This window comes from Carassius gibelio, chromosome A8 (assembly GCF_023724105.1).
Source record: "Carassius gibelio isolate Cgi1373 ecotype wild population from Czech Republic chromosome A8, carGib1.2-hapl.c, whole genome shotgun sequence".
Taxonomy (NCBI): domain Eukaryota; kingdom Metazoa; phylum Chordata; class Actinopteri; order Cypriniformes; family Cyprinidae; genus Carassius; species Carassius gibelio.
In genome coordinates, this window is record NC_068378.1 from 24,334,632 (window position 1) to 24,454,913 (window position 120,282).

A 120,282-nucleotide genomic window follows, 5' to 3' on the forward strand; every position below is an offset into this window, starting at 1 on the left:
TTTTTGCCTTTCTGTCAGCAGTGTGAACCTTCTGAGTGTGTTTTCCCATAAATGAACATGTTATGGGTGGAAAGGGCGCCATCAAACTCGGCAATGTTTATATAAGTTGAGTTCGTACAGGCTGAGTCAGTGGAGTCTGTCCAGCTGCAGGACTGGATCTCTTCACAAGTCTCTCTATGCAATACATTTTTTGCATGTTTATCATCACTGCTTAATCATTGGAGTTACAATGACATACAGGCCATTCTAAATCTATTCCTGCATGTGTCATATATAGTACAGAATTCAATCCACTTCTAACCTAAAAAAAAGTGCAAGAAGGACCTGCCCACCACTAACTACAGTGATGACAGTATTTGACTAGGAAGGTGGTTTGAGCCTTTTTTTAAATAATTTTTGGCATCAATTACACAGCTTGGCCATTAGATGTCAGTTTTGCTTAGAAAGTCAGATAAACAAGTACGGTAACCTGAAATACTTGCAGAAAAGATCAAGAAGTTAAACCCTAAGTTGTTACACTGGAATTTATTTAATGGATATATAAGTACAAATCTTCTGACGAAACAATATAAATATTATGTCATACATTTAGAAAGGATAAAAACGTCTGTGATATTCCATCTTTCAGAGGTTTTAGATCTTTTAGATCTTTATACAGTAAATAATCTGGCATCTCTGTTATTCACTGGATTAGATTTTCAACTGGAATATCAAACCTTTTCCTGATATTCTGCATCAGTTCTTCACTCCGCTAACTGCTGGACCACACAAAGATTTCTGACCTCTCAGGCTATACCTCGGCTGTTGGGGAAACAATGAAAATCTATTTCCACACAGACATTTGCAACCAAAATACAGCTGGAAAACACATGCCAGGTGGTTTTTACAATAAACATCTATAATTAAAGGAATAAATATTATGGAGAAAAGTGCTAGAAATACAGCTAAGAATAATGAAGTGTCAAAAAAAGACTGACAAATTAAATTTTTGTTAAATTGAAAATTTTAAGGTGTAATATTTCGCAGCCCTGCATCATGGAAAACAAATCTGCTGATTTGCTAAAAAGGCCTAATATTACCTAATTTACCTAAATTATCAAAAACTTTTGATCATGTACAGTTTTTTACAATTTTTTTCTTAGCAAATATGATGCAGTGTGGTAATTTGTGCGAGGAAAAAGTGAAAATTAAGTTATTTTTGAATAATCTTCCTGGAATCTAACCACATTAGCTCAGTTCATTCATTAGTATCAGTTAATTCTTTCAAGATGTATATTCAAAAGAAGAATCTAAAATGAAACAATGCGTTAATGTAAGATTGATTTTATTAAAGGGGTTAATATCAAGTTCACTGAAACACAATCACTCTTCAAAACTACATTTTTAAAAAAGCTTCTGAAGTCATTTATTAATAATCTTCCTGGAAAGGAACCGCATTATATAAAGGTTCTTGTAACATTAATACATATATTAGTGTATGCACATCACCTCATTGTCATCCATCAGCATACTGTACACCGTGACAGAAGATGTCAGTGAACGAGAGCCTGATGTGCACCGCTGACATCTCTTCAGGGCTTCTGAGGAGCTTTGTGTCTCATAATGTCTGGCTGATGACAATATAAATTTGCATTGGAAATAAGATGTTAGTACAACAAATCAGAGTGCTAACTTAAATGTTATTGTTAACTAAACCATATTAAATAATTAACTGCATATCTTTCATAAAACAAATTTACATTATCACCTGAGCTCAGGTCGCCTCCTGAAACATGCAGATTAATTCAAATGTCAACTCTTTCAGAAGCAGTGCTTACTGTCAGGAGACGCAGAGAATGTGGATAGGGCCACCTTCACAATGCTAGAGGGATGCAGAACAACTAAATTGTCATCTTTCTCTTCCCACTTGCTCTGCCAACGTTTTTGTCTGGACCTCTTCCATTAATCCACAGATGCCAAGACACATTCTAGAAGATATCAAATGAAAAGATCAAGACCAAATTCTGAAACCCTTTAAATGTCAAAGTACCTCCAGGAGATACCTGCTTTTTGCAAAGCCTGCTGAAGATCAGTCTCCTTGAGCTCCCTCAGAATTTCAAGACTGTCTCGGCTGATATTGTGGTAGAGCAGAGGGAAGTACAGCAGAACAAACCATCCAGTTAGAACCAAAAGGCGATTTTCTCCTATGCAAAAAAAAAAAAAAAAAAAAAAGGAAATCTGCAATAAACCATGACGGATTAATTTTTTATTGTGTTTTGCTTAAATTCCACACTTTAAATCTAGACAACATTGACACTCAAGTATTATGCATTAGTCTTACCATCTGTTGAAAACCATGGGCCTCATCTTCCAACACCATCTTACAGATCATCCTTTCGAGGTATATATTCAAAGCAATGAGTCCAAAAATGAAAAATCCCAAATTAAACATAATGCATTATTGTCCGCGTCTGAGTAATTTTATTAAAGAGATCAATATGACTTTAAAAAAAATGTATGTGTTATGAAACGCATTCAAGCTCTTTAAGAAATTAAAATGATTAAATTAAGTTAAAACATTAACTTCTAAATCTGAAAGTTTCTGACAAATAAATTTGAACACACACACACACACACACAAACTACCTACTATGAAACACTCAAACTTCAAAACTTGATGAAAATGAAAAATAGCTTCTAAATTGTCTTCTTCCAAATTAGTGTAGGTTTCTGATATAAGACAGTTGCATAAATTTGAACATATGCACACTAATGCCTTACTCTGAGGTGGAAAAATCAGTCAAGCCAGGGCTGTTCTTGACTGTGTGTAGCACCAACTCTGCATACGGCTAGAAATGCTTGCAACAAACAGCTGAGATCCCCGATCCTTTCAGTCTGATCTCAATAGCCTGAGTGGAATGTTCAGTGTAGATTACTTTCTGATGATTTTGCAAAATAATACAGGCTGTTATTGAAAGTTAGGATGTAAAGAGAAGAACTATTTTTACATCAACATCCATTCTAGAATCACTACATTGACTGATCAGGTATATATTCACCTTGCTCCAGCTGTGCGCCGGACAGAAGTGGCGCCAAAGCCCAGGGCGTTGTAGAAGAGGCAACTGAGTTTCAGACATAATGAAGCTTTGAAGGAAAGCTACACGGTTAAAGTTGTCTGCAAATGCCACCTGCTGCTCCTGCACAGAACGCCTCATCTCCGCAAACACATCTCTCAGGCCTGAACACTTTAGCTCAGTGTGGATCACAGCACACATGCACAGAATGAGGTAAGAGACATTTTGAGGTCAAGCACATACTTCAGTTTGATTGGCACAGCACTGATTGCCTCATTTCTATAACATGCAAAAACTAAGATATTTCTGTCAGGCTGAAATGATCTACAAAACAGTCTGAATGTAGCCTGCATGTTAAGAGGTGAATTTTCAGAATAAATTCAACTGCATATATTTGTATGATCTGACATATGAGTGTGTAAGAGTAAGCGATGACCTGACAATCTAAATGATAAGAGAGAGGATGACAGTGACATCTCAACATGACCTTTGACCTTTACAGCTCCTTTCCAACATTTAAATTACCTTTGTTATAATCTAACACTAATTTAAAGCTAATCTTTTAAAACATTAAGAAATTAACACAGTAAAATTTAATTTGGAATATCCATTTACTGTACATTATAATGTGATGACTAAATTTGCAGCCTTTAATTTCTTTAATTATATTTACGTTATTTTGTGTGTGTGTGTGTTTATTTTTAATTTTTTACTAAATAGTATAGAATTTTATTATCTAAGAAAATTTTATAAAAAAAATTATAATAATTTTAGTTATCAGTTATGAAACATAACATAAAATAATTATTGGCTAATTGTATCAGCCAGAATTTTAACATTCTAGTTCTTACCATGAGCTTTTTCTTATTTTAAATAAAATTATATTTTAACATTTTATTACTAAATCTTTCACTGTCAGTGATTACTCCCTTCTATTTTACTGATTGACCATCACCTTGAGTTGAGTCCTGTGCAGGTTGCTCTTGAGCTCCTCTCCATTGTGAAGAATGGGATTTCAGCGCAGCACTTTGAGCCACGATCAGATCCTCTTTCATCTGCTGGGTGGAGGCCAAATGCTCCACAACCCCTGGTGAACTCTCAGACAACCTAAAACACAGATCAAAATTGGCTCACATTAATATTTAATGCACATAAATACCTTTCATATTCGAAATGTGCATCTAAGGACCTTGTATTTGTGAATGGTGTTCTCAACTCTTTGTTGCCAGTACTCATTCTGTAAGTAAATACATATACTGTGTGCATGGGTAAAACACTGGAAAAAACAGGATCCATGTCTTGTCACAACCTTCGGGACACTCTGGGAATCTACATCCCCACCTGCAGAACACAGGGAATATTTAACACTGAATAAAGTCAAAACACTGTGCCTAAACTAGTGGTTTGCTCAGATGATGCAAAATGCAATTTTAATATTCTGAGTAAAATAAAACCATATTGACATATTAAGCCATATTTATTATTGATTTATTAATACAGACACTCGCTGTTGCTTTAAATAAGACAGATAGATAGGCTGGAAGTTCATTGTAAACCACTGAAGTAGACCAGCAAAGCATACGCTGATTCCTCCTGTTTTTCAGCTGATTCTAATAAAATGAGCTGTTGAACTTTGCAGGTGGCAGTGCATGAAGGACAAGGCGATCTTGCTCTGCACATAATCTATGAACTTTTAGCAGCTTGACTGTATTTTCTCCAGCACTCGAGACCAACACTTGCCATGATGCGACTGATCTGAAAATGTGTTTTGCTGTATGCTTTGCATTATGTAAAACGTTTTCCGAACTTCATACACTGATTCATTCCCAGGAATCCATTTGAATTTTCTTCCTTTTTTTTAGTTTTCAGAACCATTAAAATATATAAAGATCATTTGTTTCTTACAAATACACTACTGTTCAAAAGATAGGTTGGTAATGTTTTTATTATGTCACCAAGGCTGAATTTATTTGATATTTACTATTTCAGCATCATTAATCCCATGTTCAGTGTCACATGATGCTACAGAAAACAATTTAATATCATGACTTGCTGTAAATTTTAATATTTGAAAACAGGTGCTTAATTTTTTTTTGTAAATTAATTTGTGTAATTAATGCATCCTTACTAAATATAAATAGACATATTCATTAATTTTAAAAATCGTATTCATTTAAAAAAAGTTTTTACATAACCCCAATTTAACTACAAATATCATGATTAAACTATGTGTAGCAAAACTAGTTTTCAAAGTTGGGCTTCGCTTGTTATTTTCAGGGGTGTAGACTTTAGTTGGGACGCTATGAAATGTCTCTGATATATAACGCCAAGGTAGGTTTGAATTTGCCATCGCATTGGTGGGGATGTAATGGCAGACAACAGACATTTAATTGTACGATCAAATTTATTGCCAGGGACATTTTAGTAGTCACTGGATATTGGTAGGGACATGTCCTTAGCATCAATACTTAACTCCACACTCTTCTATCACTCTATCACTATTATTTGGGTCTTCCAGGCAGGGTCAGACTCAGAAATCAAGCAGTGTTTGATGTAAAAATGCTATCGAAAACAACAAAGATACCTGATTTAAAATAGGGCCGTTTATTTTCATCTGTTATCTAACATTGTACAGGTTTTATTTTATACTCTATTCTAAGCCTATCTAGTAGGGCTTTAGTATGGATTTAGTACCTCTCAAGAAATTGTAGCCGTCAGATTTAATCTGTTTTCACTGCTTCAGATGCAAGTGTTGTTGAATACCCAAGCAAATGTTTTTTGATTGCAGGAGGATGGGAGACTAAAATAAGCTCAACTGAATAGAAGGAAAACAAAAGAGCTCTCAAGAACTCCAATACAAATACATACAAATCTCACCAGGTAAATTCTAATATGGATTGGACAATTATTTAAAATTCAAATGGCAGAGTTTTTATTGAGTCATGGCATTTGCATTTGATGTTGATTCAGTTTAAAGGTAAAGGTTACATAAAGGTTCATTTCTTTAAATGTCTTTCTTTTCTGCTTTTTCTGCCAAGTCTGTGAATATACCTTCAACTGTGGGCATGTGAGTAAAGACATGGGACGTCCCCCATAGTGCTCTCATTTCCTCCTTTTCTTACCTCATTATCACTTTCATGTGTCAAAAGAGGATGTTGAAAAAAAAGACAAACGTCAACCTTACAAACATCACTTAACAGCACTTGTTGATTGCTCTGGACAGATGAAAATGTTAATGCCAAGCAAAATATGTAGTTAAAGAAAGTTCAAATTGAACAAAATATGAGTTTCACTGGAATAGTCTTATTCTTGCTTGTTCAGGTTTGTGATTTAGATACATAGAAAAATAACCAAACAAACAAGCAAATACGGAACAAAAATGAATTAAAAAATCTAAGTGCCAAAGGTTTTTTTCAATTATTGGTTTAAACTTTTTTAAAGACTTTTACAAATATATGTAAATTAAATTAAACTGTAAAGTCAATATTATAAAAATTTGTTTTTGTCAATTTACATGTACACACACATATATAATATTTATATATAAAGTGTGTGTGTGTGTCTGTATATATATATATATATATATATATATATATATAGAGAGAGAGAGAGAGAGAGAGAGAGAGAGAGAGAGAGAGAGGCCTATAATTATTTCTTTTTATTATTATTTAAAGACACTCTTAGTCTTCCAGAGACCTGTTTGAAAGGGGTGTTTATACATTTTATAAATCTACACTTTTGTCACAAGGCAAAAATATCTTAAAACACATTCACAAACTTGACATGGATTTAACTGAAAGAAACAGTACTTTGTCACAGAATGGAATAATACAGTTATACACTATTATTCTGGTGTGCAATGCAGCTGTCCTCGCCCTGGACGTCGTTTCCCCTCTCTGGTTATCCACTCCTTAGCTCTCGCGAGAACGTACGCGCTATACCCCCTTTTCCCTTCCACCACACCTCTCGCGAGATCTCGCGTCCGAAGGATGGTGTTGTGTTAGAGGCAGTGGGGAGAAGGGTGAGGGGTATCCACAAAGATGTTGCGTGATTTTTGGGAAATTTATTTATTTAAATAAAAATGGCCGCCGCAGAGAGCGGAGAGGAGAGACTGTAAGTGTGAACCGCATCCATTCCCGTTGTCACGGATTCCAATGTCAGGCGTCGCGAGCGGCGATGGCGTCGGTTTTGATCGTCGCTGTGATATTTTGTCAGGCTGAGGGGGGAAATGTTAGCCGCGCTAGTCCGCGAAAGGCGTTGGGAATACGTCACTCGCATTTCTCCCGCTCTTTTTCCACGATCAGCGGGCACTTTGTGCGCCACGAGAACCGCGCGCTTTAGTCCAGTGTGTGTTCGGTGTCGTTTTCTGACGTTACTTTAAAAAACTCTTCTGAAATCTCGAACGAACGGAAGCCTGGGGTTTGGACACACACATGTTTTGTTTTGCCGACATTGGCGGCTCTTTCGCGGAAATGTTACGTCGTTTAATTCCAAGCGCTCGCTAGCTGTCAAAAACAGCACACTCAAGTAAGTTAGCTTGCCTGTGGCGCTGCAGGACAAGGCAGGGGACCTAAATGAGATTTGCTCTAGATAGATCTGCCTGTCCTGGCGTGGAATGGCTTGACTAAGTGCTTAGAAATGAGGTTAAGATGCGTTTTAGCTCAATACAGTGGTGTTGTGCTGTGTGGGTAGCTGTGCATCATCAGGTACCAAGTTTGCATATGCATGCAAGTTGGCCAGTGTGCTATTCCTCTGCCTGATGTCAACATGCGTGTGTCGTTGTGTTGTTATTGCTGTTAGTTTTGCCCTTGCAGCATGCAAACCATCCAGGTGTTAAACACACTATTGTTTTTCTCGCATTACTAAAATAGATGGTGTGCTTGCTTTAGCAATTCACAAGGCACTCCCATGTGAGAGCAGGCTGGTGATATTGTTGAGCTGACTTCCGGTAGCCAGCTAACGGATCTAGCAGCATCATATTTGTGTATGTGTTTGTGTGTGTGGTCGACCGCAGGGGTATTTGCACAAACTGAGTGACACTGTCATGTCTTCTGCACACACTAGTGACATGTCTCAAAGACTGAACTTGCATCCTGTGCAACTTCTTCCTGTGTCGCATGCTCCATGAATTCATTGCAAGGGCAGGTACTGGCCAGATAAAATATTTAGTTTGCCAACTGCTTTGTTATTTTGAGTATTTATTATGAATTTAATTTGGTCACCAAAAAGTTGTTTGGAAATGCACTGAAAAAACAATAAACAATTTTCACCCAGAAATTGCTTTTACGCAAAGAATGGCAAGTAACACATCAAGTTACACATTACATTTTGAAATAGTATTTCCTGGTAAAACGCAGTCCAATAATCATTGTTTTATTTAAAGCTTAAAAAGCTTTTTTTTTTTGCATTGTGGGGCAAGTTGAATTTTCATCATTGTGAGTCAAAAGGAAGTTAAAGTAAATACCGTTAAAATCTTTCGCTCTCTGGTTTTCTGATGTCTTTTCAAAGTCGGTTGTTCATTATGGTTAAACATGATCCTTGATTGTCCAACATGGTATAATTGTTCATATTTTATAAGGTTACATATGAGGAGCTGCCTAATGCACATATTCGTTGATTTTCAGCTGAGATTCAAGGTCCTACTTAGTATTAAATTGAACAGTCAACGTTCACAATAAAAACTTGATTATGACCAAAACCAATTAGCTTTCTTTGTGGTTCTTTAATTGACTTACCCCAACAAAGTTGTGGCTTAAAGAAAACTTACTAGTGAACTGTATTTGCATTCATTTCATAAATGGGTAGTTAATGCATAAGGCCACATCTATATATTTTTCCATGGTTAACAATTAGAATATATCATCTACGCCAAATGAAACCGTTTCTGCCCTAGCAATCATTTCATGGAGCATGCAACACGTGTTAATGTTGTAAATTAATAAATGTGAATGCATAGCAAAAATTTGAATTAATATCTATATATGTACACTGTATTTTCCTCAATTAATTTAATTGTCTTTAACTCATTTTAGTTGGTCCTGCAGTGTGGATCATTTTCCAAATATTGATGAAAATGCAAATATTCCATGTAGTTTCTCACGTAGCATGAAGTTATAAAATTTGCGTGCATAACATATATGCAAAATGTATTAAAAAGGCATTTCAATTGTTTTGCAAGTCACACTGTAGGATGTGAACTTCTCAAAAATGTTTATGTCAGAATTAACATAATTATCCAGTGATGAATTGATGCAGGTTTTGCCTAAAATGATGAGGATTTTCTTGGATAGTTTATTAACAAAGTGATTGTAGAAATGTATATTCATGACACGTGTTCTTCAAAAGATATAAATCAAAAAGTCAAGTGAATATCACTGAGGATGTAGTGCAGTCTGTGGAAGTTAGTTTGGGTTTATTAGTTAAAACATTAGAAGTTCATTCTTTTTAGAGCTGCATAATTAATCAAATTTCTGATCGGGATTACAGTTATGAATGCCACAATAACATAATTGTTCAAAGCGGCATTTAATCATTCAAAGTCCACCAATGTTATTCTGCGTGCCTAAGATGCATTTTTTTCTTTTTACATGTTATCTTAAGGGTTTTGCCCATTATTTTAATTTTAATTTAAGTACAACATTATAATACCATTCATGTTTTTACTTTTTGATAATTTAAAGAAGAAACCAATCCGATGTATAGTTGACATTGAAGTTTAATACTATAGAAAAGCACTAAATGTTTTTCAGTTAGAGTGTTTTCAGCTTGTTTGTTTTCATATAAAAATACAGCATGCAGTTGCATCAAACAATGGTATAAACATCATTCAATGTAAATTGTGACAATCGTAATTAATAATCGCAATTACAATTTTAAGGGAATGATCAAGAACTGTGATTTTTGTCATAATCGCACAGCCCTAATTCTTTTAAACTTATTTTAGTTTTTTTTATTTAATAGTCAAGTAGAAACCAATTCATTTTTTTTTTGATTTGCTATCATTTTGATCCTAGCTTGCTGAAGGATTCTTTATATCATGCTATCTCTCCTCTTTTATATGTCACCAAGAATTGAAATCATAGAGAGTTGCAAGACTCTCAACATAACTACTCATCCCATGAAACATTGTGATGCAATTGTTTTAAAAAATGTGAAAACTAAAACTGGTGGATTTTAACCAAAAAAGCATTACATTCTAAATTATGTTCATTGCAGAATATTCATATATATGGAAATAAGTGTTTTAAACTTGGGAGGCAGACTCGATTATGTTATTTGCAGTGTATTTTGAGAGTGAGCGGTCACTTCAGAGCTATTTTTGCCAAGCTTTTCATTCCTATATAAATGCATCGCAGCATAGTTTTTCATTAGAAATTTGACTGTTAAGGGTTTTTTTTTTTAAGATACCATTTTAAGTTAAATCGTTTGTATTAAGCAACTTCTAAAAATGAAATTTCCATTGACTTCCACAGAAGCGTATGATAAGATAAGAGCTCTTAAAACTTTTATGTTAGTTTTATATTTTAAGTTCTGTTTTGAAAATGTGATTTCTGCTTCTGAAACCCAACTGTTGCACTCTACTAAATTGTTAAAACCAGTGAAAATGCATGATGGGAAATGGTAGCTCAGACTCTCGTTGATGTACTGAAACATGTCTGCAACTCTTGATTGCAAACTATTAGTCATTAGTCAAGCAACTATTTGTTAAACTTTCTACCTGGTAAATTTTGTGGATTTTTTCATCGCTTGACTTCACCTGCTGTCATTGAAAGTGACAACATTTGGGATCCGTTACAGTCTCCACCCTGATAAATTAACTACCTAAAATCGAAATTGAAAGTTTTGTAAAATGAAGCAAGGCAAGAAGCATCGTAAGTTGTTTAAAAAAAGGAGGCAGCATATTTTGGTAGTTATTTTTGCTTTAAATCTCAGTTTTTCTTTGATGTAGATATGGAAATGAAGTTCACAATATAAGTGTTTTATTGTGATCTGATGTTTTTATGGGCAAAATATTTAGTTTGATGTTAATTACTCAAACACCAAACTGCCATGTGGTCACGATGACACGTTTTAAGAGTAATCTGCCAGTTAGGTCTAAGGCAAATTAAGTTGATCATTAACCTCTTTAGTAATGAAAATGACATTCGTTGATCGACGAGCCACAGACAAGTGGGAAATCCCTCCGTCCTCAGTGATTCAAGCTCCACGTCAAGGTTTTGCTTGACACAGGCCTCTCGATACCTCCAGAGTGATATCCACAGATCTGTAAGCGGAGTAGAAATCAAATTGAACGTGTTTCTCCTGAATTTACGAAATAGACACATCCTAGACTCAGGTTTCACATGACGTCTAAAGACGTTAAGGTGCAAACTGCATCAGTTTATTTGGTTAACCGAGTCTTATGCTAACACTTCAAATTCAGACCACGTATTGCCTGCTCTTTGGTGGTATTTAATAGAGCTTGTGTGATCTGAAAATGAGCATGCTTTGAAGCCAAAATATTGAATTTATGATGGCAAACATGCAAACGTAGCACTTCTGTTCAGTTTCTATAATAAATACTTCATTTAGACATGCGGTTGAGTTGAATGCGGACCCGTAAGACTTGTCCTGTCTCAGTGAGCCACTTATTTCTTGTGTTATCAGCAGAGGTGAGGACAAGAATGAAGACCAGGAGGGCTCAAAAGACAAGACGCAGAAGCAGAAGAAAAACAAAAGGGAACGGCAAGATGTGGAAAAACTCGAGGCCACAGTGTCCGTTCCTCCACCCCCGCCCCTCCTTACGCAGGGGGATGTTGGACAACAGACAGAGGCAGGGAAGTCTGAACCCATTGACCCTGAAGTTGGAGCTGCTCTCAGCGCTCCAGAATCTTCCGCATCAGCCAAGCAGCGGCGTTCCATCATTCGGGACAGAGGCCCACTGTATGACGACCCTTCACTGCCTCAAGGTTGGACGCGCAAGCTAAAACAGCGCAAGTCGGGGCGATCCGCTGGAAAATTTGATGTCTACCTGATCAAGTTAGTACAAGTTACAGGAAGTTACTTCTTTTTTTGTTTTTTTTTGAGAGCAGCTGTGATGATATTCATTTCGTAATACTGCATCCAAATGACACACATGCAACCAATGAGTCATTATTAAAGTTAAGTCATTGTGTTTGGATGCTGCTAAACCTGTTAACACTGGAAGTATCAGTTAGGGCCTTATTTGATATGCTATATTCCCTGTTTACCTATGGCTACAAATATCATGAATTATTTATCGATATCTTATTTGTTACTTCTGTCCATTACGTCAAAGCAAGCTTGTGATGTTTTTGGTCTCTGATTTACAAATTTAAATCATCATATTTATATGTAAATTTGTTTTAGCCCATGCAAAGTCAGTTTTATACTGATGTTTTGAGTGAGAAACTTTCCCATTTTATTGTTGTTAAAGTCCTAAGGCCCGTTCACATCAAAAATGACAATGATGAAGATTTTACATTTTCAAATTAATCCACCCCACAACTACAATGATAATGCTAAAAGCACGGATAACAGAATATAATTAAAAATGATTAATGAATGATAAAAACAGAGCTTGAGCATTTAAAGTGGCAGACGACATAAATGCAGCATTTGCTCATAAACAGAGTGTTATCATGCACTGGTGTGGATGCTAATATAGTTATTGTTGTCAAAGTGAGCTGCATTTTAATCACAGATTTACAGCTGATTTGTCGGAGGTGGTGTGTCGCTGGTCGCTTCCAGTGTAAACATGAGCTTGTGTAACAGTTCCCAGCAGTATTTGAAGCATGATATAACAACGCAGTGGTTGTTCAGTAAATGTAAATTACACGTATAGAGAGAGAGTTGTACATTACACTGGTTGGGGTCACAGAGATTAGTGTTTAGATTAGATTTCTAAGATTTGTTGAATGGCTAAATAATTCAGTGTTGTCAAGTGTATTGTTCTGCCAAACAATTTGACATGATGAATAAGGGTTCATGCTGTTCAACACTGACTGATGTGTCACGGTGCCCACTGTTTTCTTTTTTCTTTGATTTCATTTCATTAAAAGGTGCTTAATAAAAACATAAATGTGAAATCAAAGAAAATATTTGTATTTGGACTACAGGTTTATATGATTGCACCAGGATTAGCTTTTTCTTCATTAAAGGGTACTTTAAATGTTTTTTTTTAATCTAAGAAAATATTCATATTTTGACCACAGCTCTGTATTATTTACTTCCAGTAACACAAACTTTTGTTTCTTTGATTTCATTTTTTATTAAAGAATAACAGTGAAATCCAGGAAATCTTTTTTATTTGGACTGTATGATTAAAACATCCAATTTAGCATAGATACCTTTTCTCAAATTCTCAAATTGTTTTCTCAGAATTACATTCATCAATTTGTATAATGTAAAATATATTGTTTTTATTTTTCAGCCCAGAAGGGAAAGCCTTCCGTTCCAAAGTGGAGCTCATGGCGTACTTCCAAAAGGTGGGTGATACCACCACGGATCCCAATGACTTTGACTTCACAGTCACGGGCCGCGGGAGCCCCTCTCGCAGAGAAAAGAGACCACCAAAGAAGCCTAAAGTGGTCAAACCTTCTGGTCGAGGGAGGGGTCGGCCCAAAGGCAGCGGCAAGGTACGGCAGGCCACAGAAGGGGTGGCTGTGAAGCGTGTCATTGAAAAGAGTCCAGGAAAACTCCTTGTAAAGATGCCCTTTGTGGTCCCCAAAACTGAACCAGGGGCTCCAGTGGTGCAAGCCGTAGTTGCCAAAGTTCGCCGAGGGCGCAAGCGGAAATCAGAACAGGAACCACCGAGCACCCCCAAAAAACGTGGCCGCAAGCCAGCAGCTGCTTCACAGTCAGCGGTGGGGACGGGTTCAGCTGCTGCATACACGACCGCGGCAATTCTCACCGCCGAGGCCAAGAAAAAAGCTCAGAAGGAGTCTTCCGTAAAGCCTGTTCAGGAGAGGGCACTTCCCATCAAGAAACGCAAAACTCGAGAGACTTTAGAGGAGTTGGAAGGATCCACCACCTCCACGACAGAGACGTTTGTTCCCGTGATCGCAAAACGACTGACTGCATCAACTGTGACCCCTACAGGGGAGGAGGTAGAAATGGGACAGAAGTCTCACAAGCATCCCGGCCGGAAGCACAAAGAGGCGTCTACAGATCCGGGGAACGGCAGCAGCAGCAGCAGCAGCGGGACGGTAACCAGCGGCAGTGGCAGCGGACCGAAGGGTCACAAGAAGAGAGATCATCGAGGGCAGCACTTTAAACACCACCACCACCATCACCACCACCAACACCACCATCTACAGGCCATGCCGCCCTCCACCTACACTCCACAGGCTCACCAGCTCTCCCTGGGTCACTCCACGCAAGGGGGGCCGCTTGTGACAACAGAAAACGAACCCCAGGACTTGAGCACCTCCAGGCCCAAAGTGGAACATGTGGCCTTCCGGGAGGAAGCAAAAACTGATAGCTCCTCGAGCAGGGACACTCAGAACGCAAGCAAGATGGCCTCCTCTGACCTGAGAGGGCAGCAGAAGACTGTGACGGGGGATGGCAAGGAGCTGAGAGACATTGTTCCTCCCTCCGCCGTTCCGAGGCCGAGCCGCGAGGAAACAGTCGAGTCCCGGACACCAGTGAGCGAGCCAGTGAGCTGACTGACTAAGTGATGGATCGGGTGCGGCTTTGCGTCCCGAAGAGTTGGAGGGCGGTCGCAGCGGGACGAGTGATTTTTTGTTCTTTTTTACTGATGAAAAAAGAAAAAGGAAACAAAAATATACAAAAATGTAAACGTACTTCTACAAAAGGCAGCTGTTGTGTCTCGTTCTCTCTGTGGGTTGGACGCGGGGCGATAATTGCTTCCGGATGAATTCTCTGCTAACCTTTTTCTTTATGGTTTCCTTTCATTTCCCACTATATCTTTGTATTAGTATATCTTAGCACTCACCTAAACCAGTTATTCCTTTGTCAGAGCTTGTAGGAAGTAGAAACACACTCAAGTGGTAATGAAGTCACATGCCATAGTTATCGTAAAGCGAAACTTTCCGGTCAAAGATGCTCTCGAAAGTACTAAAATGCAGCATAGTCATGTCATCTCAACCCTAGAAAAAAAGGTGTCCTATCAATGTGTTCTTCCTTTTGTGTCTAAAACGAAGGGGCAAATCCGGCAAGCTGAAGAAAAGAAGGGCCACATTTTCGATCTTCATCTTTTCCATTTGAGTCGGACGCAGCTGTTGCAGCATCATCACCTTTGAAATAAGACGCTAGCTTAACTCTGACAGAAAAGAACTTCCTAGTTGTGGGTTTGTGCCAAGCTGATATTTCCAGCCTGTTGATCTGTAAAGATAAATTGAATTTAGAAGCAGTATTTCCTTTTTAAGTTGTTGGTATTTTCAGTGCACATGTCTATTAATTATCTGTAGTTTGGTTAACCTAATAATCACCAGTTTCGGAGATGCCTGAGAAAATGCAACTAGAGCGGAAAGCACTATTTTTCATTTTCTCTGGTGGGGAAGATAAAGCACAAATGTATTTGTTAGGGAGCATTGAAAGCACAGTCCAGTGTAGCATCTTGAGTAGATGTCAACTTGCGTAAAAAAAAAAAAACGAGAAAAGGAATTTGTTATGTTTACCTGCTTTTTTTCCCCCATGAAGTACAGTATAAATAGTGGGCGTGTGTTCTTACGACACAAATCCCAACCAAAAAAAAAAAAAAAAAAGCATACAGTTTCAAATGTAGCTTTTGGTTTTATCATGTGTGGTTCTAGACTTATCCCATAGAGCTGCTGTTCTGGAAACGATTCTGACGGAAACGTTAATAGATGGCTATATTTATATAATGTCTTGTCAGGCTGTAGTTGTGTCAAATGCATGGGTTGCTGATGTTTGCGTGCTTTGCGTGCTATTTATTACAGTACTCTGACATTGTCTTTCTTGTACATAAAGGTTTATAAAGCCAGGTTCAGCACTGATGATGAGGGTTAATTGTTATAGATACATAAATATTTTGAATTATGAGTATTATGAAACATTACTTGGCAACAAATGAAAGAAAACCTTGCATACATTGTACAACACCATGCAATCATGAATAGTTCTGTTAGTTTTCTAAAGTCTGCTTTCTCAAAATGACGAAGAATATTTGCAATCAGAAAGAAGGACACCAAATCATGGCTCCGTGCATAAAGTTGTGAGAGATTGAACGTACTAAAGATGTCTTGGTAATTCATTTGATTGTACCTTTGAGATGATCAATTTCTGAATTTCCTTAAGATCATGTTCTTTGTTGGTTATGTAAAATTAGGATTTTACAGAAAATATACAGCACTTTTTCCATTTAATTTTAGTTTCTTCTTCTAGATGAAATGCACCTTACTTTTAAAACACTTTCACAGAATTGAACATTGGAATTGTGAGAAGCATACCAATTTATTTGCGTATATTTTTCTGGTTAGGTTGTAACTTTCTTCAGATGTGTGTCAGCATCATAGAATGCATGTTCAGTGTAGTTATTAAGATCCATTCTTTTGTTTAGATTTGCTTTCTCTGTGCAAATACCCCATATTTACCAAATTATCACACATAAAGGCTACATTTGACTTACAGTAGTGTTGGGTCAGAGGCCAGCTTGTTAGGTCGAGTCGAGTTTAAAGTCCTTAGTCAATTGAGTTTGAGTGGGAAACCATTATTAATGTATTGTCATCTTAATTTGTTGTTGTTACTCTTTTTAACGTTCATGTTATACATGATGTGCATTCAATTGTACTCAGTAAAAGAAAGTCCTAAATGTCCGAGTTCATTCATAATTGCAGTTTGAATCCTATATATCTATATCTGTATATATATGACCCTGGATCACAAAACCAAAATGTCTTAAGTCGCTTTGTTATATTTGTAGCAATAGCAAAAAAAAACATTGTATGGGTCAAAACTTTCGATTTTTCTTCTATGAAAGTAAAGATCATGTTCCATGAAGATATTTTGTAAATTTCCCACTGTAAATATATCAGAACTTAATTTCTGATTGGTAATATGCATTGCTAAGAACTTTATTTGGACAAGTTTAAAGGTGATTTTCTCAGTATTTTTTTTTGCGCCCTCAGATTCCAGACTTTCAAATAATTGTATCTCGGCCTAATATTGTCCGATCCTAATAAACCATACATCAATGGAAAGCTTATTTATTCAACTTTCAGATAATGCATAAATGTCAATTTCGAAAGAAAATTACACTTTAGACTGGTTTTGTGGTCCAGGGTCAGGGACATATATATATCTCCAAGCCAAATAAACCATACCATTTTTTTTTATCAATCTTTACAGATCTCTGGGTCTGATGTCATCACAGATTGTGAGGGTTTGAGGTGTTGTCCTTTTCCCCACAAAGTATTGTGTTCAGTTTTGTCTCTGTATACATTACTAGTTATTGTGGCTTGGGTGATGGATGTGATTTGCCACTGACATAAAGGCTAAAAAAAGATGTACTACTAAACCTTGATTAGAGTCATATCACTCAGCACTTAAACCTTTTCATCTGGTAGTTCAACTAGAGTAGTTGTTTTGGATGTTCGCTGTTGTTTAGGGATTGAAATGCATGCGAGAGAACTTACCAGTCCTATTTTTTCCAATTGTGTTTTAGAGTAGCCTTGTTGTCTGCTATGTCAAATACATTTAAAGAAAAAATAATAATTTTATGTTTTTTAGATTAAATTACAATCGACAATCACAAGGAACATATTTATTTCCCCCCTCAATCTTATTAAGATTGAAAGCATCTCCACTCTCTTCCTCCAGCCTCCCGCTCCCTCGACCGGTTAGAGGCAATGAAAATAAAAGAGCGTTTCTGCTCAGAACAAGGGCTATGTAATCATTTCAAGTAGTCAAAAGCAGATGAAGGAAATGTATTTTGACGTTGTGACGTTGTGACCTGTCTGCGGTGAACGTCTCCCTGGTTTGACTAAACTCGAGCTGGAGATTGGAGGTAGACGAATGGATTCCTTTACCTTGAACTCGGCAAGCACATTGTCAGTTACAGGAACGAAACCTCCAGACATGAATTGAAGTTACGACTCACAACTCTCGACTCACAAGCTGAATCAGTCTGGCGGACACAGAAGGGGTAGTGCCTTTATTTTGGGAGACTTACTAAGGTGGTAGAAGTGACCTTTGAATCTAAAGAAACGCCTTTATCCCAACGAAGCAACGTGGATGATGAATTTACTCAAATGCTTGGATTTTATTTGGTCATTTTTCATAGGTAGAACGTGCACTGGTGTGTGTGTGTGTGTGTGTGTGTGTGCGTGTGTGTGTGTGTGTGTGTGTGTGTGCGTGTGTGTGTGTGTGTGTGTGTGTGTGTGTGTGTTGTAACTAGGGTTTCATTATTGTCCATTTTTCTTTTTTCCATCAGCTGGGCATTTCTGTCCACCTAGAAATGATGTATTGTTAAAAACCCTCTGCTTTATGAACTTCTTGCCTTTTGTAGCGCTCGAAGCCCACTGACAAAAATGGAGCCCTACAAATTGGTAAATACAGAATAAGAAGATTACTTTTATTATTTATATATATATTGGTTTGTTTGTTTTTTTTTGTTTTTTTTCTCATTTGGGTTATTTGTGCCTCTGGCAGTGAAGTATGCTTTGGAATGTCCTTGTGTCCCTGTAGCCAAAAATACATGCTATGTACGTGAACATGTATCAATATGCATGATTGCCATTAGAAGATAGGACATTGCTTGCCCTTGACTATTATATATAAGATGTTTTCAAACAGCACTCCCAAGAGCTGAGCCCAACCACACCAACCGAATCTGAAGGGTTTCATGAGGTATAAAATCCTGAATGTGTTCTGTTTAATGAAGTTTGTGCACTTCGGTCTGTTTGATATGAACAGACTTATTTCATTGAAGCATTTAGCTGATGGTAGCTGAGTTTGGGCTGCTAACGCCACTACTTGTAGATTTCTGTGTTAGATTTTTTATTTTATTTTATTTTTTAATTATAAATCCAACATTGAAAATAGACCGTTTTATCTTCGTAGCAATAGTATGATAATATACCCAGCAGATCCGAAATGAGTTTTCTCCTTTAGTATGTCTCTGATTTGTGTAACAGTGGGATTGAAGTCAAAGAAATTTACCCTTATGACTAAAATGCAACACTTTGAATTGAGCAAGGAGGACAATTTAAAGTCAAATGAAATGGAAGTTAAACTACAAGAACTAGATTCCAGATCCACGGTGGTAGAAAGTTCATGGTCTGTTTAACATAGTCTTGTGCCTTGAAGTTTCAGTAATAGAATGTATCTTTCTACTGTAGTTGTATTTTTATTCTGAGTCATGTGTTTGCCTCTTGTTGGTATTCAGTGCTTTGGATGTATTAAGGATTTATAAAGATTAAGAATATGTTTGCCTTGCTTTATTTTCTTAATTGAGAGAAAAAAAAGGAAAACATTAGGGTGATGTACTTGGGCAATATTGATGATGTAAAAAGCTATAGGATTTTTATGTTTTTTTTTTTCATCCCTGTTATGTTGAATGTCTCACAGTTTATTGGGTACTGTGTGTTTGTTGGGAAATATTCACCATTTCGACATGACCATATAAAAAACTCGGCCTCAAACATAATCTTCCAATCACATTGCATTTTATGTGGAAAAGAAAAATCCTTCAATCTTGACCGGAAGGACAACAAGTCTAAGATCTGCACTTTATAAAGTATGTTTCCCGACAGGACACCCATTAACTTTTTTATGTATTTTTTACCTGTCCAAAGCAGTTTTGTTTTCATATTATTTTTTGATTTAGTTTTAAATAAAAGGGATGGGTAGTATGTATCTAAAAAAAAAAAAAGTTATTTTAACCAAACAATCCTACAGACTAGGTGTCAGTGGTTATTCACCATCTGCCCAGCTAAGTCCTTGCCTTCCTGAAAGTGAAAAGTATAGTTTGTGTCTACTTTTATAGTACTGTGTTACTGTATCATTTGTTTGCCGTATGTAACAGATACACAATAGTAAACAACATTTACCTGCTTTCTGTCTAAAACATTTATTTGACTCGCATCACAAACAAAACAATGGTAGTGTTGTCATCCTGTTGTAAGATTTATATCTATAATTAAATAATGTGAGGGGAACAAAACGTACAAAACAAGGAAAAGTATTAATAACTGTTATCTGGAAAGCAAAATCAACATTTCAGTTTCAAAGAGTTTTTCTTTAACATTTCACGGTCAGTTAAAAAATGGTTGTTGCTCATATTGTACATTAAGTTCAATTAGTAATCACTTATGTGTTGATATAAATGCAATTTTAATGTATTTTGCATTTTGCATATTGCATCACTTTAAATTTTTGAGCATATGCCTCAAAATGGAAAAGCATCACTTAATATTAGGACAGTGAAATTTACACTATTACTAAATGTGGAAAAAAGGAAGTGGAAGATTGAGTAAGCGAAGGAATTAGCCAGCTCTACTTAGTGAAGGTGACTTATATGAATATTAATAAACGTAATGTGACTGTAAGTCATAGCAGGTGAGAACGCGACCGCTGACGTAAGAATGTGGGCGACAGTCAGGTGCGGAATCTTCAAACGTGGCTCATGAATATTAATTAGGGTAAGCACACGTTTAAAGATGACGCAATAAATATTCATCATGGTTTGTGACGACTGTGGTGGTGACACAAAGACCACTATTATCACGAAGTATAACGGCCACAAGCAGGAAATTCCCGCATTCAAGGACAACGTAAAATAATATCAGAGCTGATTAAAGAGCAAAGAAGGAAGGAAAAAAAGCCAAGAAGAACAATACAATAAAGTTAGTTCCTGAAAATGTCTGGAGCGGAGTTTGATACTGAGTTTCTTTACATCCTACCCGCGTCTGTTATGAATGACTTCACACGGTTTATGGACTCACTCTCACGCTCAGATTGGATATTATTCGGTAAGAATTATGTATTTAAGTTTAGTTTCCCGTTAGGATGATGTTGTATTCGTTTATTTAAATCTGAACTCGAACCCAAGAGGATGTTGATTAGCAAACTCGCTAACTGGCTTAGCCATCGGATCGGTGACGTCAGAACTAAAGCTTTTGTTCATTACGTGAAATGTTTATTTCTTACAGCCATGATTTAGTTGTGAATAAAGTTTGTACATCTTTGTAATGATATTTGTGTGGTTATGAATGTATCTGAGGTCACTAACGTTACAATGTTGCGCTAAATGTGCCTCATCATGATCGATGGAGTAAACAAAGGGGTAAATAATTACTAATGTTTTTAAAAAGTTGACATCTCTTAAGCAATGGACGTGGATCGCTGTGTCTATTGAATTTGAGTCAGGTGAGATGCTGAAATGTAATCCATCTAAATCACAGCTTTTTTTTTTTCAATGGGGAATCAAGGGATTGGAGATTAGTTTGGATAAGATGGTATTTATATGTAGTAAATGTTTGCCAGTGTTGTCTTTTTTTCCCCAGATAGCTGGAGAATGTCAACAAGAACCTTCTACACAGTCATAATAATTCTTCATGAAGTTTTGGCATGAATCATCCTCTTACACAATTGGAACTAAGTCCCAATGTTCATTACAGCTTCACAGGTAATATCAGACCAGACCGAACTACGCCTTTTGGAGCAAAGCCCCAGACGGACAGACGACCTCATGCACAAATGGGGCTCTCGCAACGGGACGGTCGGAGAACTGCTGAAGATTCTTGAGGGCTTGCAATTCTATAGGGCCCGTGATATCATCCTTAAATGTATGTACATTTTCTGCTTCGTTGTGTCAGGTTATTTGCTCGTTTCTGTTGTCTCTACCACATCTGATGCCCAAACCATCAAGGTTATCAGGTGGGTTTTGTGGTTGTCGTGAAACTCACATGGTAGTCTTCATTTAGGCACTTTGACAAGCAACAAAGTTAAGTTATAAAGAAATACAATGCTGTCAGATGTTTGACAGTTTTCTGCTGTGATCACGTGTTTATTTATCTCAGTTTCTGTTCTCTGATCACTAGATAGGCCGTTGGCATTACAGATACAACCAATAACATCCTCCTCTGACATCTACTGATAAAAATAAAATTTATAAAACAGCAAATAATTAGTTATTTATTTAATCTTAAACAGTCCAAATTGACTGTATTTGATTTGTTAAAACACTTTTTCATTTTGCATGATTTCTCAAAAACACCTGTCCCTATAGACTTTTATCAAAATGCTTGCTTACATATATAATGCAGATACATTTGCCATATAGGCTTATTTAGTTGTAGCAATTGAGATTGAAATTACATTATTTAACACATTATTTGCTTGAGATTCACTATCTTGCTTTTGTTGTTTTTTCTTAAACAAATAAGACCTAGTGTATTATTCATTGACATGGCTAACAGTATTGGAACTGGCAAAAAAATAAAAATAATAATTAGTTCCAAGATAAGCAAGTTAAAACTGAAGTGCTAAAATTAAAAATGGGAAAAATGTACATATAGAAAAAAACTAAAATATTATATATATGTATGTGTGTATGTTTGTGTATATATATATACACACACACACATATAAATTATATATAGGTATGTATGTATCTATATATATCTATATCTCTATATATATCTATCTCTCTCTCTCTCTCTCTCTCTCTCTCTCTGAGAGAGAGAGAGCGATATAGATATATATAGATACATACATACCTATATATAATATATGTGTGTGTGTGTGTGTGTATATATATATATATATATATATATATATATATACATTTATATATATGTACAGAAACTAAAGTTATAAATATGTAAAATAAATAATATAAAGAAGCACATTTAAAATGAATGAATGCCATAATAATATATAAATAATACTAAAATACATCTGTATTAGAGAAGTGTCTGATATATTTCAGTTTTAATGTTTAAGTTTTGTGCTGACACTGCATGTCATAATACTTAGATAATAAATCCATTGATGTACTTTTGTATGCTTTTCCACAGACAGATGTATACTGCAGTTTTGCTCAGAGCAGCCTTCAACCGTGCCACCAGTCCCTGCATGTCAAAGCAGTACAGTCACCTTTGTCAAAGAGTCTCTCCCTGTGCCCGGTAATGCTTTTTCCTAAGTACAGTGCTTGCATCTGTCGTACATGATGATATTCTTTTTAAAAATAAAAGTTGACTGCTGCTAATCAGAACATCTGTGGTAAAAATGGTAATTTTGCTTTTCCAGAAGTCAGGCCTCTACCCAAGCCTAGCCCCCCACCGCCTGATCTGGACTCTGTGAATTCAAGAATCTCCAATATAGAGGTGCTTCATTTGTTAAAAAAATCGTTGTTGATTTGTTCATTGTTTTTATTGTGCTGGTGAAGTAATAGTTGAGAGGACTCTTCCTTTAGCCATCATGTTTTTCTTTCGTTCACTCTCTTAATCCACTGACACATTTGTGCCTATTCATAGAGCCTGTTTGAGAACAGCGTGGAACCCCCACCTTTTTCCTCCACTGCGATGAGCTGGCCGTTTGAAGAAGTACAGAGATGCACATGCAACTTTTCCCCGTGCAAGCATATTGGAGAAGGAGGTTTCGGACACGTGTATAAAGCTGTGATGAGAAACACAGAGTTTGCTGTGAAGAAGCTGAAAGAAGTATTAGAACAGAACTAACAAAACAAACCAATATGATTTTGCGTGTTCTGTTGAGTCATTCAGTTTGTTTCCTAAGCGTCCATCTTTTTTCTCTCTCTCTCTTTCATGTGGGTGTTCGGAGCAGGACTCCCATTTGGACTGGAATGTCGTGAAGGAAAGTTTCAGGACGGAAGTAGAAAAGTTATCACAGTAAGAAACTGTCTGACCATCCTCTGCTCCTTTGGCTTATGCTTCCTGTTCTCGGGCTCTAAATCTGTCTTTCCTGTTTTGTCTTAAAAGAATAGTTCACCCAAAAATTTAAGTTAGCTGAAAATTTACTCCCCCTTAGACCCTCCAAGATGCAGATGATTTTGTTGCTTCATCAGAACAAATTTGGAGAAAGGTAGCATTCCATCACTTGCTCATCAGTGGATCCACTGCAGTGAATGGGTGCCATCAGAATGAGAGTCCAAACAGCTGATAAAAACATCACAAGTAATCCACACCACTCCAGTTCATCAGTTAATGTCTTCAGAGGTGAAAAGCTGCATGTTTGTTAGAAACAAATCCATCATTAAATGTTTTTAACTTCACACCATTGCTAAAATACAAGCCCTCTATCCATAATATTGCTGACGCCTGTGAAAAAGTTGGGTTGTCTGAATCAGGAGAGAAATATGCACAGATCAAGCATCATTTCCAAGTGAAAACAGTCCAAAATATTTCTAAACAAATAAGTAGTGGATTTTGATGTGAGAGGACAAGAGGAGATCAACAACTTAATGATGGATATGTTTCTTACAAACACGCTGCTTGTCACTTCAACAATTATTAACTGATGAACTGGAGTGGTGTAGACTACTGTGATGTTTTTATCAGCTGTTTGGACTCTCATTCTGACGGCACCCATTCACTGCAGATGATCCATTGGCGAGCAAGCGATGTAATGCTAATTTTCTCCATATCTTTTCTGAAGAGAAAACATTTTGAGTGAACAATTCCTTTAATCAACTTTTTTTCAGGCTGGCTGTGTTTCATTTATGTTTGTTCCACAGAAGCGCAGAATGGGACTTACCCGCTTGAAATTTAGATTGCCCTTTATGCACCACACCTCTTCATGAGCCAAAAAAAGAAAATCTCCTGCACACCCTCCAAAACTTTTTTGTGGTTAGTTGTCATCGTTTTTGTTTCATAATTTTTTTTCTGACACATCAACCTGTCAAGCTTTGCTTCCTTCAGCTACTGTAATGCCTTGTTACATTTTATGTAGTATAATCTCAAGCAGCACGGTTTTTCATTAGGCTCTTTCTTACTACACAGATACAGACATCCCAACATAATGGACCTTGCTGGATACAGTATAGAAGGACAAACTTATTGTTTAATATATGCTTATATGCCAAATGGCTCTTTAGAGGACCAGCTTCGATGTGAGGTGAGTTATCACTCTTGCTAGAGCTAGACAATTTGGGCTCATTGTTCAATATGCTACTTCTAAGAATAGTTTACTCAGAATGAAAATTACATCATCATTTGCTCACGCTCATGTCGTTCCAAATGTGTTTGACTTTCTGCTAAGGGAGATGTTTTGAGGAAAGCCCGTTGTGCTATTTTTACATACATTGAAAGTGAATGGGACCGAGACACCGCAAAAAAAAAAAACCCAACAAAGTTAGTTTATGACTCATATTTTAAGTGTTCTGATGTCATACAATAGAATTAAATTTAAGTTGTTTTTCACTGAAAATAGTTTTGTTTACCCTGGCTCTCAAATCTCATTTGTGTACATTCAAATATAATGAATCACAACTTATTTCATGTCACTGACAATGATGACAACATCAATGAGGATGTCATTTAATATCAATGACAAGATATAGCACGAATCACTGGTTCTCACAAGACAAAATATGGGTAACTTCTGTGGTACTTTTTTATTCTTTTTGTATCTTTTCCTTATGACCTTGTATGTAAATGAGCTCTCAAAACACAATCACTTGGCTTTGTAACTGCATGAGTAAGTGATGACAGAATTATCATATTAGGTCATCTACCTCTTTTATGGCATAGGTCTGTGTCCTTCTTACGCTGGTTTCTTTCAGGACAGTAACGCCCTCTCTTGGTCACAACGTGTAAATGTGTTGCTGGGCACTGCCAAAGCTATTCAGTACCTGCATTCATGCTCACCTGCACTCATTCATGGAGATGTCAAGAGGTGAGTGCAGCGCCGCCGCTCCCACCACGCGCATCACGCACTGTGTGTAGGGCACCAAGTGCTGAGGGGGCACCAAAAATAGCCTAATTAATTTTTTTTTAAATGCCGGTATTATTTCATTAGCCTATATGAATATTAGCCACATTTTAGCCGTGTATATGTAACAAAAAAGGGGGAACAAGAAAGATATTTATTTAATAATTGCTCTAGTCTAGTCTAGAAAGTGCATTTGGGTCGGGTTAAAACCTGTTAACTGTCACCCCCGTCCCGAATACGGGACGCCTACGTTGACTATACTATATTACAATCAAATCTAATCTAATCTTGACAAACTATATATCGTTAGAAAGGTTTAAGACTCCCAAATATATATTTTACCAATATTTTTTGTTAAAAATTATGTAGGAAAAGTAATAGATGAATTTATGACGAGTGCACCCTCAGAAATCTACATTACAAAAGGAGTTTTGACCTTTGTTTAAAAAAAAAGACTTCCTCGTTGCCTTTTTCTCTATCACATTTTAGAAATCATCAGAAGTTAAATATCACTTGAAAACATAAAATCTCAAAATTCATCCTTTAAAACCCATTTTAAAATCAGACATTGCATTACCATGTAAATGGCACATCAAAATCATGTTACAAAATGTTTTCAGTCATGAATTATAAAAATTTAGGTTTGTATCATGCACATTCAAGACTATCTTCAAAAACGTGAGTGACAGTTAAGGGGTAACTTGTTTGCCACTGGTGCTACTAAAACACCATCACCCAAAATGCTTGGAAATTAAGGGACATTACATGTCACAGTTCCCAAAAGACAAAATCCAGCACTACAATTTTGCTAAATATATTGTTCCACTTGGACATGCATGTTAATAATTAGAGTACCAACCAGTCATGTTCCCTCTGTTACAGCTCTAACATCCTTTTAGGGAATCACTTGGAGCCCAAGCTAGGGGACTTTGGATTGGCACGTTTATGCCGGAACCCCAACAAAGCCCCAGGCAAGACGTCCACCGTGGCTAAAACCGCTACGGTCCGGGGAACTCTTGCATACCTCCCAGAAGAATACCTGAAGGATGGACAGCTTGGAGTGGAGATCGACGTCTACAGCTTTGGAGTGGTGAGATGAGCAAAGCAAGTTCTTTGAAGAACAAAGAAATGCATTACATAATAAGTGGGAGGGGTATTAATTTCCTTTTAGACCCCAAGACTTCATGCACAGATATATTCTGACATCATTTTTTTTCCCAGTCCATTGCAATGGTTTTAATTGTCAGTCACAGCATTTTAAAACATTGCTTGTCTGTGATTAGCTGCAGTGTGCAACTCTACGAAAAAACGTTATATACAGAAACCTCACTCAAATACGCACAGGAGCATTGAAAAGCAACCATGATTGACTTCAGTTGTCATGGCTGTGAGGGGATAAAAGGAGGGTGAAGTTGACTCATTGTCTATAAAGCGAAACTTTTAACATTATCACAGTATTTCCTGATTTTATAACTTCAGCAGAGATATTGCTATAATATTTGTCTTTCAGGTTTCCATATTTGATAATGTAACATGTTTCTTTCGTACCGCAGGTCATGCTAGAGGTGCTTACTGGGCGGAAGGCTCTGGAGGTCGATGCCCAATCCAGAACGGTTTACTTGGTAAGAGGAGCTGAAGTCATATTTTAGTCACATACACTATGATAGTGTAGAGCTAGCTGGTGGTTAAACCTGTTATTTCTTACAGAAAGATTTAGTAAAAGAGGAGGAAGATGATGGAAGAAGCTTCAGCAAAGGGAAGCACTCGCGGGAGCTGTCCTATGCTTGTGCAGCGGAGAACATCTGCAGGAAACATCTGGATCCTCGACTGAAGTCTAAAGACAACCCTACCCCGCATGGATCGATGGAAATCTCTCAGCTGGCGTGCCAGTGTTTAGACCGACGACGGAAGAAGAGACCTCGCATGACGGAAGTAGGAGAACCTATTCAAATACTGTTTGTTTATTATATTACGATTTTAGAAGCTACACTTGTTTAAGGGATCATGTCACACTTTAATTGTGTTCAGTAAAAATGGTAATTACGGTTAATAATTAATACTTCTGTTCAGCAAGGATGCATTAAACTGATCAAAAGTGTCATTGAAGACATTGATAAGGTTACAAAAGATTTCTATTTCAAAAATAAAGACTGTATATCGTCAGGAAATTCTGACATAAAAGTGCTAAAAGTAAAAGTATTATTCACAATTGTTTCTTCAGTATATTCTTAAAGGGGGGGTGAAATGCTCGTTTTTCACTCAATATCCTGTTAATCTTGAGTACCTATAGAGTAGTACTGCATCCTTCATAACTCCAAAAAGTCTTTGGTTTCATTATATTCATAAGAGAAAGATAGTCTGTACCGATTTTTCCCGGAAAAACACAACCGGCTGGAGGCGTGACGTGTGGGCGGAGCTAAAGAATCACGAGCGCCAGTAGGCTTTTGCGTTGAGCGCATTTGGAAGCTGTGACTTTACCGTGAGGAAAAAAACATCATCCAAAACAAACCATGGCTAACAGTCAGATTCAGCATATATTTATGATCCAGAATCAGATCCAGAGGCTGAAATTTAACAAGAGCAGCAGCAGCAACGTCTCTATGTGGTATGTACTGAAACTGTATATATTTGCTTAGCGGTTTTGGAAAATGACTAAGTTCCACTTTATGTCTGCTTTTTTTTTTTCTTTTTTTAAGCTGTACATGTGGAAAGTGCAGTTTGATAACAACATCGCATGTTGTTTACTTGATGTGCTTACACGCCGATAGCTAAGTTAACAACACAAAGATATTTGAAGCAGTTTTACTCACCGCCTGCGGTTCCAACACACGATCGTGACCCTTTTTCGTTGGGAATGCATTATTCTTAAGAAATAAACGATGTGCAAATCCAGCGTCAAACTGGGCCTTGTTTGTAAAACAAGCATCTTCGAAATGCAGGGAACAAACACAAACACTTGCACAACTCCATTGATGCTCTGTAAAAATAAACTCCATCCACTGGTCCCTTAATGCTGTTTTTTTTTTTTGGTAATCTGTGCAGGGTTGTCTTGGCCTGGCAACCAAAAACACACTTCTTTTGTGACATTTCGCGACGCTCTCGCTCTGATCAGTGAAGTCTGTTGTGCTCTCAGTGCTCTGCTATACGGGAGCGTGCGCTCTTCCGGCAGAAGTGCCTTAGGACCCATATAAGGAAATTCCGCTCCATCTAACGTCACACAGAGCCATACTCGAAAAAAACTTTCCGAAACTTGTGACAAACCGGAAGGAGTATTTTTGGAACAGAAATACTCCTTCAAACGTACAACTTAATTTTTGAAACTTTGTCCATGTTTAGCATGGGAATCCAACTCTTTAACAGTGTAAAAAAACTCAGTATGCATGAAATAGCATTTCACCCCCCCTTTAAGATTTCAGAAAGAATTATGACACACTGAAGACTGGAGTAAGGGCTGGTAAAATTACGCTTTGCATCACAGGAATAAATTACATTTTAAAATTTATACAGATACATTTGAATTGTAATAATATTTCATAAAATGACTGCTTTTACTGTGTGTTTGAAGTAGAAAAAAATAAATGTAGCCTTCGTGAGACATTAAAATTGGTAGTGTAAATATAGTAATACATTCAGAACTAAAAAGAGCATTTATTGAAGTTATTAAATATTAAAGGATGAGAATTTAAAAACCATTGCACATGACAACAAACCCGGCTTTTTCACAAGTGAAGGGCGTGTTTCTTAAAGGTACAGCAGCTAAAAACAGATGGGTCAAAGAGCGGTCACAACAGGGAAAACATACGATTATTAAAAACAATACCCTTTTATAAAATTATGTTTTAGTTAGAATTATCATGCTTATTCTGGCTCGGTTGGTGTTTTTACAGGTGTTCAAAGCACTTCAAGATGTGCATTCAGAGTTGAAGACCTTTGGCAGATCGACCACGGTCAGAATGTCTCCCGTATCATCTCATCCATCCACCCCTGAGCCTCTGTGCTCCGACAGCAGCTCCCTGGACTCTCTCGCCCATCAGTTCTCCAAACTCCACCCTCAAGAGAGCACATACCCCTGCCTTCACAAGACTGTCTATCCCACCGAGACTCTGTCTAGCTACTCAGAGTCAGAGTTGAATGCTGAATCATGGGCTTCACAGTCCTCTGGCATGCCGTGTGAATCGGATGAGAGTCAAGGCTTTTCTCAGTACTTGACGAGTCACTGTAGCAGAGCTCAGGAGACATCGTGTGGGGCCTGCGGCATTCAGAACACCAAAACAAGTGGTTCTTTAGTGGAAAGCCCTTCACAATCCAGTACGAGTAAAGGTAATGAGTTTCTTTGTTATTTAAAATGGGCAGATCATAAATGGTTAAGAGTGTTGTTGTTTTTTTGAATGTATGGTATTATATCTTTCTGGTTGGCCCCATCTCATTTCTCTCTGAATTTACAGATTTTTCTGACCAGAGAGTGTTTATCAATCCTACAAGGCAGCAACTGGTCCAAAAAATTGAGCTTTATGAAGAGGGAAGGATTTTAACTTCTGATCTGTTGTCATCAGGCACCTCATTATGTAAGTGTCCAAATCAGCTGTAACTGGATGACATTACTTTATAATAACAAATTTATTATTCAAGCGTAGCTGAAAATTACCCGTATAGCATAGTCATAGATCCTGGTTATCAAGATTGCATCTTCTCTATCTTTTGGCCTGTAGTTATTGTCTGTAGCTTTGTTTTAAAAGGCATTGCTCAAATCACAAATCGCATTCAAAGCACAACTGTAGTGACAGATTCAAGGATGAATACAAGACCCTCATAGTCGAATGGGACCCAATAAGCGATAAACATATATTTTGTATTTCTTATCTGGCATTTGTATGTATTGTCTATATTTCCATTTTTTATTTGTAAATGTTTTCATCATACTGATACCGATGTTATTATTGTTGACATAAAACAATATTTAGGACTTTAAATTAAATCAACTTTAACTGAAGTAAAATAAACTAAAATTATATATTTTTAATGTATTATTTCAGCTAGTTGCCAAGGCAAACTTTACTCATTTTCACTTAGTTTATCTTGACACACTAAAATATAAATAAAATAAAACTAACACTAATAATAAATAAAAATGAATGAAAAGATATTTAAATGATATGGAAATGATGATCTTAATGTGGCTCCATGAGTTAATTGTTAAATGTACACATTTTCTGTGGTCAAATCAAATGTGGGTCACTTTGCATAAAGAGGAATGTCTTAAGAACAAATGTTGAAACTAGAAATATATATTAACACAATTGCATAGAACATACCTGTCTGCGTGCCATACATTTTTTCCAAAGTTTGCATGCCTGTAACTCTAAAAATATTCAAGATATTATAATATCCTTCTAGATTCTTATTCATCTTAATAAACTTTAATTTTGAAATCTTAATTTTCAAATCCACATATAATTTATTTCGATTTCAAAGCAGCTCCATATTCAAATTGTAGAATTTTACCCATTTTCAGTGGTTAAAACCAAATGTGGTTTACTTTGCACACATCTGATACTTAATGGCATTTAAAGAGGAATGTCCGAAGAATAAACAATGTTTAAACTAGAAATGTTTCCTTCTATCAAAAGAATTGCCTAAAACATAACCCTGAGTACAAAAAATCATTTAAATTAATTTTAACAGCTTCTGAAGCTACCAAGAACTCAGATTCACAGTATTGTAACTAAATGTTACCACGTTACCTATTAGACTGAATCATATAGAGCCTTAAATAATGAAGACACCAAAAGAAAAGTTTCATAAGAATAAAATAATCTAAATTTACATTGATATCTTTAACACTTCTTGAATTAAAAACTTGTAAACCAATGAAAAATGTGTTTTGTATTTTGTTCTTCAGACATTCCTCTTTAAACACAATAACGATCAGCTGTTTAAAAAGTTATCTACATTTGGTTAATGACATTTGAAAATGTGTAAAATAAAAAATACAAATTGGACATGGAATCACTTTGGGATCCCAGTATATATGGGAATAAACCATTCCTTAAAACTAAATATTCCAAAAGAAATGTTTTTGAGAATAAGAATCTAGAAGAATCTAATACTTTTAGAGTTACAGATATGACATATTTGGAAAAATAATATTTATGGCACGTGTATTCTATGCAATTATGTTAGCAATGTTTTTGACCAGAGAAAATGTGGACAATTTACCAATTTAATTCTGGAGCCACATTAAGATCACCATATCTCTGGGATTGAACCATCAAAATGATTAAAGATTAAAGATTGATAGCCTGAATGCACTGTAAGTCGCTTTGGATAAAAGTGTCTGCTAAATGCATCAATTTAATTTAATTTTAATTTAAAGGCCTTTAAAATGAAGATAACAAAAGGAAGGTTTGCTAAGAACCAGAACCTAAAGTGATATTAAGATATCTTTAAAACTTCTTCAGGTACAGGCATGCAAACTTTGACATTTTTTAACTGTCACCGTTGACATATAATGAAACAAAAAATGCTAAAGTCAACAGATTTTACTAATAGACCAACCAATCTCTGTGTAAAAAGAAAATGATGCTGCCCGCTTTCTAAAGTCATTTTTTCAATCCCTCTTATGTGGCTCCAAATCTCAAGTGAAAACTCATTTTAAAAACAAAATGTGTCAACAACACAATATTTCTGTGCTTGTTTGTTTGAATCAAAATAATATATTTATGTGGCTTCATTATGTTGTAGATCGAGGGATGAATGCTGAAACGAGGGAGCCAGAAGAGAGTGATGAGTTTGCATGTGAGACATCTGGAATCAACATGCAGTTGCCTGCTGCAGTTTAGCACTGGATGTTTGGGACCAAGCAAATATGTTGTTCAAATATTACATGAAATTATGGTTATGGTAGAGAAAATGCCTCCATAAATACCTCTGCCAAAGCTGCAGATGTATAAAAAGTGGTATGGATGAAGAAAGCTCTGTAGTTATGTACCTGTGAATCTTGACTGACAAGCCAAAGAAATATAAAAGTGCATAATTTTTTGTTATACTCCTGATGTTTTGGCGACCAAATGTCTGCTTGTTGTTGTTTTTTATAACATAGTGAAGCTTTTGGATTATGGACAACACACCTACATGTATGAGAGTACTGTTTAACATGACTAATCTGTCTCTATGGTTCTAACTGGTGATTATGTCATATAAATTAAACATTTAGTCTGTGCAATTTTCATTATGTAGCAGCAATTTTACAGATTTCTACAATCAGCCCTTTACTTTTTAACTATATAGACTGACACTGTAATAGAATAACTTGAAAACTTGTTATCAGATTCAACTATTTAATCTGCTCTGGTTTTGGTCATTTGTTTGTGTGAATGAAATTCAACTCTTGTTTATTGGCAGTGGAGTGTTTTATAAGCATATAATATTTACGTGAATTATATGATTACCAGAGAGTTATTTCATGCAGAGACTATGAATGGAGATGGAAGAAACTGCAATATTAACCATGGATTATGTTACATAATAAAAATATATTTTACATTATTTCTGTATGTTCTGTGTGTCCCCCATTATGTTTAATTGTTAATGCTAAAATGAAGATAACATTTAAAAAAAAAAAAAAAAAGAACAGAAAAAACTTTCTTTACTACACCTTCATTTTTATATATATATATATATATATATATATATATATATATATATACATACACACACACACACACACATATATATACATACATGCATATACATACACATGCACACACACACATATATATATATATATATATATATACATGCACACACACACATTCAAATTCAGTATCTCAGAAAATTTGAATATTGTGAAAAGGTTCAATATTGAAGACACCTGGTGCCCCACTCTAATCAGCTCATTAACTCAAAACCTTTAAATGGTCTCTTAGTCTAGTTCTGTAGGCTACACAATCATGGGGAAGACTGCTGACTTGACAGTTGTCCAAAAGACACCTTGCACAAGGACAGTGGTGGACGAAGTACACAAATCAAGTACTTAATTTTATATTAGCACATTTTTTTTTTTTTTTTATAATCCTACTGCTCAAAATACCTGGGATTTTTTCCAAAATAACCACTATATGGAGTCAAGATATATTTTTGTTGTTGATATGGACTACGCTTACGAGAGTAATGTTCACTGTGAAGCTTACACTGTGATGTACCTGAGAGAAAACAGAGATGATAATCTAATCTTCACCAGTAAGAAAAAAGTTTTTTAAAGTTTGTGGTTTTACAAAACACCACAGTTATATATGACAAGATAATAAGGCCTGAAGTTAGGAAGAACATCTTAAGGAAAATATAATTATATTTTCTTAATGATTTTTTTCCTTCTCAAACCTTGTCTGTGGTGTAAAAACACCCCTGGCCAAACGGGGTGCATCTCTTCCCCTCTTTGATAATCACTGTACTATCACATCCTTTCTTTTCTCCCCAGATGTAATCTATATATCTATATATCTATAGATAACCACGTGCTAACTTGAGGTAATTTTTATAAATAATGTCCAAATATTTTTTATTCAACCACCTATATATATATATATATATATATATATATATATATATATATAGGTGGTTGAATATATATATATATATATATATATATATATATATATATATATATATATATATATATATATATATATATATATATATATATATAGGTGGTTGAATAAAAATATTTGGACATTATTTATAAAAATTACCTTAAGTTAGCACCAGCAAGCCTGCTAGACATTTAGCATCAGCTACAATATTTACTTATTTTCAGTACCGTTCTGAATAAACATTCATGTCTGTCTAACGTTACTCGTCTAAAAAAAAAAGCCTCAAGTTCAAATATTCATTTATCACCAATTAACTGTTTGACAAACACTCCCTGCTTCGAGATCTGAATTAAAAAAAATCTCAAACATGCTCCGAAGTCCCAATCTGAATCAACCGAGTCGCCAACAGGCTCCGAAGTGCCGATCTGAATCAACCGAGTCGCGAACAGGCTCCGAAGTGCCGATCTGAATCAACCGAGTCGCGAACATGCTCCGAAGTCCCGATCTGAATCAACCGAGTCGCGAACATGCTCCGAAGTCCCGATCTGAATCAACCGAGTCGCCAACAGGCTCCGAAGTGACGATCTGAATCAACCGAGTCGCCAGCAGGCTCCGAAGTGCCGATCAGAATCAACCGAGTCGCGAACATGCTCCGAAGTCCCAATCTTAATCAACCGAGTCGCCAACAGGCTCCGAAGTGCCGATCTGAATCAACCGAGTCGCGAACAGGCTCCGAAGTGCCGATCTGAATCAACCGAGTCGCGAACATGCTCCGAAGTCCCGATCTGAATCAACCGAGTCGCGAACAGGCTCCGAGGTGCCGATCTGAATCAACCGAGTCGCGAACATGCTCCGAAGTGCCGATCTGAATCAACGGAGTCGCGAACATGCTCCGAAGTCCAGAAGTCCCGATCTGAATCAACCGAGTCGCGAACAGGCTCTGAAGTCCCGACCTGAATCAACCGAGTCGCGAACAGGCTCCGAAGTCCCGATCTGAATCAACCGAGTCGCGAACATGCTCCGAAGTGCCGATCTGAATCAACGGAGTCGCGAACAGGCTCCGAAGTCCCGATCTGAATCAACAGAGTCGCGAACAGGCTCCGAATTGCCGATCTGAAAACTTCGACCAAAGAATGTAAAAAATAATTATATTTCTCTAATAACTCTAACTCTACAACTCTATGAAAGACTCAGATCACGTATCTAAAAATAAATCGCTATAATAAAAGCGAAATAATAAGAGGAGTTAAGTTTCCTACCGCTCTGCTGTGTTTGGTCCTCAAGCGCGTCTGACACTCCGCGGCGCGTCTCCGCCCCTCACACGCGCGTTTACAGCGCTAAATGAATCATCTTTGCTAATTATTATACATTTACTTCATTGTCAGCTTCAGGTACTTCATTTATTATTGTTCAATGAACTGTCTGAAACAAAAAAAAGGTTGTATTTCAGTAATAATTCTAAATTATCAAAATAAAATATATAAAATAAATAATAAAAAATATGATTTTCAGTTACAATAATTAATCCTAAATTCCAACATTAATAACTTACTTTTAGCAACATCAGACGCACGCGCTCACAAGATTTCATGGTTCTTACTTCTGTAGACTCACACTAAACGGTTCATTTGAATCAGTGAGTGGTCGACTCCAGAACAGCTGCAATCGGATCATTCTAATTCGTAAACGAATCGTTTGGTGCGATTCGCGATCCGATTTAAAGGTTTATTTTGAAAAGACTCAGTTCGTTCATGATGAATCAGACACCGCTTCTGCGTGTCGGAGCACGTGATATATTATAGGGAGTAACGATATGTTTTATGAAATGTAGTGAAGTTAAAAGTACGATCTTATGCTTTGGAATGTAGTGAAGTAAAAGTAAAAGTTACTCAAAATAAAACTACTTCAGTAAAGTACAGATACTTGAAAAATGTACTTAAGTACAGTAACGAAGTAAAGCTACTCCGTTACTGTCCACCACTGCACAAGGAGGGCAAAACACAAAAGGTCATTGCAAAAGTGGCTGGCCGTTCACAGAGCTATGTGTCCAAGCACATTAATAGAGGGGCGAAGGGAAGGAAAATATGTGGTAGAAAAAAAGTGTACAAGCAATAGGGATATCCGCACCCTGGAGAGGATTGTGAAACAAAACCCATTATAAAATTTGGGGGAGATTCACAAAGAGAAGAGTGGACTGCAGCTGGAGTCCACTACAAGAACCACTACGCACAAACGTATGCAAGACATGGGTTTCAGCTGTCGCATTCATGTGTCAAGCCACTCTTGAACAACAGACATTGTCAGAAGCGTCTCACTTCAAAAAGGACTGGACTACTGCTGAGTGTTGGACCACTCAGCAGCAGTCCAGTCATTTTTGAAGTGAGACGCCAGTTAAGTGCTCTGAAAGTAAATTTTGCATTTCCTTTGAATATCAGGGTCCCAGAGTCTGGACGAAGAGATGAGAGGCACACAATCCACGTTGCTTGAGGTCCAGTGTAAAGTTTCCACAGTCAGTGATGGTTTGAGGTGTCATGTCATCTGCTGGTGTTGGTCCTCTGTGTTTTCTGAGGTCCAAAGTCAAAACAGCCATATACCAGCAAGTTTTATAGCACTTCCTGCTTCCTGCTGCTGACCAACTTTGTGGAGATGCAGATTTAATTTTCCAACAGGACTTGGCACCTGCACAAAGTGTCAAAGCTACCAGAACCTGGTTTAAGGACCATGGTATCCCTGTTCTTAATCGCCCAGCAAACTCGCCTGACCTTAACCTCATAGAAAATCTATGGAGTATTGTGAAGAGGAAGATGTGAAATGCCAGACCCAAGAATGCAGAAGAGCTGAAGGCCACTATCAGAGCAACCTGGGCTCTCATAACACCTGAGCAGTGCCACAGACTGATCAACTCCATGCCACACCGCATTGCTGCAGTAATTCAGGCAAAAGGAGCCCCAACCAAGTATTGAGTGCTGTACATACTCATACTTTTCATTTTCATACTTTTTAGTTGGCCAAGATTTCTAAAAATCTTAACTTAAGTCTTAACTTATATTCAAATTTTCTGAGATACTGAATAAAATAAATAAACATTTGAAATATATCAGTATGTGTGTATTGAATGAATATAATATACAAGTTTCACTTTTTGAATGTAATTAGTGAAATAAATCAACTTTTTGATGATATTCTAATTATATGACCAGCACCTGTATAATATATACTGTACACACACATATACACATTCGCGCACACACACACACACACATATATATATATATATATATATATATATATATATATATATATATATATATATATATATCGCTGATCTATATATGATATCAGTATATGTGTTATATACTTTTAGAAATAATGCATTATAATATAAAAATGTAACTAATAGCGTTACTCTTTATGTAATGCTTTACGTTACTTTTGCGTTACTTTTTTGTCATCTTGGCTGGGCTTGCTTGTTTTTTTTTGTAATAAATAAATAATAAAGCACATCACACCAATATAATTGGCGGGAAATTAATAGATTTACTAAGCTTTCATTCATCCACCAAACGTCTCTTAACACTCCAGCAAATTCGCAGGCCACGTATATATTTCAGTTCTAGTTAAACCATTGTTTACGGATAAAGAATCAACATTACATAAATTAAAATATTACCACTTTTGTCATCCAACAGCATTCCAAACACAATATGGTTACATTATGCACAAAGTATAATATTTATGCTTTTTTATAATGTAAACAAAAGTGACTCAATGCATGTCTATCTCTCTTGAATTTATATAAAGGATATGTTACCCCTGGCTAAATTATTATTATTATTTTGTAAATGTATTATTTTTTATTTTGTTATACTTTTGTCTATTTTACTTGCTTTTTACTTTACTTGCTCTTTGTCTACTGTTTATAATTATATTACTTTTATTAATGTATTATTTGTAGGCGACTGGACCCTTGTTTCCAAACCAATAAGTCATACTTGCCCAGAAAATATCTGCGCGCGTCCCAGACTGTGAAGTTTCGAGCGGAAGCGCGCGGCCGCTGAATTACTGAGCGCTTGTCAAGAAGATGGCGGCTTCCTGGGCTGCGTGAAAAGATGTAACGTTAGAGTTAGCAAGATCTACAGTGAAAGGCGCACCCAGGGTCGAATTCGTTCTCTGAGTCCTCCCTCGTGATTTTTTATTTAAGTTAACGAATCGGAACGAGTAAGTATTTGGTGTCAGGCAATGACGGAATCCGATTTTTTTGCAGCTTTCTCTGTGACGGCTAACGGTACATCCGCCATTTTTCTTGAGGGAAGCTAAGCGAGTAGCCAGGGACGAAACAATAACAGAAGTCACTGAACTGTGCATCTCGAATAAAAGTCACTCCTGCAATTTTTAACAGTAAATAAACATGAGACGTGTAATATTTTCTCTGTTGTTGCAAAATGAGTATGTAGAGTTTACAGTGTTGTAATGAGCTGTTTAGAATTGAAGCTAACTGGCTGCTCAATGGATCTCATTAAACATTTCAGCTAACTAATGCGGCTAATAGCTAACAACAGCAAATGCAAGTACATTTCAGCGCTGTTTTATAAGAGAATCATTGTATTTTAAGAGTTTTTTTGTGTATTTGTTTATAAATCTACATTGTGCCCTCGGATCACTAAAAAAGCGCTAAGCTTCCAGAGGGTGGATTGTTTGGTTTGTTTATCAAGATGGCGGCACCCAGACAAGAAAGGCATGACAAATCCTCAAATCACATGAATCTAAGCTACACTAATAATCTCTATCCGCGTTTATTTGAATACTTTTGTGAGTCTTTATCATTTTTTATAGCAGGGATTTAATTGAAGGATTTAGTATTATAATACGATTTCGTTATACATTAATTTCAACAAAAGCGCAGATATTTTGTTTTTGTTTTATTTGTATGTATTTCCCCGTTCCACGTGTTTAATATTATTTTCTTTGTTTTTAATTTTCCACTTCCCTTTCGGTTTATTATTATGATTTATTATCATAATTTATTATTTCTTTTTTTCCGCCTCCGCCGCCCATTACTGTTCACTAGCTTGTGAGTGTTAGCTTAGCCGCTTAGCAGCTAACTAGGCGCTCGTGCTAGCCTCCGCAAGATGGCGGCGTACACATCTTCATCTTGCTTATTTTTTTCTCCAAGAGACATTTAACCCCAAAACGCGGTTTCGCTCACTACAAAGATATTTAATAAAAATGTGCAGGAGCCCACCTGCACGTTTCGCTGTGTATTTCGAGTTACCTTACTTCATTTCGCCGGGAATTCGCGTTTGCTCAGCCGCCGGCGTCCGTCTTATTTACTTTCTTCTCGTGATGAAAAGCGTCTTTTGCCGCTAAAATGGCGCCTCGCATTTGAGCGGCTAATGTGCTAACCGGCCAACGGTTTTCCACGCTCTATGCTTTTCGAAATTTGACAAGCGTAAACGCTAATATTTACTAAACTATAATCTTTTGGTGCAATTTGGGGAGCATTTGGCCAAAAACAAAAACGTGTTTTGGTGACCTAGTTACGTTAGCTTGCGCAAAGCTATCTGGTGCTAGTGGGCTAATCCAGTTAGCACATAGCTTTAGATACACGAATGCTGTTGGAATCTAAACTAAAATCAGCGCTGTGCCTGGGATTTGTGTCTCGCTAGAGAAGTGGATATGGCTTCTTCGGGGACCTCGGTTCTGCAGCCACGCTGGAAGCGGGTTTTGGGCTGGTCTGGCCCGGTTCCTCGCCCGAGACACGGACACCGAGCTGTGGCCATTAAAGAGCTGATGGTAGTGTTCGGCGGAGGGAACGAAGGCATTGTGGACGAGCTGCACGTCTATAACACAGGTGAGAATGCGATCATTTAGTATTACAGGTATTGTTTGATCATCTACTTGCGTTTTACTTATGTAGCATTTAGCTCGCTGTGTTGTTAGCCAGATTCGGTCGCTTCTGCCTAACGTTAGTCAGATTTGCTGTTTGCCTTAATTACAAACACCTAAACGGGTTAAATAATGAATGGCATATATAGTAGTTTACCCAACTTCTCTTACCCATTAAGCAATTTCTTGACTTGATTGTTTAGCTAGGTACATTAGCGCAGTTAGCGGCTAGACAAAATCTGCATAAGTGATCCGCTAACTAGCCATGAAGAATGTGCATAAAGATATAAAGCTTGACTGTGTAATTCAAAACTTACATAATCATGACATGTTTGCGCTAACATTAGTGCGTCTAATTTTAGTGCATCGTTTGCTGAATGTAGAGATGCATTTAGGTGCACTGCTAGCTGATCTGTGTATTGTTAGGTTAAGATGTTTTTGGGTTGAAGTGGCAGCTAACCAGCTAACGCTGTGGGCGCGGCTGGAAAATGCAAAGAGAAATGGCGGGTAATAAGAACGGCGCTTGCGTCATCACAACACACAGGCCCCGCCCACAATATTTCCCGCATTGCCATGTCAATACTTCTAGGATGAATGGACGAAAATGTAACTCACATTTTTTATATGGTGTGGATAATTTTACTTAAGGTTAAATTGTGGCAAAGTCGTGGAATGGCTTGATGAATGTTATGGAATAAGAAGTAGATAAAGTCCAAAAAGCATTTTTTTTTAACTTTATTATTGCACTCTATGCTAAAGAGTGTTGAATTTTTAATATAAGTGATATAAAGACGCCCTATATTTGCATATTGCTCGTCGATTCTTCTTTTGGAAAATATTAACAGCTACGCAGAACCAGGATTACTTTACAATCAGAGGTTCTTATAGTATTTGAATTAGTATTACAGTTTTTACTCAAATTTTGAAGTAGTTTCATTTTAAATGTTAACTTTTAGTTTTAATAAACTTCTTGTCATTTATTTTGTATATATATATATATATATATATATATATATATATAATAAATGACAAGAAGTTTATTAAAACTAACAAAGTTAACATTTAAAATATATATATATATATATATATATATAATGCACATTTATAACAATTTCTTTATTTGTGAAAAAAAACTGTAATAGGGTTACAGACTTAAGATGATATCTAATAATAATATATATATATATATATATATAATAATAATAATAAATGACAAGAAGTTTATTAAAACTAACAAAGTTAACATTTAAAAAATATATATATATATATATATATATATATATACACACATACACATTTAAGCTATTTATATTAATATAGTTAGTTATACCATCAGATTATTTTGTTAATATTGGGCTAATTACTAATGCAGCATTTCTCATTTATTAAAAAAAGTATATATTTCATTCCACAATCTATGGAATGATATTCCGGACATTATTCAAAAGGAATTGCAAATTGTATTTGCAATTGCGTTTTCAATTTGTGGACGCATAAAATGTGACATAATCCAAACGCAAATGCAAATCGCGCATTACCGTTTGTATTTTTGTTTAAGCGAACGCACTGTGTCTGCCAAATTTAAATTGGAAATGCAAAGTCCATTTGCAATTGTTTCCCATATCTTATGAGCTATGAGCCTGTCATATTTAAATAGCAATATTAATTACCACATTTGCCTTTTCACTCTCTCTGCACTGTGCATGTAAATTGCCAAAACTCAAGTTGAATCGCAGTTCCTTTTGCATTTGAGTTTCCAACGTCTACACGGAAACCTGTCAATCAAGTGACAGGGGTAGGGTCATTTTATTGGGCGTTTAAATTGGGAAGTGACGTCACTCACAGTCGACGCTAATAAAAGAGGCAATTTGCAATTCCTTTTGAATAAAGTCCGGAATATAATTCCATAACAATCCTTTAAAACTTTACCAAATCCAGCTATTAGATCCTCTTGAGTGAGCATTTGTAGCCTGCATAAAAATGCACATTTATAACAATTTCTTTTATTTGTGAAAAAAAACTGTAATAGGGTTACAGACTTAAGATGATATCTAGTTCAAATGCTTATTTTACAAATTAATTTTTTTTTTTCATATTCTTCATTTTTAAATCATTATTTAAAAAAACATTTATTATTCATTAGTAAATAATATAACATTTACTTGTTTATTTTATGTATTTATATTTCACTTAGTAAATCATGTTAAACTAAATGAAAATGATAAATGTTGCCTTGGCAATTACCGGAATTAAAATGAGTTTAAGTGTTTTATTCTAGATTAAATTTTTTCAAGCAAGACCGTGTTTTTTTTTATGCTTCTAGTTAACTATAATAACCTTGTTCTGCACAGAGTAACAGAACATGGTTCACTGCAACACAGCACAGAAAGAGCTTTATTCATCAAAACCACAACTATATGTTTCTCAACAGCCACCAATCAGTGGTTTATTCCTGCTGTCCGGGGTGACATTCCTCCCGGCTGTGCTGCATATGGGTTTGTGTGTGATGGCACCAGACTCCTTGTGTTCGGTGGCATGGTTGAGTACGGAAAGTACAGCAATGATCTTTATGAACTACAGGTAAGTCTGTCAGCATCATCTTAAAGTGTCCCTATAGTGCCATTATTGTGAAGTAGCTGAAAGGGAATGTAAATGATCTGCAAAGTTGTAAAGCTGAAAATGAGTTAACTTTGAACAACATGAACGAGTCATTAGTATTTCAAATCCTACTTCTGTGACGGCTATACATTTGCATGATTCCCGGCTATGTTCTACGTTGGCCGGCTGTGAACAACTTGACCCCACCCACAAACATGTCATTTTAATTGCTTCTCTAATCTCGGGAGTTACAAAACGCTTGCTGTTAAAAGCTCGCTCACTACCCGGTTTATTTGGACCAGCTGGCTCCACTGAATCACCACCTGTAATTCTGATAAATAATATTTATTTTCTGTCGAGCATTCAAAATATGGAACTATGCAAATGGGCATAATGTTTCAGACACTGGCTGTACGCGGTAGACCAATCACAACAGACTTGGCCATCTGACCAATCAGAGCAGAGCAAGCTCATGGAAAGGAAGGGTTTAGAGATACAGATTGTTCAAGAATCATTAGAAAATTTGAATTAAATGCATATTTTGAGAAAACAAAAGTGTCGTTTGTCCTTGCATGCATGTAATTCTATTTTAGGAGACTTCTCAATCAATATTAGGAACTTTAAAAATGGCATAATAGGGGCGCTTTAAGGTTGAGCTCAGTAGAAGTTGTTGTTTTTCAAAGTATAAGTCCCATCGTATATATTGGTCGATTAATTTCTGTCAAATACTTCAAACAGGCCAGTAGATGGGAATGGAAACGTTTGAAGCCCAAAGCCCCTAAGAATGGCCCACCTCCATGTCCTCGCCTGGGCCACAGCTTTTCCCTGGTTGGAAACAAATGCTATTTGTTTGGTGGATTAGCAAATGACAGTGAGGATCCCAAAAACAATATTCCCAGGTAAAAAGCCTTATACAGTTTCTGCTCTAACTAATTATTAAATGTTTGAGCAGCAGATCCGCAGTTAAACAGTTTCTTTATTTGTGCCTCAGATACCTGAATGACCTCTACACTCTCGAGCTTCGCCCGGGGTCTAACATTGCAGGCTGGGACGTCCCTATTACATACGGTGTGCTTCCCCCTCCTCGGGAGAGCCACACTGCTGTTGTCTACACGGAGAAAACGTCCAAAAAGTCTCGTCTCATCATCTATGGAGGCATGAGTGGTTGCCGTCTTGGAGACCTCTGGACTTTAGACATAGGTGAGAGAAAGTATTGGCTTAAAATATTTGTTCAAGAAATGTCCATGCTATGACATTGAATAACATGCGTTAACCGTGTGCTTTGTTTTGTAGATACATTAACCTGGAACAAACCTGCCATAAGTGGTGTGGCACCTTTGCCCCGCAGTCTCCACTCTGCCACCACTATAACAAACAAGTTAGTTATAACTTTTTCAAGCTTGTTTAAACAAATCTTCACTGTCTTCAAGATTGGAAACGACTGATAAGAAACCAGCACTGCCTTATTTTGTGAAGATTTAGTTGACATGAAATCATATTCGACTTTCAGAGTTACTTCAGCATGGGTTCTTAATTTCTTATTTTTGAATATCTACTAAATATTTAATTAAACAAATCTTGCTATGGTTTTGAGCTGTGAAGTTGTTTTCTGCATAAAAATGTGCTTTTAACAATTACTTTATTTGTAATTTTGTAAGTATTATGTAAATTTAAAATTATTGCAGCATATTACCTTTAAATAAATAGCACACTTAGCTAAATGGTAAGTACATAGTGTACCTAAATGTAGCTAAAAAGCATGTTAGATCTATTATCTGGTTTATATTGAATATCGGTGTCTGCATCAGCTAGAGCTGCAACTAACGATTAATTTTTCTGTCGACTAATCTAACCATTATTTTTTTCGAATGGTCGACTAATCTAACGATTATTTTTATTCAAATAAATTAATAATCTAATGTTCATTAGCTTTTTTTGATTAACTAATGAATCCTTTGGATAACTTCAATGTGAAATACTTCAATGTGGTTTAAGTTTTTACAGTATACAAAAATAAAGAGGCAAATAAAATTATTTTACTATGGTAAATTAGTTAACGATAGCGTTTATAATTAAACCACAGTAGCCACAAATGTACAGTTGTCTGATACGTCATTAAATTGGTTTACCACTTAAACATTTCTTTAGAAACCTTTTTTTTCGTTTATACTTTTGAAAACATTTTTAATCAAGTGAATACGAACAAGATTTCTAGAGGAAATAAATTTTAAAGATCTTTTCTAGCCTTCCTTTGATTTATTGCACTTTATTCTTGCTGTGAATATAGCCTTAGAAGCTGGTATGGCGTTTAAAAGAAAAGAAAGAAAGAAGAAAACATATTTCCTTTTTGGAAGTGGATAAAATTAACAAGCCTGAGAGTTTTTAATTTTATAGTAATCACAAAAATACAATGTGTTACACCATGTTTAGTGTTCTAGTTAGTGTGGATTTTACTAACTGTGGTCTCATGTTTTCCTAGGATGTTTGTGTTTGGTGGATGGGTTCCTCTGGTCATGGATGATGTCAAAGTAGCAACACACGAGAAGGAATGGAAGTGCACTAACACACTGGCTTGCTTAAATCTAGGTAGGTTAAACAAAGACGCCAATGGTCTTTTAAGGAGGTCAGCCTCTTATCCCTTAAAATGCTGCCTGTTTCAGAACAGAGCTTATATGTTTTATCACTGCTGATCTTAACCTTAATTTCCTTCAGACTCAATGTCTTGGGAGACTATCTTGATGGACACGCTCGAGGATAATATCCCAAGGGCCAGAGCCGGACACTGCGCTGTGGCTATAAACAATAGGCTGTACGTCTGGAGTGGAAGAGACGGCTACCGCAAAGCCTGGAACAACCAAGTTTGCTGCAAAGATCTGTGGTGTTTGGAAACTGGTGAGTTGAACTGATAACCTCAGTGTAGAAGAAGCTTTAATACACTTAACCCAATACAAATAGCCCAATAGGGTATAGTAGCTGGCATGGTGCTAAATTATCAACAACCAAATTATTCCACATAATCAAAGTATTAAGTGTTTAAAATCTCGCCTTTCACTAACAGATCGTCCTCAGCCTCCGTCACGTGTGCAGCTGGTCCGTGCCAACACCAACTCTCTGGAGGTGAGCTGGGGGGCGGTGCCTACTGCTGACACTTACCTGCTGCAGCTGCAGAAATACGACATCCCTGCTGCAACAGCTGCCACATCACCAACGATCAACCCCATCTCGTCTTTACCCGTCAACTCGCCTAAGAGTCCGGTACCAGCCACTGCTGCTCCTGCAGCTCAGAGCTTGCCCCTGTCTGGGGTCACAATGGTGCCACAGGTTCCTTCCCCCACCACCGCCATGCCAAGCAGCCCGCTTGCAGCCGCATCTCGTGGACCAGGTACAAATCACTTTGTGGTTTTTGCAATCAGAAGACTGCTGTGAAACTTTCTGTAAAGAATAATATTAATAATTGTGACGTACCTAACCCAACATATTCTTATAATTCCCAGCTATTCTTAAAGTGGCAGCGCCTCATTCTTCCCCCGGGACATCAGTCGTTACTGTGCGTCAGGCCACTCCAGGAGGGAAATCCCCAGTCACAGTTACATCACTTCCTGCAGGTGTCCGCATGGTTGTCCCTGCACAGAGTACCCAGGGGACGGTATGTAGATAATCAGTGTAAATCTTAAATTAGAGCTGGACAATTACTTTAAATCAAAGTGAAAATGCGATTTGGTTTATTGTGATAAACACAATAAAAGTCTGCTATTATTATTATTATTATTATTATTTATTTTTAAATTTTATATATATATATATATATATATATATATATATATATATATATATATATATATATATATATATATATATATATATATATATATATATATATATATATGCACTGCTGGTTTTAGAGTGAAGTGCAGTAATGTTCTTTTACACACATGCAATCTCATGATCCAGTGTTAAAATTAGGAAATTAATTTTTAATGTTGTCATTTTAGTAATATTCAATATATATTTTTTTATTTTTGTAATAATAATGTTTATTGTAGTAGTAAATTACATTTTAAGTAAATATATATTCATATTTTTTAAATATAAAAACAATTCTTAATAAAAATATTTATTGTTACTAATAATAATAGCATTTTTTTATTTTAAATGCATTTTTTATTTTATTTGACTATATACTACATTTTATTATTTATTAATAAACGATTACAATTATTATTGTTGTTGTTATAATGATACAAAGCCACACATTTATTTTGGCCAAATTGTGCAGGCCTACAAACAAGCTCCACAAACCTGGATTCAGCCCTGTCTCAAATGTTAGTTTCCCATGTTGAATTTCCATTTAAACCATTTGGAACACTGTTTTGGTGTCTAGCCAATTGGCAGCAGCCCTCAGATGAGTGGCATGGCTGCTTTGGCTGCAGCTGCAGCTGCCACACAGAAGATCCCACCCTCTCCCGCGACCACTGTGCTAAATGTTCCAGCTGGGGCCACCATCATGAAAACTGTCGCTCTGACTCCTGGATCCACAACTCTGCCAGCTACTGTCAAAGTAGCTTCTCCCGTAATGGTAAGTGTTACCTTGCAGAACAAGACCTTTGATTAAACAAAGATCTCCAGCTTATTCTGTCCGAGAACCTTATAGGCATTAGGCATCTTGATAACACTTTAAAATAAGGTTTAGTAACCCTCAAAGACAGAGACAGCCACCCGCCGCTAAGAATAACTGTTGTTTTTTAATGTTTAATAACTTTTGAACCGCTAATCCAATCTGAATGCTTTAAAAAGTGATATAAAGCAGAGATATCCTATTTCTCTCAGAGGCGCTGTAGTGTACGTGATTACGTCATCACATTTTGACCACATTGATTTATCAGAAGAAACCAATGCATTTCTTTCCTCTGAGCTAAACAGAAATGATTGTTGATGCGTATTCCCACCCCCGAGCCCAGATTGGTTCAAACTGTCCCATATTCAACCAATAAGTAGTCTTTTGAACTACTACTTAACATATTTCTTTGGAAATATGAACAAACACAAACACCCAGAAACAACTTTCTAAAGAAAAATACCCAAACGTTAGGAGTTTCTGTTTGAGTACACACAGCAAAAAACACCCAACTGTTGCTTGCATCTTTCTTAAAATTCTGTAATTTTTCTTTGAGAAAACGAAAGTAAAATTGAGACTTTAATTTCATTAGTTAAACTTAAACTGTAAATTCTCCTGTTTATAATGATATATGGCACTTGATGCTAACTGCTAGAATAGGTCTTAAGGGTTAATTAACGTTAGTTAACTACTATAATGTACATGATTTAAGCATGAAAAATACTTCTACAGCATTTTATTAATCTTAGTTAATGTTAATTTCAATATTTACTTGTGCATTATTAAAATCAAAAGTCGTGCTTGTTAAAATTAGTTCATGCACTGTGAATTAACATGAACTAACGGTGAATGGCTGTATTTTCATTAACTAACATTAACGAAAATTAATAAATACGGTTTATGTATTTTTCATTGTTTGCTTATAAAAGTTAATACATTAACTAATGGAACCTTATTGTAAGGAGTTACTGGCATCTTTTACATGCCGGAAGTGGATTATTATCAATAAATTGAGATGTACTGTAGGTAAACAAAAAGTATTTTGGATAAAATGTCTTCGATAAAATGTGTTCTAAAATAATACAACAGAATGTCTCATCAACTTCCCTTTCTCACATCCTTCTGGACTTAAATTAACCATGTTATCCACTTCCTGTCCTGTAGCTGTTTGTGATTTAATGTCTTTGTTCCTACTTCTATTCCAGGTTACTAATCCTGCGACCCGAATGCTGAAAACAGCTGCGGCTCAGGTCGGCACTTCCTCCATCTCTACTCCTAACACGCCGACTCGGCCCATCATCACTGTGCACAAATCAGGCACCGTAACCGTAGCCCAGCAGGCTCAGGTCGTCACCACCATGGTCGGAGGAGTCACCAAAACTATAACCCTTGTCAAGAGTCCAATTACAATGGGTGGCAGTGGTCCTCTGGTAAGGGAAAAAAAACAATAACAGATTGTTCGGACTTAAAATTAGTTAAGTGACATGAAATAATCTTTAAAGCTTCTTCTTTGTTCTACTGTGACCTATCTATATTAAGTGCACCAATGAGGTGACTAATCCAAAAGGAATACATTTAATGATTCATTATGACTTCTCTCATGTTGGTTTGCAATTTTTATTTTTATCAGTAGAGCCTGTCTTTCTGTAGCATTTGACTTAACCTGAACTGTTCTCAGCTCTCCAGCCTTGGGAAGATGATGTCTGTTGTCCAGACCAAACCAGTACAAACGTCGGCAGTCACCGGGCAGGCTGGAAGCAGTCCTGTTACTCTAATACAAGTCAGTATTGCTGCTCATTTTAAGCATGTCCTTTTCTTACCAAATCTTCTGTATTCTTAAAACTGGTTAGCATTCCTCTGTAACGCCCGCGGTACACTGCATGTTTTTGAGGGTTAACTTCGTCACATAGTCAAGTCACCTTTCGTTATATAGCACTTTATACGATACAGATTGTGTCAAAGCAGCTTTACAGTATTAAAATAGTGTGTCGATAATTCAAGAGGACGATAGAAAACACTCAGTTTTCTAGTTAAAGTCAGTTCATCGTTGATTTAGTGATGTCATCATCCAGCTCAGATTAGTTCAGTTCAAATAGTATCGTTGCTATCAAGTGGACAATATTGCCAGAAATAAGGTGTCCCCAACTAGGCAAGCTGAAGTCGACAGTAGCAAGGAACCAATATAACTCAAAAAAAAAAAAAAAAGAAGAAAAAAAAAACATGGCACATATCTTTGGACAGCTGACATTATTGTGATTCGAATGATGCATACCGTTTTAAAATACAATCAGCACAGCAGGTACAATAGGTGTCTTTGTCAGACCGCCAACAAGGCTTCATGCTGTGATCCCATTGTGTTTTCCAGCTAATAGCTCCCAGCTATAATCATCTGCAGGCATCTGATTACAGAAAAGTAGGCGGAATGTTTCCTTCCTTTTTCAGTGTGTTCAAAGTTCTATTACTCAATACCAGTAAGACTTGCAGTGATTCTGAGGTTTGTTCTGTTTAGGAACAAATGTCAGAGTGTCACCTTTCAAAACAGACCAAAACCATGCATATACTCCAAATGGTTTAAGAACAGCATGCGATTTACTTTGGGTATGCCTTTTTAGGTGTTTTAGGTAAATTTTACAGGATTGCTAAGGGGTCAATATGCATTCTATTGTGAATTGCCTATAATAAGTAAGTAGCTTATTGTCATTTGCGCTTGTACTTGTTTTAATTTATTTCTGAAATGGCCAAGCCGAATTTTCAGCAGCCATTGTTCCACCCTTCAGTGTCACATTTCACCATTCTGATTTGCTGTTCAGAAATAATAATTGTGAATTTCCCTTATCAGTAGCTTATGTTGATTTTGTTCTTTTTTTTTTCTTCTTAGACAAAGACTCCTCTGCCTGCTGGTACCATCCTGAAACTGGTCACATCTGCCGATGGCAAGACAACCACAATCATTACAACTACGCAGGCAGGAGGGACTGGCACCAAACCCACTATCCTGGGATACAGCACAGTCTCTCCAACTACCACCAACAAACCAGGAACCACCATTATTAAAACCATTCCCATGTCTGCTATCCAACAAGGAGCAACAGGTCCATCTAACAATTGACTGTTCATCTCATTTGTAATTGCAATTTTAGTTAAATTGTATCTCACTCTTGCACTCGAGTTAAGCCGCACAACCTTGTTTATATCTAAAAAACAGATCAGTTTTTTTTATATGCATTGCTGCAAGCTTACATGATTTCTGATGTTATTTCCTGTCTCCTTACTAGGTCTTACTAGCAGTCCTGGTGTCAAGTCCCCCATCACAATTATCACCACTAAGGTTGTTACCCCTGGCACAGGTGCTCCGGGGAAAATCATAACTGCTGTGCCAAAGCTGACAGGTGCAGGACAACAAGGGGTCACACAGGTGAGGCCTAGTTGAACTCTGAAACCACAGTCACAGCATAAACATGCATTGCGTTTTAAGCTCATCTAGTTTTGATTTAGTGTTTTAAGTGGTTCTTGAATATATTTCATTCGCTCTCAGGTGGTCCTGAAGGGGGCGCCCGGACAGCCAGGCACTATCCTGCGCACTGTGCCTATGGGTGGAGTGCGTCTGGTTTCACCAGGCACTGTCTCTGCTGGAAAACCAACTGTTACCACACTGGTTGTCAAGGGCACCACGGGTATGAATATTCAGATTGTATACTCTGTAGTGTAGTTTTATAATACTATTTTTTCTTGATATTGTTAATAATGCCCTCTCTGTATTTAGGAGTCACAACTCTGGGTACAGTAACTGGAACTGTATCGAGTAGCGTTGCAGGGGCCAATGTGGCAAGCGCTAATGCCAGCCTGGTGACTCCAGTCACCACACTTGGTTCCATTGCCACATTGTCCAGCCAGGTGGTCAATCCCACAGCTATCACTGTATCTGCTGCACAGACCAACCTTGCCACCGCTACAATACAAGTGAGTCACTTCTCTGTCTTTATTTTAAAAGAAATTAATACTATCATTCAGCCATTTATAATGTTGCAGAATATTTCTATTTTAAATGTTCTTTTGAACTTTCTATTCATCAAAGAATTCGTTTTTTCACAAAAATATTAAGCAGCACAACTATTTTCAACAATGATAATCATTTGCAATGTTTCTTAAACCGCAAATCAGCATATTAGAATGATTTATAAAGAATCGTGTCACTGAAGGCTGGAGTAATGATGCTGAAAATTATTGTAATATCTTTACATTTTAATAGAATTTCATAATTATAAGTAATTATAATTTATTATCTATGTTTATAATTTATGTATGTTTTAAATTTGTGTAAATGAACATAAGTAGTAATATTTTCAATATTACTTAAAATAAATCATTATATTGATTACAATTATTTGTTCATTCCTTTCGGTATGCACAATTAAAAATAAATTCCTAATGTTTTTTTTCCCTCTTAGTCGGCAACCCAACCTACTCAAGTAACCCTGATCACGACTCCAAGTGGTGCTGAGGCTCAGCCTGCACAGGATCTTCCTGTCTCCATCCTGGCCTCTCCCACCTCAGAGCAGCCCTCCACCACCGGTGCTGATGCTGGTGATGGTGCTGGCGATGGTGCTACCACTGTGACGCTGGTCTGTTCTAACCCTCCATGTGAGACCCATGAGACTGGAACGACTAACACAGCTACAACGGCTTCTGCCAAAATGGGTACCGAACAGACTTGTTCCAACCCTCCCTGTGAGACCCATGAGACTGGAACAACCAATACGGCTACAACCGCTTCTGCCAAAATGGGTACCGAACAGAATTGTTCAAACCCTCCCTGTGAGATGCACGTGACAGGCACCACCAACACTGCAACCACAGCCTCTGTGAACATGGGCACGTCACAGCAGGTCTGCACCAACCCACCCTCAGAGACCCATGATACGGGCACCACCAACACAGCCACCACTGCCAGCTGCAACATGGGATCTAAAGAGATGGAAACTGTGAACAGCAAGACATCATCTTCGGAAGCTACATCTTCTGGTTCTGAAGCAGAAACACCTGTCTCAGAAAGCAGTGCTGGATCAAGCAGCATGCGGCCGAAGAATCTCCGCACAGGTACCACCAACACCTCCACTACTGCCCGCTCCAACATGGGCTCAGACCAGACGGGAACAGTGCAGAGCTCCAACAAAAGCCAAGCGTCCATCTCCTCTACGCTGATACCGATTTCCTCCAGCCCTCCCAGTGAAACAAGTGAGACGAGCACCACAAACACTTTGGAGGTGTCCGGTGGTGACCAGAACGTCTGCTCAAATTCTCCCTGTGAATCACACGAGACTGGCACGACCAATACGGCTACGCAGTCAAGCTCCAGTATGGATAGTGGGCAAACCAACGTTGTTCAGAGCGTGTGTTCCAATCCACCATGTGAAACCCATGAGACCGGCACCACAAACACGTCAACCCAGGCCTCTTCTTCTATTGGTGCTGGACCAAATGACACAGTTCAGAGCGTGTGTTCCAATCCGCCCTGTGAAACCCATGAGACCGGCACCACAAACACATCAACCCAGGCCTCATCTTCTATTGGTTCTGCACAGAACAACACTGTTCAGAACGTGTGTTCCAATCCACCATGTGAAACCCATGAAACGGGCACAACCAACACGTCAACTCAGGCCTCGTCTTCTATTAGTTCTGGACAGAATGGCACTGTGCAGAGGGTGTGTTCCAATCCACCATGTGAAACCCATGAAACGGGCACCACAAACACATCAACCCAGGCCTCATCTTCTATTGGTGCTGAACAGAATGGCACTGTGCAGAGGGTGTGTTCCAATCCGCCCTGTGAAACCCATGAGACTGGCACCACCAACACAGCCACCACAGCTACCAGTAGCTTAGAAACTGGAGAAGAAACAGGTATTTATCTCTACAACACCTGAACATTATTTGCGTGTAAAGTAGGGATGCTCATTTTGGTTAATTTTCCTGACCGACAGCCATTATTTATCCGAACATTAATTTGCTCTGAATAAACATACAGACAAACCATGGGTCACAGGAGGGGATGCTCCTGATCAAATTATTTAGGCTTAGTATCAACATTCACAATATTAGAGTATATATGGAGTATATATTACTCTGAAGATGCCGGAATGTTATGATCAAGGGCTCTGGACTCGGAGCACAACTTTTTTTTTTCTATAACAAACTATTAAATATTTCCTATAAAAACATTAATGTCCTGGCAGTGGCATATAGCTTGTTTTATATTTAATTTAATTACATTAATGTTATAATTTGATATTTACAATACATATTTTAACTGCTACTATGTAAAAGGAACACTGCTGTAAAAAAGCACCTTATTTGTTTAAAGTGTTTTCAAACCAAGGTCCCGTTCTTCGTATATCGTTTATTACATCAGAGATGAAATTTCACATCCAAGATAATATCATCGCGCTATAAATTAAATGTGCACTGTTTTTATTTTTTCAGTATTTTTTTTACACTATTCCTAATTATTTATATTCACAATTTCTAATATTTGTACAGGCTTTAAATTTTTATTTCAATGTAGTAATTAGCAATTCATTTAATTTTATATTTGAACAGATTAGTTGTGACCGCATTGATTAAAGTTTCTTAAGGGTCAAGATCATGTTATCTGCATCTTCTACGCTCCATCAAGCCACTCCCATAATAGCCGTTATCACTCAAATTAATGCACGACTCTACATTTATCTGTATAGCATGTAAGACTCAAATACAATAATGAAGTAATAATTTTGACGAATAAATCTTTCAGTGAGTAAAACTGGCTGGGTCTATAGTATTAAAGACTTTAAGTATCAATTCTGCTTAAAAATATGCAGTCTCCCGAGCAGGTTTATATTTATGGACCTGTTGCTAAGACAGCAAGTCCAGAATAGCTTCGAAGAACCAAATAATCCAAGATCATTACAAATCGTCAACAATCAAATCCAGCTAACTGAGTCAGCGACGTGCGAAGAATGGGCCCCAAATGTTATTGCACTTTTGTTCATATACCAGTACTTTTAAATGAAAAAAGTGCACAATACACTACTTTTGAATGCATTATTAGTTTTGTGTGTAACAGTGCGATTAATCACAGACAATCATGCGATTTAATCGTGATTAAAATTAATGTTTTATACTATTTAGTCACGTATGTGTATAAAGTATATGTAACCAAAGATGTATAATAATAATAATTATTATTATTTTATTGTGTTTTTTATTTGTTTGAACCCCCCAAACAGGTTTGATCTGATTAGCCTGACATTTCAAGCTGTTCATACCAGGGCTAAATTACACCCCTATTTGCACCCTCTCTGAAAAATTAAATAGGTTATCCATCTGTTCTACTGTAAATTAAAATGTCTTGATGCCTATTTTACTTAGAATCACACTCCAGCGTGGACATTTACAAAAAAAAGAAAATATGCAGAACTGCACAGATTTGTAATGTTGGTCATCATGTCAACTGCTTAACAATTATTATTAGCTGTCAGTTATCAACTGAACTTTTCTGTTCAGTGTCAGTACATCCCTAGTAATCAAGCTCATCTGTGTTTGTCCCATTAGCCCAGCAGGCCGGTGATGGACAGAGTGACAGTGGCACCAGCTCAGAACCCACATCATCTACAGAACCAGCCAATCCCACAACACAAAACAGAGCCATCACCACAGTAACACAGGCCACGCCCACTCCTGGACCATCAGTACCGGTACGAACACACCTCTAAAGTGATGATTGAACATACCGGTTTATTCTACTTTGCTCTTAAAGTTACTAGTAAAGTCATTTTTCATGCACCCAGTCATTTCCTGTCTAATTGGATACATCTGAACCAGAATAAGCTGTAGTGCAAGCCACTTTCTTAGTCTTGCAAATTGCCTGAATTCTGTTCTTAGACATGCAAATAAATAATCCACATTTACATGTTTTGTCATCTTCCTCACGATCTGTTTGTGTTTTCTCCACAATGTAGGAGATTTCGTCTATGGCTGGATCTGCGGTAGTGGCTGAGGCTCCGGGCGAGGCGGAGGCCATGGAGCAGACCAGCACTGAGGCTGTAGCAGCGGGAGAAGAGCCTATGCAGACTGAGTGTCAGGGAGAGCTGGGTGAAGAGAGAGCGGTCAGGGTCGTGGCCATAGATGAAAGTGCAGGGGGAGAGGAGGGCACCGTGCTTCAGGTTCATGTCACCATGGAAGCTCAGCCAAGTCAAGAGGATCAGGCTGAGGTGAGGAAGAAACTTTGAACTCAGCTTTATTTAGTGCAATGTTTTGAAGCTGCTTCACAGTAATAAACGGGTAAATAACAGAATCAAAGATGAGACAAATTCAACAGAAGATAAAAATGTCATCATTAAGCTCAAGTGACTTCAGTTCAATGAAGTTCATCTGTTATTAAAAGAGTTCAGCCAGATTTAGAGGGTCAAATGATGATGGCAGAGATGCATTGTTAATTGTTTCTTGAAGATGGATAAGGACTGAGTTGGGCAGGTCATTCCACCAGGAGGGTGATTTGCTGATTTTAATATGCTGATTTGCTGCTCAATAAACATATATTATTAGTGTAGTTAATGGAGTTACATAATATATATATATAATATTTTTGTGGAAACAGTAGTGCATTATCTTTCACGGTTTTTTGATAAATAGAAAGTTCAAAAGAACAGCATTATTTTTTAACACTACGAAAGTCACTTTTTGATCACATTTTTTAATGCCTCCTTGCTGAATAAAAGCATTATTTCTTAATGAATAAATAAATCTTACCTTTAAACTAGGCCTAGCCAATACTGCCAAAAACAAAATCAAAACTTTTTTTCATATCGGTCCATATTGATAATTATTTCTTGATTGATATCTTAATAGAAAAATTATTTTCATATAGAAAAATAGTTTCTGCATGTTCTAATGAGTGATATTGTAATCAAATTTGATATGAATATCCCACTTCCCACAATAATGGTTAATGTTTAATCACCAAGCCCTACCTCAAACTTTTTTTGTGTGAACCTATAGTATTCGTTTAATTGTGCAAATAAACAATCAGGGATGGAAATTATCTTTTTTTTGTCCACCGGCCAGGTGAAACATTATGCTATATTTATTTACCCGCCACGGTGGCCAGTAGGTGAAACGAGTTTACCAGCCACAACACAAAATCATCGGCATTTGGCTGGTGGCGGGTGCTAAATTCAATCCCTGAAACAATTCCTTGTTAACTCCATACAGCAGATGGAGGCCGGTGTGGAGGGCGCAGAAGCAATGAGTCTCGCAGCTCAGGACTCAGAAGCCCTCGCTTTGCCCCAGGAGCTGATGTCTGCAGAAGGACAGCAAACCACTCTCATGGTGACTGGACTGACTCCAGAGGAGCTGGCTGTGACGGCAGCGGCCGAGGCTGCAGCACAGGCTGCGGCTACAGAAGAAGCGCAGGCCCTCGCCATACAGGCTGTCCTACAGGCGGCTCAGCAGGCTGTGCTCAGTAAGTGTACTAGAGACTGTCACATGCATTATGATGTATACAGTAGAGTTTGACTTCTCAGCTTGACTTAACTTCCTGTCTCAGGTGAGGGGGACGCAGGTCAGGACGGGCAGCAATCCACCACCATTCCTATAGTTTTGACCCAGCAGGAGCTTGCTGCTTTGGTTCAGCAGCAGCAGCAGCTCCAGGAGGCGCAGGCACAGGCGCAGGCGGCCGCAGCCCAACAGTTAAGTGCTGCAGCAGCCGCAGCTGCTCTGCCCACTGAAGCCTTGGCACCAGCAGACAGCCTCAACGACCCAGCATCTGAGAGCAATGGCCACGAGGTGGGAGCCGTGGCCCGTCTTCTTCCACGTACTTCTGCAGAGAGTAAGAGATGTTTGTTTTTAATGGTGCAAACAAAAATGAGTGGTGACACAATATAGTCCCATTTCACAAAAATGAAAATTTGCTGAAAGTTAACGCACCTGCAGGCCATCCAAGTTGTAAATGAGTTTGTTTCAAAATCAGAACAGTTTTGGAGAAATGTAGGATTACATGACTTGCTTGTAAATTGATCCACTGCAGTGAATGGGTGCCGTGACAAAAACAACTGATAAAAACATCACAGTAATCCACACCACCCCAGTCCATTAATTAAAATTAACATCTTGTGAAGTGAAAAGCTACATCTTTGTACGATACAAATCCATCAAAATGTCAAAAACTGAACTTATCAGGCTAGAGTACACTAAAACACGAGTCATATTGTTTTTTTCCAGTGAAAAAGTCGTCTCGACTGCATTAGGTGAGGAACATGTACAAATCAAGCACCTTTTACAAGTGAACGGTCTCAAAACAGTTCAAGAGAACAACAGGGTATGGATTTTAAAGGAGGAAGTGTTGTTATTATGGGGGATGGTGTTGGCGCAGTGGATAAGACACATGCTTTTGGTGTGAGAGACCCGGGTTCGAATCCACTGTGAGACACCAATGTGTACCTGAGCAAGACACTTAACCCCTAGTTGCTCCAGAGGTGTGCGACCTCTGACATATATAGCAATTGTAAGTCGCTTTGGATAAAAGCATCAGCTACTGTATTTTTTGGACTATAAGTCGCACCTGAGTATAAGTCGCATAAGTCCAAAAATACGTCATGATGAGGAAAAAAACATATATAAGTCGCACTGGACTATAAGTCGCATTTATTTAGAACCAAGAACCAATAGAAAACATTACCGTCTCCAGCCACAAGAGGTCGCTCTATGATATCAAGTGTAGACTACAGAAGCACTGAGCAGCATAGAGCGCCCTCTCATGGCTGGAGATGTTAATGTTTTCTATTGGTTCATTTCTCTTGGTTCATGTCAATTTTTTTTTCATAAATAAGTCGCACCTGACTATAAGTCGCAGGACCAGTCAAACTATGAAGAAAAAAGTGCGACTTAGTGCGTCTGGAAAATAAATGTACATGTAATTATGGACTCATATTCTGGAAAGAATGACAGTTTAGGGTTAAAAAAATCTTTTTTAGACGATTTTAATTTAAAAAAGTTTTTCTTTTCACTAATCATTAACTGATGGTCTGGAGTGGTGTGGATTACTTGTGGATTATTGTGATGTTTTTATCTGTTTGGGCACTCATTCTGACGGCACCCATTCACTGCAGAGGATCCATTGGTGCTAAATTTCCCAAAAAACACTTTTTGTAAATTCTAGTTCATGATAAAAATGCCTCTATTTTGCTGCAGCTCTTGCCCCATCAAGTACTTTTGCACCATCTCAGCCAATCGTGGTCGCCAGTCCTGCCAAGATGCAAGCGGCCACTGCTTTAGCTGAGGTAGCCAATGGGATTGAATCAGCAGCTGGGGTACGTTTATTGGTGGTGAATGATTTGAACTACTGCAATGATATCCATTTCAAATGTTGTTAACTTTGAAATTATTGTTCAACCATCTTTCTGTGCCATAGAAGCAAGAAGCTCCTCCAGCCGTTGTAAAGCCACCAGTGAAGAAAGAGAATCAGTGGTTTGACGTTGGAATTGTTAAGGTCACAAACATGGTTGTCACACACTATTATGTGCCAGCAGACGATTCAGCGGCTACTGATGTAAGTAATGATAATGTTGTTGTTTGTGTATTTTGCTGCAATTCAAGTAAAATGTCTTTTGGAATAGGAAGTGATATTTAGGACTAATAAAAATCGACAGATATATTTTGTCATGTTTTTGAATATTTTAAACACCTAATAAACTGTTACTCATGTCATAATCACTGTGTACTGTATGTAAAATTAATGCAACATGGTCTTTTTTTGAGAAAAATATTCCCAGTGTGCTCAAACACAACAGATTTTACTGGTTACAACTTATTTATGAACAATAATATAATAGGAGTAATTACACAATTATAAACTTTCCATCTAAATGCAAAACTTTTCCTTTTAAATTTTCTGATTACTTCAGTTTTTTTATATTACTTCATATTATATTTAAATGGGGTCTATTGGTCACCATGCACTCTTAAGGTATTGGCATGAGATAAAAAAAAAATCCTAGTCAGCATCTGCATTTAAAAATAAATACATGTATATAGAGAGAGAAAATTTGTATCAGTAGACCAATAATCATCATTTTTATTGTGACAATGCAGGATGATTCTGGCGCAATCCCAGACTACAGCCGAATGAAGAAGATTGAGCTTTCTCCAGGCACTGCATATAAGTTTCGCGTGGCCGGTATTAACGCATGTGGCCGAGGGACGTTCTCTGAGGTCTCTGCGTTTAAGACCTGCTTACCTGGCTTCCCTGGAGCACCTTGTGCCATCAAAATCAGCAAGGTTGGGCAATGCAAATGGCTTGTGTTAGGTCTACGTGTTGGGTTAATTTTGGTTACTAAAATAGTTTTTCTTCTCCCGTTAGAGCACCGATGGTGCTCACCTGACCTGGGAGCCTCCTTCAGTGACGTCAGGGAAGATCATTGAGTATTCAGTTTATCTGGCCATCCAGAGCTCACAAACAGTCGAGGCTAAAGCGTCCGCGCCGGCTCAGCTTGCCTTCATGCGGGTGTACTGTGGGCCCAGCCCATCCTGTCTAGTGCAGTCATCTAGTCTCTCTAATGCCCATATTGACTACACCACCAAACCTGCCATCATCTTCCGCATCGCCGCACGCAATGAGAAGGGCTACGGTCCCGCAACACAAGTCAGGTGGTTACAAGGTGAGGCCATTTTGTTTATATATATATATATATTTGTGTGTGTGTATATATATTAGGGCTGTCACTTTCGAGAAAAATCTAATTCAAACGGAACTTGTGGTCCTTCACATGCGGCAGCAGCACTTTCCACCGCACCAATAACACGGGGCTGCTCGCCGACGTGCCTGACTTTAAATTGGCGCTACTAATCAGCCGATGCCAATATATATAAAAAATGACTAATATCGGCCCGATATATTGGCCGACCGATATATCAGTCGACCTCTAATTTGAACACCTTTATGCTGTGGAATGAAATTGTATTATTAATTATTATTATTATTATTATTTTATGTTTGTAGAAACCAGTAAAGATGGCTCTGCGGCCAAACCTGCAGCAAAAAGGCCGGTCGCGTCCCCTGATTTGTGAGTATATGTTGCCTTTATACCTTTCAAAATGAATAATGCAGACCTGTAGACCAAACCTAAAGTGTTTTACTGAAACTGGACATTACTTTGCCCTTTTAGGAAAGGCACTGGTCAAAAGAAGGCCAGATCTGACCAGTGAGCTCACATGACCCCTGACCCCACCCTGTTTATGAGCTGAACCATGACTGAACTCCAAATCCTGCTGAAAGACCTTCCTGCTTCCACTTATTACCCCTTTCCATCATATGAAACAAAATGGAAGGAAACTGCAGTCAAAAATAGAAAAACGTACAAAAAAAAAATCCGCTCCCATCACTGGACATTTTGGTGCCATGGACGCCTTATTACCAACTGTATTTTTTTAAAAACCCCTAAATGTTCCTCCTCAGAAGCACATGCATTTGCTTTTCCTTTCAATTCTGTGTAAAGATATTCCAGCAGCGTTCAGTCTAGTCATAACTGTTATCAGATACTTGTTCTTGTTTTCCTCCCTTAAGCTTATTTCAATACAAGCAATAGATAACAGAAAAATAACTTTGCTCTCTTGTCAGTTTGATGTTTTTATTATTTGGCCAAGTCTATATTTCAACCACGCGCTGAAAGGAGATACAGAGGAGGGAATGTGGACAGCGAAACGAAGCAGGGAAATGCATTGAAATCAAATGAAAACGAACAGCACTTGATGCTTCTGAGGGAAAAGACTCTGTTCATTCAGAGAACCTGTAATTATTCATTCACTTCCAGTTCGGTAGCCTGTTTTGCATCACTGTGTGTTCATACATTTGCTGTAAGGGACAATTTGTGGACCGCAACGCTGAAGACAAAAAGGACTTCAATCCATGTATATGAATAAAAAAAGCATATTACTTTTGCATTGCGTCAACTAGATCTTGTATAGAGAGAGAGAGAGGGGAAAAAAAATCCAAAAAATAGTAAATGGTGATACAGGAGTTATTTGTGTGTGGTTTATTTTTGTAATGATTATTATTATTATTAATTTTTTTTTAATAAGAAAAGGTCTTTCCTTGTCATGTATTTGTGCTTCATGGCGCAGTTTTAAACATCACACCTCTCCTCATCCCTGTAGACTCATGCCACAGTGTTTCCCGTGTACATGAATGATTTGACCTTTATTTTGGGAACTGTAGTGTAAATTGTATGTATTTGTTCTGATCAATGACCGACCCTCTTTTGAGGTTTCTCCACTTTTTCTTTTTTATTTCCTCATCCAGCTTTTTATTTTTTTGGCATTTATAGAAGCATACTACAGAAAAAAAAAGATGCTTTTATTTTTATTTCCCCCATGTCATTAGTCTATAGTTCTTTTTACTTTTATACGCTTGGTTTTGTGAGTTGGTAGATACGAATTGGGATTCTTCTCAAGCTGTGCAGCAAAAGTTTGAACCATTTTCATTCTCTGCTTCAGACCGCTTGGACTTATTTTGGGATGCAGGCCTGTGTAAATGCTAAATTGGTGGAAATTAAGTAGAGGTTTTGATGAGTATATCTTTCTTTGAATGGAAGTGAGAAGCAGTTTGTTCCTGTTTCTAGCTGTTGGAAGACGTTGCAGATGGATTGTTGGCTTAGCCAGAGTTTGAACTCTGTTGTAAATTAGTTATTTCACGTAGCAAGACGTTAAACGAAAAACTCTTTGCCTTTTTTATATAATTATCTGTAACAAAATGTTTTTACATGTTGTCATCTATTGATTGCTTTTGTGTCTTGACATATAAAAGTAATGGAATTCTGTCTCTGTTCATTTGTCTTGTTTTGTTTTTGTCATTTGTGTTGCTGATGCTCTTGTCTTTTTGATTATTTGTATCAGGAAAAAGAAAAGACATGGCTTTGGGATCCTAACATGAATATTTTCTTTAAATCCTACAAGTGAGTCGAAAATGTATCTTATTTGCCCTCAAATGTAGGTAAAACTTTACATGTTTAACATGTAGGGTTAAGTCTGTTTGTCTCGTAAGTGTACAGCATGGATTTAGAAAACGGTTAACACATGTATGTGTGTGTCTATGACGAATGTACTTATGTATATGGGGAAAAAGCTTTCCATTAAGTTATAGGATATCCAGGATAACATGCTTCTACTCGTGGGTTGATAACATTACCCATAAACCTAGGGACAAATTTACCCTGGTATCTAACATAAATGTAGCTCACCAATCGCTGTAGCCTAAATGAGAGAGAGAGTGTGTGTGTGTGTGTGTATAGTGTTCCTGTAGTAGTCCATTGCGTTAGCAAGCGTAAGGTTGAGGGTTCGAATCCCAGGGACCAGGCTAGGAGAAAATTGTTAGCCTGAATGCAATGTAAGTCGCTTTGGATAAAAGCGTCAAAGCGCAGTCAATTATGATTGGTCCGTTCAATACAGCGCTGAGAAAAGGAACAGTTTCCACCTGACAGATCTTTGTTTATACTAGAGCCATTGGGCGAAATAAACTAAAATTATATTGATAATTAAACTATTAGGTAAAATTATCTTTCCATATTTGTTAGAAAATATTTATATGGTTGACTAGAATAAATCAGTACGTGGTTGTTTTAAAAAGACTTTTGTCTTCATTCGCTTGCCGTACAGAAACGGTCTCCATGGCAATTGCTATTCGCTCGCTGCAGCGGAGATGATCTCTTCGAGACTATCGTCCTGCTAGCGATTGTTTTCCTTCATTTTTATTTTAATGTTTTGTTTTGTTTTGCACTGTTACTTTTCTGAACACTTGCCAGAGCGTGAGTGGGAAACAAAGACATTTCTGCTCCGCTAGCTGTGTAGTATTAGTGTAATGGATCAGTACAGTATTCTGGGAAGGATTGGAGAAGGAGCTCACGGAATTGTGTTCAAAGCCAAACACATCGAGGTAACATTGGACTGTTATCGGGATATCTTCTATTGACCCTGTCTATATGACAATAGTTTACAAAAGCTGAAGACCTGTTTCTGTTCAGACAGGAGAGACGGTGGCTTTGAAAAAAGTAGCTCTGAGAAGACTTGAAGATGGTATCCCGAACCAGGCCCTTCGAGAAATCAAAGCCCTGCAAGAGATCGAGGACAACCAACATGTGAGAGAAACTGTTCCCTAAAGACTTGTGTAGTAAAGATGCATCTCTTCTGCTTTTAACTTACAACTAACTCATGAATATTAATGTGGAAGCCCATCTACGCCACATAAAATAAAATAAAAAGTTAGGAAATACTAAATCAAAAATATGATGTAAAGGCAAGATTATTTGATAAAGAAAGGAAACCAATAATTATGAGAAAAAGTTAAAAATGGGAAATGGAAATTACGACATAAAAAGGCAAAATTAAGAGATGAAAAGTAGAAATGATGACATAAAAAGTCATAATTCTGAGATGAAAAATTTAAGTTATGACATTAGTAATGTTAAGTCAAGGCAGAAATATGTGATGACAAGTCATATTTATGAGATGAGAAGTCTTAATAATGACTTTCAAACCCATGGCAAAAATTAAATTTATGCATTTGGCAGACGCTTTAAAGCGACTTACAGTACTTACATTCAGGCTATCAATTTTTACCAATTATCATGTGTTCCCGAGGAATCGAACCCCCAACCTTACACTTGATAGCACACTGCTCTACCAATTTAGCTACAGCAACACTGATGATGATAAAAAGGCAAAATTGACATACTAAATAATTTATATGAAATAAAACATTTAACATATTAAAAATTATTTATGAGAAGAAAGTCAAAATTATGAGATGAAAGGATGATATTATGACATATTAAATCATTTATGAGACGAAGAAAATCATGAGAAGTCTAAATCATGACTGTCATTTATGAGTTTGAATTCAAAGTTATGACATATGTCAAAATTATGACAAAAAGTCAGAACATTAGTCATAATTATGATTTATGAAATCATTATGATTTACCAAAGCAAGTTTTTTTTTTTTTTTCATGTGGCAGAAATTATGAGAAACGTGGCTTTGATGCGATATATTGATTTGGATAACCTGGAATCCTTATTATTTCTATTATTTCTATTTTCCTCATTTGATCTAGATGTATTTTTAGTTGTGTTTCGATCATCTTTATAGGTGGTGAAGCTGAAGGACGTCTTCCCCCATGGCACAGGCTTTGTGCTGGTGTTCGAGTACATGTTGTCCGATCTGTCAGAAGTCATTAGGAACTCCCAGCGTCCTCTCACCGCATCCCAGGTCAAAGGTTACATGATGATGCTGATGAAAGGAGTGGCTTTCTGCCACGAGAACTCCATCATGCACCGGGTGAGACTGTGTTCCTCATGTCACTACATTTGTCATTCACTGTGATCTATCCTATTAATGTGCTTACATGTTTTTGTGTGAAGGACCTAAAGCCTGCAAACCTTCTGATCAGCTCGACGGGTCACCTAAAGATCGCTGACTTCGGGCTGGCCCGGCTCTTTTCCAATGAAGGAGATCGTCTGTACAGTCACCAGGTGGCCACCAGGTGATAGTTTACTTAAAGCTTCGGTCAAGCCAGCATTGAGCTACACTGGTCCTAGTGGTGCGCTTCAGCTAAAGCATAGATTAAATGGCTAAAAAGATTGAATGTGCTGTGTTTCAGATGGTACAGAGCACCTGAACTTTTGTATGGTGCCCGGAAATATGATGAAGGAGTTGATCTCTGGTAAGAAATTGTGGAATATAGGAAGCATCCTATATTTAAGCAAAATATTCTTGAGTGAAATGCAACTGATAAGGAAGCTAAAATGCATCAGCATTTTTATTCTTTTTTACATTTATATCTGTTTCTATCCATTGATAAATAATTATAATTACTTTTAAAATATCCAACGAATTATGCAATTCTTAAATCTGTAGATGTAAAATGTATAGTTTACATTTGTGTCTTTGTTATTAAATTTAATGAGGTGAGAGTTACACCAAAATAATGAACTCAAACTAAAACGTGACTAAATGTCAGATTTCATTTTCAGATTTTTTAAATTTAAAGCCAATATTTGAATCCGTACTTAACTGTCTCTTTCCTCGAGTGTCCACTAGATGGCTGTAGTGCTCATTCATCGCTCAGCTGGTGTGTCTTGTGTCCCTTCTGGCTTGTTTCAGGGCAGTGGGCTGCATTTTCGGGGAGCTGTTGAATAACTCTCCACTTTTCCCTGGAGAGAATGACATTGAGCAGTTGTGCTGTGTCTTACGAGTGCTGGGAACTCCCAACCAGAAAGTTTGGCCAGTGAGCTCTCATTTGCATTCACTATTCCTGTTCATCATTACAGTTTAGAACAACTTGACACACAATGGGTGAACTGTGGGCTCATTGTTTTGCCTATGTCTTGTCGATCTAATCTAGGAAATAACAGAACTACCAGACTACAATAAAATCACTTTTAAAGAAAACCCCCCCATTCCGTTGGAGGAGATCGTGCCTGACACGTCACCACAAGCTGTGGACCTTCTGAAGAAGTTCCTTGTCTATCCCTCCAAACAGAGGATCAGTGCTAGACAGGTGCACATTTGAAGTTCTGTAAAGATTCATTTAGTGGTGCAACTCCATTGACACTCGTTGTGCCCCGTCTCTCCCATCAGGCTTTGCTCCATCCGTATTTCTTCACGGACCCCCTCCCGGCTCATCACTCAGAGCTGCCCATCCCTCAGCGTGGAAAGCACTCCAGACAGCGCATGCAACCCCCTTATGAATTCCCAGTGGATCGACCTTTACACGAGAGCTTGGTGGACCCCAGTCTGATCCAGAGACATGCGCAGAGTTGTTTGTGACAGCGGTATAAGCAGAAATGTAGGGCTTTGTACTACGTTTTACACCAGGAAGTGCAAAAAGTAAAAAAAAATGTAAAGAAAAAAAAATTTAGATTGTAAGAAATAGGTTATATAATTTTTCAGTTTTCCTGAGCATACTTTTAGTAAACTCTCAAATGGCATGTCTAGATTTATGTGTTTAAATATCATCAAATATTTTCAAGAGACAATCAATTATGGAATAAAAATGCAAAATTATTAGTATTATAATTATGACAAAGAGTCAAAACATGTCGTTTACAAAAGTTTGGTTTGTGATTCCTTGAGAATGAAAAACGAAATAAATGTTCAGTTTATTTATTGTAATTCTGTATTAAAAAGGAATATGCTATATCATGATCAGATTGTCTGAATAGACTATTAGTGAACTTTCAAACGGCATGTCTCGTTGTATTTGTATATAAATATTTCCGTTTCATTTTACATGCTACAGTACACATGCTCGAGCAGTAGCCTATTTGACTTGATATCATCTAAAGCTGTTACTTACTCCACTTCAGTGGGATTGTAAAATGCCAATGGAAAAAAAGCGAGTCCCCACGAGTCTTCCTTTCTACCCAACAAACATTAACCTTATCATTTTTCACCAGTCAGTGGAAATTAACTGATTTTAGTTTTATTCAGTTAGCCGTAACTTTATACAGTGATGCACCAGAACAGGTTTGGTCACGACGCATGCAGTTAAGTGCCAACACTCTTCCCTGCAAGTTTTATGCACTCGTTTTTTTTTTTTCTTCAGTAAGGGTGCATTAAATGTATCAAAAGTGACCGGGAAGACATTTATAATGTTATAAAAGATTATTATTATATGTTTTTAGATAAATGCTGTTGTTGTTACCTGAAATAAGTGTAATATAAAGCAGCACAACTGTTTTCAACATTGCTAATTATAAGAAATGAAATTGATCAAAAGTGACAGTAAATACATTTATAATACTGCAAAAGATATTTGCAATAAATGCCTTTATTTCTAAATCACTTCCACAAAAACATTAAGTAGCAAATCAGCATATCAGAATGATGTCTGAAGGATCGTTTGACACTTAAGACTGGAGTAATGATGCTGAAAATTCAGCTTTGCATCACAGGAATAAATTACATTTTAAAATTGTTCACATAGAAAACGGTTATTTAAAATAGTAATAACATTTTAAAATTTTACTGCAGCTTTGGTGAGCATAAAAGACATATTTATAAACATTAAAACTTTTGAACAGTAGTGTACATCCCCTGTTATATAATTAATAACCATAGGGAAAGATTCTACCTTTCAAATGATCATTACATTGTTGAAAAGCTGTGAAGGAAGCTAGTCTTATCACTCAACATGCAAACAACTAGTTTCTATTAATAGTGTGCAAAGCAGTTCTGTCCTTGTTTTATATCAGTTTTTACATTACATTATTACTTTATAACTTTATTACTTTAATCACTAACGCAGTCATAGTTGTGAATCTCTTGTGAAAACACATCACACAACCTCTCAGCCTCTATCAAAGGTGGAAGCATATAGTGTAACTTCAGTGAATCTGTTAAATGAACATGGACACTATATTTCAGGCAAACAACCTCCAAACCAGGACTTTTTATTCTGTTGAAGTCTGTTATACTTTACATTTTTGGAGCTAAATGACAGACACTCTAACACATCATTCACTGCTCTAATTTCCCTTCAGACTGAACAAACATAAGGAAAGAAAACGGTACGCTTTGATTAACAAATGACTTCCACAGCCTTGCTCTGTGTGCATGTGCTGAAGCTGGACATCTTTAGAACGATTGCAGCATTTGTCTCTATTTGCATTAGTGTAATCAGCTCAACTGTCCTCTTGTGTTACATATTAAGCTGCGCTTTGCATCTTATATTGGCTCCACTTTCCCTTTTGTTCCACTGGTGGTTTGGCTTCTATCAAGATTTTTATTTATTTTTTACGATGGTTAGAATTCATAGAATTTATAGCAAGTTTAGTTAAAGGGATAGCTCACACAAAAATAAATACAGTCATTATTTGCTCATTCTTACATTGTTCCAAACCTGTTTGTTTTTCTTTCTTCGGTGGAACACAAAATATATTTAGAAATTTCTTGTCCATACGGTGAAAGTCAATGGGGTCCAAATTTCTTATTTTGTGCTCCACAAAAGAAAGTCATACAGGTTTGGAAAGGCATTGGGGTGAGTGATGTGATTCGATTATTTTCATATTTTAAGTTTGGTTATTTTTTTAAATTGAGTTTTATATGCCTTATACTTTAAGTATAATTGTAAAATAGTTTAAAGCTAATATTTGAGAATTTACTCAAATGTTCTTGATGAATTAGGTTCAACTTCCACATAGAAACCTTTCTGTGTCAGATCTGAGAATTAGATTTTGGTCTTTATACTGTATGTTGGCATTGCATATTTGTAATTCTCATTTGCATGTGGCATATTTCCAGACTTTTTTGTGCATTTGAACTTTTGAGACACACCATTTGCTGAAGCTGACCTGTTTGTGGCTCCGCCCACTGTCCCCACATGTCTAACCTCAATCACCCACTATGCCAGAGCACAGAAATCTTCACATCTTCATAAAGTTCTGACCATCAGCGGTGCTCATTTTCGTCACAGACACCTGTCCTGAAGACCAAACTGATAAGCTCAGGTATGCCACTTTACAATCAGATCTACATTACCATATCTACAGCTGCATAAGCAAATCAAACAATGCAAGCGATGCTTATCTTGCTTTTAGAGGAATTTGATTCCAAGTGTAATTTCTGTTAAATAGACAGGTGACACTGTCACTGCTGTTGTGATTTGTCTTGTTCTCTTCAAATCAGTAGCATTTATTGTAAGATCTGTGCTTATGGGGTTGTTTGCTATGGAAAATTATGGGTTTTGTGTTAAATGTAATTTGAAATGTAAATATTCTTAAAAGTTGTTGCGATTGCAGATTGATTCCCAAACAAACTTAGAATGTATTTGTGAAATTTATTTGTATGTGGTTCAGCTTTAAACTGAAGATATTCTATTGCAGTTATTGAAATAATTAAATAATAGCTTTGATTGTAACCGATACACTCAATGCAAAAAAATCTTCTTGTTCTCACTAACAGAAATATGCAAAATTAGGAGGTTTTCTGTCATTGCACTACACTTTAACATGCTACTTCAGGGTGAAAAAAATAAATAAATAAATAAATATATATATATGTATATACATATACTATGTGACATTTTCCATGTGCATTAAATGTCCTTATTCACACAGTACAAAAGGAGTTCCTGACAGACATGGAGACCTCCACTGAACAGGCTCGCTGGGTTTCCTCCTCCATGGTATCATCAGAGGTGATGCCCAATTATCCACCTGACTCCAGCTATATGGTCCACACTGAGGAGGGTTCAGTGTACCCCTACACCGATGCCGATCACAGCAGCCTGCCCTCTTTATTCAGCAGCCCTGTCAATGGTCGTCCATCTGGAGCTTTCCAAACCAGCTCAGGTAACGCATGTACAGGACACAGCACACTGTCAAAGATATATTATGGCAGTGTCACATGGTACTTTGAAATACATTACCTAGCATGCACAAGTTTGAGGTGAAAGAAGCCTCTTCTGCTCACAGAGACTGTGTTTATTTAATCAAATAGTAGTGTGTACTGTACCAAACAATTACCATATTTATATGCTATTATATATTTTTTTGTACTTTATGAACAGTGCCATAGTATTAACATGTCCAAAATGTACTGTATTGTCCTATAAAGAAAAAAGCCTATGAATAATATAAAAAGAACCAACTAGTACAGAGAAACCATATGTAAGTGAAAGTATGGGACTATCTAGCTATTTTGACGTCTTCAGCAATGGTTATATTTCAAATGAATTGTTAAAGAAGCCTGTTTCTGCAATTATTTTCATATTTGGGTGATACAAACTCTCAATAGCGAGTTAAAAAGTCATAATTGTGAGATATAAACTCGCATTCCTGAGAAATAAAGTCAGAACTGTGAAATATAAATGAACAATTGCAATTCTGAGAACATACAGGTGCATCTCAATAAATTAGAATGTTGTGGAAAGTTTATATCAGTAATTCAACTCAAATTGTGAAACTTGTGTATTAAATAAAGTCAATGCACATAGACTAAAGTAGTTTAAGTCTTTGATCCTTTTATTTGTGATGATTTTGGCTCACAGTTAACAAAAACCCACCAAGTCACTATCTCGACAAATTAGAATATGGTGACATGCCAGTCAGCTAAACAAATCAAAACACCTGCACAGGTCTCCTGAGCCGTCAAAAAAGTGTCGTGGAAATTCTAATTCAATTACAATTTGTAGAGACTGAGAATGAAAAAATCAAACAGAGTTTTGTCTTTGTATTGCTTTAATTCTCTGCAGAGAATGATCTGGTTTACACACAGCTTGAGTCTGTGTGCAAAGAGATAACACAGAGACACACAGCCCACTTTTTATAGTATGTAAAAAGATACATTGAAGGACAGACTAGGACCTTTGAGCCAATCATGTTGCTCAGTGCACATCACTCCATAACACATGCACATCTCATGCACATTACATGGAAGATGTCTGGTCACTCTCAAAACTGCCCGTCCCTGGTACACAGTTTCCCCATAAATGTTGTTTTTCAACCTAAAGCAGTTACGTAAGTTACATAAAATAACTCAATGTCCCTATGGACTAAATATACTGTACTACCTTATTCATTGTATGTTTAAAAGATGCTTAAATTAGATGAATGCAATCAATGCCAAATTAACAAAGGTAAAAATGTCCATAACACTTCTCCTCCCTTTTGATCATTATTGATCACTTATATTGATTAAATGTAGACAAATTTGTGAATACACTACCCTTATAGTTTACATCAATCATGTAAATTCAAGATTTAAAACACCATTACTCTCATAAGGGTGCAAAAAAGCATTTGCATTGTTTTTTATGGAACATAGTCATTCCTAACATATAAGGAAGCTATAAAGAAAACAATAACTCTTATATTTGATTATATGTTAAAATCTTAGTGTGATATTCAAAAATGAAAAACGTTCTTAACTTTCCTTCCAGTTGCATCATCTCGTAACACGGACAATGACCTGCTTTAGACCCTCTTTATTCTACAGCATGTAATGCTTACTAACTACTCTTCTTCTGTAGAGCTGCTGCAGGGGTCAGATTTTAGCATCTCATTGTTTTCATCATTTTCATCAGAAGCACTCACATTATTCTTACTTTCAACAAGACATTGTACATTACTCTGATGCATTACTAAAGATTTCATGATTGAATTTACAGATCTTCTAATCACTCCCACTACACAAGGCCACATACACAGCAAAAATAAAATCATGGCCAGTGCTGAGATGGCAGTTAACCCAATATATTCTCCAGAACAAGTGAGTCTTGCAGTGCAGTCAGCCTCAGTCCTCTTAGTTTCGTCACCTTAGTAGTGTTCAGGAAACTTATCAGTTCATACCTTGTGATTCGGACTTAAATTTGAAGAAGGCTGACCCCAAGCTCCTGAATTACAGCATGGAAGAACTTCTCAGCTCCGTTCCACAGCCTGTGTTCCCTCTTGTCGAGTTGGTCGTGTAGTTTCGCTGCAGTGGTCTGATGGTATGTTTCCTAACAGCTCAAGTCCTTCGCTGTCATCCGTTGGCCCAAACTGACCTCAGATCACCCCCACACAGTGATGTTGCTGCGTGTTCAGCTCCCATACACCACTGTATGTTTGTTCACCTAAGTCAGCCAGACGTCCCCCTTGGCACGGGGCAGCTGGTCAATCACTTTACTGAGCTGTAGCCCTCTGGTGGCGCTCAAACCTTCCTGTAGTGACTTCGTACGACCTCGTAGCTCTCTCTGCCACTTTTACCATGTTTTATCAGCAAGACCTGATATCATGCAAGAGACAACTTTCGACAATACTTTAGCATGTTATCTTCACACAAGGCTGTAGAGCACAGTGGTTGTGGTTCTGCTCCTACTCCATTGGAAGTTAGCCTGCCAAACTAAATTTCAAATGGACTCAAGTTAAATACATTTTAAATGGACTGTTCTTTTTCCTCTTATACATTATAACCAAGACAGTCCTGTTTGCTCACAACACTTCATTAATTAGTTCTTTAATGTCACATCTGACTGATGGTTTCATTTGCATTATCAATTTTGCTTTCAATTGTACATTATCAAATCGCTGATTTGGAAGTGGGTGTGCCGCTTGAGGCATCATTTGCCCTCTGTCCACTTTGCTTGTGGCACAAATCATACATGATTGACAATATCACAAAGAAAGTGAATCCCTTTGTGAACCAATATTGATTTAGCAAATCAATCATTCCCTCGTGTGATCTAAGCCATGTACAAGTTTTGCATAGTGTGGGAAACAGTGTTTTGGCAGACATGGTCTGTCTTCAGTACTTGGCCTGTTTTCAGTTTGCACTCGGCCTTCACCCATTGTTTCTTCTCCTCCACTGTGGCAAAAGCTTGCATTGCTGTAAGATAATCAGAAGGGATTGTAAATGAATCATTGTTAAATGTTATACAGGTAAAAGAAGGTTCTGTTTTCACCGCTGCGTCCTTTGCCGTGGTATCAGCTTACTTGTTACCTAAAAACAAAAAATCATAACTTTTGGAATGTGTGACACATTTGCAGATAGCAACTGACTTTGGTAGCAAAATTGCTTCTAACAATGCTGCTATTTTCTCATGGTTTAAATCAGGCTTACCATCAGACGTTATAAATTTCCTGTGCTTCCACAATGGCCCAACATCATGACAAACCCAAAAGAATAACAAGAATTTGTAAAAATGGTAACTGTTTGTCCATTAGCAATTTTGCAAGCCTCTGTCAATGCAACCAATTCAGCCGCTTGCGCAGAGCAATCCGCGGGGAGCGCTCCAGATCTTATTGTTGCATATGCAGTGGTTACGGCTTAACTTGTTCTGTTTTTGCCAATTATTTGGCTCTCTAGATGCTCAACCATCAATGAATAGAATTAAGTTTTCCTAAGGGGGTTTCTTTTGGAATCTGGTTTTGGTGGACAGACCTGTTCAAATGTGGCAACACAATCATGTGCTTTCCCATCCTGCTTCGTAGAGAGCAGTGTAGCTGGATTTTACACTGTGCATCTTTTTCTAATAGAATTACATTGTACCTGAGACACCTGACCGTTGACAATGGTGGTGATGGGATGTTTTCTGTTCCAACAGGATCACAAAGACCATGCGTGGCACGAGTAATGTCACATCAGACTACCCCACAATTTCCCTTGAAGCTAAAATAGCTTTTTTTCTGCAGATGCAACAGCTCTCAGGCATGTTTGCATGCCTGCCGCTACCAAATCAAGCTTACTCGAAAAATAGGCCACAGGTCTCCACCATGATCCTGTAACAGAACAGAAATCAGAAACCAATTCTCTCATCAACAGTTTGTACAAAATTTCTCTCTGGGTCTGGGAGTCCCAGTGTTGGTGATGTTTGTAGCAATAATATATTCTTAAATGCTTTCTCTGCTTCTGGAATCCAGATCAGTTTGTTATTGGGTTGCAAACCCTTCCCATGAGCCAAAGCCCTCAAGGGCGATTCCTTGATAACATAATTTGGAATGAACATTCAACAATATGAACACATGGCCAAAAATGACATTAGTTTATGACAAATGACATGATAGGCTTTAGAATCTTTTGAATTTGTTTCTTTTTGTTTTACAGATAAAGATTTGGCATTTTTAGTGATGATGTCCTAAAAATGTCACCTCCCTTTTTACGAACTGGCTTATGACCCTCAGCAGCCAAACGTTTTAAAAATTTGACAGTGTTTTGTTCATGAAAAAGAATTTGGAAAAAATCCAAGTCCAGGCACTCAGTAGGATGCAAAAGTTAAAAAGACTTTTTTATTTAAAATGGATAAAGCATAAAACACCAACGCCTATCGGCCCACTGGCCTTCATCAGGGTGTTGGTAACAAACAAACAGAGTCAAGCCATACTTATAGTTGCATTGATTTCAGGTGTGCCTGCACTCTGGCACTTGCAACACAATTTCTTTGCCACTAGAGGCAATAGTTCAGATCAGGACCAAATGAGACATCTCCAAGTGGAAGAACAGGAATGACACAACTGAAAATATCCAGTGTACTTCACACAATATACTCCAAAAAAGGTCAATAAACCAATTACACATCATCATAGAAATATTTATAAGTGATCAAAAGACTATGCATGCTAGCCATTAACGTTACCATAGTAAACATGGTAAATGCGACTACTTTAAGAAATCAGCCAGCAGCTTCTTATTCTCTATCACAATTGTGTATTTATTTAGCAACATATTTTATCTGTCGCAAGTCTCATCCTGTGAGTTTAGCTCCTTGTAGCCTATGTCATAAAAATATAATAATGTTTTTTTTCGGGAGCTTTTATAAAAATATAAAAATGATCATTCTTTCTAAATGTGATGTAGCCTATATACTGTGACTACAAATAAACAGAAACAGACTCGACTGAATAGCAGGCTGTTCGTAACGCTTTATTTCTATGTGACTAATTTTAAATCCTGATAAATTAATTCATTATGATCAAAGTATCACTTATTATAAAAAACTTTGTCCCTTTAGATTTAAATATTTAACAAAGCATGCAAACAAACAGCTGCTTGTATCATGTTTGTTTTGTGATCGTGCTAGTTCCATTGACTTATTTCTTCTCTTTGTTGGTGAAACAATGGGGTTGCGTGATGTTGTTCTAGAGGGTCGTGTAAAGGTGGGTTTTAGTGTAGCACAGCAGATCTTCTGGCCTGACTGGAAACGCAGCACTATTTTGGCCTTGGTGCTACAGGTCCGAGGCTATTAGCCCTGCCCGGCCTGTTTAAAGCACTGGCTTGCAGTGGTCCAACAGTGGAAAAGCAGCTATTGACACCTTTTACAAGCAGGGTAAGCCACAAACATTAATTGCCAAAGAAGCTGGCTGTTCACAGAGTGCTGTATCCAAGCATGTTAACAGAAAGTTGATTTGAAGGAAAAAGTGTGGAAGAAAAAGATGCACAACCAACCAAGAAAACCACAGTCTTATGAGGATTGTCAAGTAAAATTGATTCAAGAATTTGAACTTCACAAGGAATGGACTGAGGCTGGGGTCAAGGCATCAAGAGCCACCACACACAGACAATGTCAAGGAATTTGCTGAACCACAGACAACATCAGAGTCTTACTTGGGCTAAGGAGAAGAAGAACTGGACTGTTGCTCAGTGGTCCAAAGTCTTCTTTTCAGATGAGATCAAGTTTTGTGTTTCATTTGCAAACCAAGGTCCTAGAGTCTGGAGGAAGGGTGGAGAAGCTCATAGCCCAAATTGCTTGAAGTCCAGTGTTAAGTTTCCACAGTCTGGGATGATTTAGGGTACAATGTCATCTGCCAGTGTTGGTCAATTGTGTTTTTTGAAAACCAAAATCAATGCACCTGTTTACCAAGAAATTTAGCTGAAGGCCACTGTCAAAGAACCTGGGCTTCCATACCACCTCAGCAGTGCCACAAACTGATCACCTCCATGTCATGCCGAATTGAGGCAGTGATTAAAGCAAAAGGAGCCCGTACCAAGTATTGAGTACATGTACAGTAAATGATCATACTTTCCAGAAGGCCAAAGCAATTGTGCCAACTAGCAATTGTGAGTTCATATCTCACAATTCTGTGAAAAAAAAAAAAATCCTGAATTGTGAGGTGAAAACTTGCGATAACTTAAAAAAAAAATGTATTCAGTGGTGGGAATGGCTTCCATAGTGTTGTGTCTCTTCACAAGGCAAATCTCATTGTCATTGTCTCAAATGTCATTGGCTGTTATGAATAAAAGTTGACTAAAATTTGAATAAAAGTCTTGATTACTCAATAAGAGTAAAGAGGAAAGATTCAGGATTTGTGCTTTGAAGATCTAAATTAAATTATACGAAGTAACATTTATACGATTTTTATTATTATTATTTTTTAGCATTTTTACGCAAGTAAAAAATACTTTTTATGTCCAAATACTTTCTCATATCTATGGAAGCCTGTTTCTGTCACTGAATAGAAAATAAAACAAGGTAAGTGCAACTTTTTATCTCACAATTCTGACTTTTTTTCTCAGAATTGCGAGTTTATATCTGAAAAAAAGTCAGAATTTAAAGATAAAAAGTCACAATTACCCTGTTTTATTTTCTATCTAGTGGCAGAAACAGGCTTCCTTACATATCACAGTGTCTCTTTGGTGCTATTAACATGATTTTTTTACTTAAGCCACTCATTGGAGCTGCATTAACAGATTTCCCCAATTTAAGCTTCCTTCCTCCTTCTCTCTCTCTCAGTATATCCCGTTTACTCTTCTCCATTCCTGGGAAACCTGTCCTGGCTGGAAAGTTCGAACGGCCCATCTCTAACCAACCTCTTCCCATCCTCCCCATCATCCTGGCACAGCAGTGTGTTTTCCTCATCCTTCCACGGCTCCACGCCTCACTCCTCTGCCAGACCGCCTCGTTCTGCCCTTCCCTCCCTTATCCAGGACCAGAAGGATACCCTTATTGTGCAGGAGAGCATGAAAGGACAGAGGCTGAGTCCTCCAGGAGGAGGGGAGGCGTTTGGTGGTGTGTTTTCCCCCTCATTGAGCAGTGTGTATGCGCAGACACACTCCTCAAAAACACACTCGCAGTCACTGAGCCACTACAGTCCCTATGGGAGCTTCACGGAGAACTACAACAGTTCACTTCTCTACACACCCTCGTCCTTCTCACCCAAATTATGCAGCAAGATGAAATTCTCTCCTTTAGGTGAGGAAGTATAATTTTTCAAATTTATTTATTTATGGAAAATGACTAAATATTTTGTGTAATTTTGGTTCTCAATTAAATGTATCTTGATTTAAGAATGTTCTAGAGTCTAACCCTTCAAGGGGCGATCCATTAACTCGAGCCGTTCTGGTCTTTTTATTGTTATTCTATTTTTAATACATTTTATTATGGTATCCAAACAAACAACACAAAGTGTAGAACAATTACAATATTTAAATCCCAACATTTTTCATAGTTAAATAAAATAATAAAGAATTTTAGTAAAAATATGAAGTCATTTTTATTTAAAATGACTTAAATCAGTTTTTTACCTTAATAATAAACTCATCGCAAGTATCTTTTCCACAAGCTGAGGTAAATACTAATACATATGACACTAAAAAATGCAATAAATATGAATTAACATAAGATGTAGCATTAAACCCTAATGAACTAAGATGTATGAATTGTCACACAGAGAATTCTGGGAATGTAAGCTTACAGTTTTTAACTATAAATTATAAGATGAAAACTGCAAATTAAACCGTATTCTACTGTTAAATTACAAGAAAAGTCCCTTAAGATACAGTTTCACAGTATACTGTAAAATAAGGGAACATATTGTTAACCAACTAACAGGTTTTTACCCCAGTATTTATTTTTATATTTTACTGTCAAAATGTAAAAAAAAAATTTAATTAGAGTGTTCTTTGTGGTTCTTTGTGATTCAATTACTACATGGTTCTTTGAAGTTACCCAATCAGCACGTTGGTTTCTGAATTGTTTAAAAATCATAAATGAACATAAATGGTTTTCTAACAAACAAAATAAAAGTAGGACATCGGTCTGTAAATGCTCTAATTGAAATCTTTATTTTTTCTTTGTGTATTTCTGATAAATGATGTGCAATGTAAACATTATTTCTGATCTTCAGTGGCGACAGAGCCGCGTGAGTGTGTGAACTGTGGGGCCACTGCATCCCCTCTGTGGCGGCGTGATGGAACGGGACACTACCTCTGCAATGCCTGCGGTCTGTACCACAAGATGAATAGACAGAACAGACCCCTCATCCGACCCAAAAAGAGACTGGTACACCTCACTTATACTCAATTTACTGATTTACAGAATGAACTTTAAAAAGAAAAATTGATCAAAAGTACTGTAAAAACAGTGAAATATTATTACAATTAAAAATAACTGTTTTCTATTTGGATGTATTTTAAAATTTAATTTATTCCTATGATAGTTGAGCTGAATTTTCAGCATCATTACGCCAGTCTTCAGTGTCACATGATCTTTCAGAAATCATTCTTATATGCTGATTTGCTGTTGTCTTTTGCAGTATTATAAATGTCTTTACTGTCACTTTTGAACAATTTAATGTGTCTCTGCTGAATAAAAGTATTCATTTCTTTAGAAAAAAACAAGTCTTACTGACTTTATTTGATTTCTAGAACTTTCTGCCATATGATATTTCTCTCTTTAGGTCATCAGTAAGCGAACAGGAACTCAATGTGTGAACTGTCAGACCAGCACCACCACGCTGTGGAGACGAAACGCCAGCGGAGAGCCCGTGTGTAACGCTTGCGGACTCTATTTCAAGCTTCACAATGTGAGCACCTTCACTCGTTTCACTGGACTTTTATTCAAATGTAAAAATGGTATTGGGTTAATTGAGTATAAGCTGATGCATGTAAAAATCTGTGGTCCCATTCACTGTAAAGTTGGGTCACTCACAAGTGGGAATCGCAGCATGCAAATTGCATCCAGCACCCAATTTTTGCCTGCATTTGTGCCGTTACCTGATTTGCATGAACTCTTTCTGTGTATTGCGAAGTAAGAAGTAGTTTTATCAAATTTCTTCCAGATGATCATTATTTATGCAACTCCTTTTGGTTGGAAATTACACACAGTAGCTCTAACTCTAGTTCTGCATCTAATACTTCAATCCCTCTCATCAGGTGAACAGACCGCTCGCTATGAAGAAGGAAGGCATCCAGACGCGCAACCGTAAGATGTCCAGCAAGAACAGGAAAGGGAAGAAGTTTAGCGCCACAGAGGAGAATCTATATTTTTCAAAGAATCCTGCATCTGATCAGCATTTCGACTTGTATTCTCAGAGTCCAGGAGCTCTGGGCGTCTACAGCCACTCATCCCATTCAGTGCCGCCCACCGCTGCCTTCCACGCCCAGCCTGCTCTACCCATGCCACCCACCAGCTGCCATCTTACCCAGCATGGTGTGACGGGAATCATGTTGTACAAAACACTCCCAGCTGCCCAGCCATGTGTTAACATACTCAGTAAAAACATGCTTGAAAACTTAACAGATGTGGATGCATGAAAAAAACATGTTGCCCTAAAAATATTTGGATGCTTTAGTCACACATGATGTCGGAATCTCAATCCACTGTGTAGAAAACATCAAATCATGTGCGTTTATTTTAAAGAAAGACAGAACAAACCCACTTTACAAGTTTGCTAGATTTGAAAAGCTTGAAAGATTAAAACTATTATGAAGCATATGGTAAAGCGTTAGTGGAACATGTCCTCAGTTATAAAGCTACATGAACATTTTGGCAAAGGTTTGGGGTTTCCGAAAGGTTTTTTAAAGAAATTAATACTTCTATTCAGCAAGGATGCATTAGTTTGATCAAAAGTGACTGTAAAGACATTTACAATGTTACAAAAATACTGTTCTTTTGACCTTTTTATCCAGCCAAAAAAAGTATTGCAATGTAAAGCAGCAAAACTATTTCAACATGGATAATAATCAGAAATATTTCTTGACAAAGCAATGATTTCTGAAGATCATGTGATGCTGAAGACTAGAGTATTGATGCTCAAAATTCAGCTTTGCATCATAGCAGTAAATTGCAATTTAAAATATATTCAAATAGAAAACAGTTATTTTAAGTAGTAATAATATTTCACATAATTACAGTTTTTACTCTATTTTCTGATCAAATATATGCAGCCTCGGTGAGCAGAAGAGATTTCTTTCAAAAACCAACACCAAACTTTTATGTGATTGTGTATATATAGACTGTCTTCAGTGTTTTTGTGTTTGTAATCACTTTTCTATATCTTTCTTTAACACTTTTCTTTGTGAACGTGTAGACTGTTTTTAAAATGTTGTATGGAAAAGAATGCAGTTTACAAATAAACATTTTTGTAAAGCACTGTTTTCTTTTTGCATGTGCTGTAAATCTTGACAAGATGCAAGAGGAGTGTGAAGACTTGCTTGAATTCTTTATATCAAACCGGCGAGGCTCCTTGACGTGACTGCATCATAACAGACGTTTGACGTTGTGGTTGTGGTTTTTCTATCACTCCATTGTGAACTGTGCAGCTTGCATGAATTAGTTTGTAGTGGGAGTTCGACAGTTACGATGTGCCATGACAGCACATATGCAAATCCAGCACTTTCCATAGAGTGGGGGAGCAGGTCAAGCGCTGCTGATAGGGGATGAGAGATGCCAAAATACATAAATCATACGAGCTGTATCAGTGACAATTAGTTCAGATTGTACTGTGGAAAAAACATTTCTTCAACAGTATTTTTTTTTATCATGTATGATTTATAGTCTGAAACACATTATAGCTTAGTTTTGCAAATCACAGGCAAATTCATAGATGTTCCACTTTCTTGTTTATATCATATGTTGCTCTCTCTCTATATGTGTGTGTGTGTGTGTGTGTGTGTGTATGAGTATATATATACAGTACAGACCAAAAGTTTGGACACAGCTTCTCATTCAAAGAGTTTTCTTTATTTTCATGACTATGAAAATTGTAGATTCACACTGAAGGCATCAAGGGCTATTAGAGCAAGAAGGAGAGTGATGGGGTGCTGCGCCAGATGACCTGTCCTCCACAGTCACCGGACCTGAACCCAATCCAGATGGTTTAGGGGTGAGCTGGACCGCAGACAGAAGGCAAAAGGGCCAACAAGTGCTAAGCATCTCTCGGGGAACTCCTTCAAGACTGTTGAAGACCATTTCAGGTGACTACCTCTTGAAGCTCATCAAGAGAAAGCCAAGAGTGTGCAAAGCAGTAATCAAAGCAAAAGGTGACTACTTTGAAGAACCTACAATATGACACACTTTCAGTTGTTTCACACTTTTTTGTTATGTATATAACTCCATATATAATTCCACATGTGTTAATTCATAGTTTTGATGCCTTCAGTGTGACTCTACACTTTCCATAGTCATGAAAATAAAGAAAACTCTTTGAATGAGAAGGTGTGTCCAAACTTTTGGTCTGTACTGTATATATATATAGCAAAAATATATTTTCAAATACATATAATATATATTTCAAAATGGAAAAAGGCCTGTACTGTACGTAAATATTTTTCTATATTTGGCCTTTTTTTTTTTTTTTTTTGAAAGTACATTTTGAAATCTATTTTGGTATTTAAAGGTAGAAACTAAAAATATTTAATTGAGCATAACAGCATTATATATTTAAATAAGAATTATTTAAAATACATGTAGAATATATTTTGGCCAGGTTTTTTTGTTAGTTTTTTTTTTGCCATGTGAGAATGTTTGGCTGTTGTGTGAGTTTGCCATGGTTTTGCTATTCAGTTTCTAAGGTGTTCTGAGTGTTATTAAGCTTTTGTTACAGTGAGTTTACAAAAGAGTTCTCAGCGGTTGCTTTCTAGTCAAAATCATAACTCTAATCAACCTGTTATGGCAGACATGACATTCAGTGTCACCCAAACACATGCAAACTACAATCCCTGCATCACTGAGCCACCAGATTGGCGTTATTGCGTGCATTGTTCCATGCCGGTCTGGAAAAAGGCCTCAGCGCTATGGAATATGGGTGTCTGTGTGAGCTGAGCTCTGGTTGGCGATGATATCTCAGATAGCCCCCCTCCCCTCTCCTCCATCTGTTTCCATCTCTCATGGTTGACCACATAGCTCTGCTCCCCTGGCTTCTAGTGGAGCCTCATTGTGCAACGCAGGCGGCTTCTGGTTTTCCGGACTCTATAAAAAAAGAGTAAAAGGGAAAGGGAGATGCACAGAATGAGGCTGCAAGCAATGGCATGGGTGTTTTTTCAAGCCTGGTGCACGAGGCACATCGTTCGCTTTTTTCTGTCATGGGCTTCCTCCATTCAGGGTGAAGCCGTGTTATCTGGTGGAGTCGGCACCATAGTGTGGGGGAAATGCTACTGAATGACTGGGAGAGATTAGCAACCACAGGACAGGTCCAGCAGACACGTACAGGCCCGAACGTTAGCGCTCGCCAGCTCCACCGCGCTCATGCTCGCAACCTCTTTTCCATTCACGTAAACAGACTGACAGAGACAAGAATGGCTTAAATGGGGTTGTTGTTTTTGTTTAAAACCCATAGAGGTCATGTCTCAGTATGCTAAATAAAATGCTTTTGTATGCCAAAAATGTTGATCACAATACAAACTGCCATGAAATATGTGAGAAACATTAGAGAAGTCAAGATTTTGGTCGTTGACCTCATTGACCCCATAAAAGCATCTTTCTCCATTGACAGCCATTCAAATGTAGCTGTGTATTCTGATTAAATATTTACCTGTATTATTGTAGTTGTTTTAATAGTGCCTCATCGTTTTTTTATTTTTTTTTGAGCTAACTTAGGATGACTTGAAAGTATTTCAGTTAATAAGGTATTATTAATACATTTAAATAATATAATTTTGATGCAAATTGAAATGCAAAACAAATAACTACCCAATAGCTACTTGTTTTAATGAAGAACATGCAGCTCTTTAATTTCTGAATTACTAAATAAATCATGGTTGATTAATTTATTATACCAATTTTCCCAGTTTGTGTTAATAAAACAAGTTGAAAATAAGAAGCTTTGTCATAATTACAACGGAAAAAATCCCTAAATATGATCATCCTTGTGCAAGGGACTCCCAGCCTGAATTGTAAAATAAAACTATATATGTTAATTTATAATTTGCTATTATAAAAAATGTGTAAAATATTATTTGGGAAATGTTTTGGTTGCATTACATTACATTATTATGTTTTTTGTTGTCAACATAGTACTGTAATGTTAGATGTAATTTTTATTTATTTTATTTATTAATAATTTATAAATTTTGTTTGATCACATTTTTAAGCATTTTTTTTTTCATTCATTTTCCCCCACTACCTTACAGATTACAGTTTGAAAACAAAAGTGCCATGTTTTAGCCTATATGGCTTACTTCAAATATTGTATTATTGTACAAGTTGGCCCTTGCCCACTCACATAAATTAAGAGGGAAAAAACCCTGAAAAAATATAGATAACACAAATAAGCAGGTGCATTCGTAAATAGAGTGCATAATTATATATCTGAATCTTTCTTTGAGAATTTTATTACATGCAAAGTCTCGTCAGGCGGATTGACAATTTTGTCATATCATAATCACAACTTTCGTTAAATACGCAGCACTGACCTCCAGTGTTTCTTTTACTGTCTCAGCACAGACTTCAAACGAGCACGCGCTCTGCGTTAATGACGTCAGTTCAGTGCGCCTGCTCTCGCGCCTAGGAGAAACAGAAAGGGGAAGAATGGTGTGGTAAAGGTAAAAAGCTTCAATAGGGGCGGGGTTTAGCGACGAGGAAGTGCTTTTTAATACTCAAGCATCTTACTGGGACAAATTTGGGCACGAAGGTCTCAGGTGTGATCCCAATTGTTTTTTTGTTTTTTTATAAATTTCAATATCTTCGATAAAATAGTAAAATAATATATATATATAATATATTTTTTTGTGATTTTTAAAACTTATTTACCTCTAGAAATAACATATTTTAATGTAAAATATGCTTATATTATCATTCCAGTAAGTTCAGACAGTCGAAACCTAAATATTTGGTGACTTTGGTGACATATGATGGTATAATAACAAATAAATATGAAAAGTATCAGTAACAGTATTTGTCTGTAGTACTCAGTGGGTGCATAAAGGCTGATATCTGTATAAATCAATGTTATAATGAGCTTAACCTCTTAAGTTTAAGATTTTCTTACAGGTTAAAATTGTAGAATTAAAAAATAAATAAATAAATAAAAAACTCAGTGTTGAGTGAAATTACAGGAAAAGACAAAGTAGGAGACAGTAATCATTTATTTCTGGCAAAAAATAAATAAATAAACAAATTAATAATTCAAAATAGTAAAATGGTACCAAACAGGTAAGAATTAACAATAAACCTATCAAGTAGCATCTTTCAGACATGTTTTGTTTGTAACCAAACATTAGTACTTTGATTTGGCACTGAAGTGTATGTGTGTGTGTGTGAGTGTGTGTGTGTGTGTGAGAAAGAGAGAGAGAGAGAGGGTGTGAGTGTTTGCACATTGAGGATGTTGTAGTCTCAGCCCTTCATTTATGTGTATGATCTGCATTGTGTTCGATTTATTGACTTTTATTGCACAAATAAAGAAATGCTTTGAATTATATATTTCCCTTTAATTTCATATGGGTGCCCAATTTTGTGTGTGAGTTCAGATGGCAAACCTCAGATGCCAAGTCTTGTAACCCTCATTTAAGATTAAGAGCAAGACTATAAATAATAATACATATTTTGCCCACATTTGTCCCAAAGGATGCTTGAGGTTTAATTGGTTTAGTAGCTGTGTGTTTGACTTGTGTTTAATGACATGTTACGGTAATGGACGAGGTTTTACAGTTTAGTGTTTCAAGTGAAAATAATTTTTATAGAGATTACTCTATCTTAGAAATTAAGTTTAGTCAGAAAGCACTTCATTTGAAATAACACTGACTTTTTAATAAGCGTTAATTGAGCGTCGGAGCCTCCGTGCGCCCCCTAGAGGACGAAGCGCTTCATGTCTCAGAGGAAAAGGAAATGGTTCACAAACACAGATTCGTGTCATTTTTCTGCACAGTTGGGCGTGTTAGCCGTTAGCATTTCTAAACAAAACATTATTGTGCTTTTTTCGTACCCTTTCTAGTTAATATTGATCTTACAGTTGTATTTGCTATGCGGTCCCCATTTTGCTACGTTCATGTTGTTATATCCAGTCTAGAAAATAATAACAGGCACGGAAACTTAGGAAAGCAGACAGCTTTAGAATCAAATGACTGACACATTGTTTTTTTTATATATATATTATCAGAATTTCAAAGAGTATTTTACGAACGGCATAAGAATCTGACAGCAAATCTGGTCATATCTTATACACCCCACATTTCTGAAAGCAGTAAGTAAACATGTTCTGTACATTCTTCAGACATCTGTCATTTTTTTACTTTCCCCAGACGTTTCTTTATTAAGAAAGAAAATTAAATGGTCTGTTTTGTACATCTCGTTAAATATTAAGATATTTTGCTCTTGATATTGAATTAGTGGAATGATTGAATGGATGGATATGGTGTTATATATTATGTTATATATATATTTTCATTTATTATTTAGTAACTTTTTATAATATGACATAAACACCTATCATGTTATGAACTGCTATACAGTCATATTCAGTCATAGTCACAATTTAAAATAGCTAATTTAACAGTTATTTATTCTGTATATAGAATAAAACTAAATCTAGCATTTGCCATAATCTCTCATTTATCGTCAAACTATTTGTTCTTTCAAATAAATGATATTTCTTATTAATGCAATTTGGGACTTTTGACAGATGTTTTGAGCACCTGTCAAAACATCCTCTTCTTCTCAAGGTTTCTGGTGTGGATCTGTAAAATCCTAAACTGATGGATCCTGCTCCAGGTTCCAAAGGTTCTGTTCGATCACCGAGAGGAACATCTGAAACCAAAGTCAGAATACATTCATGTTAACCATTTAAAGGAATAGTTCACCTAAATATTTTACTCCCCCTCTGGGCATTCAAGATGTTGATGAGTTTATTTCTTCATCAGAACTGATTTGGAGACACTTGCAGAACAATGAATCCTCTGCAGTGAATGGGTGCCGTCAGAATGAGAGGCCAAATAGCTGAGCCTTTGTTGCATGTTTTTTAAGAAACAATTCCATCATTTAGATGTTTTTAACTTTTGCTTCTGGCTAAATTATGAGTCCTCTGTCCATAATATGGCTTTCTCCAGTAAAAAAGTTGTCGGATCTGAATCAGGAGAGAAATATGCACAGATCAAGCTCCTTTTAAACTAGTGAAAAGTAGTGCAAGTATTGTTTATTGTTGCTGGATTCGTATTTTGGCCTAAACAAAGGTTTAAAGTTAAAATGCCTTACTGAGGGATTTGTTTCTTACAAACACACAGCTTTTCACTTCTGATTACATTAACTGTTGGACTTTGAGTGGTGTGGATTACTGTGTTTTTTGTCATCTGGATTCTCATTCTGATGGCACCCATTCACGGCAGAGGATCCATTGGTGAGCAAGTGATGCAGTGCTATATTTCTTTAAATCTGTTCTGATGAAGAAACAAACTCATCCTCATCTCGAGGGTGTGTTGATATTACATTTTTGGATGAAGTATTCCTTTAAGACTGTGTTCAGCACCTGTGAGTTCATCGTGTGTCGATCATTTGCTGTGTTTTTTTCAGTTATCAGTTTTCAGGTTAATAATCCACAGATATTCTTGAAGTTCACCCTCTTGATCCACGCAGTGTTTTGTTCTGTTTTACTCATTTTTCAATGTGGTGTTTTATTTGGGTTCCTGTTTTCGGCTGCATGCAGATCTCTCTGAAAGACCTTTGTGTTCTCCAGAGAGAAAACATCAATCCGAACCAGAAGAAGAATCTTCAGGAGGCGCGGAGGAAGGGCAGAATGGATCGGAGTAAAGAAGAGGAAGAGATGAGCAATGAACTCAGAAATATGGTAGACACTTAATCACGCTTAGTCACTGTGTTTTCTCATGAAACTTGTCAATAATCATCTGTATTATAGTTCAAAAAGCAAAATTATGCATGAATAAAATGTTTTTTTTAAACCTTAAAGATGTTAGTCAATTGCAACTTTATTTTCCATGCAATTCTTCCCCCTTCTTCTGCCCAATTGTCTCCATTCTTGCTTTCTCTATTAGCTCACATAGTAGCTTACAGTAGCTTTTCATATTTCAAAAAGATTGCATTACTGTGTTTAACTCCTTTTCATTACAAGTAGGTGTGGCAAGTCCATTTTAATATAGCTCCCCAACGTTGGCATTAATGCACATTTTCAGTTACACACATGCAGTAGTTTCTTTATCAGTGTTAGATTGCATGTTTAAAAATGGAGTGCTTTTGGAAAGGCTTTTTTAATTTTTTTGTGGATGTTTTTCAGGATGTTCGTGGTAAAACTAAAGCAACAGGAACAGGTCTCGTCTACGTAGATGCCTTTACTCGCTTTCACTGCCTCTGGGATGCCAGGTGATGCTCCAGGAAGGTTACATTTATTGACAATGGACACACTTTATATTAAGTGGCATTAACTACTATGTACTTACATAATTAATAATTTAGTACAATGTACTTATTGTGTACATACATGTTTTTACATGGTACTTATATATATATATAAAAAACAACATTTACAGTAATTACATCTGTATTTAATTTCTGTAATTACTTTTATAATTACACTGTTGACCCATACTTTACACCTTAACCCACCCTTAAACTTACCCATACCTCCAACCCTCTCCCTAACCTTACCCCTATCCCACCTCAATAGCAGCAAAAGTGTTTTACAATACAATATGAACACAATAAGTACATTGTACTTATTTTTTTATGTAAGTACATAGTAGTTAAGGCCACCTAATATAAAGTGGGACCGACAATAATTTGCCTAAAACTGAAAATGCTGTCTCATTTTTTCCTTTAATTAATTGGTAACCCTTTATGTCTTTCCATAAGATGCTATAAAGCATTCAAAGTCAAAACCTTCAAAAATTCATTTGAGCATTAATTTGATGATGCAATAAAATATAAATATTATGTTTTTTTGTGATTTCAGTGACTTATTCTTGTATTTAACCTCATTTGAACTAGTTCACTTAGTATTGGTTTCTAAAAGATATTCTGTAACAGTGGGTTGGATGTCTTCGTTTTCAGTCACCCGGAGTGTCCAGCCAGAGTGAGCACTGTGATGGAGATGCTGGAGACGGAAGGTCTGCGGGGACGCTGCGTACAAGTAGAGGTATAGATACTCCTGTAGTGATGATGTTAACATTAACAGGCTTTACCCTGGATTCCTCCTGTTTTTGAGTTTTAATTGGTTTATTTTTGCATTTAAGGCCAGAGCTGTGTCAGAAGCTGAGCTGTTACTCATACATACGTAAGTTTATATGCAAGCTTGACACTGTTAATCGCGTTGGTTTTATGATTGTCACATGGGGGAATGTGTTGTGTTCAATAGGAAGGAGTATGTAGAGCTGATGAAGTCCACAAAGAATATGACAGAGGAGGAGCTGAAGACTCTGGCTCATAAATATGACTCTGTCTACCTGCATCCTGTAAGTCACCTGATCACAAATCTTCTCCAGTTCAGGAATTTATTGTTTGCTTATTACTCCAGTTCCAGTGTTTCAGTGTTAATCTTACATTCCCTGATGTTTCGCAAAGTCAGCATGAAAACAATATTGATGACTATTAAGTGCTTAAAGAAAAAAAGAAAATTTGATGTTTATCTGCTTACCCCTGCTTAGGTGATTTTGTTTCTTCAGTAGAAGTCAAGTCAAGTCAAGTCACCTTTATTTATATAGCGCTTTAAACAAAATACATTGCGTCAAAGCAACTAAACAACATTCATTAGGAAACAGTGTGTCAATAATGAAAAATGACAGTTAAAGGCAGTTCATCATTGAATTCAGTGATGTCGTCTCTGTTCAGTTTAAATAGTGTCTGTGGATTTATGTGCAATAAAGTCACAAATCACTAGAACACAAACAAAGATTTTAACTCAAACCGATGCAGTCTGTCAGTCATATAATGCAAGTGAATGGGAATCACGGCTTTGAGTCAAAAAAACATACACAAACTAAACCAAATTAAACCCTGTGGCTCGTGAAGATACATTGATGTGTAAAGACAAAAAACGATCAGTCTGTGCAAGAAACTGAACAGTATTTATATAGTTTTCACCTCTGATTTCCCTGCAATGTCCGAACTGTCCTTATGAGCATGTTCTTCTCAACACCCGGTGCCTGACGCGTCTTCTTCTTCTTGTTTATTATTATTATTTTTTTTTATTATTATTTTTTTTTTTACTTTTTTTTTTTTTAAGACTTATAAGTGCATTTCTGCCACCTATCTCTCAAGTGGACCATTGACACTCATAATTGAGATTGTAGATAGAATGTCAATGATCTGTTTGAGAGAGAGGTGGCATTAATGCACTTATAAGTCTGCTGTCTGCGGTAAAGCAAGAAAAAGAAGAAGATGCGTCAGGGGCTGGCTGTTGAGAAGAACGCGCTCAGGACCCGCTCAGGACAGTTCGGATATTGCAGTGATTCAGAGGTAAGCAACAATATAAATACTGTTCAGTTTCTTGCACAGACTGATCGTTTTGTGTCTTTATACATAAATGTATCGAGCCGCAGGGTTTAATTTGGATTTGGACTTTCAAAGCTGTGATTCCCATTCACTTGCATTATATGACTGACAGACTGCATCGGTTTGAGTTACAAAATCTCTGTCTGTGTTCTAATGAAGAAACAAAGCCACCTACATCTTGGACGCCCTGGGGGTAAGCAGATAAACATAAAATGTAAATTTTCCTTTAAGCATGAATTAGGGTACCTTAGTGAAGCAGGGTAATAAAATAACTGTAACTCTAAGTCTCTTTTGGCTTATTTCGTAAAAAAAAATATATAAAACATAATCAGAATAATTTATTGTTCTTCCAAAGTGGTGTAGTTTATTTGTTTATGGTTGCCAAACAACATGGCTTTAATTTTGTGGAATTGTTTTTAATTCTACCAGGAGTTTTTCGCCTCTGCCTGTCTGGCGGTGGGATCAGTTCTCCAGCTGGTGGATAAAGTGATGACAGCACAGCTGCGTAATGGCTTCTCCATCAACAGGTCTCGTTGCATCTGTTATTATTGCAATTCTAATATTTCTGCATTTTCAGTTAATATTGATCTATTTTTTTCCTTGTACACACAGGCCTCCTGGTCACCACGCTCAAGCAGATAAGATGAATGGCTACTGCATGTTTAATAATCTGGCCATAGCAGCGTGCTACGCACAGAAGCAGCATGGAGTTAAACGGTGAGAGAGCATTTTGCTTTACAATCACACTTTTATTTGCAACTATACAGTACATTATGAAACAGACCTGATACATTTCTCTGGTGTTATTGTGAGCGATTCTTCAGAACACTTTTAATCCAGAGACAAAAGTGTTTGTTTTCATCATTTTCCTGATAATTATCACCTCTAAAACATATTTTTTTACCCATGTGCCTATGGCTTTGAAGATTTGAATAAATGACATGAATCAGATTAACCAAACGAATCAAATTCAAAGTTTGGTCATAAATATGTAAAATTAGAAAAGCTGTGTTTATGTTGCAAACACCGTTTCTTTAATGAAGTCTGTGATTTGAGATCTTTTGCATGAGGTGCGACTCTTTCTTCTATCAGAGTTCTGATTGTGGATTGGGATGTGCATCACGGACAGGGAATCCAGTATATTTTCGAAGAGGATCCCAGGTAAATTCATCCGTATCTGAAGCACCAGAACATCACATTACATTTATTCTTGCTGAATGTCCCTCATTTGTAAAGACTCTCTCTGTGTTTCTGTATGGCAGTGTGCTGTATTTCTCAGTGCACAGATATGAAGACGGCTCCTTCTGGCCACATCTCAAGGAGTCTGACAGCAGTTCGGTGGGTTCAGGACCAGGACAGGGCTACAATATCAACCTGCCCTGGAACAAGGTACACCACACTCATTTCCTAAGTGTTTGTGAGGCTCATGTCCATTACATTTACATGTAGAAATCCTACAAACGCCTGTTTAGAGTGAGTTAGAATTGAGGTTGTAAATGGTTAGGCTAACATTGTACTGTGAGAACTGAAGATGCTTCAGAAGTGTGTTGGGTTGGTGCTGCTGAATGTGGCCTGATCTCTTTATTTAACTCCAGATAGGGATGGAGGATGGAGATTACATCACAGCTTTCCAGCAGCTCCTGCTTCCGGTGGCGTATGAGGTACAGCTTTTAGATCAGCCACCTGCACATGTGATTTAAAGCTTGCTGTTTCATGACGACTCCTCTCTTGTGTATGTTGTTCCCAGTTTCAACCTCAGCTGGTGTTAGTGGCGGCCGGCTTTGACTCTGTGATCGGTGACCAAAAGGTGAGATGCTCCGCTTCATTCCCTTTCCAAAACTGATTCCACGTGAATTGTTTAATACGTTCTATGTGTCTAGGGTGAGATGCGAGTGAGTCCACAGTGTTTCTCCATCCTGACCCACATGCTGAAAGGTGTAGCACAGGGTCGACTCGTGCTGGCTCTTGAGGTACGATCATATTACGAACAAAATTCTTCTTTGTAGTTAACATCTCACTCAGACTCACTGTGTTTTCATCTGTTAGGGTGGATACAACCTCCAGTCCACAGCAGAGGGTGTTTGTGCTAGTGTGAGGTCACTGCTGGGTGACCCTTGCCCTCACCTGACCTCTCCCGGCGCTCCGAGTGAAAGGTATGCTTACGCTCTCTAACATTTCTTTCTGTTATTCCCTGTTCGTTGTGTGTTTATTTTGATGTTTTGTTGCAGTGCCCTAAAGTCCATCTCAGAGACCATCTCAGCCTTGTATCCATTTTGGAAGAGTCTTCAAACTTTTGGTAATCAAATATAAAGAAAGCATTCATCACCATTTTTGTTCAAAAATGATTCAGTACAGCATAGAAGGATTGAGAGGTTTGTATGTTCTCTTCGGCTCTTGAATGTGTGTGTGTGTGGTCTTCAGAGGGTGGTCCTCTCTCTGATGTCACTCCCCGGCCCGCTCCAGTGTGTGCAGAAGTGAAGGTTTCCTCTCCGGTCACTGGACTGGTTTACGACAAGAGAATGATGCTTCATCACAACATGTGGGACCGGTGAGAGTGTTAATAACATAGACACCACTGTACCCCTGCGACACTGCTGAAAAGGGCACATTTTCTCATTTTGCGTGTGTTTTGATTATTTGGTTGTGCGTAATATATAAGATGAGGATCTATTGATTCCCTTAGTTGTCATCCGGAGCTCCCTAAGAGAATTTCTCGCATCTTTTGCCGGCATGAGGAGTTGGGCCTGGTGTCCCGTTGCCTTCAGATACCAGCTCGTCTAGCAACAGAAGAAGAGCTGGCACTCTGTCACAGGTGACAATCAAATGAATAAATCAGTGTTGACCACATTCATGTAGAAAAACATAAACACAATCTTTATCTAATTTACATAATGTTTCCTCAGTCCTGTTTAGTGGTCATTTCTTACTAATACTGATGTCGTACATTGCATTTGATTCAATTAAAGTCTGTTTTTCTCTCTTGTGTCTAGTTCTAAGCATATAAGCACTATAAAGAGTACAGAGCACATGAAACCCAGAGATCTGGACCGACTGGGAAACGATTACAACTCTATCTACATCTGTAATGATAGCTACACCTGCGCCCTGATGGCCGCTGGGTCGTGCTTTAACTCTGTACAGGCCATAATCACAGGCCAGGTGATCTTTATAAGTTATACACTTCTTAATATGTTTCCGTAAAATGTGTCCCAGAATGTTACTGCTTGAATTTGTTCGCATGTGTCCTTAATTTTTCGTTTGGTCCTGTAGGTGAGAAATGGCGTGGCTATAGTCCGTCCTCCGGGTCATCACGCAGAGAAAGACACGGCTTGTGGTTTCTGTTTCTTTAATACGGCTGCTTTGACCGCACGCTATGCCCAGAGCATCACTCACGAATCCCTGCGTGTCCTCATCCTCGATTGGGACGTTCACCATGGAAACGGCACGCAGCACATCTTTGAGGAGGATGACAGGTTTGACCAGTCCCACAGACGACCATAATCAACCATAGTATAGTGGTCTGGATCGGTGCTGTTATTGTTAAATCAAACTAAAAATATTACAAATTATTTTTGTAACTTGACGTAAAGCTGAAATAAAATATAAACATTAAAGGGAAAAAAATTATAGATTTTTTTTATTAATGTTAACGTAATGTTTCATATTAATGAAAGCTTAATAGAAATAATAATAATACTTATATGAAAAATAATATAATATAATAATAATAATATTAATAAACAAAAAATTATAAAACTATATAAATAATAATAAACTAATAAAAATACAAAAGCACACAACAAAATTACTAAAACTCAAACAAAAGTTAAAGTGAAAAATAATATATAAAAAATATTTAAAATATTAATAAATGATATAATAGTATATTTAAACATTTATGCATTTAGCAGATGCTTTTATCTAAAACTACTTACAGTGCATTCAGGCTAACATTTTTTACCCAACATGTGTTCCATGGGAATCGAACCCAAAACCTTTTCCACTGCTTATGCAAGAGCTACCATTGAGCCACAGGAACACTATATAAATCATATAAAAAAAACACTAAATCTGGATTCCAAAGTCAGGTGCCGATAAGAGGTCCGTAATTTATCATTTAAAATTTCCCTTTCACCAAAAAGTCATATTTTAGTTTGCTTAAGCATTTCTGACTCTTTCTTTGACCCTGAGAATTAAACCGTCTGTTTTGAGACTTCTGATACAAGGTATCTTTTTTGTTTGATCAGCTAACCTCTTTGCATTTTAAATGACTAACCATGGATTTGTGGTCACAATCAATATAGTGTTTACCTGCAACACATCATTCAATAATAGCCTGTTTACAAACGTGCATTCATAAAACAGTCAGAGCTAAAGTGTGATGGTGGTGCATCATAATCATTAATGTTCCTGTTGTTTTGTCTGGGTGGGTTTGCATTATTAATGTGAACTCTTTATGTTGTCATATGTATTAATATCTTTGTTAGAGATCAGTCACAAATGTCTTTGTTCTCCCAGTGTTCTGTACATCTCCCTGCATCGCTATGAGGACGGGTCATTCTTCCCCAGTTCAGAGGATGCTAACTATGATAAGGTGGGGCTGGGGAAGGGCACAGGATACAATGTTAACATCCCCTGGAATGGGGGAAAGATGGGAGACCCAGAATACATGGCGGCTTTCCATCACATAGTGATGCCGATAGCCAGAGAGGTAAAAGCACATCATATGCTTGTTTTTACCTGATGTTGTTTGGTGTTAAATACTAACTGAATAATGTTGTCTGTGTTCTAGTTTGCCCCAGAGCTGGTGCTGGTGTCTGCTGGGTTCGATGCAGCACGAGGCGATCCGTTAGGAGGGTATCAGGTGACCCCAGAAGGCTACGCTCACCTCACCCATCAGTTAATGAGTCTGGCTGCAGGAAGAGTGCTAATCATACTAGAGGTGGGCTAGATTCACTCACACATGTTTCCTTTTGAGTCTTTCAGTGGCTTATACTGAGTGTTTATAGACACTGAAGAAATGATGCTTGAAATTTGCATCACATGAAATAGCTACATTGTAAAATACATTCAAATAGAAAAATGTCATTCCAAATTGTAATAATGTTTTGATCAAATAAATGCAGCTTTGGTGAGTTTTTTGAAAAACATTTAGGACACGGTCTTATCCTTTTCACTATAGGGGGGATATAACCTCACCTCCATCTCTGAGTCAATGTCCATGTGCACCAGTATGTTGCTGGGAGACTCTCCTCCGTCTCTAGACCATCTGCCCCCTCTGAAGACCAGCGCCACTGTTACCATTAACAATGTCTTGCGCGTACACGCCCCCTTTTGGAGATCCTTGAGAATACAGAGTGAGTCTGCATATCGAAAAGTACTTCCTAAGTCTGAAGAATTGAATTGTACGAACAGAATGACTATTTTAATGCGACATGCTTTTGTTTGTGTGTTTATGTCAGTTCCAGAGTCACTTCGTTTGGCTGTGCTGTTTCCTAAATCAAAAGACAAGCGGGAATCGGTGGGCACGAGCAAGAAATCTCCTCGCCAGTCCACCCCTGCCCAGAGTCCTGGACAGACACCGCAGCACCTCGAGCAGTCTGGCCTTGATGAGCTCAGTAAGGACCTGCTCTCTCTGAATCTCAACACAAGTACCTCATCTAACCCCAGCCCAGCGTCTGTCCCCATTGGAGGAGCCAGACGGAAGGTGAAACCCAACCCACAGAGGGATTCAGCAGACCGGGAGTCAGATTCACCCCTAAAACTCACATCAGAGAAAGCCAGAGCTGGAGATGGCACGCATGCAGAGATTACAGCTGTAAAAGTTGAGACACCTGTAAGCATACTCTAATGTCATTAGCAGTGTATTTTGGCCACTAGTAATGTATTCAGTCATCAAACATGCATTGAACAGGACCGGACAATCCCAGAATCCGTGGATGACCAGGAGAGTTCAGTGCTGGAAGCCGCTGGTGGCCACGCCACTATGATGTCAGTCTTAGGAAGTGCCTGCAGAGCACAAGCCACGGATTTGGTAACATATTCACATGCAGTAAAATGTGGCCCATTAAAAACCAATTAAAATACATTATTAATTGTAGTAAAAATAATAAATATGAAATGTTTGTGTGCTTGTGTGGTTGTGTGTGTGTGTGTGTGTATATATATATATATGTGTGTGTGTGTGTGTGTGTGTGTGTGTGTGTGTATATATAATAAGATATTTAATAGTAGTAATAATAATAAATGCATGATTATATGAAGAAATAATCATAATAATAATACATTATATGTTATATGTTTATATATCAATGTAAAAGTAATAATGAACAATAAATAAAATTATATATATATATATATATATATATATATATATATATATATATTTATATATATATATATATATATATATAATGTTTTATTATTTATATTAATAATAAATAGATAAATGTTAAATAATATAAATATTAAAATATATTTAGTAGTAATAATAACATTAAAATAAAAGATACATAATAATATATATGTACTAGTAATACAAATTATATATATATATATATATATATATATATATATATATATATATATATATATGTGAATTGCATATTATTCATTATTTCTTTTTTTTTTACAGTAGTTTATTTGCATATGGGTAAATTTTAGAATGTTGCAGTTATGTTGCTGAATTGGCGAGTAGCAGAGAGCTAGATTTATAGTTTTCATTCTGTTGCATCGTTCAGTACTCTGGGCGATACTAATGGGAGTTTGTGTGGTGATCTAATCATGTGGCTCTCGTTGCTAGGACACCATGTATGTGGTGGACCCGCTGACATGGTGCCCACACTTGGAGTCAGTGCGACCGGTGCCTGCAGGTGGCATCGATGTCTTCCTGCCGTGTGAAGAGTGTGGAGGCGATACAGAAAACTGGATCTGTCTCTTCTGCTACAAGGTAACAGTTAATGACGCTCACAGCAAAAACAACACATGGATGTGCCAAAATCATTCATGTAACAGCCTTACTGAGTGCTCAATGAAGTTTAGAGTTGAGATTTATCACTGCCAACAGTGGTGCACTATGGGTCTCATTCACTAAGTGTGCATGTCGTTCAGGAGGATCATGTTTTTGTATTCCACACGGCAGAGCTGTTTCAGACGGGCTTCATTTCCTTTTCATTTTACAAAACTGCTTTGCTTACAGCAATAACCAAAAAACACAATATTTCGACTGTTCCATAAGCGCCACCTGCTGTCTGAGAGGGAATTTGCATTTTTAGCATAATTTCACAAAGCTAAAGTTTGGCTTTTATCTTGAAATTATGCAATTTTGAATGACGATGTGTATACATCAGTGGAGTCCAACTGGACAGATGCTGATTGTATAGTATTGTAACATGAACTACTTTTGAGGAAAAGAAAATCGTCTCCAGGTTAAAATCACTGGAACACAACATGACGGTTAAGAAGAATATGCATATGTTGTGAATAAACATTTATAAATATGAATAATCCAAACAATTATTAGTGAATGAGACCCATTGTATGAATTTAAAATGAACCACTTATTGTGGTTGAAGCACTTTTATATGTTTTGTGTCAGGTGCTCTGTGGGCGTTATGTGAAGCAGCACATGGTGACCCACGGGCAGGTGTCGGGTCACCCAATGGTGCTGAGCTTCTCTGACCTTTCTGTCTGGTGCTACGCTTGTGAGTCATACGTCCACAACAAGGTGGGTGCCGCCCAGATCAAGGGCCTGTAATCTCTGAATGATGCATGACAACATGTTCATTTTTGTTCTTTATGAGATCAATTCAATTGTCACTGTTAGATTTAACATGCACCTTTTCAATACACAGCCGTGTCACTGTCTGTCTCTGGTTATACAGGTGCTCCATGAAGCCAAAAGTGCCGCTCACCTTGTGAAGTTTGGAGAGGAGATTCCTCCTTTCAGCTAAACCAGCAGAGAGAAAGAAGTGATTGTTTGCATGCATGTAAAGAGACCAAACTGAGCTGCGGTAGAAGCAAGTTTCTTCAGTTTATCTGTCTTCCTTCCTCACTTTTGTCGTAAACATACTTCATAGATTCTCATTGTGCCAATTGTGGGGTTGTTTGCCAAAATATAGATTTTATTTGAATGGAATTTGTTTGATCTTAAAGAAAATCTCTAAAAGGTGTCCTATCTACAAATTGTAATGGTTGCTTTTTTTTCCCAAAACAGTACTTTGATTTTATTAAGAATTCTTGTAGAAAAACGGTAGCATGGTGCTAAAATCACAATTTTACAACCAGCCAAATCAGTGTTTCAGATGTATTGCATTCTCAGTGCACAACTAACAGTGTTTGCATAGCACTGTTGAGAAGCTTTTTAGTTTTCATTCTGAATTTCATTCAGACTCCAGACCAAGGTGATCAAACTGTGGAAATTACAAAACCACCGTAACCTGAAAGCAATAAATAGTGCAATTTTTACTTAACCAGCATCCGAGGACAGGATGTAATGAGTTATTTTGTGTTCCTTTTCTTTTTTATCTATTCCTTTTTGCACAAACATGATGACTCAAACATTTGGAAACCCTCACTTTGTATCCCTCACTTTGTTGCATTATAAATAAATAAAAAATGCATTTTATACATGATTTAGCATTTTATGGCCACATTTGTGAAAAGATCAAAGGGAGAATCTCACTCCAATGTAAAATTAAATAAATAGTATTATATATATGTGTATATATATATATATAAATGTTACAATAGTGTTTTATATAAAGATACGTAAACACACACACACACACACACATTCACACACACACACACACATACATATATATATTATAATTCAGGGGTCTTCATGTAAAATAGTTTGAAGTCCAGTAATGAACCCTCGTCACCAGCCAAGGTCCAGACAATTTATATACCTAAAAATATGAATTGATGGTTTTTGGCAGACCAGGCTAAGATATTTAGGATCATATATAAGACTTTAAAACAAAAGGTTTTATAAAATGATAAACTTCACAATTAAGCCATTATTTTAGCCACAATTTAAACCAACTATTTGTTGTTTGAAAATATAATATATAATAATATAAATTATTATATTAATTTAGGCAATTATTATCAATCAATTATTATATTAATCTTAATATTGGTTTTATAATACATTATCTTCTTGTGGATCCACCAGTTCACATTTACGACTTTCTTGTACGAAGTAAGACTTTTTATAGCTCTCTGCTCTCTTCACTGCAGACCGTCTGACCGTAGCAACACTTAACTGTAGCAGCAGCCCATGATAGCACTGTAGGACCTAAACAAGACCTTGATGTGCTTGGTATGAATTAGATTTTGTTAGAAAATAGTGCCTGGTATTCATTTATGTCATTATGTCAAAAAGCTTTGCGGTCCGGATTCGGACCAGAGTTGGCCAGTTGGTGACCTCACACTGTCAGAAAGAAGCGCATACCCTTTTAAAAAAACACACAAACAAACAAACAAACAAAAAAAAACAACAACAAAAAAACAGCTTTGTACCTTATTTAACAATAAATGTTGCAAAATCATTAATATTAATGTTATCAATAATACCTAATTACAATATTAGTACCCATATATAGATAAATACTGTAGATAGATAAAATAGCTTGATATATATAGGCCTTTTTTCTTTCTTGATATATTTTAATTAGATTTACCCAGAGTGAGATATTCTTGTTTTAAATCTTATGGTTACTGTTTTTTGCAAGCATTAATTTTCATGACAGCTGAGCGATCATAATGATGCTCAGACGAGCTTCTTCCCTCCAGCATTCATGCTCATTCCTCTAGTATTTATTGTTGTATTTTTCTTGTGCTCATCTGAAATGCGTCACTTCTGCTCTGTGTACTATTCTCTCTCTTCCTCTTCCCTCTGTATGAAATGTAATGCTTTTAGGATCGATGAGCTGTAACTCTTTCTTTCCCCCCACAGGGGTTGACAGATATTTAAATTTTCTCGTTGTGCATCATTGGATTGCATTGCTGTGTGTGTGTGTGTGTGTGTGTGTGCGCACAGAGACCCTCCTCCCAATCAGAATGGCCCTGCGCTCCCCCTCCCCTCCCTTCTCTCTCTCTCCTCTCCCTCCATATGTGTGAAGAAGATGGTTGCAAGCAGCGTGGGCCTGTTTTTACTGTCGCACATCCTGTCGTGATCCGACCGGGAGGAAGCGGAGGAGAAGAATCCCTCCATTCAGGTCAGTTTCTCTCTTTCACTCACTCACTCCTTCATGTTATGTGATGCTGCTGTCAAGTAATTCAATTTGAATGAGGTTTTTGTCACACAGATCCTGTGGTGGGAGGAACAGGCCTGGAGTCAGCCAGAGCAGAGAGGTGAATCTCCCTTCATCCATCTCTTTACATCCTCTACCAGGTCTTTTCTTAGCGGTTCATGTCCCTTTAATTTTTTTTGGGTTAAATATGACCTCGGTATTAGCATTTTTACCATGGTAAAACCATGTTTTTTGTTTTTTTAAGAACATGCTTCATTCTTTAAAGTATAATGTAAATAAATGAGAAACACAAAAAAGTACATTTGATATTACCACATGAGTACTGTAAAAAACAGTAACACCTCATAATAAGGTTTCAATTAACATGATTTAATTAGTTAACATGAACTAACAATTATAACAATATAAGAATAATAGTTAACATTAAATAACAGTGCAAATTGTATTACTGTTCATTTCATTTTCAATTTAAACAAACTATCAGGCTAACAAAAAATTATAAATAGTGTTATTTTAGTATCACAGAGATATTAATAGTTTTTATTCATATTTCAAATGATTAGTTATACATTTTTATATTTTCTGTTTTTATATTAGATTGAGTAATTTTGTGATTTTTAATGTTTGTTTTTTTAAATGTGTAGTTTTTATTCATTTTTTTATTTAATTTTTAATTTTTATTTTAAATTATTATAGTATCTAGTTAAGAGTAACTCAAAATAAGAAATGTTGCCTTGGCGTCCATCTGAAATAAATTAAGTTTTATGATTTTTTTATATATATTTTATTTCAAGTTAAAGTTTTTTATGATTTTAGTTTTAGATTACTATAATAACCCCGGTAACAGATAAATTCCCCTATGTTAGTTTAGTTTACATTAACTTACCTTATTGTTAAGTGTGATCATAAAAGCTATGGAACGTGAATTATAGTTTAGTGCAGTGGTATATTCAAAATAAAATGAAAGTCAGTGGGGTCTAGTGTTGTTTGAAACAGTTGTTTATGAATATCATTCATAAAATTTGAACAGAAATAAATGTAAATATAAAAATATCTTATTATTTTAAAAAAAAAGTTCAGGTATTTAATTTTTTTTATTTTCATTTAGTTTAACTTTATCTACTAAAATAACTAAAACTAAACAGAAAAAAAATACAAACAATAGATATTTAAAAAAAACAAAAAAATGACAAAGCGTACAAAAATATTTCTAAAACTAAAATTAAAACAGAAAAATAAAAATTAATTCAAAATATGTATAAAACTGTAAAAGTATCTCAGTCATACTAAATTGACACTGGTGGGGTGAGTATATGATGACAGAATTTCTTTTTTTTAATGAAAAAATGACACGGAGATTCAAAGTGGTGTTTTAAACCTTGTAGATGATCTATAGAATGGCATTGCATCATATAATTTTTCTTCTGCTTGCGTCTCCAGCTGTCTCCAGCATGCAGCGTCACTCGTCTGATGTGGCCCGTCTCTATCAGACTGAGTTCATCCGGAGCGCGCGGGCGGTGGGCATGCTCTGGGCCGTCTGCACGCTCTGCTTTGCCATTATCGAGGTGGTCATTCTCATCCAGCCTTCATGGGTGGGCACACGAGAGCTGCACTACCGAGGAGGGGGTCCGGCTCCTCCGACCGGGACGCTGGGCCTCTTTGAGGTCTGCATGGAGATGGATTGGCCTGTCCCAGAATGCCGAGGGTCTCTTCGCACCCTGACTCCACTCCCTGCCTTCCAGTCTCCCGCTGTGCTGGTGTGCATGTCTCTCACTATGGTGTGGGCCAGCGTGGGCTGTCTGTGTCTGTTCAGATTCTGCAACGCAGCAACCGTCTATAAGATCTGTGCTTGGCTGCAGCTCACAGCAGGTGAGACTCTTCAGCTGATTCATCAAGTCTCTTCTGCTCACCACGGCTGCATTTATTTGATCAAAAATACTGGGTTACTATTTTCTATTGTAATATGTTTTTTAATATAATTTCTTCCTGTGATGCAGCGCTGAATTTTCAGCATCAATCCTCCGGTCTTCAGTGTCACATGATCCTTCAGGAATCAATCTGATATACTGATTTGATGCTTAAGAAATATTTTGTTCCTTATCAACACTGAAAACTTTAGTGCTGCTTCATTTTTTTTTTGTGGAAACTGAAAATGTTTTTAAGATTCTTTGATGAATAGAAAGTTCAAAAGAAAATTTTTATTTGTAATAGAAATGATTTGTTACAATATTAATATTTATATGTCACTTTTGAAATGTCTTTAATTCCTTGAAACAACCTCACTGAGACCAATATGTACCTCATTAAAGTAAAATCTAATTTAATTTATTTCATTTACTTTTACTTATTAACATGTCTCAAATTACAAATCTGTGCCTAATTCTAATTAAAATAGTCACAATTCAGAAAATCTGAATAGTTTCACAAGGCAGCAATTTCTAACAGAATATATATATATATATATATGATGATCCAGAGATCTGTGTAGTATGTGATGATGAAGAAGTGATTATTGAAAGCTCGTGATTTCTTCTGAATAAGTCATTCCATTTTTTACACTAAAAATTTAGTCCCATGACCCTCTTGTTGACTCTTAGATTTAAAGAGGCTGACTTTTGCTATCACCGGTACATCTTTAAGACATTGTGGAGGATGTAAATGATCTCAGTTTTGATTGCATGCATCCTTCAGTCATAACCTCTTTGTAGAGCTGTAGTACACTGAGATTGTTTTTGAATCTCTTCTGAAATGTGCTCTTTTTGACGTGAAATGTGAACAATGTGTGTTAAACAATACAGTACTACTAATTGCCTCTCTGTTTCTGGATGCAGGCTTCTGTCTGGCCCTGGCGTGTGTGTTGTTCCCAGACTCCTGGGCGTGTGCTGAGATGCGGGCGCTTTGCGGGGACCGTGTGAGTAGCTTCTCTCCGGGGAACTGCTCTGTGCACTGGGCGTATATACTGGCCATGTTGGGGGTGCTGGACGCCGGCATACTGTCCACGCTGGCTTTTGTTTTGGGGAATCGCCAAGATGCCCTGCTGCCAGAAGATGCCAAGGATGGTGATGGTAAATGGTGCACCCATTCTTGCTAAAATCTCTAAAATCATTTAATGTTTTAATGCCTGTTTTAAGAGAGTAGAAGTATTGTTCATGCTTAGTTTATGTTAACTAAAGTAGATAACTAATGATAAACCTTATTGTGAAGTGTGAGATATTTTAATCATGTTGTTTTCTCCTCTGTTCTCAGTGACTGGCTTGTTACTGGCAGCATAAAGCAGCGGTCAGAAGGTGCTGGTAAGACTGTAATCTAGTTTTTCTGGGGATTGTGTTTTTCTTCTGGCACTAGCATTGGACCCAGCATCCTCTTCTCTCTTCTGTAACTCATGTCACTGTTCTTTCTCACCCCCTCAGGTGGCTGTTTCATCACGTCGTTTGTGAACTTCTCTCCTGACAAATAATGATGAGATAAAACGTGTGAAGAGATGCTTGTCTTTTCCCCCTCAGCATGATGTCACCGTCCTGTGAATTCTGCTTACATAACCTGTCTGCATAGAAACAGTCACCTGGCAACAGAGTCCTTTCTCCCCTGACGGAGGAACATTACTCTGATCTTGTAATGGCGGCTCTTAATAGAGAAGAGCAAAGGCCATTTTCTTTAGTGCATTTCCAAGTGGAGGTATAGTCGAGGTCTCTGTGATCACAGATCACATGTGGTTTTCAGTTAAGTGATATTTAGAGGATTGACAGTGATGTTTGATTCCATGTTCTAGATGTTTTTGTGCATGAATTTAAGTCTGAATTTAAACTCAGCATAATATTACTATAAATCTGTTTAGTTTTTTTTTGGTCAGTTTTAATAATCTGATCATCTTTAAACTAAAGGTAGCTCATAACTCATATTTAAGTGAGCACAAAATAAAAATCTGCCAATTTATTTTCTTATCCAAATTTTAAATTAGTTTGTTTCTTTATCAGGACAGAGTTGGAGAAATATAGCATTACATCACTTGCTCACCAATGGATGCTCTGCAGTGAATGGGTGCCGTCAGAATGAGAGTCCAAACAGATGATAAAAACATTATATTTCACAAGTAATCCACACCACTCCAGTCCAGCATTTAACAATTTGTAAAGTGAAAAGCTGTGTGTTTGTAAGAAACAAATCCATCATTAAGACATTTTTAACTTCAAACCATTGCAAAAATAAGAGTCCTCTGTCTGTAATAATACTTTCTCCGGTGATAAAGTAATCTCATCTGAATCAGGAGAGAAATATGCACAGATTACGCACTGTTTACAAGGAAAAACAGTCCAGTCCTAAGTTATTCTAAACAAATGTGACCCTGGAGCACAAAAGCAAGCTTAAGTTGTTGGGGTATATTTGTAGGAAAAGCCAAAAAAAACATTGTATGGGTCAAAATTAAAGATTTTTCTTTTATGCCAAAAATCATCAGCATATTAAGTAAAGATCATGTTCCATCAAAATATTCTCTAAATTTCCTACCATAAATATATCAAAACCAAATTTTTGATTGGTAATATGCACTGCTAAGAACTTCATTTTGACAACTTTAAAGGTAATTTTCTCAATATTTAGATTTTTTGCACACTCAGATTCCAGATTTTCAAGTAGTTGTATCTCGGCCAAATATTGTCCGATCCTAATAAACCATACATCAATGGAAAGCTTGTTTATTCAGCTTTCAGATGTATAAATCTCAATTTTGGATTATGGACTTGTATTTTAGCCGTAAGTGAAGTTTAAAAAAATATTACTGATGGATTTGTTTTTACAAGTAGCTACACAACTTTTCACTTTACAGGACATTTAATGCTGGACTGGAGTGTTGTGGATTATTGTGATGTTTTTATCAGCCGTTTGGACTCTCATTCAGACTCACCCATTCACTGCAGAGGATCCAATGGTGAACAAGTGATGTACCCTAATGCTAAATTTCTCCAAATCTGTTCTGAAAAAGAAATAAACTCATCTTAAATTGCCTGATGGTGAGTAAACTTTCACCAAAAAAACAAAACAAAACAATTAATAGCAGTTTCACATGGAAACATGTGACGTCACAATGGTAGTAAAGTCGATTCCAACTTCTGTTTCATGCTGACTTTAAACTTGCATGCCACTGTTGTAATCGTAATTGTCTTCAGCCACCGTTAATATATAAAAAGTCATTGTCAGTTGTGCTTGTTTCAGATATAATGCTGATAGGTTAAGACTTTATCAAGCCGTTGCATTAAATGTTGAATGTGATGTGTTTTCTAATCCACTTCCAATGTAAAAGCAATGCAAAATTTTAAACAAAATGTTGTAGTTCACACACTTTATTAGCACTTACAGTGATTTCTGTTGTTTGACAAAACTTGCAGTATTGTATTTTTGCAGTAATGTATTTTTTTACAAGATTTTATGACTGCACAAATATCTAAAAGCATTAATATATGATTATATAGCTACGATTTCCTTCACAAATTCATAATAGTCAGATTACAAACCCAGAGGGCAGAAAGTTGGGACAGTGATTAATATCAGACAGAGTGTTTCAAAGCCAAGTCAAGGGACAAAAACACTTGATCAAGCTAAGATAGGATGCGTATGACACTAAGAAAACGACACACTACTTTAGACAGCCAGTCGGAGAAAGAGAGGACAGGAAACTCATTCAGAGCATGTTTGACATTTAGAAGGGCTCTTTTCTCCTGTAGTGCTGATACGTGCTGTAGAAAGCAGCTGATCTGATGTGTTGTTGTGCTGTTTAAACCTGTACTGGATATCTTATGCAATAAATAGATTTCAGACATTTTCGTTTCTCAATCATTTGTTTAAAAAAAATAAATCTAAATTAAGTTTACTTTCTAAAACAGTACTGTAGGTGTAGATACTGATTGAGCTTGTTATTATTACTGAGTGAGCTGTGAGTTACTGTTAATTTCCTCCCAATATGAAACAAACTCACTGTAGCTGTAGATAAGCTCTGATATATTTGGATCTCTGAGGAAACAGTCATGCTCCTTTCATCTGCTGAGAAACTCAGGGTTGCCAAGTGGCAAATGGCTTATAGTAGGAACTCACTCCTCAATGCACACGACAAAACGTCACCTAAATGCTATCTTACATGACCCTGGTCAAACAATCATTTAAAATCTGAATCCGTAATTAAGGTAAATGTAACTTTGATCCTGTTGTTTTTGACAGAAACAGCGAAAAAGCTACTTGTGCAAGCCAATAACTGATTATTTCCATGTCAGTATGGTCAATTAATGCCTGTACTATGGAAGCCTTTTTGCACCATGGAATAAAAAAATTAAAAGGTAATTGTGACTTTTGATCTCACAATTCTGATTTTATGTATTTTTTCTCAGAATCGTAAGTTAAGAACTCATTGTGAGGAATAACCTTGCAATTCTGAGGAAAAAAGTCAGAATTGCAAGATGTAAACCCAGAATTGGAAGAAAAAAAGTCACAGTTAGCTTTTTTAATTGTTTTGTTCCATGATGGAAAAGGGTTTACATTCTGTAGAATGTAGCCAGAAAGAAGAAAAAGCATTTTCCATAAGCTGTTATGTGTATGGGATTTATTATATTATAACACTGAAACAGAGTATTATCATATCAGAGTACCTCGGCAAGCAGGTCTTGATTAGATTTAGGCAAACGACAATGAACACTGGCGTATCTGTAAGCAAGTGAAATGTGGCAGTCCCGTCTGAAACTCTTGCTTGCTCTGTCTGTCTAGATTTCTCTCTATTTCACCAAACATTTCCCTTTAATTCCTCTCACTTTTACATACTCTTTAAGCTGGCAGGTACTGCAGGATATGCTGGGCGATCAGAGCGGGGTCATAGGTCAGGGCTCTGCGCTTGCGGCTGTGTTTTTTGGGGGGCGGCAGGTCAGTGTCTATGCGCTTCATTCTCTGTAGGCCGACGTGTGGTGTTCTGTTGCTCTGCCCTGCAACCTCTTCGTCATCCACATCACCATCGAGCCGTTTCACCCTCAGCAGTGATGCCTCGGCGTGGGGGGAGGGGCCAGGGGCGGAGTCCAGGGACCGGCGGGAGCGTTTTAGGGCGGATCCTCCAGATTGCTCCATGTTGGCCACAGCGCTCAGATCCCGTTTAGCACGCTGATTTGAAGGACCTCCCTGACTGCCACCCGATGCCAAGCTGGAGAGGATCTTCTCAACAAGGTACCTTCAAAATATAAAAATAGTTTTACGTTTGCTTGGCATTTTATTGATTCATTTGTGGAATTTTTTATATTACTATTTCTAGTTGTAGATTGAAGTTTTTTTTTTAAGTTTTAACATTTTAAAGTTCTTTTTATAATTTAGTTTTGTGCTTTTGTAATTTGTAGTAGTTTATTTAAATATTACTATTTATTTAAAATTTTAGTTTTGTTCATATTTTGTCTTATGTTATTAATATTTTGAATTCGATTTTTTTTACTATTTTGTTTAAATTTAAATTTTAGTTAAATATTTTTTACTAATTTGGATATGTTCTTTTCTCATTTTAGTTTTTTTTGATATTACTATTTAGTTTTTTTTTTTTTTTTTTTTTTTACATCTAATCATTTTTTCTATTTTAATTAATATTCTGAATTACCATTTGAACTATACTTTCAGTTTTCAGTTAAATTTCTAGTAATTTTGTTATGTGCTTTTTAAATTTCTTTTAAATTTTTTTCATCTAATATTTAATATTATTATTATTTTAAATGAGTGTTTATTTCTCTATTTTCATTTGAATTTTAGTTAGATATAACTATACATAATTATGTATTATGTGCTTTTGTCAGTTTTATTATCATTTTTTTTATATCACTATTTATTTCTAATCTTATAGTTTGTTTTTAATCTAGTATTTATATTTTGGGTTTAGTTAAGATGTATTATTATTGTATTACTTATTTACAGTTATTAATTTTAGTGTTTCAGCTTATTTCAATAAACAAAAATGTTTTTATAGTTTTAGTTGATGATAATAACCTTGACATTGAGGCATTGGTATGGTTATGAACGGCATGTTTCCATTACCTGAGCATCTCTTGGTCTTTGTCCTGCTCTCTCTCTGATATCCTGTTGGTGTTTTGAGCGAGTCCAGCCTGCGTCAGTCTCTCCTGCTTGTAGCGGTTGAGCAGAGCCTGAGTAAGCTGAGGATCCAGAAGGCCCTGCCATGAGGCCTGGGGCTTGGCCATGCTCACAGCCTGCTCGGTCTCATCGTAGTCCGGAGGGTATGGGCCCTGGAAATCACCCTCCTCCTCCTCCTCTTCCTCTGGTTTGCCTTGTCCGTTATTCTGTGCCTCGTTTAGGAGACGCAGCATTGACGCCAGATAAACTGCTTCCTGTTCCCGCCTCTGGTCGTTCTCCACCAGCCGCTGGAGGGCTTGTCCAAGACCTTGAGCTCTTAAGACCTCTGGTTGGTAGTACAGATCATTGCTCCGACTCCTGAAGTCAGCAGTGGGGTAAGACATCATCTGTGCCTCGTAGGGCACTGAATCTCGCAGGTCTCTTCGCAGACGGATTTCAGCTGCCTGGATGTCAAAGCTGCGACCTCCTCCACGGATGGTAGAGAGAGGCTGACAAATACAGAGAAGAGGAGAAAGAAATCAAACTGGTTGGTGAAAAATGTCTCCTGTTTCGATGTTAAACAAATTTGTGCACAGTTTGACACAGAAAATCTTATTTATACTCATTGTTATTTATACATATTTGTATAAAATAAGTATTAATGGTCCCATCTAAAATGGTTTTATATGAGGTGTGCATATAGTATGAAATTTCCCTCACATAAAATGACCATTGTTTTTTTCTACTTATTAGAAATTAGTTCCGTTGACTTATTATATTGACAGGTGACTTTGGGCATTTTTTTTGGGGGGGGGGGGGGGGGGGTTTGTCTGCAGTAGCTTTGTGAAATTACGTTAAATAAAATTAGCACAGATTCTTTAGTGGTTTTTAGTCTTTTTGGCCATTTCAGCTTCACTTTTGTTGTTGTTACAAAAAAAAGTGATGATGCAGTATTAGTTCCGTTGATTCATTATATTGACTGGTGATGTGTCTTTGTTGGGCGGACTGTAATTGATTACAATCATTTTGTTATGTTCAACTACACTTTTGTTTTTGCTATGTATTATTCAATAATTGAAAGCAATTAAATAATGTCATCTTGTTTAGAAAGTAATGTATTTCCTACAGAGGACCATCTCTGATGAATAGCAGCAAGGGCTGGAGATTTTATGATTAGTAGATTGTGACGTACAATTTTTGAGCACAGAAACACTCACCTCCCACTTCAGTGACACTTTACATACTAATCATTCATGCATTGGAGAGGAAGCATTAGTAAGCATGGTTCCTCTCCTCTCATCTGTACTCCCATCCTTAAACCTCCTCTCCATCCCCACTGAGTCAGACATTCAATTACTACCACACTATTGAGAAGAAATGAAAGATGCTTTCTAGGGCCTGAAATCACTGTAGGGTGCATAGCAAGCACATTCTGACAGTATGACTAACCAGCTCCTCTTCAGCTTATATTAGTTCTGTCACTGGCACTGAAGATCTGTGTCCACCATTACCAGGGACGGACTCAAAGAGGGTTCGCGAATCATTTGAGTCAGTTTGGGAGTTCGGAGCGGGTTCGCGAATCATTTGAGTCAGTTCGGAGTATGGAGCGTGAACCATTTGAACCAGTTTGGGAGTTCGTTGCGGTTTCGCGAATCATTTGAGTCAGTTTACGAGTTCGATACTGGATCACAAATCATTTGAGTCAGTTTGTAAGTTTGGAGCAGGTTCACGAATCATTTGAGTCAGTTTGGGGTTCGCGAATCATTTGAGTCAGTTTTAATATTTAATACTAGTTCTAATTACGTTTTCCCAGCGTGTTTGGGTGTAATATATGACATATTGTTTTAATGATGTGCCTTTTAACAGTATAAAGTATATTCAAAAACTAAAATCGTGCATAAAAAGTGCACGCATCTAGGCTAATGTAAAGTTACACGATGAAGTCATAGTGTGCGTGTGCATTTTGAGTGCGTTCTTTCACTGGATTATTCGATGTATTCAAATGCATTTATGAATGCATGTGAATGATCACAATATTCAAGATATGGGGGTTAGAAAATGTACATATTTATATCATTTTATGTAGTTAATCAATATCACACGAAGAGTGCCATTTCAGTTTTTCTCCAAAAATCAGCATGATTAAAATGTGATATTAAGTGATGAGTGGATAAAGACTAGAGCAATCAAATAGTGAGAGAGTGATCTGCTCACCTGGTTATGGTCCATTACTGATAGGAGACCTGTGTTTCAGCAGTGATTTATGATCTAGAACCTTGAATCTGTTTCTCTACTCATGCTAACCACTGAAAAGAGCTAAAGCCTGAGGTTATAAACAAAGTGCTGAGTCATGACATTGTCTTCACCCTCTGTGTGCAAAGTAATTATTCTAAATTGCAAAGCGAGCACTGAGAAACAACTAGCAGCTCAAAAACTACAATATGTGCAAGTTCTGTGTTTGTCAGAATGATAAGTGAAGTTCATTTATGTGGTATTTTAGGGCTGTTATGATTAATAATAAATGAGGCAGATATAGTGACGTCTGAAACTAAAGGAGCAGGATTCCTCTGGACGCTGTGTGAGTTTGATCAGTGACTCATTCTGGTGCATTTAGATGTCTGTAGCACTCCAGACGTACACATTGCATGTGTGGTGATATGAATCTTGCTGTTAATATCATGAATTTAAGTGGTTTAGACGTCCTCCGGTTCCTTACCATCTGCTTCACTCTGCACCAATGGAAATTTTTCTAACGTAAACAACCATCTGCAAAGTTACTTTACAGCTCCTGTAGACTCCAGCCAAAGTGCTTTGTCACATCAATTTGCATATAGTTGTGCGTGTCATTATAAAATGTATTAAGAGATTATCAATCCACTTCATGGGATTGGACTTAATAAAGATGCTTCACGTACCCACTTTTTTGCATAAAAAAAAAATCAATAGCAAGTGTAAAAATAATTTTACAGTAAAAAGGTTTTTACAGTTTGGTGTGTGTACAGATTAAGTGAATTTCCAATCAGTGTTGTTTTAGCTAAAACAATAAAAAAAATTACAAAGATGAAATTAAAAAAGATATTAAATGAAAAACAAATGTCTAAAAAAACTTAATACAATCAGTGTTGTTATAACTAAAAATAACAAATTGTTTTCTGTAATTTAAAAAGTGGAGATAAATGAACAAACAAACAAAAAAACAAACAAACAAACAAAAAAAACATTTCACAAAAAAATTCAGAACAACTCAATCCAATCAGTGTTGTTTGTTTTTTTAAAATCCTTATCTAAAAAAAAATCTAAATCTAAAAAGCAAAACTCTAAAATCTATTTTTAAAATGAAATAAAAATACTTAAACTTACTTACTTAAAAAAAAAACTTAAAATTAGAAATGTTGCCTTGGAAACTAACTGTAATAAATACTAATATTTATACTAATAATTATTACCAAAAACTAAAGCTGAAAAAAAAACTAAAGGTAAATAGATTAAAAACTAATAAAATGACTAACTTAAATTAATATGCAAGCTGAAAAATATATAAAATAGCTCCAAATATTAAATACTATAATAGTATTGAAATAATACTAAATTAACACTGAGCCCAGTATATTCACATTTATTCAGTCATTGAATTTTTTTTTTCATGATAGCACATGAAGCTCATTTTACTAGGTTAACTGACAAACATTTTTACAGTATAGATGGATGGATGGAAGAAAACTGAGAGTGCTCTCCGAAAGCTGTTGCCATGGCAGCGTTCCTCCTCCGCTTGGAGTGAAAGAGTGTTTGTTCTGCTAATGAGATTGTGCTTCCTCTGCCATTGATTTTATCCCGTGTTGCCCTTCAGATATGGCCCCTTATCCTTTACACGTTCCCAAAATGACTGTAGCATTTACATTCAGCTCAACATGACTGTGTTTCAGTGACCGCTGCTGTCCATGGTGCTGAAAACATGAGCTCACACTAATGACTGCTACACTTGTGCTCTCATGTCTTAGTCTCATGTCACTTTAAATAGTAAATTCAACAAGTACACATGACACATCATCTGTTATATAAGTATCATTCTGTCTACCTTGCTAAAATAACATGGAGCTCTGCGATTGAAAATTCAATGTAATATTTAATGTGATCTTGGGTCATTTGCAAGATCCTTTTGCTGTGCATCCATTTCTGCGCACTGCCTTTCTGAGAAATTTCCAGAATTTAATCAGGATTGTATTCAATAGTAAATAGCCCTGTTGATATGTGTTCTCTTGTTGCCAGGCAATAATGATTTGTACGCCCTATTTCACGCCATCTGGCTCGACTGATCTCATTGTTCTCTGTGACATCAGTTAAGCAGAAATTTACACACAGCCAAGCATAACATATGAAAAGGACACAAATAGTACATTGTGTACTTTCACATATTCAACATGTGCAATGATTCACAAGTAATTGAAATGAAATAGAAAAGTGTCTCTAAACACAATGAAATTGTAATTTAGCACCAAATGCAAACCTCTGTACAAATTGTATAGAGGTAAAAAATAAGAAAACATGCAGGTTAAGATGTAACTATTGAGGAATCAAAGTGAATCACGCACTCAGTCTCAACAAACACACACGATGAGGGTTTGGTATGGTGTTTGCTTTACCTTTGCCTCTGGTGTGGGGATCTGGAACAGCGTCAGGGAGAGGAAGAGCAGAAGAGAGCTGGTCAGAAGGCCCGACATCCTGGAGGAGAGAATGAAGCTGCCCCTGCAGTGAAGAGAAACGCTGCCACCAAACACCAGCACAGAGACTGACAGATCCAAACAGAGAGAAACACAGAGAGAGAGAGAGAGAGAGAGTGGAGAGTGGAGAGCAGAGGGGGAGGAGCTTCATTGTTACTCCGAACAGAGATGCAGGGAAGAGAGAAAAAAAGAGACTGTGTTTGTGATTTTTGCATGGTAAAGCTGATGAAAATGTTTTACTGCATGCATACAGTAGGGCTGGTCAAAAAAAAAAAAAAAAACGTTTAAGCTTCGAAACTTCTCTAGAATAAAAGGCTGGAATCTCTGTGTGTTTGTCTGTGTTTGCATTTTATTTATGCCAAGAACAGTTCATCCAATCGCCTTAATGCGTGGTCCGTGTATTGCTGCGGATCAAAGGAAGTGCAGTGTCACATTTTGGTGCAATTTGGACACGCGACACGTTCAGAATGAATAAACTTTTAATCTACAGAACAGCGCGAGCCGGAAGCGGTGCTTCACGCGGGCAGGGCTTATGCTCTTAAAACGTACACACTGTTCTAGTGACACGACAAATTATTATAAGGGCTGGACTGTACGTTTTTGTGATCACTTTTGTATTCGCAAGTATTTTCCAAGCAAATAAGTGCACGTTTTTATCATGTGTAAAATTACTTATTAACATGGGGGATAATAGCAGCTTTTTTTTTACACCAACAATATACGTAGAAGATAGAAGATTTTTCAAACTTGATGTGCTGTTGTGGTAGGCCAGTTTCAAATCGCAAATTTGCCACACAGCCTTTGTCTTGTCCTCACACAATTTAAAGTGCTCCCACACAGCTGAGGTCTTCAGGTCTTCCCTTCCAGATGAACTGATTCATGACGTTCACTCATGGACGTTTCATATTCAAGCGCGAATGAGAACTGTTTTGCGGGGATGTCAGATGTTCAAAAAAAAAAAAAAAAAAAGAATATTAGATTATTTACACATAAACAAATTAGAATACAGCACCTTTAGTATAGAACCCCAATGATCCCTTTCTTCTAACAGTTTGTTGTCATAAGTTATGACAACAAACTGTAGAAGAAAGGGATCATTGGGGTTCTATACAGAACCATAGGGTTCTTTACTCAACTATAAAGAACCTTTTATGCTAAAAAGGTTCTATAATGACAAGAAAAAACCCTTTTGGCACAAAGGGTTCATATCTTGAATTTTGTGATCATTCACATGCATTCATAAATGCATTTGATTGCATTAAATTGCATTTTGAATACACCGAATAATGCAGTGAAAGAACGCACTCAAAATGCACAAGCGCACTAGTATGACTTCATCATGTAACTTTACATTAGCCTAGATGCATGCACTTTTTAGGCACGATTTGTTTAGTTTTTGAATATAGCTACTTGATACTATTAAAAGGCACATCATTAAAACAGAAAAATACAAGTTCACATTTCACACCTAAACAAGCGTGGAAAACGTAATTATAACTAGCTACTAAATTAGTTAAAAATGCCTATCCATATACAGCTATGATTTGGGAACCCCAAACTGACTCAAATGATTCGCGATCCCCCTACGAACTCCCGAACTGACTCAAATGATTCGCGAACCCGCTACGAACTCCCGAACTGATTCAAATGATTTGTGATCCGCAAACTGACTCAAATGATTCGCGATCCCGCAACGAACTCCCGAACTTATTCAAATGATTCGCGATCCCCAAATTGACTCAAATGATTCGCGATCCCGCTACGAACTCCCGAACTGATTCAAATGATTCGCGATCCCCAAATTGACTCAAATGATTCGCGATCCCGCAACGAACTCCCGAACTTATTCAAATGATTCGCGATCCCCAAATTGACTCAAATGATTCGCGATCCCGCAACGAACTCCCGAACTTATTCAAATGATTCGCGATCCCCAAATTGACTCAAATGATTCGCGATCCCACTACGAACTCCCGAACTGACTCAAATGATTCGCGATCCCGCTACGAACTCCCGAACTGATTTAAATGATTCGCGATCCCCAAATTGACTCAAATGATTCGCGATCCCGCTCCGAACTCCCGAACTGACTCAAATGATTTGCGATCCCAATACACATAATGCTATAAAAGTGTGCACATCCAGAGAAATAAACAGCAGATGTTCATGTTAACAACTTCTTTAACTATTTAACTTTGTTAATAAAGTAAATAAAACGAAAACATGAATGTTTTAATGCTACTGAATAAAAATAAACGATCCACTAGAAAGTCTCTGCTCATCATCGACAGTCACTTCCGGGGCTTGATCGTGCCTCGCCGGGGCTTCCTCGGTGCCAACGGCCAGGGTTTTTTGGCCCGACGAAAACCTTGGGCCAAAGCGGGCCAGCTGGGGCTAGAGGAGGGGTTATGAACAAAGGCGGAGTTTCTCCGTGTCTGGAGAGCGTCAGCGCGGATCATTTTAGAAAGATAACAGCTTTAACAGCAGCATTAAAGACGTTTTAAAATAAGTTGAGCTCAAAACTCACTCTTAGTTAGCAGCAAGTGTTTGAAATAACTTCCGATGTGGATTATAATCACTAAACAAGGCAGAAATATTTATAAGCGATGTAAAAGACTATGTACGCTAAACATTAACGTTGCATAGTAAACATGGTAAAAATGACCACTTGGATAAATCAGACGTCAGCTTCTTATTCTTTATTACAATTGTGTATTTATTAAGTAACATTTTATCTGTCGTCTTGTTTCAAGAGTTTAGCTCCACGTTGCATATCATCAAAATATAATAATGATTTTTGTTCTGGAGCTTTTATAGAAATAGCGAGTCTGCGCTGAGGATCATTTCAGAAAGATAACAGCTATAACACCAACATTAAACACTTTTTTAAATAAGTCGAGCTGAAAACTCACTTTCAGTCAGCAGAGAGTGTTTGAAATAACTTGATCCAATGTGGATTATAATCACCACACAAGGCAGAAATATTTATATGCGATGAAAAAGATATGCACGATAAACATGTTAAACATGGTAAAATATGACCTGCTTGAAGAAATCAGACGACAGCTCCTTATTATCTATCACAGTCGTGTATTTATTAAGTAACTTATATTATCTGTCACAAGCCTCGTCTTGAGAGCTTATCTCACGTTGCCTATCATAAAAGAATATAGCCTAATAATGTTTTTTTGTTCGGGACCTTTTATAAAAATAGAGATATTATCATTAATTCTAAATGTGACAGCTACTGTGGCTAATAAACAGAAACAGACTCGACTGAATAAGCAGGCTATTTTCATAAGCGTTAAAAATAAATAAATAAAATAGAAATAAGTGTATTTATGTGTGATTAATTTTGAGTCCTGATAAATTAAATCAATTCTATAGTTAAAACATCGATACTTTTGAATTTGAATATATATAACAAAGCATGCAAACAAATGGCCTCTTTTATCATGTTTGTTTTGTGATCGTGCATGTTCCAGTGACTTATTTCTTAGTTTTCTGATAACTTCTCTTTGATGGTGAAATGATGAGGTTGCATGACGTTGTTCTGAGAGGCGTGTAAAGGGCGTGTTTTAGTGACGTGCAGCGGTGCTTCAAGCTCCACTGTGGAAATCCTGCGCTATTCTGGCCTCGGTGCTACTGGCCCGGGGCTATGAGCCCCGCCCGGCCCACTTTAAGCCCTGGCTCGCACTGGCCCGACAGTGGAAATGCGGCTCGGGCCGATGACGTCACTTTCATGGAGGCATGTTGTACACGCCCCCGTCCATTGACTTCGCCCCCACGTCAAAACAGTAGGCTTGTTTGAGATGAGCAAAATCTGCGCAGAACCGATCACTGGTGATCAGCGCGAGATGAATGCCGGTTAGAAATGTGTCCGAGTTACGTCTGCCTTGCTCTGATGTCATGCTGACGTATGCCCAAAATCTCTCGCGAGCGCAAGGCGCACATATGTCAGTATTAAAGAACTAAATATTGATAAACACGTCTTTGGTATGTAATTAAATGGGTTCTTGTTCATTTTATTTATTTTCATATAAAAGCAACAGAACTTGAATTACATCCAGTTTATTAGCAACTGTGCACGAGCGTGAATCCCGCGATAGCCATCTTTGATCTCACGGGTGTCAGATCCACTACGAGAAGAGAGATCTGTCCGGCTTGCCTGCACTTTGTTCACTCCTCCTCTCGCTGCAGCTGCCTACTCTCGCTTACATTTCAGGCGAGGCAAGGCGCATCTCAAACAAGCCTAGTGCCACAAAGAGTGACGTGCAGAAAAGTGAAGCGCAAAGGAAAAATGGTATCATGGTATCGCAAGCTCAAACTAGACTGACACGCAAAATAAAAGCAGCGTTGCAAATAAATGAATAGATATGACCATGGAAAATATGTATTGCAAAATAATTGCTTTCGCGCTGTTTCATTTGTTTTGCAATTCTTAATTTTTGTTTGCAAAAAGCAAATGTATTTTCCTCAATACTTTAAATAAAATGTTTAAAATTTGTTTTTATTGTTTTTGTATATTTTAAACTAGGTAAATCTTTCTGATTTATTAAAATAAAAAGTCACATACATGGATTTTTCTGGGCTAAGCCCCGGATCTCCACTCACCACCCCTGGTTTGGACCCATCCATTGCTCATGTGACCAAAAGTAATAGGTGTGTTCGACATCGGCTGCGGCTGGATGCAACCGATCGGCGAGAGTAGCCGCGTGCAGGTGGGGAGGAGCTGCAAACGGAGATATGAAGCCGGACACGTTGTGGCTCCCGTAGTTTGCTGCAATTACGTCAGTCATGGCAGATCACGTGGCGATTGCTTACTTGATCGCGTTTAATGTGTGTATAAGTGGTGTTTTGGAAGGGTCTTGAATGTTGTTAAGTTGAAGTTACAGCAAGTTGTTAGCAGTTTGCTAACCACATGCAGGTGAAGTATAAACACAGCAAAATAAACTAAAGAATATGAAGAAACCAAACAAATGGAGGAACATAATGTATTATGTATCATTTGTATAGGAGCATTTATGACCACATTAGATTGTGTGTTTTTAAGATTAACATTTTAGTTCTTAAAAATGCTCATTTGAATAGGTTATGCTGCTGAATACTGTAAAAGGTCTGTATAAAAAAGAAAGTCATGCAAAATAAACATACACAAACTTTATATTAACAATAAAGTAAATACAGTAAAACAATATTTAATAAATATGATTTATAAGATGAAGACGACATAAAAACGTATTGAACTGTTTTAAAAGTCCATATGAGAATTTCTGAAACTGAAGCCGACTCGCAATAAACTTGAAACGCACGTCATCGGTGTCATCAGTGAATCCAGCCAACCGTGGATCAGTTGTGTCGTCATCAGAACCTGTGCAGCCGCTCTTCAGAAGCTGCGCTGGCTGAGTTCTCCGGCTACTCTCGAATCGCTCTCGTGGTACTTTGACGGCACACGTCACAGTCACGTGGCGTCAGCGCTGTATCAAGTCGGACAAAATTTCTAACCGGCATGCACTGCTTCAAGTCAGCCGACGATCGGTTTGCGCAAAACTGCATGAAGTCGAACAAGCCTATTGAGATAGGTATAAACGGAGGTCGGAGCCAGCTCCAAATGGGCGGATCAGCTCCAAATGGGTGGGACTTCAGCTCCAAGTGGGCTGTACAAACCTCCAGAGCCTTTTGATTGGTTTATTTAATGTCACGGGGTTAATGCACGCTGCGAATCCCCCCCCCCCCACCAAAAAAAAAAAAAAAAAAAAAAAAAAAAAAGACGACGTCAACTTCCCAAGGCTTTTCAGCGTCAAGAAAGAGGAGTTTGAAGGGGTAAGTTTAGTTTGTACAACGTTACAAGTTGCGAAAAAGTGCAGTATCTTGGCGGTTGATGTTTTAGTCTTGACGTAGTTAAATCATGATTACAAGCTCATTGCATTCAAGTTTGAAAATGGGAGGACATTCATGTGCAGTTTTTACCTTCAAAACTCATATTTACGATTATTGCGAGAGCACGTTAAGACAGAATTAGCAGCACAGATAAATTACATCTTTATCGTGTCTGTTACCCTTTTGTGCTAAATATTTCTGCAATACATATAGGATTTACGCTGCAGATTACGGACACTGAAGACCATAAGCAGGTATTGTTACTAACGTTACGCAAAATATGCAGGCATAGGTATTATAACTGCACTTATATTTAAGCGATCAATAACTATTAATAGATTTAGTACAGTGTTCCACAAGAATCAGTCTTTGTTACAAGTCTTTAAATGAGTCTTCTCCTAACTGATAATGCTTGACTTTAACAAAGCTGGTCATTGTTTCAAAACCTGCTGTTATATTTTTAAAATGTTATCTATTTTACTTGTAACGTTAATCCAAATAATGTAAGGCAATTGAAACATTTGGTTTAATTACCAAATTCATTTTTTTCAATTTAATAATCATAACAGTGGATATATGAGGATAACTGCAGTGTCCACTACCATGCATTACATATCAACAGGTGTAGAATTAATTTTGTCATTGTAGGAAACACAAACAAACAAAAACATTATGTGTAAACTTTGTGTTACAAAAAGTTCAAGTCTGGGTGGCCAGAAGTTACATTTCAGTGACCTGGTTACCGCCTCTCTCTGCAAACCCAAAGGATCACTTTCCTGTAAACTTTTTTTTTTTGTTCTTTCTATGCATCAAGATGTGTAATTTATTGTGTCTGAAGAATTTTGACTAATGTGTGTGTGTGTGTGTATGTGTGTGTGTGTGTGTATGTATGTGGGTCTTTGTGTGGATAAATTATGTTCATACTTTAAAGGTGGACATTTGCAACAGCGCTTGTCCCTAAAATTGCTCCAGGGGTATGGTCAGAGCCTGTCCTAAATGACAAATGATGGAATGTAAATGACATTACATTCTGTAGACGTCTCACATAAATGTGCATTGTACTTTAGTTAATGTTAACTTGTCAACAGTGAACTATTTTAGGATGTCATTGGACTGAATGTTTAGTGATTAATGACACTTCATTCCAGTAAAAATATAATCCATAGTCTTGGAGTGAAAGCAGCAGCAAAGTGTTCCAATGCTGATAAAAATCAAGCAGGTTAAAACCTCAGGTTCCTTAAATATCTGTTCTACAGGACTGTTTGGGTTTGGACAGATTTTGTAATGGTTTTGAAGTCTGATGCTCACCAGGCCTTCATTTATTTGTTCAGAAATGCAGTAGAAACAGTCATATTGTAAATTGTAATAATATTTTACAATAACTCTTCTATTTGAGGCAGCAGCGGATCTACCCCAATCATCATTAATGGGACCCCAGTGGAGAGAGTGAGCAGCTTCAATACCTTCAAATGCCCTGCAAAGAGTAGCTGAGCACATGTCCAGAACATCTCTCCCCTCTCTGCAAGACATCCACACCAGAAGATGTAAATCTACGACTGTTAAGATCCTTAAAGAC

At 37.1% G+C, this 120,282-nt stretch overlaps 8 protein-coding genes across 13 annotated transcripts; 7 read left to right on the top strand and 1 right to left on the bottom strand.

Moving 5' to 3' along the window:
• Window positions 1–7,020: 7,020 nt before the first annotated feature.
• LOC128018966 (methyl-CpG-binding protein 2) lies at window positions 7,021–20,090 on the top strand. 2 transcript variants are annotated; one of them, XM_052604893.1, is made up of 3 exons: window positions 7,021–7,166; window positions 11,703–12,071; window positions 13,486–20,090. In XM_052604893.1, exons 1-3 carry the CDS (start codon window positions 7,135–7,137, stop codon window positions 14,717–14,719), a joined length of 1,635 nt encoding a protein of 544 aa, XP_052460853.1. In that variant the 5' UTR covers window positions 7,021–7,134; the 3' UTR covers window positions 14,720–20,090. The 2 variants fall into 2 exon arrangements, with proteins under 2 accessions (XP_052460853.1, XP_052460852.1); XM_052604892.1 differs by having other exon boundaries at window positions 7,023–7,166; window positions 11,700–12,071.
• A 485-nt stretch (window positions 20,091–20,575) lies between these two features.
• Window positions 20,576–33,476, top strand: LOC128018965 (interleukin-1 receptor-associated kinase 1). 2 transcript variants are annotated; one of them, XM_052604889.1, is made up of 14 exons: window positions 20,576–21,007; window positions 21,656–21,823; window positions 23,057–23,164; window positions 23,289–23,365; window positions 23,516–23,701; window positions 23,778–23,890; window positions 25,001–25,115; window positions 25,783–25,895; window positions 26,814–27,021; window positions 27,485–27,553; window positions 27,639–27,863; window positions 29,819–30,251; window positions 30,377–30,496; window positions 32,673–33,476. In XM_052604889.1, exons 1-14 carry the CDS (start codon window positions 20,896–20,898, stop codon window positions 32,768–32,770), a joined length of 2,145 nt encoding a protein of 714 aa, XP_052460849.1. In that variant the 5' UTR covers window positions 20,576–20,895; the 3' UTR covers window positions 32,771–33,476. The 2 variants fall into 2 exon arrangements, with proteins under 2 accessions (XP_052460849.1, XP_052460851.1); XM_052604891.1 differs by having other exon boundaries at window positions 20,579–21,007; window positions 23,826–23,890.
• A 5,094-nt stretch (window positions 33,477–38,570) lies between these two features.
• LOC128018967 (host cell factor 1) lies at window positions 38,571–62,470 on the top strand. 2 transcript variants are annotated; one of them, XM_052604894.1, is made up of 29 exons: window positions 38,571–38,737; window positions 40,186–40,370; window positions 42,837–42,985; window positions 43,742–43,902; window positions 43,995–44,203; window positions 44,297–44,381; window positions 45,483–45,589; window positions 45,716–45,895; window positions 46,062–46,385; window positions 46,498–46,649; window positions 47,385–47,579; window positions 48,824–49,048; window positions 49,297–49,398; window positions 49,984–50,031; window positions 50,497–50,710; window positions 50,894–51,033; window positions 51,154–51,292; window positions 51,382–51,578; window positions 52,067–53,522; window positions 55,212–55,354; window positions 55,619–55,870; window positions 56,871–57,120; window positions 57,205–57,486; window positions 58,848–58,966; window positions 59,068–59,205; window positions 59,748–59,933; window positions 60,016–60,313; window positions 60,655–60,718; window positions 60,821–62,470. In XM_052604894.1, the coding sequence occupies exons 2-29, from the start codon at window positions 40,196–40,198 to the stop codon at window positions 60,858–60,860; spliced, it is 6,030 nt and encodes a 2,009-aa protein (XP_052460854.1). In that variant the 5' UTR covers window positions 38,571–38,737; window positions 40,186–40,195; the 3' UTR covers window positions 60,861–62,470. The 2 variants fall into 2 exon arrangements, with proteins under 2 accessions (XP_052460854.1, XP_052460855.1); XM_052604895.1 differs by lacking the exon at window positions 49,984–50,031.
• Window positions 62,471–63,290: 820 nt separating this feature from the next.
• On the top strand, window positions 63,291–66,889 carry cdk20 (cyclin-dependent kinase 20). The gene is made up of 8 exons (XM_052604896.1): window positions 63,291–63,582; window positions 63,671–63,784; window positions 64,795–64,983; window positions 65,067–65,188; window positions 65,306–65,368; window positions 65,809–65,932; window positions 66,050–66,205; window positions 66,286–66,889. The coding sequence occupies exons 1-8, from the start codon at window positions 63,508–63,510 to the stop codon at window positions 66,472–66,474; spliced, it is 1,032 nt and encodes a 343-aa protein (XP_052460856.1). The 5' UTR covers window positions 63,291–63,507; the 3' UTR covers window positions 66,475–66,889.
• Window positions 66,890–68,524: 1,635 nt separating this feature from the next.
• Window positions 68,525–80,485, top strand: gata1b (GATA binding protein 1b). Its single transcript, XM_052603455.1, has 6 exons — window positions 68,525–69,155; window positions 69,765–69,998; window positions 76,853–77,311; window positions 78,246–78,400; window positions 78,798–78,923; window positions 79,273–80,485. The coding sequence occupies exons 2-6, from the start codon at window positions 69,788–69,790 to the stop codon at window positions 79,651–79,653; spliced, it is 1,332 nt and encodes a 443-aa protein (XP_052459415.1). The 5' UTR covers window positions 68,525–69,155; window positions 69,765–69,787; the 3' UTR covers window positions 79,654–80,485.
• A 4,689-nt stretch (window positions 80,486–85,174) lies between these two features.
• Window positions 85,175–98,398, top strand: LOC128018969 (histone deacetylase 6). Of its 3 annotated transcripts, XM_052604897.1 has the most exons (28): window positions 85,175–85,517; window positions 85,996–86,091; window positions 87,003–87,113; window positions 87,558–87,643; window positions 88,331–88,415; window positions 88,513–88,553; window positions 88,635–88,731; window positions 90,200–90,297; window positions 90,383–90,487; window positions 90,863–90,931; window positions 91,033–91,159; window positions 91,366–91,431; window positions 91,518–91,577; window positions 91,651–91,740; window positions 91,817–91,923; window positions 91,999–92,066; window positions 92,192–92,318; window positions 92,454–92,582; window positions 92,761–92,929; window positions 93,041–93,243; window positions 94,289–94,481; window positions 94,563–94,712; window positions 94,953–95,127; window positions 95,233–95,606; window positions 95,685–95,804; window positions 96,573–96,719; window positions 97,368–97,496; window positions 97,654–98,398. In XM_052604897.1, exons 2-28 carry the CDS (start codon window positions 86,029–86,031, stop codon window positions 97,720–97,722), a joined length of 3,258 nt encoding a protein of 1,085 aa, XP_052460857.1. In that variant the 5' UTR covers window positions 85,175–85,517; window positions 85,996–86,028; the 3' UTR covers window positions 97,723–98,398. The 3 variants fall into 3 exon arrangements, with proteins under 3 accessions (XP_052460857.1, XP_052460860.1, XP_052460858.1); XM_052604900.1 differs by lacking the exon at window positions 85,996–86,091; XM_052604898.1 differs by lacking the exon at window positions 85,175–85,517 and having other exon boundaries at window positions 85,977–86,091.
• Window positions 98,399–98,538: 140 nt separating this feature from the next.
• lhfpl4b (LHFPL tetraspan subfamily member 4b) lies at window positions 98,539–105,844 on the top strand. The gene is made up of 6 exons (XM_052604902.1): window positions 98,539–99,996; window positions 100,087–100,132; window positions 101,473–101,901; window positions 102,864–103,097; window positions 103,279–103,325; window positions 103,443–105,844. Exons 3-5 carry the CDS (start codon window positions 101,484–101,486, stop codon window positions 103,302–103,304), a joined length of 678 nt encoding a protein of 225 aa, XP_052460862.1. The 5' UTR covers window positions 98,539–99,996; window positions 100,087–100,132; window positions 101,473–101,483; the 3' UTR covers window positions 103,305–103,325; window positions 103,443–105,844.
• On the bottom strand, window positions 105,353–112,924 carry pcsk1nl (proprotein convertase subtilisin/kexin type 1 inhibitor, like). Its single transcript, XM_052604901.1, has 3 exons — window positions 112,749–112,924; window positions 108,076–108,617; window positions 105,353–107,230 (listed from the first exon to the last, which is right to left on the bottom strand). Exons 1-3 carry the CDS (start codon window positions 112,824–112,826, stop codon window positions 106,837–106,839), a joined length of 1,014 nt encoding a protein of 337 aa, XP_052460861.1. The 5' UTR covers window positions 112,827–112,924; the 3' UTR covers window positions 105,353–106,836.
• Between the last annotated feature and the right edge of the window lie 7,358 nt (window positions 112,925–120,282).

Coding starts and splice junctions, on each gene's coding strand:
- LOC128018967 (XM_052604894.1), top strand. CDS start 40,196: ATGGCTTCTTCGGGGACCTCGGTTCTGCAGCCACGCTGGAAGCGGGTT. Junction 45,590..45,715: donor ACTGGCTTGCTTAAATCTAG/GTAGGTTAAACA, acceptor AATTTCCTTCAG/ACTCAATGTCTTGGGAGACT. Junction 53,523..55,211: donor AGAAACTGGAGAAGAAACAG/GTATTTATCTCT, acceptor TTGTCCCATTAG/CCCAGCAGGCCGGTGATGGA.
- lhfpl4b (XM_052604902.1), top strand. CDS start 101,484: ATGCAGCGTCACTCGTCTGATGTGGCCCGTCTCTATCAGACTGAGTTC. Junction 101,902..102,863: donor TTGGCTGCAGCTCACAGCAG/GTGAGACTCTTC, acceptor TTCTGGATGCAG/GCTTCTGTCTGGCCCTGGCG. Junction 103,098..103,278: donor AGATGCCAAGGATGGTGATG/GTAAATGGTGCA, acceptor CTCTGTTCTCAG/TGACTGGCTTGTTACTGGCA.
- pcsk1nl (XM_052604901.1), bottom strand. CDS start 112,826: ATGTCGGGCCTTCTGACCAGCTCTCTTCTGCTCTTCCTCTCCCTGACG. Junction 108,618..112,748: donor TCCCCACACCAGAGGCAAAG/GTAAAGCAAACA, acceptor TGTATTTGTCAG/CCTCTCTCTACCATCCGTGG. Junction 107,231..108,075: donor AAAGACCAAGAGATGCTCAG/GTAATGGAAACA, acceptor TATATTTTGAAG/GTACCTTGTTGAGAAGATCC.
- gata1b (XM_052603455.1), top strand. CDS start 69,788: ATGGAGACCTCCACTGAACAGGCTCGCTGGGTTTCCTCCTCCATGGTA. Junction 69,999..76,852: donor AGCTTTCCAAACCAGCTCAG/GTAACGCATGTA, acceptor TCTCTCTCTCAG/TATATCCCGTTTACTCTTCT. Junction 77,312..78,245: donor GATGAAATTCTCTCCTTTAG/GTGAGGAAGTAT, acceptor TCTGATCTTCAG/TGGCGACAGAGCCGCGTGAG.
- LOC128018965 (XM_052604889.1), top strand. CDS start 20,896: ATGTCTGGAGCGGAGTTTGATACTGAGTTTCTTTACATCCTACCCGCG. Junction 25,896..26,813: donor ATTCATGGAGATGTCAAGAG/GTGAGTGCAGCG, acceptor CCTCTGTTACAG/CTCTAACATCCTTTTAGGGA. Junction 27,554..27,638: donor AATCCAGAACGGTTTACTTG/GTAAGAGGAGCT, acceptor TATTTCTTACAG/AAAGATTTAGTAAAAGAGGA.
- LOC128018966 (XM_052604892.1), top strand. CDS start 7,135: ATGGCCGCCGCAGAGAGCGGAGAGGAGAGACT. Junction 7,167..11,699: donor GAGAGCGGAGAGGAGAGACT/GTAAGTGTGAAC, acceptor TTGTGTTATCAG/CAGAGGTGAGGACAAGAATG. Junction 12,072..13,485: donor TTTGATGTCTACCTGATCAA/GTTAGTACAAGT, acceptor TTTATTTTTCAG/CCCAGAAGGGAAAGCCTTCC.
- cdk20 (XM_052604896.1), top strand. CDS start 63,508: ATGGATCAGTACAGTATTCTGGGAAGGATTGGAGAAGGAGCTCACGGA. Junction 64,984..65,066: donor AGAACTCCATCATGCACCGG/GTGAGACTGTGT, acceptor TTTTGTGTGAAG/GACCTAAAGCCTGCAAACCT. Junction 66,206..66,285: donor AGAGGATCAGTGCTAGACAG/GTGCACATTTGA, acceptor CTCTCCCATCAG/GCTTTGCTCCATCCGTATTT.
- LOC128018969 (XM_052604897.1), top strand. CDS start 86,029: ATGGATCCTGCTCCAGGTTCCAAAGGTTCTGTTCGATCACCGAGAGGA. Junction 90,932..91,032: donor ATTTTCGAAGAGGATCCCAG/GTAAATTCATCC, acceptor TCTGTATGGCAG/TGTGCTGTATTTCTCAGTGC. Junction 93,244..94,288: donor ATCTTTGAGGAGGATGACAG/GTTTGACCAGTC, acceptor TTGTTCTCCCAG/TGTTCTGTACATCTCCCTGC.